A 143,821-nucleotide genomic window follows, 5' to 3' on the forward strand; every position below is an offset into this window, starting at 1 on the left:
CATGTAGAAGAGGACAGAGATCAGTGAGTGTGGAGCTGTGAGAGGAGAGACCCTTCCCAGGAAGTCTGTCCGTGTTTGTACTTCCTCCACCCCAAATCAAACTGAATCAACCCCAAAGGGGACAGACAGCACAGTGATTATTGGAATAGATTTTTCCCTCGAGCCATTAGTGTCCTGATAAAACAGGTTGCAAAACAGCTCACTGGCCCTTCCCCAGGTGAGGACAGACTCCAATAACATCTGTGGAAAAACTTCCTATCCCCAGACACCAAGCCAGCACTTGGCAGTTTTGCAAAACTATGAGAAATGGATTTGTCGAAGCTACAAAGTTCATGGTGTTTTATTATGGTGACACATTTAAATGGAAGAACTGTTAGCTAGGAGTGGAACAAAGGTGACTCCGGGCTCAAAGTTAAAGTCACTGGGCTGAAGATCCCCAAGACATGGACTTGTTCATTTCCTCCTCTAGTCTTCTATTGAAATTTTCTCCCTTTGTCTCCCCCAACATGGATTTTAAGGTTTATTTTTCAGTGTGTGTGTCTGTGTCTGTGCCCTTGCATGGGAATGGAGGAACCCTCAGAAGCCACAGGCCCCAGAGGCATCAGACCCCCCCGTGCTGATGGAGTTTCAGACAGTTGTGAGCTTCCTGACTTAACTGCTGAGAATCGAACTTGGGTTGACACACGCTCTTAAACCCTCAGCCACCTCCAGCCCTATCTCCCCATTTCATAGTACCCTGAAGTTTCTAACAAATGATTTAGACTGGCAGTTCTCAACCCATGGGCCTCGACCTTTTGAGGGTCAAATATCAGATATCCTGCATATCAAACACTTAAATTATGATTCATAACAGTAGCACAATTACAGTTATGAAGTAGCAATGGAAATAATTTTTTTTCTTTTCTTTTTTTAGGAGCTGGGGACCGAACCCAGGGCCTTGCGCTTGCTAGGCAAGCACTCTACCACTGAGCTAAATCCCCAACCCCCAAGCTAAATCCCCAACCCCCAGAAATAATTTTATGGTTGGGAGTCACCACAACATAAGGAGTGGCAGTAAACAGCCACAGCATTAGGAAGGGTGAGAACCACTGGTCTGGATAGACTTGATAGACACCCAGCTCCGTGGGTGAGCCTTGGTTAGATCAAGCCAACCAGCAATTCTCCTCTCCAGTACCCACGGAGACCTGATTCTATGATAAGCATTATCATCCAGTCATGAAAGTTTTAAATGAAAACTTCTAAGAAAAAGGATTATTGTATTTCTCTGACCCTGATCCAGGAAGCGCATGGGTTAAGGGCAGCCATCTTGGATTTATGAGAAACAACCTGGATGAGAAGAGAGGATGTAAATAGAAGAATGAGAGAAGGGAGAATAAACTCAGATTTGAAACTTAAGTCACTTGAAGCCTATCTAATTGCTGGGTTTACCAGTTCCTGCCTAATTCCTGTTTCTAATTGAGCCCCTTGGGCTTTATTTGCTTTCCCTTGTCACTCCTAACCTGAGGAACAGGAAGAAGGGGAGGGAGACATCTGTGATAACAGAGCTTTCTGGGTAGAGAGCTTGAGGAAGGGATTTCAGGTCAGAAGGCTACACTGAAAGGGCTGACAAGATGGCTCAGCAGGTAAAGATGTTTGCTGGGAAAGCTTGGTGCCTGAGCTGGACCCCCCAAACCTACATAAAGGGAGAAGAAAAACCCGCTCTACAAATGTAGTCCAATGACCACCACACACGTGCCATGCCACACCCGCGCAGTCACACGGGCACACCCGCTCACACACACAAACACACACACGAATAATAAACTTTTTTAAAGAGATGGAATGGGGAAAAAAGAGCTGGCCCTGAGCATCACAGAAGGAAAAACTGTGCACACCAGCGAACCGTTCTGTGGTTAATACCATTGCCTTCTCCTCAGGGATGACGAAAGCCCTCCAACCCCTCCGGGAACTGATGTAACCATTCGCTGGATGATAGCTAGACCAACAGTAGACAGACAGTCTGGACACAGGAAAGCGCGGCTTGAGGTGTAAAAGAGGTCAGACAGCTATAAGAGACTTTTTTTTAAGTAATGGAAATAAAAAGAAGATATGGACAGACACCTAGAAAATAGGAGGACAAAATAACACTGCGACTCATGGTGCTGAGAGAGTGGCTAACAGGCTCCGTTTTCAAATTTCACATATTACTAGGAATCCTTTGAGCATAATATTTTTATTAATTCTTTGAGAACTTCACAGAGACACACAATGTATTTTGATCATATTCACACTCCTAACTACTTCCAGATCCAATCTCCACCTCTCTCCTTGATGCCCTCTTCTTTTTTCCAATATTCCAATTTGTACAGCGTGTGTGTGTGTGTGTGTGTGTGTGTGTGTGTGTGTGTGTATACAGTAGGACTTTATCCATTTCAATAAGGTCGACCATATCGCTAAAGAAAACTGACTCTTCCTCCCTACCAGTCATTGCCTGTCAAAATAGCTCCAGGGCTTACATAGGAAACCACAGCTGCAGTGGGCATGACCAAGAATCGCCAACTTCCCTCTCTTGTCAGTGAACAAGCACGAAAGGATCATCTGAGAAGGACTCAAGTTTCAAAACTGTGATTGTCTTACAACAACACGGATAAGCACCCGAGACTGTGACAAGGAAGCACTTAGGTCCTGATCTTTACTTAGGTCCTGATCCTAAGGGGCACTAATACATAGATCAAATTTCTTGAAGAAATGACCTTTGAGATATGCCATCATTTATTTAGTTTGCTCTGTGTGTTTGCTTGGTAAATGTGTTGTCGAACTGAGTCCACAGTACTGCCGATGTTGGACAGAGGATCGCTTAACAGAACGAAATCTCAAAACAAATTAACAGGACCCGGTTGCTTGATTTCCCAAATCAGGAAAGGCTCGAAATGTCTAGAGGGGCTGACTGATGCAGCGGTGACCCGGACTGGAGACAGTTGGACGCGATCATCTCTGGTGCTTTTGTTCAACCTTGAAACCTTCGCCACAGGAGACTTGCCTGAGCAGAGAAGCAAACGTGGAGAAACAAAGAGAGATCTAGCGAAAAGCCTCTGGGACCAAGGAGGGGAGGTGGGACTCTGGGTTGGCGGTGGCACCTGCTGCCGGCTATTAATAATAGGGTCGCGGTGCGTTTATAAGGTGTTTGATTAAACAAAGACTCTATGAGAGAAGAATAACTAGCAACAGCCCCACGTCTGAGTCGCCGCCTCCGACCTTTTTCAACGTGGGTTCTTTGGGCCGAGCGTCGTTTGCCGAGAACTAGATCTCACCTGACCCCAGACGCTGAAAACAAGCGCTGTGGCATCCTGGGCCACCCAAGCTGACAAGGGCGCGCCCCCTGAGCACACGAGGTGCCCCACGAGGGGGCGGGACCCACAGCCGTCCCGCCCGCACCGCGGTGTCCGCTGCGGGCACCTGCAGCCGAGCCGCCACCCGCAGTCGCAGCGCGTCCGGCGGCCGAACCCGGTCGTCAGCTCGTCAGCACCTGCTCTGCTTCTCTCCCGCCCGCCGCCGCGCTGCACGCCTCGAGCGCTCCCTCGGCCCCGGCGGGGACCGGGGACCCCGCAGCCACCGCCATGCTGCCAGTGCTCTACACCGGCCTGGCGGGGCTGCTGCTGCTGCCTCTGCTGCTCACCTGCTGCTGCCCCTACCTCCTCCAGGACGTGCGGTTCTTCCTGCAACTGGCCAACATGGCCCGGCAGGTGCGCAGCTACCGGCAGCGGCGACCCGTGCGCACCATCCTGCATGTCTTCTTGGAGCAAGCGCGCAAGACCCCGCACAAGCCCTTCCTGCTGTTTCGCGACGAGACGCTTACCTACGCCCAGGTAGACCGGCGCAGCAACCAAGTAGCGCGGGCGCTGCATGATCACCTGGGACTGCGGCAGGGGGATTGCGTGGCCCTCTTCATGGGCAATGAGCCGGCCTACGTGTGGCTCTGGCTGGGACTGCTCAAACTGGGCTGTCCCATGGCGTGCCTCAACTACAACATCCGTGCCAAGTCTCTGCTACACTGCTTTCAGTGCTGCGGGGCGAAGGTGCTGCTGGCCTCCCCAGGTGAGCTGCAGACCGCCGGCCTTAACCCTAGGGGTGGGAGGGGGGACTCAATGCCTTGGTTTCGGGGTTGCAAAGAGGACAGTTCCAGGGGTACGACCTCATTGATAATCTTTAGAATCACTAGATGTAAAGTGGCCTGTCTTTCTAAGCACTATGTATGCTAACCTCTTCAGTCCTCCAGTGCGGGAGTCCAGAGTACCTGTAATACCTAACACGATATCGAATACGGAACCACTCGTTCTTGCGTTGTGTTGTTTAGAGATGACAAGAAAAAAAAATTCCACGTTCTGCACAAGGCTATACCCACCCACCACACCACACCCCCCAATGTTAACCCAGGGGACCACTGCATATGCACAATGTTGTTTTTAATCCTCACAACACACAGAGCATATTATGGGGTTTCTAAGTGCAGCCCAGCGATCCAACGCTTCACATCCACCGTCTAAAGAAGACTTGGGGTTATCCAGGGGGATCCACTTATAAATCCTTTACTCCAATCAGAACTTAAAACATTTACATTAAAATTCAGAGGGCCTTGGATGAGAACTACAGTGGATTCAGGCTTTAGTCCTTGGTAGACTTGCAGTCATGGGAAAGTCACTTCCTGTCTCCATCCCTTCACTTCCTCAGCTCCTAACAGTCTCTGAACACCCTCACCCGGGCTGCTTCTCACAGTCAGTAAGGAGAGGCCTAACCAGGGTAAGGTAGAAAGACATCAGTAACAATACAGGAGAGAAGGGAATCCAGAAGTCCCAACTCTGGGATGCCCATCTGTGCCAAACACTCTAATGGATGGTTTTAATACTCTGATAAATTTAAAATCTCACCTCCATTGTATGATTGAGGAAACAGGCAAATTTTTCTAGCCTAGCTCCATCTTCAAAGACCACATTTCTTATATAGTGCAATCCTCTACACAGATGTACGCTTTAGAGCTTCAGAGAGTCAAGAGTCTATCTGCTCTGCCCTTCACTCCATCGCTCAGGAAACTGAGACAAGCCAAGCAGTTTGCCTAGTCCCCCCAAAAATCTAAATGTCCATTTACTTCTAAGAAACCAGGAAATGTATAAACCTGTTGCCTGTGACATAAAATACGTAATATGAAAATCAGAGGCTTCAAACTAAAGTTTAAAAGTAGAGGGATGTGGGTTGGGGATTTAGCTCAGTGGTAGAGCGCTTCCCTAGCAAGCGCAAGGCCCTGGGTTCTGTCCCCAGCTCCAGAAAAAAAAAAAGTAGAGGGATGATCTTAAAGGCAGCAAATTATGCAAAAGGCCTAGCCCTGCAAAGACACTTCCCAACACTCTCTAAAGACTTCACCCTTCAGAACTGGAAGGCCATCAAAACCCTGTTCTGCTGCCAGCTTTCTCAGAGCGAAGTTATTAATACAGTGACCTGTGTGACACCTGAGGAAGCACTTCAACATCTCCTTAGACTCCCCTGCTCCACTTGGGGGAACTTCATAGGCCTTACAGTTTAACTGACAGAGACTGAAGTTTAAATGACTAATGAGTTTGGCTTTTGTAATGAAGTCAGAGACACAACTACCTAGAGGTTGGGTATCCCTGGTCTGAACTGCTCAAACCCAAAAGTGTCCAGATTTCATATTTTTTCAAATTTTGGAATTTTGGTGTATATATCATGGGCCACCTTATGGATGAAATCCAAGTCCAAAGAGTTTACTTGTGTTTCATATACACCATACTGCCTGAGCATGAAGGTAATTTTATACAGTGTACTTAATAATGTTGTATGAAAAACAAAGCTAATTGCTGTGGTGTTATACAATTATGGACTCACACACACACACACACACACACACACACACACACACACACGCACTCGCATATCCACACACATACTCACACACACAAAAGAATTCTGGAGCACTTTAACTTTCAAATTAGGGATGCTGGACAAGTACTTCCTGCCTGGTGCAGACAGTAGTGGCTTACCACAGGACACCGTGTTTACATGGAGAATATGGAGAATATACTGAGATTCCTACATTTAAGTCAGACTTGACCCTAACTTGCTAGGGGGCCTAAAGCTCTCACTAGCATTAAGATGGGACACAGCTTAAAACCAAAATGTCCCTTTTTTTTCCTAAATCCCTGAGATTTCTTTCTACAAGACACAGAGTTGCACTCTGACCCGAAATAGTTCCTGAGAGAGAAAAACACAGAGTCCAAAGTTACATGTTTGGTAGCTGTGCCATGTGGAAATGTGCAAACTAACCTTTGAGAACAGTCACGTGTTTGAAAAACAGTTTCCTTCTCCAAATACCAGAGATACCTTTGTACATCATGCCCTCTGACCTGGAACAGTCTCTGAAAAAAGAACCAGAGTCCAAAGTAGACCTAGATGTGCTGGAGTGGAAAAGTATTGATTGGACTGATTCTTAGGATCGTCTGGTAGGTAAGGCAGGACCTTAGATGCTTGCCCAGGTCTCTGGATAGCAACGAGGACCTGGAGACACAGGCAGATTTTTCCTCCCACTTCCAGGGCACTTGTTTATTCTGATCAACCATCTGAGCTTGGTACAGACAGGTGAACTAGTTTTGTCTTGATATCTAATTAGCACATACAATTTCAGGTTTAAAATTTTAATTTCTGTTTAAAAATTGTTTTTGTATGCTGCGCATGGTGGTGCACACCTTTAATCTCAGCACTCAAAAGGCATCTGGGAATCCAAGGCTAACAATTTCCAGGTCAGCTAGAACTATGTCATAAGATTCTCTCTCAGGGGAAAAAAAAATATATGTTGATTCTCCCCTTCTGCTCTGATGTCCGTCTGATTCCCCTTGTCCCCTTTCACCACTGCTTCCGTGTCACTTGTGTTCTTCCCCCATCTTCAACTCTTTTTCCTCCTCTCGTGATCTTGTACACACACACACACACACACACACACACACACACACACACACACACCGTAAGCTAGAACCCGAATGTGAGAGAGAACATATCATTTGTATCTTCCTGAGCCTGGATTGTCTCATTTAATACTCTCCAGTTCTATGCATTCTCTTGCAGATTGCAGACTTCAGTTTTCTTTACGGCTGAATAAAACTCTATTGTGTGTGAGTAGGTTTTCATTGTCCGCTCATCCAGCGATGGACTAGGCTGGCCCCAGTCCTTGCTATTGTGAATATTATAGCAGCGAGCAAGGAAGTTTAGGTGCTTTGTGAGTTGATGCCCAGGACAGGTAGATCTGGGTCCTATATTAGTTCTGTCTTCAATTTTTTGGAGAAAATCCATGCTGGTTTCCATAATGCCCTTTACAGGTTTGCATTCCCAGAAGCAGTGAATAAGGGTTCCTCTTTCCTCACATCCTGTCACAAAACCCTTCCCAGTAATTTCTGGTTGTCTGGGAAGAGACAACTTCGCTACTTCTTAACTGGGATACTCTTTCAACCTTGTTACTTTGTAAAAGGAAGTTATTACCAGAGTGGGTGATCTGTGTTAATATTGGTAAGTCTCTTGAATGCAGAAGGTCACTTTGGAGATGATGTGAGGAAAGAGGTAGCTGGAAGTATTCCTCTCCTGTCTCTTTGCTGTTGACTTCTGGATGAAGGTCAGTCTGCCTGGGATGAGAAGCAATCTGAAGGTAGCTCTAATTTGCATTTCCCTGATGGAGAAGTTGCTACCTGCTTTTTGGGATACTCGTTGACCACTTGTGCTTCTTCTTTCGAAACCCCTCCTCCCCCACCCCATCGTTGTGTTAGTCCCTGTGTTGATTGACGGGGTTGTGGCGTATCTAATTTTTGCAGTTGTTTACATATTCTAGATATGAGCCTCTTGTCCGAGGAAGCTGGCAAGGATCGTACCTATCCTGTAGGCTGTCTGTTCACTCTGCTAGTGTTCTCCTTTGCTATGCAGAAACTTTCCTTTCCTACCGCCCCATTTGTTAGCTCCTGAGACTTAATTCCTTAGACTTAATTTGTTAATTCCTATGCCGTTGGCTTCCTGGTTGGAAAGCTCTTGCCTTTGTCTTGAAGTTCATTCGTCATCCAGCAGTTTTCTCCAACGGCTTCAGCGTTTTGGGTTTTAAACTACGGCCTCTTGATCCACTTTGAATTGTTTGTTTGTTTGTTTGTTTGTTTGTTTGTTTTTGAGCAAAATTAGAGCTATAGGTCTAATTTCATTCTTCTATAGATGGATATCCAATTTGTTTCAATAGCATCTATTGAACAGAATATCTTTTTCCAGCATATTTTTATACCTTTGTTAAAGCTTAGGTGGCCACAGCTGTGTGGATTTATTCTTGAGTCCTCTGTCCCATCCTGTTGGTCTGCATGTCTGTTCTGTGGCAGCGCCATGCTGCCTGTGTCACAGTGGCTCTGCAGTGTAATTTGAAGTCAGGTGTTGTGTGACACCTCCAGCAGCGTTCTTTCTGCAAAGAATTTACTTTGGTTATTTGTGGTCCTGGAGAGGTGAGCTTATTTCTGTATTTTAAATTTCAGCTTTTAAGCTGCTGAAAATTCTTGAACTCTTTGTTACAAAGTGCATATACATGGGCTGGAGAGTTGGATCCGTGGTTAAGAGCACTGGCTACTTTTTCAGAGGACCTGGGTTTGATTCCCAGTACTCCACGTGGCAACCCCAGTCCCAGAGGATCTGATGCAAAGACATAGATGTAAAAGAGATGTACAGTGGCCTTTGTCTTGAGAATTAACCCAGCCAGCTTGACTTTTAGAGACTCTTAAGGCTTACCAGGCTCAAGTCTGAAAAAAAAAATATTTAGCTCCCAATTACTCCTTCAAAATTCTCTGTATGTAAAGAAAATCAAGGTTCATGATCGCTTGCCTAAGTTGTTGCTCAGAGGATGTGGTTTTTCTCTGTGTTGTACATTCCAGGAGTCTTCCCCTTGGCAGAGTATAATCTCATTAACCACGTGGAAAAACATTATCTTCAGGAAGATAAACCTGTCAGTGTTGAAGCTGACAGAAGACAATGTTCCTAGCAAGTGGTTTTCACACAGCAAACCAAACACAGAATATAGATAGAACGGGAAATCTCATTTATTCTCATTCTCTCGCTTCCTCTCTCTCTCTCTCTACCCCCTTCCCGGACATGTGTGGTAGGTATGTGGTATGTGGTATTGGCTGTTCCCTTCCACCACTCTGCCTTGTTCCCCTGGAGAAGTTTAAACTTGGAAATTATTGGCTGGCAGCAAGCAAGCCAGAGACATCCTCCTGTCTCCACCCCCACCCCCTTCCCTGAAGCTCTGGGGTTATAGGAGTGAATGGGACTATGTCTGCCTTGTATGTGGATGCTGGGATCTACACTCTAGCCTTCTCACTAAGACAGCAAGCACCCTTAACCATGCACCCATCTCCCCAGCCCACCATCCCGTGTATCCTACCACCTAGTGTATACTGCTTTCTCTGGGAGTGTATCCCCTCTACCGTGTAAACCAAGGAGGCTCTGACAGATGTGCTCCACGGCCTTCAGGCTTCATCTTTTCCTTCCCGAGCTTTCAGTAAGGCTTGACTTGCTCTGTCCATCAGGATGCACAGTAATTGCCTTATTACTCATATCCGAAGTCCACATACTTGAACACATGCAGAGCAAGTCAAGAGAACACCCTCTCCAACAAGGTAGAGACTTGTTCCAGGACCTGCTTTAGCTAAAGAGAGTTAATACACACAGACACACACACACACACACACACACACACACACACACACACACACACACACACACCAGTCGACGGCTCTCCTTGAGGGAGCCAGTCTAACTAGCTAATGGGAAAGCTTAGAGGCAGGGGTCAGCTCCCTTAATTTGAGACAATGCTATGGGCCCATGTCAGGCCCAAACGAGGACCTGCTGGGGAGGCCACTGATGTGCTGTATTGGTTCAACTTCTCTATCTAGTTTACTTCCCCCTGGTCACCTCACAGCATGCCCTACACAGACTTCAGCTTCCCATTCCAGAGGACCTTAGACTATGACAAATACAAGTATTTGAGATTTTTGTGTCCTAGTTGGTTGTCATATAGCTAACAGACAACATTCACACATGGAAATTTATATTTCAGTCTTCACATCAGTAGCTATAACCTAAGGGAGGAAAGACTTCTCTAGTAAGGTAAGCAAGACCCTGGAACCTCAAGGCGACACCCACCTAAGTCATAGCGGGCCGGGGTAATGACCACTCCTTCTGTCATAGGAAAGGATCACAGACCAAGTGTCTGCCAAGAGCGCCAGATGCAGAAGTCGTTGCATTCCATTTTAATAAAGTCTTATCCACTCAAAGTATCCCAAGTTGCAAATCCTTTTAAGTAAGCAGTTTCGACTTGTCCCTAGCCTTCTGCACAGATGCACTCCTTTGTACGAGACGTTATGATTCCTTAACTGGAGGATTTCACATTAACTAGAATTGCATCTTGTCACACTGTGTACTAAACATCCTGAAACAAGTATTCTCAGACCTATGTGAGAGCCAGAGAAGAGAGCAACGAACTTTACAAAGTAAAGGCAGCAAGAGACTTACCCCCTGCGCTGCCTTGAAGGAGGACCAGGGATTTTTAGGTGACAGGGGTGAACGACCATTTTTAAGCAGGTGGAATGGCCTGGACAAAGTTATTAAATGCAAGCAGGCTTAACATGGGCTTCACGTGGATCATGTGAGTAGAGGCCAGGGGCAGAGGACAGTCAGAGATGGCATAAGAAAGGCCAGCAGGGATGAGATTGAGTTCCTCCCATCAAGGAGAGTGTGCTCCATTAGAGGAACTGTGCGGGCCCTGAAGAACGGTGAATGGGGGGCACTGGACACTGAGCAGTAGTGAAGCAGATGTCACTGGAATCAGAGAAGGGTTGACAGCGAGGGGACAGGCTAAGAAGCAATTGCTTGTCAACTCTAGTTCCAAGGAGTCTTACCCTCTTCCAGCCTCTACAACAGCAGGCATGCGTGCGAGCAAAACATCCAACACATAAAATAATAATAAGTAAGTCTTTTTAAAATAATATGTATGTATTTACTTCAGTTATTACGATTCAAGACAGTTCAGCCTAAAAGATATTTCATTTTGTAGATTAAGGGCAGGATATCAAAGTAGCAGGTGTGAAATAAACTCTGCTAATTAAGTCAGAACTGTTTTTTAACTCAACCCATGGAAAAGTAGATTTTTCTGTGACACCTATACTCACATGTGATTCAGACTTTACAACAATAGTGACCTTTATGTGTGGTATGTTCTGGAAATGCCTGTTGGTGCTTCCGTGTACCGAAACTGTTTGGGTTTTTGCCCAGTGTTCATTTCTGTGATGTCTTCTCAAACCATCAGCGGAGCTCATGGAACCATCAGGACTCAACTTTAATTCCTTCAGATATTGGAATCGTGGGGGCAGGGTGTGAGTGTCTGTGTGTGTGTGTGTGTGTGTGTGTGTGTGTGTGTGTGTGTGCGCCTGTCTGTGTCTGTCAGTGTCTGTGTCTGTGTGAGTGTCTGTGTCTGTCAGTGTCTGTGTCTGTGTGAGTGTCTGTGTCTGTGTGTCTCTGTGTGAGTATCTGTGTCTGTGTGTCTCTGTGTGAGTGTCTGTGTGTGGGGTGTGTGTGTGTGTGTGTGTGTGTGGGCGCGCGCGCGCACGCACCTGTCTGTGTCTGTCAGTGTCTGTGTCTGTGTGAGTCTCTGTGTCTGTGTGTCTCTGTGTGAGTGTCTGTGTGTGTGTGTGTGTGTGTGTGTGCCTGTCTGTGTCTGTCAGTGTCTATATGTGTCTGTGTGAGTGTCTGTGTCTGTGTGTGTCTCTATGTGTCTCTGTGTGAGTGTCTGTGTCTGTGGGGGGGTGTGTTTGTGTCTGTCAGTGTCTCTGTGTGTGTCTGTGTGTGTGTATTTGTGTGTCTGTCAGTGTCTCTGTGTGTGTCTGTGTGTGTGTATTTGTGTGTCTGTCAGTGTCTCTGTGTGTGTGGGTGTGCTTGTGTCTATCTGTGTGTGTGTCTCTGTATGTGTCTGTCAGTGTGTGTGGTTTTGTATGTCTGTGTGTGTTTGTGTCTGTCAGTGTGTGTGGTTTTGTATGTCTGTGTGTGTTTGTGTGTCTGTGAGTGGGTGTGCTTCTGTGTTTGTGTGCATGTGTGTGTTTGTGTGTCTGTCAGTGTCTGTGTGTCTGTGTGTGTGTTTGTATGTCTGTGTGTGTGTAGGTGTGTTTGTGTCTGTCAGCGTTTTGTGTGTCTGTATGTGTTTGTGTGTCTGTGGGTGTATTTGTATGTGTCTGTGTGTGTTTGTGTGTCTGTGAGTGGGTGTGCTTGTGTGTTTGTGTGCATGTGTGTGTTTGTGTGTCTGTCAGTGTCTGTGTATCTGTGTGTGTGTTTGTATGTCTGTGTGTGTGTGTAGGTGTGTTTGTGTCTGTCAGTGTTTTGTGTATCTGTATGTGTTTGTGTGTCTGTTTGTGGGTGTATTTGTATGTGTCTGTGTGTCTGTGTGTCTGTGTCCATGTGTCTGTGTGTTTGCTTTCAAATGCATCAAGTTCCATACTAAAATGAGGAACTACTGAGGCATGGCTGTACATGCCTTCAATCCCACCACTGGAGAGGCAGAAACAGGTGGATCGCTGAGAGTTTGAGGTCAGCCTGGTCTACATATGGAGTTCCAGGACAACCAGTACTACATAGTGGGACCCTGTCTTAAAAAATTCATAACTATAAGTATCACTTGTATCAATGCATTTTTAGAAAAATAAAGGTTGCTGCAAAGCATCGTGAAGTTTATGGGCCTCGGCGCACGCCTAATCAGCTAACGTGGTTTGCTTGGATTTCTCTCACCAACTTAAGAGCTACACGAAGCTGTCGAGGAGGTTCTTCCAACCCTGAAAAAGGAGGGCATGTCCGTCTTCTACGTAAGCAGAACTTCTAACACTAATGGCGTGGACACAGTACTGGACAAAGTAGACGGGGTGTCGGCGGACCCCATCCCGGAGTCGTGGAGGTCTGAAGTCACGTTCACCACACCCGCAGTCTACATATATACTTCGGGCACCACAGGTAAATAAGAGAGGATTTCCAAGATCCGGGCCTGCCCTGAAGGAGCTAACCACTGGCCTGACCTTTTAAATGCTGTTTCTGTAGGAAAACTTGTCAGATAACTAATACTTCAGGGAATTCACATCACCCACGAGCACTGTGTAATCACATGTGATCCCATTGGCTTTTCCCCAGCTCTACACACACCCAGTCGTTTGCCCTAAAACACACAAACAGGTAACTAATAACTAGAAAAAAATAGTTGCGATAAGGTCCTGAACGGGCTGTTAGAAGTTTTTAGTGCTTATTGTATTTTGTTCCTTTGATATCCAGAGCCCATCTATAACATGTGATCAATATAAACAAGGACACACCAGAGGATAACTATGGGGTGATGCGTGAATGTTTAGGCTGGTTTTTCCCGTGCAATATTGATGTAGAGTGAGCCAGGCACAGGGCCTGAAACACTGTATGTCAGTCATCACGTGCACACTAGCGTGTTGTGGATGATCGAGAAGCATTGCAGTGTCTGCCACTTGAAACTAGCAATGTCCATGTCACTGTAGTCCACATTCTTCAAGGGGCTCAAAGCCATCCCTCATTCAGCACTCCCTGCCCTTCAGTCTGCCCGTTCCGTAGGCTCAGAGACTTATAAAGAGATCCAGGACTTCCCAGGACTAGAAGTAAAGTATCAAGACTCACCTTCTGGGCTAACTCCAAACTCATACACTTAAGGTGGTAACACCCTCTCTCTAATTCGTGTAATAAATATTCAGAATCTGCCTATCAAAAGCCTGGGAAACTGTTGCCAAAATGTAACAAACTGAAGCCTCTGGGTTGTGTGGGAAAGAGGGCAGGAAGCCAGGCCCACGTGCTGATAGTGATGACCCTTCTTACTATGCTAGGAAATTAAATTATGAGTCATGTATGCATCCTCCTTGCTAACTAATCAAAGGTTAAGACTGAAAGGTTGGTTGAGCCCATATCTCAACACCAGCCCACAGAGTCTCAGTCCTTTGTTCCAACAGAGCCTCAGTAGCCATTGGACAGATCGCAGTGGCTAAGCCTCAGTTTAACGTGAACGTAGGCGTCTCTTCACGCTGTCATTTTTTTTTTTACTGAATATTTCCCTTAAGTAGATAACATTAAGAAGCCTGGGGTTAAAGCCTATGCCAGTAATATGCTGTGTATAATATTGTATTTATCAAAAGTTCAAAACCAACATGCCAACAGAAAGGTGGCACAAGATGTCCACTGCACACAGACACTGCCTTAATACATGGGACGTCTACTGTCATTTCATAGGAATATTGGAATGTTTAGATGGGCCCGTAAACTTTTATTATAACTGGGATGAAATGAGCTTTGGGTGAGTAATGGGGAAAGGCAATCCTAACACTGAAAAGTGTAGAGCCTCTCCATGGTGCGTGTTTTGTCGAGGAAATGGGAAAATGTCTAGGGGTGTTTCCTAGCACTCCAAAAATTAATTCCATAATTCAGCCTTGATAGTTAACAGGAAAGCAGAGTGACTGGTGTTGATTTTACTGTTTGCTTTACCTGTGGATGAGATGTTTTCATATTACTCTTATCTAAGGTAATTTAATGAGTCCATTTAAGCACTTAGAGAGCAAAATGTTTCCCCTATCCCTCAAAGGAAATCGGCAGCCCAAAATGATGTAATGGTTACAAAATCTTCTTCTTGATTGATCAGTGTAAAATCTTAAGTTACTGAAAGTGCTCAAAGCACAGACAATGAATCCTTTTAAAAACGCAGCTCAGAACTTTCACTACTCAAACGAGTCTTTTCTGTGGTGAGTACGATCAGTCTACTGACGGTTCCCTCTATTCCTAATGTTAGTGTAGAGTGGGGTGTTGCCATAGGTCCGGCGTCCTGCGGCACTGGTAAATGAACTGGGAATTGTGTTTACTGTGATAGGTTGCTTGCTGACCACAGAATGAACTGTTGCATGGGGCAGTGCATGGCCGCAGAGACCTGCCTTCCTCCTCACAGAGTCGCCTTAAGCTCAAGCCCAGCCCCTGAGTAGGTAAACCGTCCCTGAGGCGTATTGAAACCATACTGTTAAAAGAACACCTTTTTAATTGTGCAAATTATTGTTAAGAAAACTCAAGTGTGCTTACTTAGTTTGGCACACTAAAGCCACAGTAAGCACCATTTACACTTCTCAGAGTGGCGCAAGGCCCAAGGTTGGCGCTTTCGTTGGCACGGCTATGAGGAAGCATTCTCATGTTTTACAGGCCAGGGGTCAGAGCTGGCAATGTACCGTTTATGTACTCAGATTACAGAGACATGCTTTTCAGTCCTGCGGCATCGTTCGTGCTGTGAGTTGCCATGTGAACAAGGTGGTTCACAATGGCATCACTTGAGTTAGCAAAATCGTATAAACAAATCATAACATTCTCATATGACAGAAATGAAGAAATAAAGGCTGGATACGTGAGGGACATCTATAAATGTGAGCAGATCTCCCCCCGCCCCACAAAAAAAGTGCACCATCCTTGTGTTTTGAATGGAATTGGCAAATGAAACGGATTAGTTTTTTTGCACTGTCAAGTCTCCGAAAATTGGCTTTCTCATCAATTGGATTGGACAATGTCATTTGCTTTAATCTCTTAAATTGAAATTTATGAGAATGCCTTAGAAAGTAGTAAGCCCGGAGTAAGGATCCAGCCTCTTCAGATTAGTACTATGTCACCTGCCTCCCTTGGGACTCAGCAGAGAACCAAATGCAGCTTCTACATGTTCTTAGGACAGGCCACCATTAAAGCTTTGTGTATATGTGCAGTACATGTTCTTAGGACAGGCCACCATTAAGGCCTTGTGTATATGTGCAGTTGCATCCCGCACACTAGCAGAGATGGGTTAGCACAGCAATGACCACATGACCCTGCAAAACCTAAAATATTTACTCTCTGGTGCTTTTCAGCATTAAAAGCCACACACGCCCATGTCTGACTGCTCACCCCCACCCGCCCCCACCTTCACACAATTCTCCCAGCACGGTGTGAGGGAATTTTATACACCAGATCTCCCTCCTGTAATGGCCAACCTGGCTCACCGATGCCTTCCCTCCTGTCTCTGCAAAGGTCTTCCAAAGGCTGCAACCATTAATCACCATCGCCTCTGGTATGGGACCAGCCTTGCCCTGAGATCCGGAATTAAGGCTCATGACGTCATCTACACCACCATGCCCCTGTACCACAGCGCGGCGCTCATGATTGGCCTCCACGGATGCATTGTGGTTGGTAAGTTCAATTTCTCTGCAGGTATCAGCAGTTGACACACACGTCTGCTCACAGGGAAAAACAAATCTAGCTACTATCCCATCCACCAGAGACAGTATTTACTTCTGCATTGACTACAAAGCCTTATGGCTCACATGTCATGAGAAAGCACCTAAAATAATTCCTATCTCCCTGTGCCCTAATTGTTCAATATATCTAGGAAGAAATTCCTGTGAAATGATTTATGCCTTGCCTTCACCCAGGTTGAAACACCAGATTCTTAGATTCTGTACATCACTTTCCAGTGTCAGGAGCTTGCCCATCACCTCTGCCAGCATCTGACTGAAGCTTCTCTCACCGTTGTCCTTTCTTTGTCCATCCTTACTTCCAGTTTCCTGGTGTTAGTCGGCATAACTGCCCTGCCGTCAGCTCCTCTTTCCTTCTCTAACGTCACCATCCAAATAGGAGTTGGCATCGTCTGTCCCTTCGGGAGAGCTTACATTGCTTTTACTCATGGAGGTTCAGCCCCATAGTCCCCTCTTTGAAAAAACTATTCCTTATTCTTTCACCGAAGTAGATAACTTGACTTTCCTCCCATGTGACATTTCATTTTAAATAAGCCTTGGAAATAAAGAGTTATTGGAAATAAAATATATAGCACACATAATAACGTGTGTGTGTGAATGTTTGTGAGTCTATGTGTGTGTGTGTGAATGTGAGTCTGTGTGTGTGAATGTGAGTCTGAGTGTGTGTGTGTGAATGTTTGTGAGTCTATGTGTGTGTGTGTGAATGTGAGTCTGTGTGTGTGAATGTTTGTGAGTCTGTGTGTGTGTGAATGTGAGTCTGTGTGTGTGAATGTTTGTGAGTCTATGTGTGTGTGAGTGTGTATGTGTGAGTGTGTGAGTGTGTGTGTGTGAATGTGAGTCTGTGTGTGTGTGAGTCTGTGTGTGAGTGTGTATGTGTGTGAGTGTGTGTGTGAGTGTGTATGTGTGAGTGTGTGAGTGTGTGTGTGTGAATGTCTGTGTGTGTGAGTCTATGTGTGTGAGTATGTATGTGTGAGTGTGTGTGTGAATGTTTGTGAGTCTGTGTGTGTGTGTGTGTGTGTTTGTGAGTGTATGTTTGTGAGTCTGAGCTTTGGTGGGATAGTGTTAAAGGCAGGGCATTTAGAAGTGTTAGGCCATGCATGTGGAGCTTCTGAACACTGGATTGGTTCCCTGATAAGCAGGTAGGATAGACAGTCTCCTCAATGGCTCTGCCATTCCCCTTAAGAGGGTGTGTCTCCACATGATGGCTGTTCCCACACAAAAAAGTGTCCTTGCTAGACACTGGATTTGCTGCTGCCTTGCTTTTGAACCTCCAAAACCGGGAGAAATTATTTTTTGTTTAAGTTAGCCTGTGATCTTTTTTTTGTTGTTGTTGTTGTTTTTTGTTTGTTCATGTTTGTTTGTTTTTATAGCAGCTTGAACTAAAACTCTTAGCCCTAGCATCAACTCGGAAGTCCTTTGCCTGGCAACCACCCCGCCCTTCAGGGGCAAGGCTGCCGAGCATGAGGCCTGCGACTGGATCTGCCAGAAGAGAGTGGTCTGGGCCTCCAAAGCAGGCAAATAGTGCCTTCGACAACACAGACGCAGGAGGAAGGAGTTTTGAAAGCCTCTTCCCAACACTAGTCTTTGCTATATTTGGGAGTAAAGATAAGCGACTAACTTGGAAAGTGTGCGTGGGCTTCCTGTCGCCAGAAGCTCAATGGCTCCCAGCACCACAGAAGCTCAATGGCTCCCAGCACCACAGATCCGTTTTCTCGTTGTTCTGGAAGTCGGGAGCCCTAAGCCAGCTGTCTCCAGCCAGGCTGCATTCCCTCTGGATGCTGAAGATCCGTGTCCTGGTCTCCTCCACATTTGGGGGCTGCCTGAATTCCTTGACTCATGCTCCCTTCTTTCATCTTCAAAGCATGCCCTCCAACTCCCCCTTTGACGTTTTCCCCTCTTTAAAGACCCTTACGATTGGGTAAGGAGATGATCGTCTGGGAAAATCTGACCACCTCCTGACCCTTGACTAAATCACATAAGCTCATGCTTTGCCCCACAAGGCCATAAAGTCATGGCTCTCGTGGTAGGTCTTTCTTTCTTCTATTCCTCCTTTCCCCTTCCCCTCCTTCTTCCCCCCTCTCCCTCCCCCTTCCCAGGATGCCTTCTCCTCTCCCCCATCTCATAAACCTCATTTGACCATCAGGTGATATTAGAATGATTCCCCACTCATCTTCTCCTCTTCCATATATTGGAAGCTCACACGGGTGATAATAAGTCCTCCTTATGCTTCCCGTTAAATATAAGAGGTGCTCAGCATGTGTTTGATCCAACTCATTTTTAATTTCCTAATTGGAGAGGCGTTTTCTGTGCCTTTTCTATAGGGGCTACATTTGCTTTGCGGAGCAAATTTTCAGCCAGCCAGTTTTGGGACGACTGCAGGAAATACAACGCCACTGTCATTCAGTACATCGGTGAACTGCTTCGGTACCTCTGCAACACGCCCCAGGTAACACGCCCCGTGCTGCAGTGTCTTCGAAATCAGTAAGATAGCCAAGACTCCTGGGATTGTGTCAGGCCTCTGCTGGCCCATCTATCTCAGTTCTCTGTTTAGATGACGGTTGTTGTCATAGTGACACGCCTGATAACACACTTACCATTGGGAGGACCCTGATGGGGAACAGTGACGGGTAATTTTATTGCAATTGTTATGTGTCTTGTTTCATGTTCTTGCACCTTTCCCTTCCCAGGCCCTGTTTCCTTCCTGCTTGTGAAAAGCCACTGCCAGTCCCCCTTTGAGTCAGTCATCCTTCTCCTGTCTCTGAATCTGTCACTCATGCTTCCCCCTCCAAGCTTCCTCTCCTCACTCAGTCCAGCTCTGCCCAAATGCCTGTTTAGTTCACTGGGACCCCTCCTACCAATATCCAAGCCCGCCCATCGAGCCCGCCCATCGAGCCCGCCCATCGAGCCCGCCCATCGAGCCCGCCCATCCTTATGCTCTTCCTACCTTCTCTTGATTATGTATCTTTTTATTAGTCTTGTCTCCTCAACATTCCTTACCCTCCCTTCCACCAAAGCCATTTAGAAAACTTGGATTTGATGCTATTTAGTGAGTAGATCTACCCCCAGCTTTGAAACAAGCAAATCAAATCTGTTCAAGGTAATTCAAAGGGTCTTATGTCCACCACCCTTGGATCTATCTGGACACCTTGGCAGGGTGTCAGGTAGTCATAAGAACTCCCCTGCACCGTCCCTGGTGGTTACCTTGGTACCCGATCAGGGTTTCTTAACATTGCTGCTGTTGCTGCTGCTACTGGTTGGGACCTGCTGAGTTTTGGCTTTGTGGACTTATTCCGTCCCAGGCAGGATGTTTAGTGGCATCTCTGACCTTCATTTCCAAAATACCAGTCGTAGCCTCCCCTTGTGCTAGCCCATGATAATTACAGTGTCTGCAGATACTGCCAAATGGCCCCCTTTGTCGAGAACCACTTGACTGAACGGTAGAGTACATCCTCCAGATTCTAAATCCTTTAAGCTGTTCGGTCAACAAAACTCACATGGAATTGATCAATCGCCATCAGTAAGCATCTGCTCCGCTCGACTTCCATATCTACTTGAGTCAACCTGGCAAAGAAAGATAAGAAAGATGAAAAGGAGCCTCCCAGTCCCCCTCCAAGCTTCCTCTCCTCACTCAGTCCAGCTCTGCCCAAATGCCTGTTCAGTTCACTGGGACCCCTCCTACCAATATCCAAGCCCGCCCATCGAGCCCGCCCATCGAGCCCGCCCATCGAGCCCGCCCATCGAGCCCGCCCATTCTTATGCTCTGTCTTATTGCTGCACCTCATGGCTCCTACCACATCTTCATACATGGAGAGTTGTTGTCTCTCAACCCTTCCCTCTAGTGAGATTGCATGCAAAGGCTTTTTCCCTGGTCCCCAGTATGGAGATTAGAAACCAGCATTCCAGGCGCCAACATATTCCGTTGACTGAACCTCTAAGTTCTTGCTGTGCGAGAAAAAAAATAAATGTTTACTTGACTTGAGGGGAGCTTTTTTTCCCCAAAATGTTCAGGCTTAGCATCCTTATTGTAATTTTTTTTTAATTCAACAGGCACGTAGAGGTCATAATTATCTATGGGCAGGGCCTTTTCCTAAGAGCATTTTCCACATCAGTGTTTCACCCGGTCCTCCAGACTACATCTAATCTATTAGTACCCAGACACATGCATGGGCCCTTCATCTTGGCCTTTCTTCTCTGCTGTAAAGCACCCCTTATCAGTTAGATGTCTCCTGGGGGATGTGCACTCTTCTGTTGGTTTTTAAAAGAGCCTACTTTGGTCTAGGGGAGATAAACATGCTTGTGTGTCCTGTTGCTCTTCAGGTGTACACGTACACACTTAGACCCTTCCTGTTTTCAACTAATGTTATCTCAAATGCTGGAAAACAATGGCGGTTTTTACACTTTCAAAACACTGTGTGCTGTGACGTGTGCTCTGTGTGTGGACCCTTGTCTAGAACTGGGTTCGGCTGCTCGGGGTTGCCCAAGTGCTACCTGTGCACAGATTACTTGTAAGCATTCTAAGGAATGAACCAAATTATCTCAAAAGGCCCTCATAAAGGAATTTATAGGGTCTTTATAGATCATCCAGATTCTGTGCACTCGGGGAAAGGTTTAAGGAAGGTTTTACTGGCACCTATGCCTAGAGGTGAGCATACCTCACATACAAAAAAAATTTTTTTTAAATAAAAGAATTGTAAGAACTTCTCAAAAACAAAGACTGGGTAAAACAAAACAAAACAAACTCTGCATCAGGAGTTGCCTCACTCTCAGGGCCACTAAGTAGTATAGGCTGTCCTTAGAGGGGCTGGCACCACCAACAGCCGAAGTACCAAGTCACAGGGTACTGACCAGGCAAACCAAACGACTCCCCTCGGGACATCATGGCTCATCCGGAGACTCCAGAGCAAACACTAAAAGGTGGAAACTGCCCTCTTCTTAACCACATGTAGCAGCTTTCCTAGTAGAGCAGAGGGCATGGAGAAGTGCTACCCCAGGGATAGCGCGTCAGGTCCTTGGAGCCAGCAGGCTTGTACCCTGACTCTGTCATTTGAGCAGTGTAGTGGACCTCTCGAAATGTCAGCTTCCCAGCAGCCAACACTGACATAATACTGTTTTCCCTTATACGGAGTCCGAAGACAAAATGAGATTGCAGACACAAAGCACATAGCGAAGAGTCTGTCACTAGTGAACGTCTTAACAAATGATAGCCACTACCAAAGCAAAGCTATTGACTGAGGTGGTGTGTGCTTGTTTAGTTGAACCCCCTGTATCTGTTCTGCCCATCTTCCCTTGTAAAATCTGGGCCTTGCCCTGCAGGGCGTTCATTTGACACTGAAAAGATAGCTCTGCTTCACGTCTTCAGTGGGAAGTTTGACTACTCCTATGTGGTTGATGCAGTTGCCTAAAAACATTATCCTTCAAAAATATTTAATTTTTTTCCTTTTTAGATATATTTAATGTGTATGTGTGCTTTGCCTGCATGTTTGCCTGTATCACATGTGTGCCTGATGCCAGCAGAGATCAGAATGGGAAACTGGATCCCCCAGAGCTGGAGTTACATATGGTTGTGAGCCACCATGTGAGTGCTGAGAACCAAACCTGGTTCTTCTGCAAGAGTAGCCAGCATTCCTTAAGGCAGAGACATCTCTTTGGCCCCCTCCTTTAGGAAAAGGGTATATATTAGTGCAAGAGGTTGCCAAAGCTGAATTCCAGCCCTCTAGTCAGGAACTAAGTGACATAAATGGTTCTCAATGAGATTCTGGTTCTCGATGAGATTCTGTGTATATGCTGGGGTGCAGGGGCAGGGGTGACCAGGGAGAGCAAAGAGAGAGGCAGGGAGGTATCCAGAAGCGGTCAGTCAGTCAGGGAGCCATGAGGAAAAGTCAAGATACCTGGTAGGAGCTGAGAGAAACAGTTGGAGAGCTGCAGGACCTCAAGTTACCTCTCTGTTGATGTCTGCCCAGCTTTTAATACATGGTGGCCTCTCAGGCCTCTTCCAGCCTGAATCACCTGAATTCTGGTAGAAACAGAACAGAGTGGTGTGTGCCAGTACAGGGTGCAGAGTAAACAGAGGCAAAACAGGAGAAAGGAAGGAAGGAAGGAAGGAAGGGAGGAAGGAAGGAAGGAAGGAAGGGAGGGAGGAAGGAAGGAAGGAGAAAGAAAGAGAGAAAGAAAGAGAAAGAAAGAAAGAAAGAAAGAAAGAAAGAAAGAAAGAAAGAAAGGAAGGAAGGAGGGAGGAGAATCAGGAGGGTTGGCCGGTGACAATGACCTGTGACTGGCCCATGGACTTTCTCCATCGAGGCAGAGACAAGTAGCTTCAGGTTATCTGGAAGAACATGAAAAGCATATTGAAGACGCCATCAAACTGCAAGCAGCTCTTCAGGAAGTGAGCAGAGTGTGCACCTTAAATGAGGACATGACAAATGTGTGGTGGAACAGTCTCACATAGAAGGGTGAGGTGTGGGGTTGGATCTGCAGGGGGTTGGGGATTGCTGGGAGGAGAAAGGCCTCTTGGGTAAAGCAGGAAGGTGGAGCCTCCCTTGTGTACAACACAGTAAGTGTTAAGAACATGGACTTAGGAATTTTTGAAGATATTGAAGACCTGTTGCCTCTTAGAATTTGCACAGAAATGAGGAAGCCAAGGAAGGAAAGTACAAGTTGCATTATCTAAAGAACTAAGAGAGGGCTAGACCAATGACTCAGCAGTTAAGTTCCATTTGGACCAGAGTTTAATACCCAGCATCCACATGATGGCTCACAACTACCTATAACTCCAGTTCCAGGAGTTCTGACACACTTTTCTATCCTCCTCTGGCACCAGGAATGCAAGTGATGCACATATACATGCAGGGATACTCACACATATCAAATAATCAAATATTACTTTAAAACCAAAAGATATTGCAACCTTGAACTACATAGAATAGAATTCTGAAAGATGGAGGGAACTAACGTGGTAGGTTCAAGGAAGGCGAAACCTAAGAGGTGAGTAACAGGATAAAATTCGGGGCACAGTGGGATCATTCTCTAAGAACATTTGAATTCTGACAGTAGCCCTGAAAATAAGGAGACAACAAGGTGTGATGCCCTCAGAATTCTAAGCAAAAGTTATGGCCCATCTAGAATTCTATACCCAGCTGTATTATCAATCTGTTTTACAATAAGAATATTTTTCAAACTGGGCCTTGCTGCACAGTCCTGAAATCTAAGCTACTTGATTCAATGAATCAAGAGATAAAAATTTAAACATTTGGTTGGGGATTTAGCTCAGTGGTAGAGCGCAAGGCCCTGCGTTTGGTCCCCAGCTCCGAAAAAAAAAAAAGAAAAAAATTTAAACATTTATGTTAGAAAGGTAGCGATAAGAAAAACTCTTAAGAGAGCATCTTTCTCAGAGCTGTAAGCTAAGGGCAAAAGCGTTGAGACAGAGAAATGGAATGAATGCAGTATTCTTCATTCAATTTATTCATTTCAGTACTGGTTTTATGCTGTATATTCTTTTTTCTCCCCCTTTCATTTTATTCTTCTTTCCCTTTCTTCTTTCCCTTCCTTCCTTTATTCCTTCCTTTCTTTTTTCTTTCTTTTTTTCTTTCTTTTCTTTAGACAGAGCCTCATGTGTCTGGCCTCAAACTAGCAAGTTCAAGGCTGACCTTGAACTTCTTATCCCTGTGCCTCTGAAAAGAGTAATATCTGAAGCCAAATTGTGTGTATTTGATTTTTGGAACAACTCCTTTTGCTATCTTTGTGACCCTGGGCTGTTCACTGTAAGTTTTCCAAGGCTCTGTTTCTTCATTAGAAATATGCGATAAATACTTTATGATCTGTCTTGTCTGGTGTGTTTTGGAAACCTTAGTAATGCAATACAGGCCAAAGGCTGACATACAGACAAGCCCTTGGTGAAAACATTTTGCTTGCTTTAATTTTCTGGTTCTCTGCATTCCTCCCAGGACACCCTGACCTCTTACCTTTGACTAGTCACTAAATCCCAGTGGGAACCTACACCCCAGGTGTGTTTGTGTGCCTCATCTCAGCTCCAAAGTGAAGACAGTAGAGAAATGATAGCGAAAATGACCCACAAGTCCATTCCTTAGGGAAGTGGTATCGGTGGTAAAGATGTACCATGTCCCCCAAGGAAGGGAGAGCATGCATGAGCGACACACCACTCTCAGCTACTGACAAGCAAAAGACAAAAGTAAAAATGGAGCCTCTTAGAAGTTCCCAGATCTCATTTGCTTCAGGAACCTTAATCCGTTCTGCTAATGTAATAGGATCCCTGGGCTGTACTGTGAAAACTGAGCCCATGGCATTGTGATTGCAAACCCAGCTACCTGTCACGCACAGGTGTCTTGCTGCACCTGTAAGGCTGGCCAACTGCCCACACACCTAGGCATCTGCACCCTTAGCTCTGCCCTTGTGTGGATGCCCCAACCAGAGGCTGCTGAACATTCCCTGGTGGGAGTTACTTATCTAAACACAGGATTATGCTGTATGCAAAACACAGGCCCAGAGGATTCAGATACATTTGATCTCCAAGGAAGACACATCTACTGAGAGACAGGCTGTTAGACAAGGAAGTGCACTACGTGTGTGGGAGGAGAATAGAACATGCACTGCACATGGAACTACTAAAGTCTCCAATTTACACGTGGAAAGGCTCCGGTGCAGGGTCACGCAGGCCTGGGTGAGCGCCAAGGTCAGGTGGTTATTGTTAAGTGAAAATAAGTACTTTTCAAATACTGGAATGTTTTAGTCTCGGAGTTCCCATGGAAGAGAGCAGGAAGGGCACTGGCTGAAAATCTGACAGATATTCTGAGGAGAATAACATTTTTATGGGCAGTGGAACCCTACAATTAGTGGTAATATCCGGGCGTGATTGGTAATCAGCATTCCAGGATAGTGGCCAACATAAGCCAGAACTGCCCTGGCAAACAGGCACACTGTCCACTGCCTGACAGGTACGTGGTAATTGTGAAAGAGAACACAGCAACCTGTGGAGCTGATTATATTTCTAAGCAGCCAGAACACCCAGGATGTACACAGGTGCGAAGGCCCTCAAACCACTTTGACTTGAGACTCTGACTACTCTCTATACATTCTCCACAAAAAGACTGCTCAAGGGACCTATTTTCTTCAGTGACAACCTCTGCCCCCTTCTCTAGCTAGAAAGCCACAGTGAGCTTCACCACCTTAGTCCTTTGGCCAATCAAGCTACTTAAAATCCAAATCTATACTTGCTGCTCCTAGGCCCTCCATGGAACCAATTCAAAGTTTCTTTTGATTTGCCTTCTAGTTGCCATAATGCTTCCCCCTTAGAGATGCCCTTTCTCTTACTTTCTCGCTTTCTCTCTCTTTCCCTCTCTCAGTCACTCACTCTCTCTGTGTGTGTGTGTGTGTGTGTGTGTGTGTGTGTGTGTGTGTGTGTGTGTGTAGCATGTGCTATATTCCAGACCTGAGCAAGGTAGCTCACACATTAGAGGAAGCTGAGGCAAGTGGATTGGTACAAGTTGAAGGCCATTCTGGACCGCAGAGTGAGACTCTGAATCAAAGAAAAGTAAAGAAGACGGAAAGGGGGTGGGGGGAAGAGGAGGAGCAGAAGCACCACAGCCATGCTGGTTTAAGCAAATAAATTACCATTTGATGAGAGGAGAGTTCTCGTTATCTGGCACACCTCTACTGTCCCAGGCCATTTCCTGTTCAAATAAAGGCACAATTTACAAATAAAAAGTTATACTTTCACTTACCTGTCTTTTCCACCAAGCTGTGGTCTCCTAGAGAAGATAAGCTGCCTTAAACTCTCGCTGGTTGGGTCCCTTCTGTAGGTGTCGAAACAAGTGGGCGCAGGTAAATGAAGGAAGCAGCGTGGTCCCCTCAACACCTCTGATGTCACTAGATCCTCTTAGGGCTTCACATACAGAACAGCTTTGCCTTCCTGATTTTCATTTCTGGCAAAGGCTCTTTCTCTCAGGCCACCTGAGCAGCTAGAAGCCAGCCAAACTCCTTCTCTTTCCCTTCTTCTCCTATGGAGACAGTTCATTGCACTGGATGAACTGCAACAGGTCTGGTGACCCTAGACATACCTGGTAAATGTGGTCCAGACTCCTCTTTAGTCTCTGACACTGTTACCTGGTAAATGTGGTCCAGACTTCTCTCTAGTCTCTGACCCTGTTACCTGGTAAATGTAGTCCAGACTCCTCTCTAGTCTCTGACCCTGTTACCTGGTAAATGTAGTCCAGACTCCTCTTTAGTCTCTGACCCTGTTACCTGGTAAATGTGGTCCAGACTCCTCTCTAGTCTCTGACACTGTTACCTGGTAAATGTGGTCCAGACTCCTCTCTAGTCTCTGACACTGTTACCTGGTAAATGTAGTCCAGACTCCTCTCTAGTCTCTGACCCTGTTACCTGGTAAATGTGGTCCAGACTCCTCTTTAGTCTCTGACACTGTTACCTGGTAAATGTGGTCCAGACTCCTCTCTAGTCTCTGACACTGTTACCTGGTAAATGTAGTCCAGACTCCTCTCTAGTCTCTGACACTGTTACCTGGTAAATGTGGTCCAGACTCCTCTTTAGTCTCTGACACTGTTACCTGGTAAATGTGGTCCAGACTCCTCTCTAGTCTCTGACACTGTTACCTGGTAAATGTAGTCCAGACTCCTCTCTAGTCTCTGACGCTGTTACCTGGTAAATGTAGTCCAGACTCCTCTCTAGTCTCTAACGCTGTTACCTGGTAAATGTGGTCCAGACTCCTCTCTAGTCTCTAACACTGTTGCTTTCCAGTGGTTTGTGGGAAATGCCCCTGCCCCATCTCAGTTGGGCTCCCAGAATTTTTTTGCTGCCACGTAAAAAGCTTTTGCTTTACCAACCGAAACACCCAGAATCCTACTGGTAGAAGAATGTGTGTTTCCGACAGCTTCCCCTGAGCACATGGGAATTTACCAGCCCTGTCAGAAAATTATTAACATTTTATACTGGATACGAATTAATGTTGGCATTATCTGGCTCGTCTGCTTATTTCCTCTTGCGTCAAAGTGGAAAATGCACATTTTATTATTAAACCAGCCCTCCAGTCTATGGTAGCCATGTTGCAGAAAGAGGGCATCGTATCTTTGAGTGATAGACAAGGCATATACTAAGATGAATTTATAACTGACACAAATATGAAACAAAATAAGGCCAACTATCACCATGAAGTAAACACATGAATCTGAATGCAATGAATATATAAACTCAAGCTCTTAGACAGTTAACATGGCCTGACCCTTCTCTGTTACCATAGAAACCAAATGACCGGGACCACAAAGTGAAAATAGCACTAGGAAATGGCTTACGAGGAGATGTGTGGAGAGAGTTCATCAAGAGATTTGGGGACATTCACATTTATGAGTTCTACGCTTCCACTGAAGGCAACATTGGATTTATGAACTATCCAAGAAAAATCGGAGCTGTTGGAAGAGAAAATTACCTACAAAAAGTTAAGTACGGTAAAAGATGAGCAAATGTGTAGCTAGCTTTTGGAACCAATTCCTTTACAGCTGGATCATGACGCAGCATCAGAACCATTGCCCCACCAGTATCAGCAAGAGAAACTTGCCTGTTCTGTATGACGTACTTGTGTGGGGGAGAAAAGCTTGATTCATGAGTTGATTATACACTATGAAATGCAGTATTTCCCTTAATTGAGATGTGCATAGGGAAATATATATACATTATATAATTTATTATATATATATTATATATATATATATATATGATTAGTTTCCCAGCCTCTTGCCTTTGGGTTCAGTTGTTGTGAAATACGGCCCTGGTGTTTTTTTTAAATGCTATATAGGGTTAAGAGCAGCAGCCCAGACCTGCAAGAGAACCGAGATGTTCTGGTCAACATGCATGTTCTCTTCATAGGTTCACCAGAAAGCTGTACCTTATTTCTCTTTCCTCTCTTGGTTGTTTTATGACCTGGGGACCCTGAGGAGTCTGTTCTCTTGGCAGTCAGTCAGTCATTCCAAGGATAACCATGGATAATGACCCTCCATTGGCCTGTGCAGTCAGCATTACCATGTCTCTGACTAGGAAACAGCCATAGCAGATCTCTGAGACAGCCTCTGCCCCCAGGGACTGACCAATAAAGCAATGAGAACAGCGGTCTGTATGCGAATTGCTGTGACTCTGAAGGGCAGATCTGAGCACTCCGCTTGCTAGCTGAGTCGCCCTGGGACGTTATGTACATCCCTTAGGCCCCAGTCTCAACATCTTGAAACAGAGATAAAAGTAAAAGATTGAGCCCACCACCTAGCGGAAACTCAGGGTTAGTATGGGAGACTTGCTAAGTTATCTATGCAAAATCTCTATTGTGTAACAACCTTGGGCATAAAGCCTTCTGTTTCTTATACTCTGGTTGGAGCCCAAGCCATTCCCAAGTCCAAGGACCCTCTCCAACAACACCACCAAACCCACAATGCAACACAGTCCCTGACCTCCAGGCCTCTGCTGTCTAGTAAGGTAGCCTCTAGCTATGTGTAAATATTTAAATGTCAATAAAGCAACTGCTTGAATTCAGTTTGTCATTCACAGTAACAGCTGCCTGGCAAGTGTTCAGTAGGCACATGAAGGTGACCCCACCCTGAGCAGAGCAGATATTCCTACTGTCATGAACAACCCTACTGAGCCACGCTGCTATAGGCTAGAATGTTAGTGTCAGGCCAGTGTGGAGATCAAGGCCAAACCCCAACGGGTTATGGACCTCAGAGAGGACTTTATGAAAATTTGTTTTTGACCAACTTCTCTTTACACATGTATATTAATACATGACCAAACAAGACTGTAAATTTATAATCTGTCCACCAGAAGAGAATGTTCCTAGTACTTTTATTTATAATAGACCGAAATTAGAAATAACCCAAGTACTCATTAAAAATATCCATTAACAGAATGAGTATAGTATACTTATACAAGGGAAAATTGAATATCAGTTAAAAAATGGGCTAGTAAGGCTAGAGCTAAAGCCCAAAGGTTGGACGTCTGCATAGCTCGTGCAAGGTCTGGCTCTGCCTCTAGCACTCTCCACAGCAGCAGCACCCAGAGGAGCAGCAACAGGTACCGATGTCCACAGACATAGTAACTAAAATAAGACACATAGGCACACACTTCCTTACTAGGTTTTAAATTAATCGGTGGTTAAAAAAAAAAAAGTGAAAATGGTGGTTAACCATACTGAAGAGGGCAGAAGAAAGCAACTTGCTCAGTGAATTGAAAATGTTCTGGGGGCTGGAGAGATGGCTCAGTGGTTAAGAGCACTGACTGCTCTTCCAGAGGTCCTGAGTTCAATTCCCAGCAACCACATGGTGGCTCACAATCACCTATAATGGCCCTCTTCTGGTGTCTGAAGATAGCTACAGTGTACTTATATACATTACAGAGCTGGGGATTTAGCTCAGTGGTAGAGCACTTGCCTAGTAAGCGCAAGGCCCTGGGTTCAGTCCTCAGCTCCGGAAAAAAAAAAAAGAAAATGTTCTGGATCTGGATCTGGGTAGTAATTACAGACGCGAAATCCCACGCGTGCTGTGCACTGCAGGTATGTGTGATGTCTGTCCTTTCTGTGCTTTTTGTGACAAAGTAAACATGCCAAAACTGCAAAACTCAGTTGATATTCTTTACTTCGATAGAAAGTTGTAAGGCACGAGCTGATCAAGTATGACGTGGAGAAGGATGAGCCCGTCCGTGATGCAAATGGATATTGCATCAAAGTCCCCAAAGGTACTGTGGACTCTGCGAAATTAACTGTGCACAAAATTATCCTGGTTAAGCAACATTCAAGGACTAACATAGTATTGCCACCTGGTAAATTTTATTAAAAATAGCAGGAAAAGGATGTTTATTCAAGTATTCTCAAAAGTATTCTGTGTATAAATCACAGAAGGTGCCGGCTTACCTTAATAAAGAATTATACTTTTAAATCAGTCGAACACCTTGCTTGTAAGGTACTTTGAGGAAAGGTCTAGACAGCTATGGCTACAAGGCTTTAGACGGATCTCATCTTTATGTTTTTACCCACTATGCATTTGCCTAGTTAGGTGGTCATGTGTAGAAGTCATAGTTGAGTAAAAGATTAGCAATAATTACAACTGGATGACCACTGTGCAGAATAAGGTTTGATATGTGTGTCTGTGAGACACATGCACACAGTCATGTCTGCGTATGCTTCTTTTCTTACTGCGGTGGCCAAACACCCAACAGGAAGCATCACAGGGGAGGGAGGACTTGTCCTGGCTCACGGTTGAAAAGACACAGTCCTTCATGCTAGTGAAGGTGCAATGGCAGGGCTATAAGTCGGTCACGTTGCTGTGAGAAAGCAGAGCACAGATGGGAAGTGGAACCCTGCAGTGAGGCTCTACTTCAGAAAGGGTCCACAGCCTTCTAAATTAGTATCAGCAGCTGGGGGTCAAGTTCAAACACACAAGCCTATGGGAGACACTTCATATATATCCAAGAGAGCAAGAAAGAACACTGCCTACGGCCAACTTATTGCCCAGTGGGCCCTCAATAAGCCATCAATGTTAATATAAAATGGTGATAACATGTGTTTAATCTCTTGACACTAAAAATAATATGCTCTCTTCTGTCTCAGGTGAGGTTGGACTCTTGATTTGCAAAATCACAGAGCTCACACCATTTTTTGGCTATGCTGGAGGAAAGACCCAGACAGAGAAGAAAAAGCTCAGAGATGTTTTTAAGAAAGGAGACGTCTACTTCAACAGTGGCGATCTCCTGATGATCGACCGTGAAAATTTCATCTATTTTCACGACAGAGTTGGAGACACCTTCCGGTCGGTTCCTCTGAATTACTGAACCCAAAGCAAACACCCGCGCACTTTGCTCTATTCCTAAGTCAGAATCAGATGCCACTCTCCCAAGCGGCTTCAGTTTTTCCTGTCTTTTGTGTGACATTTGGGCCTCCTATATTCCCAAAGACTAAGGAGAGGATACAAAATGTCTCTCTCCACAGCACAAATCAAAATAGGCAGGCATCTCTTTCTTGTTTCTGGAGCCTGAAGTCCACCCAAATGCTCTTTTTTTAAAGATTTATTTATTTATTTTATGTATATGAGTACACCATAGCTGTCTTCAGACACACCAGAAGAGGGTATCAGATCCCATTACAGATGGTTGTGAGCCACCATGTGGTTGCTGGGAATTGAACACAGGACCTTTGGAAGAGCAACCAGTGCTCTTAACCACTGAGCCATCTCTCCAGCCCTTCTGTCTCCTGCATATTTAGTGGACACTCTTAGGATAGCCTGGAATTTCACAAATTTCTAATCAGACAGCCTTTTGCTTTTAGATTAAAACAAGTACAAATTAATGTGATGTTGATCAGGTTGAAGAGGTGAGAGGTCCAGAGCCTTTATCCCACTCCCTTCTGTCCTCCTTCTCCAATCTGTTTCCCACAAAACCCTCAGGCTAGCATATGGAAGTTTGGAAGTCATTTTAGTACATGGTGACCTGAGTGTCTCTTTTTTTTTTATTGGATATTTTCTTTATTTACATTTGAAATGTTGTCCCCTTTCCCGGTTTCCCTTCTGCAAACACCCTATCCTGCCTTCCCCTGCTTCTATGAGGGTGCTTCCTGACCTACTCACTTACTCCCGCCTCCCCCCACAGGACCAAGGACCTCTCCTCCCATTGGCAATCCTCTGCTATATAAGCAGTTGAAGCCCATGGGTCCCTCCAGTGTACTCTTTGGTTGGTGGTTTAGTCCCTAGGAGCTTTGGAGCGTCTGGTTGGTTGATATCGTTGTTCTTCCTATGGGATTGTGGTCCCCGTGCTCAAACCGATGGTTGACTTTGAACATTCACATCTGTATTGGTCAAGCTCTGGCATAGCCTCTCAGGAGACAGCCATACCAGGCTCCTGTCAGCAAGCACTTCTTGGCATCCACCATAGTGTCTCGGTTTGGTGTCTGTATATGGGATGGATCCCCAGGTGGGGGGCAGTCTCTGGATGGCCTTTCTTTCAGTCTCTGTCCCACACTTTGTCCCTGTATTTCCTCCATGATTATTTTGTTTCCCCTTCTAAGAAGGACTGAAGCATCCACACTTTGGTCTTCCTTCTTCTTGAGCTTCATGTGGTGATCTGAGTTTCTAACCATATCCCGCTCAGTCCCCCAGCTCTTGGCAGAGGCTTCCTTCTTGTGTGGATTCCCTGAGAAAGGAATGCCACAGGAGGGGCCTAGTGTCTGACACAGGTCACTACCCTTGAGTGATTGAATCAAGAAAGCATGAAACTTGGCTGTCTAAGGTCGAAAGGTCAAGGTTAAACGAGAACCATGCCCCCAGACTCACCATGGCCCTGGCCACTGGTATCACAATTTCTTTTTAAATTGGCTAACAAAAGCAACAGAAAAGGGGGGGGAAAGGCCATAAATTAATCATGTTTTCACCCTTTTCCTGAAAGTCTGAATGATCTTCAGTGCTTACCGAGCCCTAAAATGCTCTGGTCCAGGGAATGTAATGCCACCTTCACTGAGAGATTGCTTCAGGAAGCTGAGGGGATGGCCAATACAGTTTTTGCCTTGCAAGCACAAGGACCAAAGTACAGTCCCCAGATCTCACATTTTAAAAGCTGGGATTGATGTTTGTAATCTAACCCTGGAGAGGCAAAACAGACCCGCCCCGCAGGCCCAGTCTGTCAGTCACCCTCACCAACTTGTTGAGTTTCATGCTAGTGCGAGATCTCGTTGGCTTTTAAAGAGTAGACAGTGCCTGAGGACAAACACTCAAGGTTTTCCTCTGGCCTCTATGCACACATTATAAAACATTCACACATGCATGCATGACTGTGTATGTGCACGTACAGAATCACACACAGACACACGAATACTTTTGAGAGATCTAAAGGGTATTTTCATAAACCCTCTAATTTTTAATTAAATGAAAAATAACACCTGGCTAGGCCTTAACATTACAATCTCTATGTGAATAAAAGTGTAATTGCTTTTCTTTTAACTAAAAGCTTTGTTATTGAGAGAACTTGAAATATAACCACGAAATTCTGCTAAATAGCCATTCACTCACTGAATTAAATCAGACATTAAAGAAGAACTGTGAAAGGCCTGCACAAAGCAAAAAGAAGTTGAGGTTTGTTTCTGACAGTGACTTTCTTAGCCAGGTCTGAATTTCACATGTTTTGTGTGACAAGATTGAGATCCCACGTTTTACTGTCCAGGTCTATACCTTCCTGCTTCCGACAGAATGCTACAAGTGAGTTGAGGGTTTTAAGAGTCAGAATGGGAAGACCAGACACCTCACAGAGATCTGAAAGAAACTGGCCAAAAAGCAAGTGTGGCCTCAGCTAACTCTGCCTTTCCTCCCAGGTGGAAAGGAGAGAATGTAGCTACCACGGAAGTCGCTGACATTGTGGGACTGGTAGATTTTGTTGAAGAAGTGAATGTTTACGGTGTGCCCGTGCCAGGTATGTAGAAGACACTGAACAGAGTCGTAAGAGCAGCCCAAAGTTTGTCTTGCCTACTCCTGCTGCCTAGACAATGAAGTGACGCCAACCACTGGGGCTTAGAAAGTTTCTCTCTGCTCTGTGCACCATTGCCATGCATCTGTTGTTGGCCTGCCTCTGTGTTCAGCTGCTCCTTAATTTAGGGCTCTCTGGCAAGGAAAGTCTCCCAGTTTTGAGGTCTCTGTTTGGCTTCCTAGAAAGCTTAGGGGCTGCAAACTGTTGTACTGCCTCTGAAGTAGAAACACGTACAGTCTCTAGAAAGAAAAGAGGCAAACTTTGTTCAGCCTTTTCTTGTAGAGCAGGTTCCTTACACCAGACCAGACCTCGAGTTTCAGAATCAACTGAGGTGTTCACAGCTCTGACTCCACCAGCAGAGTGGGGAGAAGCCTGGCTTCTTTGAGTTGGCTGTTTGATGAGTCACTCAAATTAGGGATAGCACTGGCCTTGCCGTTGAAATCGTCAGAATTAATTTACTTTAGTTTCATAAATATCAAATGTATTTATCACACCATACTAGGGTTGTCATGAGTATTAGTCATTTTAATTGTAGATATTAAAGAGGATTCAATTCCTCAAGTCAATGCCCACATAAAGTATCAGGCAATAACTGTCTCAAAAGCTGAGTTTCGGGGAATCTCACCCTTTACTCAAAGTGGAAATCAAACGACCCTTTTCCTGCACATCAGCAGTGCCATAGGTTGTGTGAGCAAACTTTTCCTGAGGAAACACAACATGTGCATGTACTCACCCCACATAGGGAACCAGTGACAGACCAAAGTGAAGAGGTCACCGAAGTCCCATTCAGTGAACCAGTGAGTTTTATTGGAGTTACTTACAGAAATATGGGTGATGGATTACTAAAAGGAGCAGAAATTACTCAAAGACAGCTGCATCACCAAAGCCCACCCCAGCACGGGTGACAGCTCACAGAGCTGCGAACTTAGATCACACTGCATAGTCTGCAGGCAGCTCAACAGGTTGGAGAGTCTCCTCTCCAGGTGCCTCTTCTGGGCAATTCTACTGGTGTCCGCTTCTTCCAAGTCTGGTCTGAGATTCTTCTTTGCAGTTTGGCTTGTCTAAGAGGGACTCTCGGCAGTCTTTTTTGCTTACTCTGGCAGGGCACAGCCTAGTGAATCTGGTAAGTTTCAGGAACTTCCAGGACTGGATAGCTGAGTCACACGTTAGATCCGTAGTATGGGTTTCCATAGTAGCTGGACTGATTTACATTCCCACCAGCTGCATGCTGGGTATCTTTCCTACCTGTGTCCCTAGGATCTAATGACAATGATGTGATGGATGGGAAGCATAGCCACATCTCAGGTCACAGAGTCTTGACAGGGTACGGAATATTCCTCAGTTTGTCTGGAGAAAAATGCTACAATAACACGTGTCCAAGTCATGGTCTCAACCACCAAGACACCCTAGGCTCTTATAGCTCTTATAGCAGCAGGTATGATTCTAAGTGCTAAAGTCTTAAAACTTTTCTTAAGTACCTGAGAAAATCTGGAACATGGATTGAAAGCCCAGTATTCCTCAAAGCAGAGTCTCAGACAGGCAAAATCACCATACCCAAGAACTTGCTGAAACTGAAATGTCAGACCCAGCTAGACCTGCTGAATGGGTGGACCCAGAAAGCTGTACTTCTAAATCCCTTTAGCACCTCGGTTCACAACCTTCCTAATGCTGTAGCCCTTTAATGCAGTTCTTCATGTTGTGGTGACCCCAAACCATAAAATTATTTCATTGCTACCTCATAACTAATTTTTGCTACTGTTATGAATCATGATGCAAATATCTGATATGTAGGACATCTGCCTGATATGAGACCCCCATGAAGGGTTTTTTTCAACACCCCCAAGAGGTCACCACCCACAGGTTAAGAACTGATGCTCTAAGGTTGGGGATTTAGCTCAGTGGTAGAGCTCTTGCCTAGGAAGCGCAAGGCCCTGGGTTCGGTCCCCAGCTCCGAAGAAAGAAAAAAAAAAAAAAAAAGAACTGATGCTCTAATGACTCTTAAAAACACTAGTCTAGGGGTGTGGCTCAGTGGCAGAGTCCTTGCCCAGCATTCCTAGTTCCCTACATACAGCATACGGATTTAGACACCATGAAAATGTCCTATGATATACGATCGTCGGACAGCACTGTGATTATACTAAACACCACTGACGTGTGAAAATGATGAACTTCATATTTCACACAATTTTTAAAATGCGGGCATGATGGTGCACAGCTGTGATCTCAGCACTCAGTAGGACTAAAGTGTAAGTCAGTTCAAGGTCAGCCCAATCCATATAGTGAGTTCCAGGCTAGCATGGACACTTAATCCAAGTCAAAATGTAGCCAATCTCACAGTCACCTGGAAAAAGTTGTAAATCCCAGAGCTAATGCATCAGAACTTCTAGAACTTGGGATCCAGAATCTTCCAAGTGAGCCTGTGAGCTAGGATCGATAGTCACTTTGTAGGACAAGGGGAAAAAAATGGTGTCAGCGTTCTCCTGGACGGTCCTGTAGAGCAAGAAGCAGCTGTGCGAAGGGTTGCTCTGTAAGGTAACTGACACAGTCTGAAATGCTCAAGAAGAGTGTGGTAGCCTTTCGGAAACCCCCTAGCCAGAGGGGCCAACCATAAATGGGCTCATTTCCAGAGTCTCTGGCCACCAGCTAGGTATGTAAAGGGATGCTGGCCCCCTCCATCTGAGAAGCCTGAAAGACAGGTTAGAGATGAACTCTAAGCCCTGCCCAGCTTCAATTGTCAGTGTCGTTCTGGCTGCCATCAGGGATTCTAGCCACAATAGACAGTTAACCTAACCCTGGAAATGCAGCCGGCCCTCCCGATTCAGGTGCCCATGCACCAGCAGGGACCTCGAGCCTCACACCAGGGGAGAACTTCTAGTTTTGGGACCTAGCATGGAGGTGTCAGACAGGCACCATCTAAACACTCTCCAGAACTTCCGGTTCTCGATAAAACTTTCTGTGGCGATGAAAATATCCAGGGTAGTAGCCACCAGTCACAGTGTGGCTGCTGAGTACTTAAAATATAGGTGGGACAACTGAACATCTGAAGTTTTTCCTCTCACTTAATTGTAATTGATTTAGTTTTAGTAACCGTATGTGGGCCGTGGCTGCCATGTTAGCCAGTACAGCATCCAAGAACGGATCAGGACTGAACTTTATAACCTGAACCTTCTTCCTGGCGCTGAATTAGTCAAAGACAACTGTAAGAGTCAGTGCCTCGGTCCTAACAGTGGGACTGTTAGGCAGGCATTGCCACTGTCAGAGCATGGAGTAAAAGCCAGTCCGGGCAGGTTATTTCTGCTGTAAGAGCAGCTCACTGGGGATATTTGAGGTTCCTGAGACAGGTATGAAGAACTCCTTAAGAAAAAGGGTCAGGCACCCTGCCTTCCTCTTGCAGGTCAGAGGGAAAATGAGTGAGGAGGAATTATTTTTATGTCCTTTTGTTTCTTGGGTAAACATACAATCACCATGGGAGAGATTTCAAACGCTGGGGCCCAGGTGACCAAGGACGGCTCCTTCTTCCTATCTGATTACAGCTAAGTAGTTCAGGGAAGTGGACCCGGACTCCCACTGGGTCTGCTGGATCAGGTAGAAAATATGTTAATACCTAATTACCACTGTCCTCACCAGCAAACAATAGTAATTGTTCTAATCACCTTCACTAACAGTCCTGCCGCAGATCAGTTTTCTCTGTGGTGTACGTTCCCTTGAGAGTACTGGGCATGAGCGGAAGGACACACAGCAGCTCCCTCACCGGCGCACCTCTGAAGCGCAGAGCAAGAAAGCCTAACATTCGGTCCCCAGCTCCGAAAAAAAAAAAAAAAAAGAAAGCCTAACATTAGGAGCTTGGACCCACTAACTCTCAAAGGCAGTGTTTGTGCCCAACATTGTGATCAAATTGACAAACCCAGCTCAGTTATTCGCGGCAGTGGACTGAGGACTTTTTGCAAACAGTCAGTATCCTACGCAGATAGCTTTGTATAGGTCACTAAGGATAACGACAGCCGCAAGCTAAGGAATCGAAGCCTACCTGCCGGCATCGGTCCCTGACGCTGCCTGGTCCTGCCGTATGACCTTGAATGCTTTTAAATCCCAATTTTCTTTATCCTTCTAATGAACGCCTGCACCTCTTTGTAAGGTTGTTGCTGTGATTAAATGAGTATAGGCCATGGCAAATATTAAAGAGTCAATGTAGATCTATTATTAGGTTTATTACTTAAATATTAGTTAATATTTCTAGTAGTATTCACCATAGAATAACGTGGAAACACACTCAAAATTGGAACTATTCAAAAGAAACCTAATGCTCGTTGTTACCGAGGTCCTTAGTTCTTTGACCGGGCAGAGCCTCATGAATGAGGTCACCAGCTAATGGCTTCTCACTGTGTTCCCAGGTCATGAAGGTCGCATCGGGATGGCCTCGATCAAGATGAAAGAAAACTACGAGTTCAATGGAAAGAAACTCTTTCAGCACATCTCGGAGTACCTGCCCAGTTACTCGAGGCCTCGGTTCCTGAGAATACAAGTGAGGAAACTAACTTTCCAAGTTCAAGTCTCTCCCAGGGGCTTTCTTAGGGAAGTTCCCCCATCATCCATGGTGGCCACATTCGCTTGTTACCATACTCCCAGAACAGTTCAGGAAGAAGTGCTGTGGTTCAGTAAAGACAGGAAAATGCCAGAAATAGAGCAAACAGAAACCTGTTGCAATCTTTTCCTCCCTGTAATGAGAAGCCAATTTATTCACCTGTAGCCTTAGCAAACACCTACTAAAGTCAATGTTTGGTGAGCTGTCCAAGACACTTCAAATCGAAATTATCTAGCCCTCCTGTTCTTGGTTAACTTTTCTTGTTTTCTGTGCTAAGGAGAACACCCAGGACCTTGCTTAAGCTGTATTTATTTATGTATTTATTTATTTATTTTATGTATGCATTCTCTGTCTGCATGTACCCCTGCAGGCCAGAAGAGGGCATCTGATCATGTTACAGATGGTTGTGAGCCACCATGTGGTTGCTGGGAATTGATTGAACTCAGGACCTCTGGAAGGGCAGCCAGTGCCCTTACGCTGAGCCATCTCTCCAGCCCAAGGGGAGTCTCTATAAGGGAAATTTTAATTGCGCATCATCAGAAACTCGGAACTATCAAACTGTCAATGGAATTGGTTTGATCCTCTCTTTGAGGACTTTGAGCCCTGTGGTTATGTAACTGAAGGTGTGACGAAGTCTTAGGGTCCCAAGAAGTGTTGGGTGTGTTAGGCTACTCCTGTTGATGCTCATTAAGGGCTGACATTTGCTTTGCACACAGGTGGTAAAGACAGAAACGTGAAATATATTCAGACCTGTCTGATAACATCGAAGGCAGTCTTTAGCCTAATAGATGACAGACCGGGAAAGCAGAACTCCTTGTGTATAAACGACCCCTCTCCTCCTTCCATCACAGCCAGGATGTCCCACCTGAAGCCCTGCCAGTGCTCCTTTGCTCAGTCTGCACAGTGTTGCCAGCTCTTCACTCCACATGGGGGTCTGAGGCTCTAAAGCAGTGATTCTCAACCTTCCTAAGTCTGGGACCCTATAAGTTCCTCATATTGTGGTGACCCCGACCATAAAATTATTCCATTGCTACTTCATAGCCATAGTGTTGCTACTGCTGTGAATCATAATATAAATATCTGATATGCAGGGTGTCTGATATGTGACCCTTGTGAAAGGATCATTTAACCCCCAAAGGGGTCTCAACTCCCTTGAGAAACTGCTGCTCTAAGGAAATAAAACAAATCCCTCACGGAGGCCCCTGTGTGGAGCGTCCGCAAACGGGAAGTGTGGATGCACATTCAGCTCTCACAGGAAGAAAGGGAGCTAGCGTGCAGCCAACCCCCACCATCGCCCTGCACCCTAACTTCCTGCGAATCACAACTAACATGGAGATTGTGTGATCTTTTTCAGGATACCATTGAGATCACCGGGACTTTTAAACACCGCAAAGTGACCCTGATGGAAGAGGGCTTTAACCCCTCAGTCATCAAAGATACCTTGTATTTCATGGATGACGCAGAAAAAACATACGTGCCCATGACTGAGGACATTTATAATGCCATAATTGATAAGACTCTGAAGCTCTGAATGTTGCCTGGCTCCTAACACTTCCAGAAAGAAACACAATAGGCCTAGCATAGCCCCTTCACATGTGTAATCCAACTTTAACTTGATTAAAGGTTATAGGTGTGATTTTTCCTAGGAAATTATTCATTTAAAGGACAATTGTTTGTTTGTTTGTTTGTTTTTTATTAATTACACCAGAACGTTTGCAAGTAAAAAGATTTAAAGTCACTTATTTTTCAATGTGCACCTGCCATTTGTCCTTGCAAACTTAGCTTCTTGGAGAGAGGGCCTTATTTTTTTAAAGACATAATAAACTATGTAAACACTACCCTGTGAGACGTCGCTGTCTCTTGTGTTCTCTCTCTATTCTAAGTTACCCCAAAACAGATAGCATCGTCAGCCACGGGGATCCTACTCGTCTTTGTGAAGAGTGCCAAAGAAGAGGGAGGGTGGGCCATCAACAGACAACACAGTGGGACTCAGGCTCCAGAGCAAGGGCCACCTTCCCTTCCTGTGATCGTCCTGGCCCTACTTCAGACATTAACCATAGCTAGGAATGTCAGCTTAGCCCTTAAATGTTACTTTCCTATGGCTATAACAAAACACCATAACCGAGACAACTTAGAAAATGTTTAATTTGAGGGCTCACGGTTCCAGAGGGTTAAAGCCCATAACCATTGTGGTGGGAGCATGGCAGCAGGCCAAGTAGGCATGGTGCTGGAGCAGTAGCTGAGAGCTCACTTCCCATCTATAAGCATGAAGCAGAGAGAGCTATTTAGGAGCGGGGGTGGGCTTTTGATATCTCAAAGCCATCCCAGTGAGTGACACACCTCCTGTAACAAGGCCACATCTCTTAATCCTTCCCAAACCAGTCGGAGGACCAAGTATTCAAATGTCTGAGACCATGGAGAGGGGTGACTGTCATTCTTATTCAAACCACCACAGATAGCCAAGTCTGATGTACCCAAATTCTACACTGAAACAATGCTCTGTATTTCTTTTTTCAGCTACTTCAAGGGTTACAAGAACATTTGCCCTCAGGATTAATGCAAAAGCTGTTGTAGAGTGTATTAAATCCTAGCCTGAGTTTTCCACCCCTCATATTTAAATTTCCGGATGAAAGACACACACAGCCTTTATATTTACGATAAGCCTTAAACAACACAAGATTTGGGCAGATTCCTACCCTCTATACTGTTAGAACCTACTTTCCTATTGTTAATCCCGAGTTATTACTATGTTTCATCTGGGCTACTCTTAACTCTAACTGTGCAGCCCTCAGAGCCATATTCTCTTGACTCCTAACCCACAGTGGCTTTTCCTTCCTCCTCCTGCACTCTCCTCTCCTCTCCTCTCCAACCCCAAGCTGGGTCACTTAGAGTCTGACTCTAATTAGCCCAATTAGCATTAGAATACAAGCTGTGTTAGGCCAACCCACTACAGAGGCTGAAGAGAAGGAAGCTTCATCGTGTGAATGGCATCCATGGTGACAGCCACTACTCCGATGGCCATACAGAAATTCTGATCAGATTCTGACAAACTCTTCTAAGTTATTCAGAAAACAGAATACAGGTTGAATTTGAGTAGCCCAGTCATCCTTAATGTCATCACCCTCCTGCCTTAGCCTCTGTCTTAGGATTTCTACTACTGCAACAAAACACCATGACCAAGCAAGCTGAGCGGAAAAGGGTTTATTCAGCTTACACTTCCATACTGCCGTTGGTCATCTAAAGTAGTCAGGACAGGAATTCAAACAGGCCATGGGGGCTGGAGAAATGGCTCAGTGGTTAAGAGCACTGGGTGCCCTTCCAGAGGTCCTGAGTTCAATTCCCAGCAACCACATAGTGTCTCACAACCATCTGTAATGGGATTTGATGCCCTCTTCTGGTGTGTCTGAAGATAGCAACAGTGTACTCACATAAATAGAATAAAATAAATCTTTAAAAAAAAAAAAAAAAAAAACAAGGGGCTGGGGATTTAGCTCAGTGGTAGAGCGCTTACCTAGGAAGCACAAGGCCCTGGGTTCGGTCCCCAGCTCCGAAAAAAAGAACCAAAAAAAAAAAACAAAAAAAAACAAAAAAACAAAAAACAAAAAACAGGCCATGGAAGGGTGCTACTTATTAGCTTGGTCCCCATGGCTTGCTCAGGATGCTTTCTTATAAACCCAGGACACCTGTCTAGGGTGGCACCACCTACAATAGGCTGGGTCTCCCCCCTTGATCACTGTCTGAGAAAATGTCTTGCAGCTGGATCTCATGGAGGCATTTCCTCAACTGAGGCTCCTTTGTCTCTATTGGCTTGAAGCTTGTGTCAAGTTGAAGTGCTTTGAGTGGCTGAGCCGTCTCTCTAGCCCTTCCTTCCACTCATACAGTGACTTCTAAGATGTCTTGAGACTCAAAGCACTATTATGTCTAGTAATTCACATTTCCTGAGAGTTAACATGCATAGAGACTCCAGGACTTCCAGTGAGAATGGAAATACTACATCCTTGTACATTTTCCCAATAATTTGGAACGGTTCTTGCTACTTGTCATTACCTGGGAATTACAAAATTCTGCCCTTGCTTGATTGAGCCACCAGGGAGACTTTAAGCCCAAGACTATTTTTTGAGAATGTCATGTTATAAAATCCTGTCAAAGCAACGATGTCACTCTGTCACCAAGGGCATCTTTTCAGGTGATAGTGTATATCACCTATTCCATTGGACAGAACATTAGAACTCCTGCAACTACAGCCTGGTGGGCACTGAGCCCTTGACTCATACTTTAGATTTAGATTATCCAGGAGAAATTAAGAGCCGATATCCTCGGGGTTGGGGATTTAGCTCAGTGGTAGAGCACTTGCCTAGCAAGCTCAAGGCCCTAGGTTCGGTCCTCAGCTCCGGAAAAAAAAAAAAAGAGCCAATGTCCTCAGACCCCTTCCAGATGAGCCTCTCCGGCCTCCCACTTTCCCCCAGAATCCCCCACTCAGGTCCAGAACAGCTCCACTGTGTGAGTAAAGACAGCAGGCAATGACTCTGAGTTTGCATGGGTTAGCCATCACCTGTGAGAGGTAACCAATTTTAAAGACTGATTTTTCTTACTTTACAAGATCATAACCTATATGTGGTGGTCTTCATATGTCACTCTTGATCTAAAAAAAAAAACAAAAAAACAAACAAACAGCCTCACATTAGAATTTGTTAGAAATTCAGATTCCAGCTGATGATTCTGTTCTGGTCTCTTTGTGCTGACTTAGCATAATTCGGACCCTTTGGTCTGGGTTCTCTCCCTCTGAGGCTCAGCTCTTACATCTAAGGGCCTCAAAGTGCAGACCCAAGAAAGGCCCAGAGTCAAGATATATCTTGTTCTTAATTGTGCTTTTCTCTCAGATATATGCATGTGTAGTTCGATATAGAAAAACTGAAAGCAACATTTTAAAGAACCTGGTCAAACTTCTTTGTTAAAAAGTCACACAGCTCGCCCAGCCCAGTCATCATTGGAGAGACTTCCTCGGCAGCTGACTGGAGCAGATGCAGAGACCCACAGGCAGACACTAGGCAGAGCCAGAACTCTCAGAAGACAGGGAGGAAGGATCGTAGGAGTCAGAGAGGTAGAGGAGAATGTGACCCACAGAATCAACTAAGCAGGACCCATAGGGGTTCACAGAGGCTGAATCAGCAATCACGGAGCCTGCATGGACCTGAGCTACATCCTCTTCAGGTATGTTATGGTCATATAACTCAGTGTGCTTCTGGGACTCTCAACAATGGGAGCAAGGGGCTGTCTCTGACTCTTTTACTGCTCTTGGGACCCTTTTCCTCCTACTGGGTTGCCTCATCCAACCTAGTGGATCTGAGGGAGAGAGGAGGGGGAGAGGGGACTGGAAGGACCCAAGGGAAGTGGGGATGGGAAGCTGATGTGGGGGGAGGGGAAGTCACACAGCTCACTGACATTACCCAGCAGCCACTGAGAGAACTCCACAGACACCACAGACCAGGACTCCTGAACTAACAGCAGCAGCATCGCCTGGGTGCTTCACAATGTAAAGCCTTGCCCCACCTCCCACCCCAGCAGACCCAGAGACAAAAGCTGTGGGAATGGGCTCTGCAGTGTGCGTTTAACAAGGCCTCCCACCACTTTACCCACAGGCTCAAGTCTGAGAAGTGATGGCTCAGCACAGTACTGCCCAATTGCCTGCACCTTGAAATCACCTGGGGACATGTTGCCCCTGCTGGAATCTACTGAGTTTAACAGTGCTCTCCCAAATTGCTGGGTATTAGCATCACCCGGAGTATCTAACGACGCCCCCCCACACACAAAGCCCACGGCCACCCCCATAACAACTAGCCCAGTATTTGGGGGGATGAAAGGGAGGAATCAGGGGGCTGGGGATTTAGCTCAGTGGTAGAGCGCTTACCTAGGAAGCGCAAGGCCCTGGGTTCGGTCCCCAGCTCCGGAAAAAAGAACCAAAAAAAAAAAAAAAAGAAAGGGAGGAATCAGTCTTCTTTTAAGATTTATTTCATTTTTAATTATCTGTCATTCTGTGTGTGTCTGTCTGTCTGTCTTTCTATGTGTCTGTGTGTCTGTGTCTATGGATGTGAGTTCATGTGCCTGAGGAAGTCACAGGTTTCTGGTCCCCTGGCCCTTGAGTTGCAGGCAGTTGTAAACCTCCTGACATGGGTACTGGGAACTGAACTCCAGTCTTCCACATTGCAAGTGTGTATCCAGCCCCAGGAATCAGTGATCTCTGTTGTTTTGTTTTGTTTTTAAGCCGCCTGCATAGGTCATGGCAAGGCAGTTTATAAATGAGAGCACCTTGGCCTGGGGTCACAAAGCCTTCCATGAGCACGGTGGAAACTACAGTGTTACTTGAGAACTGAGACTTTAAAAATACAAACTCCTGGCACCAACACGGAGGCACATACCTTTAATTCCAGCACTTGGGCGTCTGTGGCCAGCCTGGTCTACAGAGTGAGTTCCAGGCTAGCCAGGGCTCTATAGTTAGCCCATGTCTCAAACAACAAACTACTTTCCTTGCTTCTACCAAGGGATTCTCCAACTCTACTTTCTCAGAATTGAATTAAGATCTTCAGGGGCTGGAGAGATGGCTCAGTGGTTAAGAGCACTGACTGCTCTTCCAGAGGTCCTGAGTTCAATTCCCAGCAACCACATGGTGGCTCACAACCATCTGTAATGGGATCTGATGCCCTCTTCTGATGTGTCTGAAGACAGCTACAGTGTTCTCATATACACAAATTAAATAAATCTGTTTTTTTTTTTTTTTAATCTTCAGCCTTAGGAAAAGCAAGACGGGACGCAAGCATTGCACATCCAACACGTTACCTGCTTCGTCTTGATGTTTTGGCTATCGATTAAGACAGACTATGCTTTATTTTAGATATAGGCACAATTTATTTCTAGGTTGTTTTTTACATTACAAGCTTAACAGGACACTGCTCTCTCAGCCCCTTCTGTCACACAAGCCCCTGCAACCCTCTGAAGCATGCCAGCTTAAACTGCCCAATTCCAATCTATTGTGGGTCATGAACCCCTGTGAGGCTATGATCAAAATTATGGGCTTACTTCCCTCAAGATGCACACACATACATAATAAGCACACAAACTGCACACAATTTCAAGGGTTCCCGAACTCCCTGAAGCACACCCTTGCATTCTGATTGAAGACTCCCGTCACCTACACCATGGCCTGCAGAGGGCAGCAGGGCAGCTGGAGGGTACCACACTGAGAGCTGCATTCAGGAAAGCTGGGAACACTGTAGAACTTGATCAGCTTTTTGAAGCCACCTTTCTTCATCATCATCATTTCTTCTGGGAACCCAGAAAAGATTCTGGCCCGGAAGAAGCCCCCATGCTTCACGGAAGCATCTGGGGGAGGTGACTTCTGGGCACTCATAGGCATACTGTTGCAGCTGAGGGACCGCATTGTCTTCTTCTTGTTCTGTACCGACAAGTAACTGAACAGAAAGGACGACAGCTTGTGCTTGGTGGTATCGGAGGCCTCTTCTGAGAAGCAATCATCAAAGGGATCCATTGTCGTTTCCAGACTGTCTCCTGGCAGCCTGAAGATCTTCCGGACCTGTACTGGGTCATCTCCTCCCTCGTTGACAGACTCCAGGGATAGCCCATTGGTCAGGTCTTTGGAGTCTCTGGTCACCGGCGGTGGAATAAGGTTCTTGGCCCGAGGGCTCGGCTGAGAAGTGCAGTGCTGGCTCAGGACAAGGTTAGCAGCCTCTCGGATGAGGTTCCAATCTCTCAGGATGTCATCCTTGGTGGTGAACTGGGACGTCACGGTGAAACGGATGATCAGCTTGTCCTGGATAGTGGCTGGGATGAGGAAGACCTGGCCAGTTTTGGCTATTTCCTTTAACACACTTTCTGTGAGACAGTTGGGACCCTAGATGAAGAGCAAAAGAATTGAACCCTACATCGCGCTGCTTGTAAGCGCTCCCTGAGGCCCAGCATTTACTGGTCTGAGAGACACCGTACCCCTCAACTCTGGAACAGAAGCATCCTTCTCAGGGAGCACATTACCTTCAGACGAAAAACCACCAGACCAAGGTGCCTCTCAGCAGGAATTTCGAAAACAGGGTCGCTCCTGACCAGAGATTCAAAGTATTTAGCCATGTCTGTACCCTGGAATTGTAAATACAAAGAAAATTGCCATTAATAGGCCAAAGCCAAATTGTATCCCCTTTGATACCACCGTCCAACAACTTTAGACCAGAGACACGGATGGATCCTGAGACCTGTGTGGCTGCTGCCTGCCTGTCTCACTCACAGTCAAGCTAGCAGACCTCTGCTGTCTCGTCTTCTGTCACATCACCCACACAGAGACCTTGCGTCTTTCAGCTTAGCCCCAGGATGCAAAAGCCGGTGCTTTCTTTCTTTTTTTTTTTTTTTTTTTTTTTTTTTTTGGTTCTTTTTTTTTGGAGCTGGGGACCGAACCCAGGGCCTTGTGCTTGCTAGGCAAGCGCTCTACCACTGAGCTAAATCCCCAACCCCAAGCCGGTGCTTTCTAACTCAGCAACCAGCCTCCCACTCTGGCTTCTCGGCTTCCCCATCGGCCAAGGGAGCCAGCAACGGCCAAACCCCGTGCCCAAAGAAAGCAGAGGAGGCTGAGCCATATCTACTGACTTCCCACACCTCGCCGAGCTCCTCACACTCCATGGCTTAAAGGTTCTTCCTTATTACTGACTCTTCACGGGGAGCCTGTATTTTATGTAGCACTACCACCTACGCCATGGAAAACCCTTTGTATCTAATTAATAGGTTCAGAGTTTCTTCTTGGAATGGTGAAATGTTCTGGAAATAGCAATAGTCACTCGATATTGAATATAGGTAATGTCACACTACGTGTGTGTGTGTGTGTGTGTGTGTGTGTGTGTGTGTGTGTGTGTTCAAAGCCAGTCTGGTCTCCATACTGAGTTCCAGACTAGCAAGACCTACATAATGAGACCTGTGTGGTGGGGAGGAAAGGAAGTGACAGACACGGCACATGGATCCCAGTCTGAGACTCTCACACACTCTTTGCTAATTGATTTTTTTCTAAAGAGCTACCTATTTAATGTATGTTAGTGCTCTGTCTGCATGTGTACCTGCATGCCAAAAGAGGGCATTGGATCCCATTACAGATGTGGTTGCTGGGAATTGAACTCAGGACCTCTGGAAGAGCGACTAGTGCTCTTAACGGCTGAGCCATCTCTCCAGCCCCTGCTAAGTGAGTTTTGTTTTTTATGGGCTGGAACTCCCACCTGATGTTCTGTTTTAGAAGACAAGAGCTTCAGCTGCTGTGCTTGACTGTGAGGAGACAGTGCCCTTTGAACCAACCTCTACCTGCTCCCCTTTCGCTCTCTAGTCTATTTCAAGCTCTCACCACTGCCTCACGAACCTTTTCTTTTCTTTTCTTTCCTTTTCTTTTCTTTTCTTTTCTTTCCTTTTCTTTCGAGAAAGGCTTTCTCTCATGGCTTAAACTTACTATGTAGCCAAGGATGACCTTGTACCATTGATCCTTCTGCCTCTACCTCCCCACCGTGGAACTACCAGCATGCACGTACCAAATGGAGCTACGTCCCCACTTGAGCCCTAAGAAGTTGTGCGTGTGCGTGTGTCTAGGAAAAGCACACTAACTGTTGTCCAGCTCTTTATGAGTTCACACCTCATTTCTAACCTGATTATGATTCTCTCCTGTAACTCCTTTCTTCTAGGCCCATTTTCACCACCTGCCCTGTCAATATTCTCCATGTCCCCTTCACAGGTCCCACTATGGCATCTCGGGTGTGGCCCCTTCAGAGCCCATCTTCTTCAGCATCCTCACTTTCTAGAATCCAAAGGAGGATGATTCTCCCAAGGCTTGGATGGTGGAAAGTGGGTCTTCTGGTTAATAAGATGTTCTCCTCCTGCCCTATTCTCTTCCCTCCTATGAAGCAAGCTGTGTGTGAGACAGAGCAGAGGCCAGGGGAGAGGAGGACACAGTACTGATAGTGTGCTCACTACAGACCCCACCTAGAAGGGATAAGAGCGGGTGTACCTGTGTTGACATACCATTCACCAGGGAGCCACAACAACCATTGGCCAACCTGGAACCACTCTTTTTTGAAAAGATAGCCGTGGTGCTACTTTGACCACATACACTGCTCTTTGACCTACTTTCACTTTCTCTTTCTGCAAACTAGGCTTTTGAATAGTCAGTTCTCAAACACAGTAGGAAAGGTGAGATTCTCAGGGAAGCAGTAGAGCAAGGAATACCAGAAGCACAGAGGACGTTGTGCTTAGTGTTGACTGTTAGAAGATAAACAATGTGAACCACAAATCACAGACAACCCGCTGGGGTTACAGGAGATCAGTGTTCCTCCAGATAACCAATCAGAAGCCCCTCTGTGCGCCCTACCACCTGAGCCAGACACCAAGGATCCCCTGGGCAGATTTATGAAACCCAGGCTAGTCCTCCTTCCCATGAAAACGCAAAGCATCATGGGTTCAGTCCCATGGCTCTCACACTACGTACGTGTCTGACATGTGCTTGAAGATTCTTCACCCCGAAGGACCGAATCACAAACCACAGCTTAATGGAGCGAAAGCGCCGGCTCAAGGGGATCTGCCAATGCTAGAAACAAATAACACAGGAGCTCATGGTTAGAAGCAGCGTGCCCACTCCCTAGGGCACTCTTAGCATTATGCGTTGCCTGCCCAGCACTCCTGGGATCCCCTGGTGTCGCCCTGACTCCCAAAGCCGTTGCTAAGGAGCAAACCAAGACCAGCTTATCTGGGCAGCGCTGCACAGTTGGAGCGGGACAAGTAGCCTCCAAGCCTGAGACCTGGAACGGAGAGTGACCTTGCGTAAACTGCTATTTTAAGTATTTCATCCCAGCCTAGAAACTCGAGGCAAGTTCCTTGACTAGCAGAAATTAAAAATTCTATGTCTGTTCTTCTCAACATGGGTAGTGGCTTAAAGTACGGTGACTAAGAGCTTGGACAGTGAAGCCTGGCAGACCTGGGCTTCCCTTCAGTTCTGCCCGACTCCTTACCCTGTGTGACTTTGGCAGGGCTACCTCACTATCACATCGATAGCATAGAACAAAAGGCGCTTCCCAGAAAGGGAAACAGCAGAAACTGAGTTCAAGGCCGGCCTGGTCTACATGTAGCGTTCCAGACAGCCAAGTCTACCTAGAAAGACCTGGGGGGGGGTGGGGGGGGGGGTGGTGGAGGGAGGGGGGAGGAAGGGGGGAGGGAAGGAGCACAGGACTTCTACTGTCATCCAGTAGAGGGCAGCAAAACCTTAGGAAAGGACAAAACCTCTGAAGCAGCCTACTCTACCCTTGTCCTAAGACATTCATCAGGGTGAGTGGGTGCTTAGCGCACCCTATAAAATGCCCCGGTTTGAGCTTATAAAGACTGGCATGGAACTTCCTCAGCTGCACATGTCTCCTCAAGGATTATGGATCTCCCTGCTGTTGGTGTTTTCTCTGCCTCTGGAGAGGTATAGAATGGAGTGGAGGGAAGCTTTGCTGACAACAGAGACCCCAGTCCTGATTCCAGAGGCTCCCTCCCCCCAAGCTAAGCATCTGGGACACTGCAATGCTTCCAGATCCTCTTGGAGCAGGGGTAGGCTTCTACTCAAACTGTAGCCCCTTGGGCACAAAAAAGCTTGAAGCAGCTACAAGGACCTTGGTATTATGATACAAAGAGCAACCTCATTGTTCTAGAAGTGCCTTCATAGGTCTGGAAATCAGATCCACTAGATTCCACAGCAGAGCCATGATGGAAGCCTCCCAAAGCAGCAGAGAAAGGCATTGCCAGAGATCCAGCAGTTTCTTACAAAACATCAGAGCACACAAGGCTTAACTGAGTCATGAGTCTACTTTAAGACACGGTCCCAGGGGATGCTAGAATCACAAACATAACAACAGAGATTTAAGGACACAGCAGGGCTCAGTGGGTAGAGAACTTGCCTAGTGTGCAGGAGGCCCTGATTGATCCCCAGCAGTGTTTGTAAGCTTACTATCTGCAACTCCAAAGCGTTCCTAAACCTCCAGAAACTGTCTTCACAAGACGATCATCCATTTAATTAAGCGATCCTAAACCTCCAGAAACTACCTTCCCAGGATGACCTTCCGTTTAATCGAGCGATAACAATGGCACAGTGGTATAGAACTAAATGAAAGGGAAAGGCACTTTGGTTGTACGGGGAGAAAAACAAGCCAGTTCTTTACCAAGATTACCAGGCTACACTGCCCTTGTGTTGCTATGTTAATTCATTCGATTCTCACAGCAGAATTAGAATGCAGAACTGCTCCTTTCTCTGTTTACAGAGAGAAAAACCTAGACAGAACCCAAGCTGCTTGTCTAGGACCAGTGAGGCCCTTCAGAGGAGAGCAGAGTACATGCAGTCTGGCCTTGGCCACGTCACAATAGCAAGCCCCTGAAGCTTAAATGAAGACGTTTCTGGCATTTTGTGCATACTGCTTGTTGTGCAATCACCACCCAAACACTGTGCTAAGTGACTGACATGCGTGGTCCCATGGAAACCTCAGGAGCCCCTATGAAGTCAGTGCTATGTTCCCAGGGACTTTCAATGGTTTCCCAAACGGCCATGTGATGCGTGACACGCTTATGCACATCCCAATCTCACCTAAAAGGTCATCTTCAAACTGAAGAGCAAATATGAAGGACCTGCTCCCCTAGGACACGGTGCATGCTGAAACCCTAAGCCTGAGGAATTGGGATGCAGCCAGAGCTTTGCAGAGGTTGTCAGTATCTCAGCCTCCATACAGAGCCCCTGCGTGGCCCAGGTTAAGGAGAGTGTTATGAAAGCAATTAAATTAAGAGCCTTTTTCTCACCCGAGGAAATCATCCACGCCCTCCTGCTGGACAGTAAGCAACAGACAGACAGATTGACAGATGGATGGATGGACGTATAGGTGGACAGATGGATGGATGGATAGATGGATGATAGAGATGGATGGACGGACAGACGGACGGATGGATAGATGGATGATTGATAGAGGCAAACAGATGGACAGACAGTCAGATGGATGGACAGACAGACAGGTGAAAGATAGATCTCCAAAGATGGTAAAAGGAGCTAGCTGGTCTACCTGTGGCAGAGAGAACACTTCTGGGAAGAAAACAAGCCAAAAAGACTCAGGAGTTGTGATTTTTCTAGGATTTTTTTTCTTTTACGTTTTCTGGATTTCATTCTGTGTACTTATGCACAACTTGAAATCAAGGGTATCCAGTGGAAAACTGTGTGATAGACTCATAGCGTGCTGCTTCTGGAGGCAGAAACCATGCAAAAACCTCAGGGGTCGGTTCACAGTCCCTATCCTAGCAGCCGGGAGGCTTCCCACTCCCAGAGACTCACCATGAAGTCAGTGGCGACACCAGAGTTCGCATGTCTGAGGTAGATGGGGTTCACACTGAAGGTCTGCTGTAGCTTGTACTTGTCCTTGACCCTGTGGGTTTTCAAATGGGTCTTAGCGGCTGAGGTCTCTCTCAGGAAGCGAGGCAGTTCCCCATGTGGAGAGCTCAACTCACCAGAACCCAGTGCAGTCAAAGTGCACCATCATCCACTTGGAAGGGTTAAAGGTGAAGGAGTCGGCGTACTCAATGCCCTTCAGGAAGCCCCGGAGCTCAGGGCACAGAAAGGCTGTTCCTGCATAAGCAGCATCGACGTGGAGCCACAGTCCCTCCCTGGCACCTGGGAAAGCAAAAGTCACCTGCTAGAGGGAGACATGAAAGAGCTAGTGCCAGCCAAAAGGCATTGCTCACCTATCCCACGCCATGGCAGGCTGCAGAGAGAAGATCTGGAAAAGGATGACATACTTTGCTAAAGGAGCCAGCAAGGGTTATGGAGAGGAGGTGACAGGGTGTTTGCATAGGAGGTGAGACTGAAGCAGGCATGGGGTCTTCTCTCACCGGGCAGAGGACCATTACATCCTAGGCCGTCAACCATCCATCCTCAACCTGGAACGTCCTAGCACAAAATCCAACTGCTCTAAGCCCAGAAAGCAACATCAGTGCATCTAACACAGCACTTAGAGAGATGTCTGTCCTTGGTGGGCTTCTCACAGGGGATCAAGCAATTACGTATGGGTGTCTTATCCATCCTGTGGCTTCCCTTGATCTGCCCCCTTTCTCTCCAGAAGCAGAAGTAATATTTCACTGAGCGTCACTCACTCTGTTTTCAATATAGCCTGCTCTGACCAGATTGCAACATCACTAGTGAGGGGATGTGAAAGCTTGAGGGTCTTCTGTAGCTCGATTGTTCTATGTCCTCGAAAGGCTCATGTGTTAAAAGCTTGATCCACAGGGCGGCCATACTGGGGGAGGAGGGGCTTTAAAAGGTAGAGTATATCAGGAGGTCACTGGGGTGTAGTTTTAATTGGTGGTGGGACCCTGATCTCTCCTCCTCTCTCCTTCCCTGGCTTGTGATGTGGTACTTGTTTTGCTCCAACATACACCCATATTGGTGCCTCATTTGGGGGTCCAAAAGTGACAGGGTCAATTGATTATGGACTTCAAAACTGTGAGCCAAAATGAAGTGTTTCTACAATTTCATCATCTAAGGTATTTGTTACAGCAGTGGAGAACAGAGTACATAATGCAAAATAAACACAGAATTTTTGGCATAATGCAAAATATAGAATTTCTGACTTTTATCTCACCATTAGGAAAAGCCCAATGACCTGTGCTGCTGGAGACTGACTCTCATAACCTTTGGCATTTTCCCTTCCTCCCTCACCACCAAACTGACCAAAGAAAATAATTCAGTGAAGCTGGTTCCAGGTTCTTGTTCTAGCAAATATTTCAAATGTTATCCCTTATCTTCCTAACCAATAAGGACAGATACTTACAGATGGGCCCCAGCTCTGACAGCTTATCAAATGCACAGACTCCAGTGGTCCCTAAGGTTGCACAGACCTAGGGAAAATGAAGATTCACATGACACACTGGGCCTGAACAAAGACTTTTCCCCTGATATCACCTGCATCTGAGCCTCCTCACCCAGAACAGTGTATCCTATCACAACTTGCACTAAGAAATCTACTTTACACAGCAACCTATTCCATACATATGTACATTTAAAATGAAGGTTCCACTAGGTATGGTGGTGGCCGTCTTTAATCCCAGCACTCAAGAGCAGAGGCAGATAGGTCTCTGTGAGTTTAGGCCTTCACAGAGAGACCCAATCTCAGAAAAAGAAAGAAAGAAAAAAAGAAAGAGAGAAAGAAAGAGAGAAGGAAAGAAAGAAAGAAAGAAAGAAAGAAAGAAAGAAAGAGAGAGAGAGAACAGATGGATGAAAGGAAGAACAGACGGATGAAAGGAAGGAGAAAGGAAGGAAAGAAGAAAAGAAGGAAGGACAGACACCTCATAATTTGTAAAACACTAAATTTAAGGCTTTCTCTGCTTCTGTTTGAAGCACATCACTTACCAGGATTCTGTCAAAGTCCCTCGGTTGCTAACACCCATGTGCTAGCACACTGATCTTAAATTGCATTCTGACTTACAAACACAGGCACCAAGCCCTGTTGCTTGTCTTCCTCGATGGCCTTCTGGAGAGCTTCTCCTCGGAGTGAGAAGTTGTCATCCACAGGCAGAAATTTGATCTTCACAAGGGAAATCAAGCCAGCCTTCTCCACTGAAGAGTGAGCCTAATGGGCCCAGGAAAACAGTCATCATGAGTATGACCAGGAACAGTCAAAGGCCAAGACTGAAGGACTCTAATACCCATGTTTGAAACTGGCATTCATTGTGGTTTCTGAAGTCAACCCGCAGGCTCAAACTTCCCCGAAACCCAGGATTCACAGGTATAGATGAGAGTTACACAAGTACTAAGACCCCTAAAGCCAAGCCCTGACATGAGGGTGTAGACTCTGTCAAGCAACTTACCTGGTCAGAGGCATAGGCAACAAGACGAGCGTTCAGAGAGGACTCATCAGCATTGGGCTCATGCGCTTTCATTTCTAGGATTTTGTTCTTCCTTGCTGCCAGCAGGGCAATTAAAGTGGATTCGCTGACAGTGCTCTGTAGTGGAGAGGGATTACCAATTGTATTGTGTCAGCCTCTCTAGATCCTGTTCCCTGGGTATGATGGACCTATGTATGGTGTGCATGTGTGTGTGTGTCTGTGTGTGTCAGTGTATGTATGTTTGTATATGTCTGTTTTGAGTGTCTGTGTATGTATGTTTGTCTGTGTGTGTGTGTGTGTGTGTGTGTGTGTGTGTCCATGTGTGTGGTCACAATTAGTAAGGGAGTGGTACACTCCTTCCCCAAGAACCTCCTTCCTCCCTCACTCACATACCTATTCTGCATTCTGAGAGTAAATTTTCACCAATGCCAACCCCTCTCAGAGTGACTGCAGAAACAAGAAAAAATGTTCCAGAAGCAAGTAAGAGAATTTCCCATTTCTTGTGGCTATGCTTGCTTACCATGTAAAACTTATTGAAAAGAAAAAAAACCACATTTGAGACCAGAAGTACATCTCAGTAGTAGAGCTCCTATTTAGCCCACATGCAGCCCTGTGTTTGATCCACAGCACAAATAGAATGAAAAAGGAAAGATGGGAAGGGAGAAGACAAGAGAAGAGAGGAGGAGAGACCTCTGGTTTTTCCAGGATGAAATCAAGTTTTCGTCCACAAGAACACTCTAGAGAGAGCACTGGCTTGTGCAAGTGGCTGGTGATTTGGGTCTGGTTTTGTTTTCAATGACTCTTACCAACTTGGGCTAACTGCCTCTCTGGAAACTCACTTCTATCCACCAAATCAAAAGCATCCACAATAAGACGGGGTAGGGTGAGATTTTTCTCCAGACATGTCTGCAGTGTCTCAGAAATCTCGGATTTCTCCCCACTCACAGATCTTACTTCTTGAAATAGTCAGGTGAACTGCAGATGACAGAATCCGCTAGAAAGCCAGGGGGACCCTGACATGGACAGTAGAGCAGACCAGACCCTCAGAATAGTCAGTGGTCGAACGGGACTTAATAACAAGGAAGACAGATCAATAATGACCTCATCTCCTCTCTGTACCACAATCCATAGTTTACAGAACACTCGATCCTCAAACGCCTGTGGCTGTCTGTCACTACAGATGCGGGATGACGTTCAGAAGGATGTAGGAATAGCTCAAACTCAGATGGCCGATGAGCACAGGGGAAGTCTAATTTGGATTCAGACACTCCTGAGTTAGAATCTTCTTTCTCCCATCTAGCAACTGTTATTTAAGCTCTCTACTTCAGTAAAATCTTAAGGTCACTGAGATGGGGCATTGAGAAGATCCAGTGGTGGGCAAAATCACCAGCCAGGTGTGGTGGCATACACCTGTAACCTCAGTACACAGAAAGATGATGAAGGAGGATTGAGTTGGGGGTTAACCTGGGCTACATAGTGATTTCCAGGCTAGCCTGGGCTACAGGAAGAGCCCCTGACTCAAAGGACAGCAAAGAAGCGAAACAAGAGTGTATACAATAGATACTGTAAATTTTTCCAACTATATCCCAAGTTCTGCTCACAAGAAGTCTGCAACAGGTACAAGTTCACCTTCCTCATAGGGATCTGATTGAATCTGTCAGAATGGGGATGGGGTTCACTTTTTATTTATCTAATCCTCCCATCTACTTCTTTGGGAAATATCATGATCTGTTTTTATAGATTATAAGACCAGGCTATGTATGCACAATCATAGAATTCTAGAATTCAGGGACTCTCCGTTCTCCAAACCAGGCCCTCAGATATCAAGAGGCAAGAGCATCCCACCAATGCTCTAGGTCTATGGAGGGGCTCACAGAGCTGTGCCCTGAGCTGTTCCTATCTGAAAAACATAAGTATTTGGAGAGAGATAGCATCTGCCATTTATCCAAAAGATGGGGTCAGAGGGTGTGAGCAATGAAGTTCTTCCCATAACTGGTTGTTTCTTACTCCCCACTTCCCCTTGCCATAGGGTGTAATGAGACAGCAGAGGAGACTTGGCGAACTGTAAACTCTGAAATCTAGGTCAAGGACAGCTGGGACCCCAATCATTAGATGCTCAATCCATCTATTTCGAGTAAGGGAATGTGGTGAAGACAGGGGCATATATGAACTGGCAGTTGAAAGAGGTGTGGTGGCAGTGACAGTGGTGGTGGGGTGGTGTAAAGACACTCTGTGGAGGACGGGAGAATGTGGGGAAGGATTCTCCCTTGCTTTCTGTGCTCATCACGACCCTGTGTGAGATGGAATGTTGTCATCACAGATACCTGCAAGACGCCTCCCCCCTGGCTGCTGGGATGGTGGTGCAGGAAGAAGTCCGGGAGCCCCAGCATCTTCGCCAGCCAGTCCATGATGTTCATCTCCAGCTCTGTGCAGGCCGGGCTGGAAGCCTGAAAGAAAGGAAGGACATTCATTTGCACTGAGATGCCCCCACCAGCCCCAGGAATTCCTGAATCTCTGTCTCAACATCAATGAGAGCTTCTGCAGAGGAGGAGTTGAGCCTGAGGGCCCAGGATACAAACAGCCATTCTGCCCATGCTACCCTCCTCTGTCAAAAAGGGAAGGAATGGGGACCTTGGATCCATGCCACTACCCTCAATGAGGTAGGAGAAACAGCCCAGAAATGATTGGCTTGCATTTGGCTCTCCAAGTCCCTGAAACATCCCGCTGATATTCTAAAGCCCAAGGGAAAGTGTTTACTAAGAAGCTACTGAGTTCTTTCCCAAGATAACAGCTGGACTCAGACCCTCCTCAACCTCCCACTCACTGCTAAGGCTCAAGCTTACAAGATAAGGATGTTCCATGAGGCTTCTGGCACCACTCAGAGCTGAACAGAACTTAAGGGAAACCCCAGAGCATATCTCTAACTCTTCAGAGAGAGCCCAGGGGAAGCTGTGACCCAAGAGACGTCAAAGTGCCCCATAAAGGTCACAAACTGTAGAAATAACCAGATCTCCACTCGAATCTCATCAAAGTCTGTTTAAACTCTGTGAGTTTAGGAAGTTAAACCACTTAAACCTCAATTTCCTCATCTATAAAATGGGACCAGTACTCGTGAGTCTCTGGGATTAGATGAGATAATGTGTATAAAGACCAAGTTTCCATAATGCAGCATTATAACATTTAGTGTTTTCATTTTCAATTAACACCACATTATTAACTGAATAATTAGACACACCCCCTTCAGAGATAAAGAGCAGAATGCATCCTCTGCCCTGAAATGGCTCTCCCTGTTATGTTCCCAGGTACGAGTGGCTAGAGGTGTTTCTACTCACCCACGTGAACCCCAAGCAGTTGATGGCGTCAGCCAGCATATCTCCTAGCAGGGATGGCCAAGAGGTGAGAGCCGGATAGTAGGCGTGCATGTGGGGGCTCTGCCAGTGAACCACCTAGAGACACAACACACAACACCACAGAGTTGGTACCAGGTGGCATGTCCAGAAAGCCCTCTCTTCCTCCAGAGAACCTCTGGGCAAAAAGAAACAACTGCAGAAGTGGAGGAGACACTTTTCAGAGAGACGCTCCGTTAGTGTAAGGCGTCCGTTACTAATTTTCCTCTCCACCTATCTGCACTGAGCTAGCTCATCAGAAGAGGACATTCGTCCACATCAAAAAGGAACTAGGAAAAGTGTCAGTAACATGGAGGTAGGACTCTCACATTAGCCCCACACTGATTCCCTGCCAGAAATAAAAAGGAAATGGAAACTGTAAGGTCTGAAGGGCAAACAGGTGTTTCCTCTTTGTTCTTGCCAAAGCCTCTATTATTGTTTGAGGGGTCCCTGAGGTCCCTAGAAAGAAAGCTCCTACTGTGAGTCAGTTAGACACCCTAACCTGCCCTAGGCTTCCCGTGGGGATGGCGTCAGGAGAGGTAGGGACAGAGAAGAGATACTAGCCCAGAGATAGATACAGGAAGGAGCTGGGGAGGGCCCTCCTACAAGGGACCACACACACTCAGCAGTTTACCTGTTCAGTGATGACCCTTCTCACCAGGCTATCCCACTTTCACCTGCCTTTGCCTCTGAGTGAAGCTGTGTCTTCTGACTTCTCGAGAAGACATGGCCCTCTAAAACCTGTTAATTCTTAGAATTTTTCCTCATGGGACCTCCCTCAGTTCCTAGAGCCCACACTGATCCCTGAGCCTGAGCAACACTGAGTGAACGTTTCCCCAATTGGCAACTCTCTAGAGAGCACCTAGGTGCATCCATTATGCTCTGTGTGAGCAAATATTGGCCACCTCTCTAGTTCAAACACTGTTTCACACAGTGCATGCAGGGGAGTTGGAGTGAAGCCCAAGGTCACAGGATCCATCGCTCCTCTTGGGCTGGTTCAGGTCCTCATTGACTCGCTGTGAGATTTGGGAACTTAGGTTCTGAAACCCCATGTCTTCCTCTGTCAACTTTGAGATCCATTTTTAACTTTTCTCAAAGGTGGTCTCAAAATACGTATACACTTCGGCAGACCCTTATAAAACCAGAAACCACTTCTGTACCTCCTTATCATAAAAGAAATCAATCCTAGGACTGTTAAGTAAATGGACACAAACAAGAAACTGACCATTTGTAAGGTGGCAATATTAACCAGGAGGTAACCCCTAGGTAACAGACACACCACATATCCAGACTTGACTCTTAGTCAGCAACCTCTTCCTTCAATTCTCAACCAATCAGGAGGCCAGCAGGGGTTCCAATATCTCCCACTTTCCAAGCTTTGTCGTTTCTCATTTTCACAGCACCCCTGTGAGGTCCAAGCCTCATTCCTGTTCTACTGATTGGCAGAGATGAACAGTTGTGGCAGCAATCGAGATAGAATCTCACGGTTCCAAACATCATCTAGGTACCAAGGCTACTCACTCCAGGCTCTGCCCAAACAACCAAGAAGAATTGTAACCTGCCTTCTCTCTCTTCTCTCAGTCTCTTACATTCTTACTTTTAAATTTTTATTACCCCCCATCTCTAATTCTGTGTGTCTGTGTATCTGCGTGTCTATGTATCTTTGTGTCCGTGTGTCTGTGTGTCTGTGTTTCTATGTGTAGGTGTACCTGAGGAGTCAGTTCTTTCCTTCCACCACAGGTCCCAGGGATTGAACTAGGGTCTTCAGGCTTGCCAGCAAGGTCCTTTCCCCACTAAGCTTGCCTGCCCGCCTGCCTCCCTTCCCACCCGCCCGCCTGCCCGCCTGCCTGCCTGCCTGCTCTTTCAATCTCACTTTCTGGCCCAGCTTAGACTTAAACAAAATGAAACTTTTTCTTCTCAGTATCTAGGAAATAAAAGGAAAACCATTCGTTTTTAATAAGAATGCAAGGGGCCAGCTGCTTCCGGGCTAGCTTTCAGGAGGCCAGCGGGGCCTTGGAAGATGAGATGGAAGGAAGATTAGGCCCTCGTTCACACTGTGCATAGCGACCATATTTGGAATCTAGGGAAGGGCTCTCCACCCCACACCAACCCCTTGATAAGTGCCTTATCAAGATGTAGTTATCAGTTCTTGTAAAAAATAATCAGCCTTGATAAGCCAAAAGAGCCCTTATCAAAGCAGACAGACCTCTAAGTCCCAAAACGAGCCTCTGTAGCCACACCCACTGGGGGAAAAAAAAAAACGGTAAGGACTCCTTCCTGAATCAGCTGCCCTAACAGTTGCTCCCAGTCCCACTCTGATTACAGCCAGTCCCTGCTGCGCTGGCTTCACAGAACGAAATTGGTGAGATAATCTTATCGAGGGCCAAGCATAAAACTGCGCTCATGCTGACAGTTTTCAAAGCTGCTTGTGAAACAGACTACACGGCAAACTTGGCCCTTTCTGAGTCCGAACATTTTCTCATCCTAGCTTGTGGGCACATCCATCGCATCTAAGGCCAAAGCCTTTGGGAGACAGATGGGAGCAAACCATAAACCAAGTGGTTTTATGGAATGAGTGTTGCTGAGGCCAGAGCCAGTCTGGGGTGGCCTAGTGGGAGGAGGGGGGAACAAAACCTCTGGGGGTAAGATGGCTCAGGCTGAAATCCGGATCTGCCACCCAGAACCTGGGGCAAAATAGTCAACTTCTTGGAGCCTCAGTTTCCTGGACTGTCAAATGGGTCACTAGGATGGACCAGCTAGCTCATCAAGGGCTGTTGCGTCACAGTGTAGGGCAGGGAAGGGAACTGGGATGATGTTAGCAGGGTCATCCCAGCGGAATTACTCCTGGTGATAAGAGATGCTGGCATAGCTCTCTCCTCCTGGGACATATTAGTAATTCCAGAAAAGCTCTTTTCTGTCCCCAAGAAACAACTCAATCACCAGCCCTCCCTGGTAAGAAGGACACAGGGGACTGAGTGGCTGCTGAGCTCACAGCTGCCTCGGTCTTCCAACCTGGCTGCTGTGGTGCCTCTGAGGACTTGTATTCTCCCTTTCATTCCATTTCAGAGACTGGAAGGGCGAGTCCCTGGCCCTATCTATTGAAATGCAGGCACTGCCTCAGATCTCTGCTCTCGTGCTGGCTCCAATCTCCAAGTCTCCACCCATCTCACTAGCTGACTACACTTCTGGCCTCGACTCCTCCCCACCAGCACTACAGCTCAACGCTGGCACAAGAAACCTACTTCCAGGCAGAAGATGAGCTCTGGTGTCAGGAGATGAGGGATGTATTGTCCTGCCACTCTGACTCAAGCAAGGGTTTCCTGCAATACACCCTTTCCTGTGTACCCTGGAATCTGGAATCAACACTGCAGTTGCAATGTCTTACCCCAGGCATGATGATTTGCTCAATGTCCCCAAAGATGCTATCCCAGCTGTCGGGTTCCTCAGGAGCACTTGAAGGTATCTGGGCTCGCAGGTACCCAGGCTTCACATTTGGGGTCACCTGCCTCTCCCGCAGGGTGCTCAGGTACTGGCAGATGTAATCCACCATCTCTTTCCCTGGACAAAAGCAGAGGGACCGGGTCGCACTTCCTTGGCCTATTCACGCCTGTCCCTCTCCGAGAACCCAGATCAAAAGACTTGGTGAAAGGAGCTGGATTCACGGGCAGGGTAGACCTGATCCCCAGCGTGTGTCCTGGAGAGTAAGATTGTGAGTGCCTGATGGGAAGAGCACATGAGAGGACAGATGAGCAAAGGGGAAAATCTGCAAAGCAGGAAAATGTTAGCCCCAAAGTGAAACACCTCTTTCCTTCTCCCTGACCCGCCAGTACGCACACTCTCCTGTTGTTTTCTTCTCAGAGACAGAAGCTATGGATCCTTTACCTTACAGTCTCACAGCAGAAACTTAATGGGGTTTTTTTTTTTTTTTTTGCAGCCTAAACTTGTTACACATTCACGTTAACACACACACTCACATACTCTCACATACTCACACATGTACCATGTTCTTTGTCAACAGAGATGAAAGCTGCCACGCCCAGCTCTAATAAAAGGAGACAACATCTTAGTAGACTCATTAAATCAGCTTTCTCTAGCCATTCTAGCCACCCATATATACATATATATACACATACATATATATATGTATGTATATATGTATATATATATATATATATTTGGCAACATTGATTAAAACTAAGTTTACACACACACACACACACACACACACACACATTTCTGAGGTACTCCGGCCGGACATACTTAAGTTCAGCCAAGAGCCCAGACAGGAGCTTGTGACCCAACCTGGACCCCCAGAGACCTGAGGCCCACCTCTCCCTGATGCTGTCCCTCGGGGCTTGTCACTGGCTTTCACGTTCAAATAGATGCACCAAATGAGTGAGGACTAGGAAGGAAGGAAAGCTGTCGAGTGAAGCCACCACAGGCCAGTTGTTCTTTGTCTCTTAGCCTTCAGAGGGGCTCTCTCATGACCTCTCACTTCCTCCCACCCTCGCCTTGTACCTTCTGTGAGCAGCCAGAAACCTTCCCTCCTCACCTTCTCCCTGCAGAGGAGAAAATGAGCAGAGAAGGAAGGACCCTGACTTACTCCCTCTACATCAGCTCCTGCAAAGTTCCCACACACAAAACCAGGGCTAGGCAAAACTGAGGCACCAGGGGGCTTGACTCCTTCAGCCTGCCCACAGCCTTGGGCACCCAGCAGTGTACCCAGGAGACATAAGAGAGTGGCCACTCATCCCGGGACAGTCTCATAGGAAAATGTGTCCCACTGCAAGATAAGGACCCTCTCTCTCAGCTACCGGCACCATTGAGAAGCACATGATATGCTACACATCCCCTTACAAAGGTTGACTCAAGGAAAGAAGAGAGGGGAGGTTTAAAGCAGGATATTAACTTACAGCCAACAAGTGTTAGGCACTGTGGCCTCTCTAGTGGAGATGAGACTATTACAAAATTATAAAGACACTCAAAATTCTCTGTTGTCACATTGGCTTCTAAAAGAACCTTTATTTGAAGTTGATGTGTAGTTCGATTAATGTGTACTAAACGGAAGAAGCAGGACTGAAGGCATCGTGTCACAAGTCACATTGTTGGATGCGTCCTCCTAAAAGTTCCCTTTAGGCACTTACCTCTATGGACAGCCAGGCCTGACAACACGATAACTGGCTTTGCTTTCCGTGCAAGCTGGTATGAAGAGGGCGCTCGGAGAACACTTAGGTATGACCACTAAAAGAATAAACTACTTCACACAGAGAAACGAATATTAAGAAAGTTTGTGCTACCGAATATTTGAGACTTTTTTTCCCCTATTTCATGAGGCAATGGAGTGGATCACAATAGTTCATTTTGTGGGCAGGTAGGAGGAAACGAAACCCAAGGCACAGGCAGCAATCGTGGAAGTAGGCACACGAGAGGCAAAGAATGAGGGACCATTCCACATCCCATTCAGGAGAAACAGCACTGAAGCCCTGCTCTCCCAAGGCAACTCAAACACTCATCTGTCCCCAACAGCATCTTCCGAAGCCTTACTCACCTCTAGCTTGGTATTCACGGTATTCACTGGGCTCCATCATCTTTCTTGACTTGGCTTGCAGACAGAAAGAGGAGACCGGAAGGCAGCCGGGCTTCTTACTCACTATTGTCTGTGCTGTGCACTTACTGCCTGGCAGCCAGTGCGCCTCTTATTTAAGGGTTCTCTATGCTCCTACTTTGGCCCCGCCCCCATGAAGTCCCTTCCTGCAGGCTTAATTTCAGCCTCTCTTGTCCCAGCCCCTCTTGATTAGAACTTTGATCAACAGACTCAGAGGAAACGGTGTTTTTAGACCAATCAGGGCACCTAGCATCCCGAGCCTAGGAGCAGCTCCTGGTAGGAAAAGTAAGGGAGTCCTCCATCATTTCTGCCCCTGCATTCAGACCATACAACCCCAGCCTTGGATAAAGCTCCTAGCTCAGGGGCTGGAAATAGACCAAGGGCATTCACGATAAGTCGCACAGAGGACGACCATGCTCCTGCCCAGGCTTAGGTGAGGCGCAGAACAGACTCAGAGAAGCCCATCGCTAGCTCAGGGATGATCTCAGGACAGATTAACAACAGGCAGGAGCTGACAATGGATATGGAGGGTTATTTTTTTTTCCATTACTACATAGCATTTGTTCTGGGTTCTTGGCCTCAGCTATTGTTTCAGCTAATGTAAGACAGACCAACAGGAGAAAAACCTGTGTAGTGACAATAAGTATGGAAGTCCCTTTAGTTGATGGGAGCTTCCACAGCAAGCAGAGCTGTAGAATAGAGTGGGGTCTGCGGGGGGTAGAGTACAGGGTACACATGTTCTGTAAATAGAGCAGGACTGGGGGTAGCAGAGTGCAGGGCACACACGTTCTGTAAATAAGAGTGGGGGCTGCATGCAGCAGGGTACAGGGTACACACGTTCTGTAAATAGAGTGGGAGCTGCGCGCAGCAGAGTGCAGGGCACGTTCTGTAAATAGAGCAGGACTGGGGGTAGCAGCATGCAGGACACACACGTTCTGTAATGGGGAAGAACTGCTGCTCTTTGTCAGATGGAAATCTTTCTGGTGATGGCTGTTATCTGCACCCCTCCACTTCCTGAGGCAAATAGTTTTCCTAACCAAGGTTTCTTCCTGAATGTCTCTTACAAAAGGACGGCTTCAGAATAACATAAAGGAAGCATACTGGGGGGGGGGGGGTTTGACAATTTCTCCTGAATCATATTCTGGGGTGGTGTATTTGTCCTGAACCCCAACACTGCCACAAAACATCAAAAATCCTTTGGAGTTCCCCGAATACCAAGAGGCTCTGGACTGGGGAGGCTTGAAGCCAATCTGAGGAAAACAGCACATCTCTGTCTGAAACGCTACCTGTACTTACAACAACAGAATTCGTGGGGGTGATCAGAGGAAAGGGGAGAAAAAGCTAGAGCTTAAACAAGGGGTGTGGCTCAGTGGCCGACCGCTTACCTCAGGAGCACAAGACCCTGCATTTCATCCCCAGTTCCCATCTCCCTTTTTAAAAAAAGTACCCCTGGAGCAGGAGATGTGAAGAATTTGGAGTGGTTGAGCACACAGAGCTACCTGAGGGATGAGTGCCCAGAGACGGCAGCTCCACACCCCAAGGGTCACTCTTCACCCAACTGTCATCATGGCGGCCTGGATCAAAAGTAACTGTGTTTGCTATAATTCTATGAGCCGTGCCAGCAGAGTAATCAAATCCAAGAAAGATGTGAGAATCCACAAAGATGTAGTTGCAAACCTGAGTAGCAAACTCCCTACTGGGAACCTGTGTCTAAGGTTGGAGCTGACTGGTGAGTAAGCTTGAACTCGCAGTCTGGACTTCAACTCCATTCCGTGTCATACTTGGATGGAATTGGAGGTCAGATGGTGTTTGCCAGGGATTGCATGGTATTGAGGGGAAACTACACACATAGGAAAGGGAAGGGGAGCCAGGTGGTGTCAGCACATGGCTTTAATCCCAGCACTTTGGGAGGTAGAGGCAGGCAGATCTCTAAGTTGAAGGCTAACCTGGTCTACAGTGTGAGTGCGTTTTAGGACAGCCTGGGCTCACAGAGAAACCTTGTCTCAAAACAAAAACAAAAACAAAAAAACAGAAAAAAGAAAACAAAGAAAGATGGGGGAAAGGAGGGAGGGAGTGGGTAGAAGGGAGGGAAGGGAAGGGAAGGGAGGAAAAGTTGCTTTACCAACAAGTTGAGAAACCAGGCTGGAGAAACAGCTCAGCAGTAATGAGCCCTGGCTGCTTTCCCATGGGATCTGGATTTGACTTCCAGAATCCAAGTGAGAGCTCACAACCATCAGTAATTCCATTTCCAGAGATCTTATGTCCTCTTCTGGCCTCAGCAGAGTTGAGGCGTTCTTGGCAGGCTGGTTTGAATATCTGTGGCAGATTCTAAATAAATCACATATATGAGAGCACAGACTCAGAGTAACTCTACCAAGCAGAAAAAACCCTCACCAGGCAAAAAGTTCCAGGAAGGCATAAGAATTAGGAAGTGAAAAGGAAAAGAGTCAGTGGTTGGCTGTCATCTTGGTGAATCGGTTTTTACAATCGACAGCTTCTAAGGCCAGCTGCTATGCTGTCTGCTGTGCAGTCTTTACCAGTTCACGTGCCTCACTCTAGTGGCCTGTCACTCTGAATAGCTAGCTGCCTACAAAGGAAACTACTTAGCTCCTAATTTCTACCAATGCCAGATGCAATGTGGGTGAAATAAAGGAATCCCATCACTGTTACTCTCCATAGATATTACAGAAAGCAGTTTGGTAAAGTCAAGTGACACCTTCACTACCCTAGACTAACAAATCATTCTCTGTAGAAAGCATCCAGCACGATGAGTGGGGGCAGAGTCTGGCAGAATCATCATCGAAGAGACCAAAGCCACTTCATCCAGTAACTGATGGGAGCAGGAGCTCAGGGAGTCCCGTGGAGGAAGGGGAGGAAGGATTGAAAGAACCAGTGAGGTCAGACATACCATCATGAGAACTCAGCCCACAGAGTCAACTGACCAGGCCCATGGAAACTTAAGAGATCCGGAAGCCTGCAGAGGTCTGACTTAGGTCCCCTACATATAGGTTATGTATGGTTAAGTGGCTTGTTTGTTCTTGTGGGAATCCTAATGGTAGAATTGGGGGTGGGGGCTGTTCCTGATTCTTTTGTCTACTTGTGGGACCCTTTTTCCTATACCGGGTTGCTTTGTCCAGCTTTGATGTGACAGTATGTGTCTGGTCTTTTTTTTTCTTTTCTTTTCTTTTTTTCGGAGCTGGGGACCGAACCCAGGGCCTTGCGCTTGCTAGGCAAGCGCTCTACCACTGAGCCAAATCCCCAACCCGTGTCTGGTCTTATTGTAGCTTGTTATGCTGTGTTTGGTTGAGGTCTCTGAGAAGCCTGCTCTTTTCTGGAGGTTGGGGTGAGGGGCTGAAGTCAGGATGTTGTATATGAGAGAATAATAATAATAAAAATCCAACATGATGATGTTCGCTACCACATAAGAGCAAGACAAACTGAAAGTGATATTTCTAGACCTAGAAAAATGGCATCCAAACCCAAATAAGGATAAAAAAACTTTTGGGAAGAAATTGTAGGATACATTCACTCCTATCGTAGCAGTATTAGTCACAATAGCCAAAATGTGGGGCTGCTGTACCCGAAGCACGACTTCCACTTCAAAGGGAATAAGAGAGTTTATTCTGGAGCCAAACATGAGTGGTCATGGCCCCAGAGCTTAGGTCTAGGTTCCTCCAATCCCATTCCTCAATCTTCAGTGAGGTAGCAGTTTCTGGACATTTTCATAGAACAAAGGAAGCCATGAATCAACACCCTTTTCAAGTACGTTAGTGGATACATCAGGTAAGGATCATAGTAAGAAGGAGTCAACACTGCCATAGGCCTATCTTAGCCTTTAGATTGGTGGAAAACTAGGGTTTCATTAGGTTAATAAATCCAAAAGGTTTTACCGATTAGTCACAGGATGCTAAGTCTGACACAGAGGGGAGCAAGAATGGGTGTTTAGGGGGGTGGAGGTAGCCCAAGATAAATTTGTGATTAGGCTCTGCAACATTCCAAATCCTCCGGAGCCATTGAGGTTCCAATCTGTTGACCAGCCTTGCAGACATGGTGTCTTTCCAGGAATTCTTGTCTGCAGAGCCAACACCCATGCCCTTCAGCAGATGGATGACTAAAGCAGATGAATGACTAAAAAAAAAAAATATTGTTTTTGGAAAGTGGTGTATTTACACAACAGAATATCACACAACCATCGAGAAGAATGCAATCTTGTCATTTGCAGCAATATGAAAATAATGGAGGGGATTGTTGTTGTAAAATTATAAAAAGTAAAATTCTTTGCCCCCCACTAGATCTGGCACTGCAGGGCCCCAAGATATCTGGTAGATATCTTACCAGAAGCACACATCCCAATTCCACGGCGGCCCAGTGTCTCTAGCCGTCACACACTTTCTTACACTAAAATCGCTAAATGAAAGAACACACAACACAATAACCTCTGATCTAATTGATAAGACATAATTGCCCACCTAAACATACAAAGCCCTGTGCACATCCATCCCTTCAGAACATTCATAACAGCCTGTAAAGGTACAGCGCAATCTTAATGTCAGCCTCCATGGTGTCTCTCCGCTACTCTCCATCTTCTCCCTCTCTTGTCCTTTCCGTCCCAGTCTCCTCCCCTTCCCTCAAACTTTTCTCCCGCCCATCCTTCCTTCTCGTCCAATGACAGGCCTTGTTCTATCCTGTATCCGCCTCACCTGTATGATCATCCCACAGGGGATGATGACGTAATCAATCTAGGAAAGACACGGGGAAACAAATACCACATGTTCTCCCACTCGTGTGGAAATCTGTTAAGTGTGATTGTACAAGGATGGAGTAGTGGACATTAGGGATGAAGGGGAAAGAGCAGAGGGAACAAAAAACACAAAGAGAAACTTTCAGGGACAAGGTGCAGAGCAGTAATCCTGGGCAGAAGACGGCTAGACATGGTTGTCGTGCAAGGCATCCATTATAGATATGGCTCCCACCATAAACCCCATTAACTTGTACAATCTGTATGTGTTAGAGAAGGTGTAAGTAAGGGCCAGGGCTGTGGCGCACTTGGCAGAGACCTTTCCCAGCGTGCACGGAACCATGCGTTCAAACTTCAGCATGGCATAAGCCAACCAGGTGCGGACACCTGGGACCACAGCTCTAGGGAAGAGGGAGCATGGTGTGAGGTTCCAGGACAGCTTGTTACACAGCAGAGTTCCAGGCTAGTCTGGGGAACAAGGGAGCCTGGCAGAAACAAACACAGAACCCAAATTTCAAAATAAGAAGTGATAGCTCGGTGGGTTAAGGCACTCTCGTCAAACAAGCTGGTGACCAGTGTTTGATCCTCCAGGACTCATGTGGTAGAAGGAAGAGACTGATTTCTGAAATCTACACATATGCTGTGGCATAAGCACGCACACATGCACACGCGCGTGCGCGCGCGCGCGCGCGCGCACACACACACACACACACACACACACACAGAGTAAGTAAACAGTAAAAAAAAAATACCATTTAGCCAAAATTACCAGTATACTAAATGACAGCATTAACGCTGTTAAGAACCATACAAAACTCTGCTATTTATTTCTGAAAAGCAATGTATAAGAAAGCCATGAAGTTATAAACAGAGGACGGAGGAACTTGCCTAGCAACACTCCGCAGCATAAATAAACCAGTACGTACCTGAGAGACTCAAACACCTCACCCTCAGGGTGGTGGCTGACAATGGTTGTCTCTTAAGGAGACTTCAAGGGCATGGGATTGGGAGAGAACAAAGAGATGTCAACCACACTAGTAGTAAAGCGCCTGCTTCTGAAAGGAATGGAAACAGGCAGGGCAAACCTAAGATTCACTAGATTCGGGTGAGAGCTGTGTGCTTAGTTTCTTCTGGGTGCTTTGAAGTTTTCATCAAAGCAAAGCAAGAAATTGATGTTCAGTTTATTCCTGGAAAGGTAATAAACATATTGAATAACATTTCTATGCGTGGTGCTTGGTAGGTTTCTCTTTCCTCATGCCCGCCTGCTCCAGCTAAGCTTGGATATTGTAGGGTAAAGGCAGCTAGCCATCTTAGGGGTCTGCTTTGTGACCTAGCAGGGGTCGGGGGAGCTTTAGAGAAAAGAGTTAGGAAGTCCAGATGAAGTACCAACAAAAGCATACTTAGGCTCTGGCCACCAGCAGAGACGCAATAAAAGGTAAAGGCTACAATTTTGAGATGGATTCCTGAGAGGCATCTTGTCGCCACCTAGAGAGTCCACTCTTCAGCTAGGAGACAACAGCTTCCGCTTAACACTGAAACACTGAGTGTTTGAAAATAAAGGCAGTTCCCAAGATGATTTTTTTCTTTGAAGAGGCACTATAGTTGCACGCATCTGGCTTTCTAAAGATTTGTAGTTTACGTCTAATTCTTTACCATTATGATTGAAATGGAAAGGCTGGAGAAAACATGAAAAGCAACAACAACAACAAAAAAAAACAAAACAAAACAAAAAAAAAAGCAAGCAAGGGCTGGAGAGATGGCTCAGTGGTTTAGAGCACTGACTGTGCTTCCAGAGGTCTTGAGTTCAATTCCCAGCGACCACATGGTAATGAGGTCATTTGTAATGAGATCTCATGCCCTCTTCAGGCAGGCGGATGTATATGCAGCAGGGCACTCATACATTAAATAAATTTAAAAAAGGGGTTGGGGATTTAGCTCAGTGGTAGAGCGCTTGCCTAGCAAGCACAAGGCCCTGGGTTCAGTCCCCAGCTCCGAAAAAAAGAAAAGGGGAAAAAGAAAAAAAAGAAACTAAGGACACTCTGACCCAGGAAGCTCAAAAGGTCACAAGAATCTCAAACCCCACTGCACAGAGAGACATAAACAGTAGACAATCACAGGGGTCACGGGGGAGACCCTCAGCTGCAGCTACCTGAAAGTTGTGCCCCAAGATCCAGGGGCGCAGCTTTGGAGAGTTGGCCCCCATGCTGGGGTGGGCTTTTGGCAATGCCTTTGAATCACCCACGCTTCTGTTAGTAACCAATAAACTCATCAGTTCCCTGGTGCTGCTGGTGTCCTTTGGGATGAAAAGATATTTGTTCTTGTCTCTCCCACACAAACCAACACACGAGGTTCTTTCCAGTTTCTTCGGGAAAGCAAAAGGGGTTCCCTCCCAAAGGTGATATTACATTTATCTAAAAAGTGAAGGGCCCTAGGAACTGTATCCAGATTACATTCCATATCTCAATATCACTTGTTTTCATTGAAGTAGAATATTTTCAAAGAAATGTAAGGTATCAAATGAGCGGGAGATACACGTCTACTGTCTGTGCGCGTGAGAAATCTGTTTTTAAGAAGTCACAAAACTATTGATATTCAAGTCTTAACTTGGACTAGCGCAGTTCTAGTGGCAATGCCATGCTTTCCAGGATAGAGAGCAGTCTGATAAGGGACCGGGGTGCTTGCGTCAAAGTCAACGTGTGTGCATCAGGTGTTCCGGTTTAACATGGAAAAAACCAAATAGCAAGCGCAGCTTAAAGCTACAACAGGTCAGTTATCTGTAATGAGCCAAGTACGGCAAATATTATTTGGTGAAATAGCAAGCCTATTAGTGAATCCATTCCTAAGTTGAGTTGACAAGACGAAAGGGTTATTTATTCAGCAGGAACCAGGTGAATAGAAAAAAAAATTTTTTTTTCCTGTTTGCTATATAAGCCCAAGTGCCAAGGCTTTGGGAGCCTCTCCATATGACACTGTGGTTTTATTTGAAATTGCTTTCCTTCTTGTTGTATTTTTTTTTAACTCGGACTCAAGTTTCAAGGTCTTTGGAGTATTGAAAAGCACAAAGCAAGTCAAACTGTGAGGAATACAGAAAGGCTCACTAGGATGAAGCACGCCCAGCTGTTTCTGTCACTAGTGTGTGCTGTGTTCAAGGATTTCTTCCCACTGTCAGTATCACCATAAACGATGGCACTGACACCGTCCCCACCCCCTGGCACCGACATTTCATGAAGCATATGCATTAAAGGAATCCTCAGATGTCCATCTTTTTACTGCAGGCTGTAAATGTTTCCCCTCAGCTCTTCTCTCTCTGGAATTTCACTCTACTGACCAACACGATCTCCCAACTCCGGTCCTCCCACCACCATCAAGAAATAAAGCAACCTGGGGCAGGGGAGAAGGCTGTTGTGGTTTGTCCTGAAGTTATCTGTATTTTGATGCTAATTCCACTGCCCCAAGGACAGCTGCCTAGTCGGGTACTCAGGAATCAGGTGACTTCACCAGAACCTTGCCATTGAATTTGTAAAGTACAGGTGAGGGGCAGGTACAGGATAGAAGGAGGCCTGTCATTGGAGGAGAAGGAAGGATGGGTGGGAGAGAAGTTTGAAGGAGAAGAGGAGAGGGGAGAGAGGGGAGGGAGAGAGGGGCTGAGAAGCCATGGCAGGTGATGTTAAGATTCTGCTCTGTGTATTTACAGGTTGTTATCGATGTTCCTAAGGGATGGATGGTACCGGGCTTTGTATGTTTAAGTGGGCAATTATGTCTTATCAATTGGGTCAAAGATTACTGTGTTGTGTGTTCTTTTATGTGAGGGTTTGAGTGTAGGAAAGTGTGTGGTTGGGATGTGTTTCCACCAAGATATCTAGCAGATATCTTGGGCACCGCTGTGTGGACCTAGCGGGATAAAAGACAACTATACTCTTTTATTTTTTATATTTTTACAACAACAGATGGCGCCCAGTGGGGCACGAACCCACAACCCTGAGATTAAGAGTCCCATGCTGTACAACAATAGATGGCGAACCAAGGTGATGGGCAAGAATTCACTAGTAATCCTAAGAGTTGAGAGAAAGTTTTTATTTTCTAAGTAAGAGGAGACCGGCGCCATGTTAAGTCAGTCGTATGATATCTTAAGTGCGGGAATTCAAACAAAGAAATGGGGAAGCCACCTGGGCTGGCAGGCTGTAGGTCCCCTGCTGTGTGAGAAGTAATGGCAGATCAGAGAGTTAGAGGTTAAAAGCTGCTTTTAAAGACAGTTGATTAGAAAGACTTTCAGGATACTCATATTCTTTTTAACGCGGGCTCCACGGGAATTTTGGGTTGAAATCCTAGTTAGACGAGCTACTTCTTAATTACAGGTATTATTAAAAGGTGATTGAGTTTGTTTTTAGAAAGAAGAGAGTAAAGAGATTACCTGAATCAGGTGGGGATTTTCATCCACGGTTCAGAACTTAGATAGGGAAAAATTAGTCACTAACTCCAAGTAGAGAGTTATGATGAAATATCTGTAACACCAGGGAGAGTGAATGTAGGCATATATTGTAGAAGTTATTAAGGTTAAAGAAAAATCTGTGGCTCCGGGTAGAGAGCTTAACAGATGGATATATTTTGGGCTAAAGTCCCGAGTTTTAAGTTGTTTGTTGGTTTTAGAATTGATAGGTGTTTAAATTTGTTTTAAAGAGAGTAAAGAGATTACCCGAATCATGTGGTGATTTTCATCTATGGTTCGGAACTTAGGGAAAAATTAGTCACTACCTCCAAGTAGATAGTTGTGATGAAATGTCTGTAACACCAGGGAGAGTGCAGGCATATATTATAGAAGTTATTAAAGTTAAGTAAAAGTCTGTGGCTCCGGGTAGAGAGCTTAACAGATTGAGATATTTTGAGCAAAAGTCCTGGTTTGATATGTTGCTTATTGATACTGGAATTGATAAAAGGTGTTTAGTTTGTTTTATGAATTACCCTGCTAAAGGCCATATGGCTCGTTGATACCGTCTAGTGAGGGTTTGTGGTTACTTTTGATATTTACCACAACAAGAAACTCGAATTCTCTTAACATGGGCTCCACAGGAATTTTGGGTTAATTTCCTGATATCACAGAGTACAAAAGCCTATCATGCTCATTGTTAACTTACTTTCTTTTTAAAAAATTGTTTAGTCTTCATGATGGGTGTGACTTTGAGTTTTATGGTTATATTGTTACTCTGGGAGAGAGTGCAAGATACAAGCTTTTCTGGTTACAGACTAAGGAACACAGTATTTTGGGAGAAAGATTTTGTCTTTGTGCTTTTAAAAAATGTGATTAGGCTCTGGAAACCTCACAGAGTCATACTGATCAGATTTAATAGAGGTAGACCACCTGAAAAATTTATTCAAGAGAATCAAACAAAAAGATACCTTGATTCTAAACTTTTGTTTTGAGAGTTGTATTTTACAGAGTGTGCCTACTTGGAATCCTGGTCTCAAGGACCTCAGCTGGGTCTAGCCAGGACACATCGGCTACAGCATTTGCTTCGTTCTTCCTAATCCCTACCCCCAAGGATAGCTCAACACCCATGTACAGCTTGAAGAAGTTATGGAAGAGTCGTCGCCCCAATTCCCTGGACTTTGGGGGGCTGAAGGTGGTTATTCTAAAGTTGTTTTTATGAGGAATTTAGAAATGGTAATTTAACAGGGAGGAATTAGCTAGATTGAATTGTGCAGTCGTAATCTCATTTGGTAACTAAGCTTAAATCATATCTTTGTTTTGGTATAGAATTTATTTGTCAAAAGAGTTTAAAAGTACAAGGTTTAGAGCCAGTCCTTCTATTGTTGTCATTACAAACTTCTGAGTTGATTACACCTGTGAGTTAAGATTCAAATAGCAAAGTCATGGCTCTGAGTTTGTGAGAGTACTTTCTTTTCTTTTCTTTTCTTTTTTTTCCGGAGCTGGGGACTGAACCCAGGGCCTTTCGCTTGCTAGGCAAGCGCTCTACCACTGAGCTAAATCCCCAGCCCGAGAGTACTTTCAAGATAAAATTTAGGATATGGAGACAACAGTCCAGATTGCCTTATATAGATAGATGGTTTTTAAAAACGTCAGAAATCCACAAAATTTGAGATTTAAAGTTATTTATCTTTTGTTGAGACATATCTGCTCCTAACAGTTCCCTTTGGTGGATTTAATGAAGAATTTCAACATCTCTACCTCCAGGTGAGGCAATACTTTGTGGCTAGGCAGCCACTGGACAAAACTGCCTATTTCATCTGCACACTAATACTGTCCAGAAAAGGGCAAATTATGCAGAATAGTTGACTGATAAACCCTGCCAAGACAGGGTGCTCAGCCCTTCAAAATCTGCATTTCAAGAGTCTGTCAGCTGATTTTGGGCCAGAAGGCTGAAGACTTGCGCTCACATGTTGCTAACAGGGGACTGTGCTAGTGGAGATTTGTCTCAACAACCTCTCAGTTATGGAAGCCGTGTTAGGCTTCCTATGTGTATAAATATTTGGTCATTCCCAGATTTCTGACAGGGTTGAAGACTGATTATAGTCTCATAGCCTATCAGGCTGTATAACTCTGAATATACATTTTTTATTGGATAATTATCAGATAGTATACAAGCTAGCCAAGATATAATATAGATTTTAAGCCTTTCTTAAGCTAGAATGAATAACTAAACATTCTATTTAACTGATATAGTGATGGACTGGGTGTTGAGTATATCATATGCTTTATAAATTGTAGAATGGTAATAATTGTACTCAATTTATATATAAGTGAAAAGGCTTTTTAACTGGACAAAAAGGGGGAAATGTTGTGGTTTGTCCTGAAGTTATCTGTATTTTGATGCTAATTCCACTGCCCCAAGGACAGCTGCCTAGTCGGGTACTCAGGAATCAGGTGACTTCACCAGAACCTTGCCATTGAATTTGTAAAGTGCAGGTGAGGGGCAGGTACAGGATAGAAGGAGGCCTGTCATTGGAGGAGAAGGAAGGATGGGTGGGAGAGAAGTTTGAAGGAGAAGAGGAGAGGGGAGAGAGGGGAGGGAGAGAGGAGCTGAGAAGCCATGGCAGGTGATGTTAAGATTCTGCTCTGTGTATTTACAGGTTGTTATCGATGTTCCTAAGGGATGGATGGTACCGGGCTTTGTATGTTTAAGTGGGCAATTATGTCTTATCAATTGGGTCAAAGATTACTGTGTTGTGTGTTCTTTTATGTGAGGGTTTGAGTGTAGGAAAGTGTGTGGTTGGGATATGTTTCCACCAAGATATCTAGCAGATATCTTGGGCACCGCTGTGTGGATCTAGCGGGATAAAAGACAACTATACTCTTTTATTTTTTATATTTTTACAACAGAAGGCTGACAATAAAGTTCTTAACTTGCACATACAAAAACCTGAATTTGATCCAGAACCCACATTTAAAAAGTCAAGCGTGGTGGCTGGAGAGAAGGCTCCATGGTTGAGAGCATTTGCTACTTTTCCAGAGGACCTGGGTTCAGTTCCCAGAACTGACACAGCGGCTCACAACAGCCTATATAACTCCAGTTCCAGGTGATTCCATGCCCTCTTCTGGCCTCTCTGGGCAATGCATGCATTTACACACAGAGGCAAAACAGCCATACATGTAAAATGAAAATAAACTTAAAAAATTTAAAACCTAAAAAACCACGTGTGGGCCTGCAAGGTGACTCAAAGAGTGAGAACCCTTGCTACCAAACTTGATGATCGGAGATTCTATATGGTGGGAGAGAGGCAACTTCAGCAAGTTGTCCTCTGACCTCTACACACATACAGTGGCATGAGCATGGACATAGAAGCTTGTGTACACACACACACACACACAGAAGCAGAGGGCCAGGCAGTCTGGCCCACCCTTACCAGTTCCGGGCCAGTGTGTTTAAAAAAAGGAGGGTACACTCTGACCGAGGAATGACACCTGGAATTGTCCTCTGGCCTTTACACATGTGCGCGCACACACACACACACACACACACACACACACACACACACACACACACAAGCCAGTGGAAAGTAAGAACTTGACTAATCTGCCATTTATTCCCAGAAAATGAACGTAAAAAAGCAAGTCGTGTGAACCAAAGTCTACCAACACCATAGGTCTTTAGAAAATGTAAGACATTAATAAAGTTATGGATGAGAATAGCAGTTGGGAAGCAGTCCCTGCAGATGATATTCCTCCAATGAGACTTTCTGAAAGCACACAGACTAACCCTAGACATCCAAACACTAGAGATGTTCTGAAGCCAAGCGTGGTGGGGCACATGGAGGCTCAAGCTGCAGTCACATGCGTCCCCCGGCCCACCCCAACACACACACAGCAAAAAAGCCAGGTCTGATGGTGTGCGCCTGAATCCCACCTGGAAGCAGGAAGCCAGGCTCAACAGCATGTGCGTGTATGTGAGTGTGTGTTCAGTATCTAGAGAATTAAAAAAACATTCTGGGTACACAGCGAAAAATGGAAATAAAGCGAAGAAGTCATTAAACCCTGAAGTTAATGGCTTCATTTTCTACGAGACTCCGGTACAGAAAGGCTGGTCTTGGGCACTTGTTTACACACACATGGACACAGCCAGGGTGTGGCAACTAGACAGCTGCTAATTGCAAACCCAACACTGTGGGCTGAAACCAATTGTAGATTACTCAACATTTTCATTCCATATTTCATCAGTTATTTCAGTTCTCGGTAAGGAACAGCACTGTTAGGAGATGATAAACGAGGGGTGGGGAACCTCATCTTCATTTGATTCCTGTCTAAGGATCGCTTTCTCGACACAGTGAGTCAGATGGAGATTTTAGAGACAACGCTGCCCAGCATGGCTCTGGAGACAATAAACATCTCAAAGCTTCCGGAATATTTGTTACACCATACCCAGTTGTTTTCTTGCATCACTTGGCTTGCTGCTTATCACTGGAGATCACCATCACATCCTGTGCCGCATGGTCTCCAGCAGAACCGATGACCGGAACACCGGAGCGTGGAGCGGCTTTCTCCATTACCACCCTGAGGAGCTAACCTGGTCTGAGAACAAACTGTACTGGCTGCTCCCTGGAGTGAACGGTGGCGCCTCAGTCCCAACGCTGCCCAAGGCATTAAATGCACTCCAGTGTCCTGTTTAATGTCAATCACAGCACAAACCCCAATCACATGCTCTCAGCTACCTGGAGGATCCAATGAATTCAAAAGTTCAGGACTAGCTAGGTCAACACAGCGAGAGATTCCCTGTTTACCAGGTGCTTATTTATGGCCCCAGAACTACCAAGGCTGCAGTGTCAAGGTCACTGGAATTCATGACTTGGGAGACCAGACTGGTAAACAGTGAGGCTGCATTTCAGTGAATGAATTTTAATGTCAAATTTGTGAAAACTGAAAGGAATTCTCTTGTTTGTTTTTCTTTTGTTTTTCTTTTAATATTTGTAGTAGAGCAGAGGTTCTCAACCTGTGGGCCACAACCCCTTGGGGGTCATATACTCTTTCATAGGGGTCATATATCAGATATCCTAGATATCAGATATTTATATAACAATTTATAACGGTTGCAAAGTTACAGTTCTGAAGTAGCAACAAAAGTATTTTCCTACAGCTCCTCACTACATGAACTGTTCTAGAGTTGCAGCCTTAGGAAGTCTGAGAAGCACTGTAGAGGCTTCCTGTGGTCTCCAGAAAGCCAGCTGAGGGCAGGCTAAGGCACAGAACCTTTAATACACTAACCCCTGTAAAGATACTCCAGGGTAAGAACCAGCACAGTCTGAAGGAGTCATGCTGGGGTCCTCACGGCATAAGGAGTCGATGCTTTCCTATGGCAGAACGAGGCTCAGATTATGTGTGCGACAGGATTTGAAGCAGAGTCTCAAGTGTCAAGGACCCGAGTGCTCCACCCCTGAGCTCTGTCATCCACATTTTTATGTGTGAAGATCGTGCAGTCAAATCAGAGTCTGTACCGAGCTATGTGGAAAGTTATTTAATTGTAAAATAGAAAATGAGGCCAGAGTACAGTCTCGAGGGTAACTGGTTCTTTATACAGAGAAGCTAGAAGAGCCTGGGGGTTGGGTGGGGGTAAACATTTCCAAAAAGCAATAAAACAAAACAAAATAATAAAGAGTTCAAAGTTACATTTTACAAAAGAGAGTGGAATAGTCTGTCAAATGTCCATACATTTCGGAACTGACAATATTGTGAGTCGCAGCACAAGCCCGGAGCGTTCACAGGGAACAGCGAAAGTTATGTTATACATACCCATAGCATCACCGAGTACAAAAGGTCCTGCTCTACATACAAAAGCAATTTTCCATAAGAATAATTTCTTAGGGGGAGGGGAGTAAGTCCATGAAATATTTCAGAAACCCAAATGCACTGAGTTTGCTAAAAACATTATCTTAAGATCCAGCGCCTCAAAGTGCTTGTGTGGAAGTCATGATGGAAGGAAGGCACAGAGCAGTCTCACGTCCTCACACTGCAATTGCCAGAAAAGCAATACAAGTGCAGATTGAGTTTTCTTGCAAGCTGCTCCAAGAACATCGTCATGGTCGCCAGTAAAACCAGTCGCGAGCTTACTCACTTTCAATGACCGACAAAATGACAGCGGTGCCTTTGTTTTTCTTGGTAACTTTCATCGTCTTTGTGGGAAACATACCTAAGCAAGTGATGTGTTTTAATATCATAAAACATGCAGACTATGTACAAACAAAATTTTAAAAATATTGGCTTCATATACATGTAAATCTTGTATACTTGCGTGTAGCTGAAATTGAACAAATATAAAATTTCTGCTCCCTAAAAAATGTCTTCAGAGAACCTGAGACAACCTAAAAGCTGTACAAAGTTCCTGGGAGAAATCTCTCTGCAGAGTCTTTCCAGCATCAGTCACCATAATTGTCACACATTTGGTCTAATCGACAACGATCACGCTTAAAACTTCTGTTTCTGAGAAGTTGAGTCTGTACCCAAATCAAAAAGAATTCCCCATAACAGTGGCATACTGTGGTTTTTGGATCTCTGCAACAATCTTTATCAACTCATTTATAACTGTAAAAAAAGAAACAACCAAAAAAACTATTTACAGAATTCAGTTTTAAATACATTTCACAAGTTCTGAAGTTTTATATTACAAGAACTGAGAGCTCATGGCTTAAGTCCCATTATCAATCGGTAGTACTCTTTATCATTTCGTACTCCCAAGGCTGTGTCCTTACTGTGTACAGTTCAAGACTGCATTCTTTCTGGACAAAAGGTAAAAGCAAACAGGTGTTCACGGAGACTAAACGGCTTCTTTGTTGGTCTGGAGGCGTGTCATGGCCTCCAGCTTCTGCCTGTAGGCCTCTGCCTCCTGCTCCTTCTTAAGCAGCTGCTGTCGGTACTTCTGGGCCTCTCGGTTGGCTTCATCCAGCTGTTTCTGAAGCGCTTCTCTCTCCTAATTTAGAAAAGAAAGCCGTGTTTTCAATTTTTGCACAAACACCATCACATAATCATGTGTCCTTCAGAAGAACAGGACTGCTGTGAGCATGGTGGCCCCTCCACGGCACTTTATCCTTCCAATCAGCCCACACCTAAGCCCGCAGTCCTGTTCTCTGAACTATGAGAGGGAGACTATTCATTAATTGCAAGGATGTTTTTCTAATTTAGAAATGTTGATGGTAAACAAGACGTGCACCTGTACTTCTTTTTTTTTTTTTTTTTTTGGAGCTGGGGACCGAACCCAGGGCCTTGCGCTTCCTAAGCAAGCGCTCTACCACTGAGCTAAATCCCCAACCCTACTTCTTTATATATTGAGGGAAATCTAGAAGACGCAAAAGGAAACTACGAACACAGCCCTCATCTCTCCTACAGATAAGAACCACACGGCTGGACACCACAGGACTGAGCAACGCCACGACTTGCTTCTCCCGTGCCAGGCTGTGCATGAGAAAAGCGATCCCCAAAGATGATGGATCCTTCCCAAGAGCACCTCGAGGAGTGGGCTAATGGGATTCAAATGTCACTAATTCCAAAATGAGCCCCGCTCCTCTGCATTACCAAGCACAATACGTGAACTCCATCACTAAGGGTGCTGGTCTACACTTGCAAAGTCAAACAGTCGGCAGTCCACAAAAGACTACTCACACAAGCCTCTACCATTAAGTACACAAAGAGGAGATGATCCACAGGGGCCCATTCATTTCCTGCCTCAGGAATGAAGTGATCTCCTCATCCCAAAGACCTATGGTCTCTAGCGAGGTAGGGCCATGAGTCAGAGTATAACGATGAGTTACAGAAAGGCAATGTTTACCCTGAGCAGCACACACATGCCCAGAGGGAGCAAAAGGTAAGGGAGGTCCTAGAGAAGGACCGTCTGGGGTCTCCTACCTAGCCACCGCCTCCTGACACTGACTCATTTTAAATACCTAGAGACTGCCTCTGCTTAGACATGCCTACCAAGAGGAGTACACAGTTCTCCCTCTCTTGCTCCCTCTCCCTCGCCCTCTTCCTCTCTCTTACATACAACACACATACACACCCTTGCCCTAGGATCTCTCTCATTGCCCTATACATTGCTCTTCATTCAGTAGAGAATGAAGTTAAATTTAGTATTTTTCAGATTCCTATGGGTCCACCAAATATAGGAGTGATTGACAAGTCCACTAGAGGAATGGTCTTTATTTCCAGTTTAAGCAATACCCAGGCCCAACCCTAACACCTTATATCCCTGCTGGGCAGTGTGGCCTCTTAGAAACATCCCTACGGCTAGATATACTATCAGCCAGAAAGGTGAAAGTTGGGAACAAGGAAGAACAGGGCCTCGGGGAAGTAATCAAGAGAATTGGCTGTGGCCTTCACAGGCCTCTGGGCCTTCAAGTGATGGAGGGTAGAAGTGAAGTGTAGGATTCTGCAAGGAGGGAGCACAGCCTTTGTAAGTGTCTAAAGTTTACCGAGGTCATGCTCACTTAGACAGCACACACACTAAACCTGGGTGATGCCGAGATTAGCAAGGCTGTTGCACAAGGACGGCATGCAAACTCTTGTTACTCCAGCTCCAACGGGATCTGATACCTGACTTCATCAGGCACAGTACTCCGGATGCACACATACACATAACTAAAAACTAATCAAAGTAACTCTCTTTACGTTTCCATATGTGAAGAAATAAGATCTTTCGGTAGTGAGCGTGTAAATACACATAAACATCTCCCCAGTCACACATGAAGTATTAGAACATACTGCCCGTAAGGGATCATTTAGCATTGGCTACGTATTAACACCTGGCATTTACAAGGGGTTTGCTATCACCGAAGCCAACAGCAAGTGGAGACAAACAGGAAAAGTGAATGGATTACTCCTATCCTCTGTATCTCATGTCAAATACACGTACACACACACCACCCAACTGGGGAATCAAACACAGAACTCACATATGCTAGACAAGTATTCGACCACTGAGCAGTAAGTAAAGCCCATTCTAATACAATAAAATAACTCTCCTTTTCACCGACTAGGCCAAATAAAGGACTCGTTCCCCTGCATTCACTCTGTCTGAGCGGTAATCTATAAAGACGGAGATACTCAGGATGGGCTGAGTATGTGATTAACACATAAAACCTTTTTGTGTTGTACTTTTGATGTCCCAGAAATACAGGAATACGGAAAAAGAACCTTTTTGCCATCTCACTTTTCAAGTCAAGTAAAACCCTGAAAATGGAAGATGCTAGTATTTTACTTTTGCTTCTGTATCAATGATATACTTCACTCAAGACAGTTTCCGTAAATAACATGTCGCACACTAATGGTATGACAGGCTGACACCTGACATTTTAATTTAAATATAAATGTTAATCCTGTGGATTTAATATTTTGGAGTCAAGTCATACTGGTTGTAATTTTCTGGTTTAATATTTAGTGTGTGTGTGTGTGTGTGTGTGTGTGAGAGAGAGAGAGAGAGAGAGAGAGAGCTCACATGATATGGCACATATGAGCTCAGAGGATAACTTTCTGTGGTCAGTTTTCTTCTTAGACTTGGGGGTCAAATGCAAGACTATAGGCTTGCACAGTGAGCATCTCTATCTGCTGAACCACCTTGTTGGCCCAATTTTGATTTATTATTATTATTATTATTATTATTATTATTATTATTATTATTATTATTATATTTGGGTATTTTATCTGTATTTGTGTCTGTATACCTTCATAGTGTGCAGTGCCCATGGAAGCCAGAAGAGGGCGCCAGATCCCCGGAACTGGAGTTACAGACTATTGTGAGCTTCTATGTAGGTGCTAGGGATTGAACTCTGGAAAAGGAGCCAGTGCTTGGCCTCCGATTCTATGTAGCAATAATCAGTTAAGATGTGAAGCTAAGGTACTGCTCTAGGGGTGCGTTGTGATTGCTCAACAGGCAGGAGCTCAGTGTTCAAGTCCCAGCACCAAAGGAAAAGGAGTTTAACACCAAAGACTTCTAAGAAAACGAAACTCTAGTTAATAATCAAGATCAATGGAGACTAGGCGCGCCAACTATTCTACTAAATTATAATTAACTGAGTCAAGTATCGGGACCATAGGGTAAGGGGTAAGGGGTGACTTCAGCTCCCTTTATTTTCAAAGACGAATCTCTAATTCTGCCTTAAACGCAATGGTGTGGAACAACTTGACCACTTTAATACATGTTTCTAATACTCGACTTTATGTCGTCGTTCTAGCTATTATAAACGGGGGACACAATTACAAAATGTGCTTTAGGTAATCAATCACGTAATAAATAAATTCACTGGGAACTGACTACCTGTTCACCGCTGTACTCGACCTGCATCTGTTCCAACTTCATCTCTTCGTCTTTCGGTCTCACTATGTAGCCCTGGCTGGCCTAGAATCCACCTGTAGACCAGGCTACTCTCAGACTCACAAGAGGGGAGTGAAGACGCCAGGCTTTTCTTTCACTTACTATCAACTGCTGATGTTACTCCTGCTGTTTTGCTGATGGAGAGGCTGTGCCCTGAAAAGTCAAGCTAGCGGGCCCAGGTCATACACTCAAAATATAAGAAAATTCAAACCGACAGCTGGGCCCAGACCCATACTCCTAATGATCAGGAGGTATGCCTTTAAGTTTTCATTATTATTACACTTTATTTTTATTTTTACTATGTGAGTGTCTACAGTGTGTGTATGGGCACATGTGCCATGTATGAGGTCAGAGTACTATGTAGTGGAGCTGATTCCCCCCTTTCACCTGCCTGTGTGTTCCGAGGATCAAACCCAGGTCACCAGGCTTGCAATGGAATCATTACTTGCTGATTCACCATGCTAACCCAACACACACGTGTGCGCGCGCACACACACCCACCTCTTCATGTTTTATTTTTAATTATGTGGTGCTTATGTATCTGTGTAGGGATGTGTGCATGTGGAGTTACAGACAGTTATGAGCTGCTCAACATGGGTGCTGTGAGTAGAATCTGACTGCAACAGCCATGCATGTGCTTAATCCCTGAGCCACCTCTCCCAGCCCCTGGCATAATTTTTTTTATTATTAACTACAGGGGAGACTATTAATACAGTCCCTGACTAACACAACTTATGCCAAGTTTCCCACATTTAAAGGTCAGTACATCCATCCACACTGTAATAGATGAGCCTTGCCCTGGGAAAACCAGATTCATGATCATCTTATGATCATGGTATCTCCCCTAGCAGGTATTAACAATTTATTAAATATTTGTATGTGGTGTGTGTGTGTGTGGTGTGTGGTGTGTATGTGTGTGGTGTGTGTATGTGTGTGTGTGTGGTGTGTGTGTGGTGTGTGTATGTGTATGTGTGTGTGGTATGTGTGTGTGTGAGTGGTGTGTGTGTGGTGTGTGTGTGTGGTGTGTGTGTGGTGTGTGGTGTGTGTGGTGTGTGTGGTGTGTGTGTGGTGTGTGGTGTGTGTGGTGTGTGTGTGGTGTGTGTGTGTGGTATGTGTGTGTGTGGTGTGTGTGTGGTGTGTGTGTGGTGTGTGTGTGTAGTGTGTATGTGTGTGTATGTGTGCATGTGTGTTTGTGTGTGTGTGGTGTGTGTGTGTGTGTGGTGTGTGTGTGTGTGAGTGGTGTGTGTGTGTGGTGTGTGTGGTGTGTGTGTGTGTGTGGTGTGTGTGTGTGTGTGTGTGTGTGGTGTGTGGTCTGTGTGTGTGTGTGTGGTGTGTGTGTGGTGTGTGTGTGTGTGGTGTGTGTGTGTGTGGTGTGTGTGGTGTGTGTGGTGTGTGTGTGTGTGGTGTGTGGTCTGTGTGTGTGTGTGTGTGGTGTGTGTGTGTGTGTGTGTGTGTGTGTATGCACCTGCGCGCCTGCATGTACTTGAGTACAGGTTCCTGTGAAGACTAAAAAGGGTCCCAGATCCCCTGGAACTGCAATGACAGCCAGTTGTAAGCTGCCTGTAGGTGCTGAAAAGTGAGTTCAACTCTCTGGAAGAGCAGCCAGTGCTCTTAACTGCTGAGCTGTCTCTTCAGCCTCAAGTCCCAAGATACACTTTTAAAGAAGAAAAGCTAAGCAAGTGTCTGAGCTATTTGCTTGTGCCTGCCTAAACACTATCCAAAGTGATAAATGCTCCAAGTTTTACAAACACAACCACACCCACTCATTTCAAGCTGTCGGTGGCTGCTGTCTCCACCATGACACACTGGGACAGCTACAGAGGAGTCATATGGTCCATAAAGCCAAAATTACCACCATCCAGTCTTTTCCATAAAGATCCCCATTCTTCCCAAACTCTGGAAGAACTTCCTGCTAAAGGACACGTGACTACACAGAACTTTAAATCCTGGCAGAAGCAAGCCAACCCAAGCATAGCTGGAAACTCTGTGATTTCAGCACCTTGGAAGCTGAGGTAGGGAAGACCAATTCAAATTCAAGGCAAGCCTGCGCTACAAAGGTTACTCCCAGACCACCCAGGCCTACACAGCAGAATTCTACCCAAAACAAAACCAAGAAAACAAAATTAAGTAAATAAATAAAAATAATTTTGAAAAATATTTCAAGTAAAACAGTTTAAAATTTACAGAACAATTTTCACTAGAACACTAACCCTAAAGGACCCTTTAGCTCAGACCTAGCTAAAGAAAACATATATATACTAATTTACAAAATAAACAACCCTGCTGGGCATCATGATTGTGTACAACTTTGATCCCAGCACTTTGGACACAGAGGCAGACATATCTATTTGAGGCCAGCCTGTTCTATCAAGTGAGGTCTGGGTTAGCCTGATCTACCAAGTGAGGTCTGAGCCAGCTAGAGCTACATAGTGAGGCCCTGTCTCAAAAATCTTAAAAAAAAGAAAAAGCAAAAAGAAAGGAAAGGAAAAAGAAGAGGAGGAAGAAGAGGAGGAGGAGGAAGAGAAGGAGGAAGAGGAGGAGGAAGAAGAAGAGGAAGAAAAGGGGGAGGAAGAGGAGGAGAAGGAAGAAGAGGAGCAGGAGGAGGAGGAAAAACAAGGCAGACAGTGAACAGGGGTAGGTAGCTCAGAGGTAGATCTAACACTCACTTAGCATGCACAAGGCTTGTTGTTCTAAGACACCTACCCCCACCTTACACTCCACCCCAAACACACAAAAATCTACTAAAAGAAGTGAGTCTCAAAATAAATAAAACACAAAACTGACTAATGAACAGTCATCCCTAGCTAGAGCTCACATAACTACCTAAGAATCAGAGACACCTGCTCCCGACATGCTCCTGACAGTCTCCCACATGCACATATTTATTTCCACTGGAACAGGTCAGTGTTGTGTATCCTGGGGAGTATCTGTAAGAGACACACTTCCCCTTAAAGCACCAACAGAGAGCCAGCAAGAAGCAGAAACAGAGTATTATGTGGGAATGCAGCATGGCTGACACCGGGTTTGTTTCTGCCTCTCCAAAAGCGAAGCAAGCTGTCCATTTCCTCCCCATCAACAGACAATCTGCAACATCTACAATTAACCACTGACAACTTAAAGATTGTTTCCAGAGATTACTGGGAAATTTATTACAGACAGCCACTCTAACAAGTGTGGGCACAAATACAGAGAAAGACTTGTAAAAATTGTGCACCAGCTGACTTTTACATCAGTTCATGGGATTTTCTTAATCTAAGCATTATTAGTGTGCAGTGCTGACACTGTGAAATATCCTTTAGGGTCAAAATCTCCCCACTTGAGATCAGTTTTACAAAAACTTTTGGGGTTAAAGTTTGGTCAAAGTGTCATCTAAGCAAACTGCAAAAAGGCTTGCTCCGAGGATAATCTGATGGTCATCTAAGAATACACGTGTGTAAGGGATAATGGTCACTTGGTCTGACGTAAACACTTGACATCACATCCTCATCCTGTGACTCCAGCTGCCACACCATGACCTATTCTCTCTGTGGCAAAGTCTCTGTGAAACCATAAGTGGTTCCGGAGTTATTTGCAGTGATGGAAAGTATGACTTCCATTACCAGAAAGTTCTATTGAAAACAAATGTAAAACTCCAGTGTTCTTTTTTTCTTAAGATTTATTTTATGTATATAAGTACACTGTAGCTGTCTTCAGACACACCAGAAGAGGGCATCAGATCCCATTACAGATGGTTGTGAGCCACCATGTGGTTGCTGGGAATTGAACTCAGGACCTCTGGAAGAGCAGTCAGTGCTCTTAACCACTGAGCTATCTCTCCAGCCCTCCACTGTTCTTTACACCAAGCTAAACCTGATCTCCCTAAAGCTTCCTTCTCCTTGGGTCTGCTTAATTACTTAATCTTACTCCTGTGTACTTGAAATCACTTTCCCTCACCTCAGGACGACCAGAAGAGGAATCAGGCTGGACTTTATAGGAAACAGGCTTACCAGTCATTAATAATAAAAGAATGGACTAAGGTCACTATTGTTTAAAAATTAAAATTATTAAATAAACTTACATTTAATGAAATCCAAATAATAAGTGTTTTATTATATAATGAAAATAAAGTACTAATTTTTTTCACTTTCTATGCCCTATGCCTATGTCTAGACTACCTGACAATCAGAAAAAGACAATGAAGAGAACCTTATGGGTGGAGAGATGGCTCTGTCAGAAAAGCACTTCCTGCACAACTGTAAGAACCTGAGTTCTGGGGCTGGGGATTTAGCTCAGTGGTAGAGCGCTTACCTAGGAAGCGCAAGGCCCTGGGTTCAGTCCCCAGCTCCGAAAAAAGAACCAAAAAAAAAAAAAAAAAAGAACCTGAGTTTGACTCTCCAGGGCCCATGTAAAAAAGCTGGGCATGTGCATATTACAAGTGCCAGGAGGCAGAGACAGAAGGACCCAAGAGACTTCCTGCTCTCCCCAAGCCACTCCCCCTCTGGCTGCACTTGTAAGTTCCAGGTTCAGTGAGGAACCATGTTTCAAAAACCAAGACGGAGGGCTGGGGGGATGGCTCAGCAGTTAAGTGCACCTGCTCTTACAGAAGATGGGGTTTAGTTTCCAGCACTCACATGGCAGCTCACAACCAGGTTTAACTCCAGTTTCTGGAGATCCAAAGACCCTGGCCTCTGCAGGCACCAGGAACACACATGATACATGCAAGCAAAGAACTCATGCACATAAATTAAAATTAACAGTGAAAACAAGACAGAGGGGTTGAGACGCCCAACATCAACCTCTGGCCTCCACATGCACGCACACACAGGGGTTAAGTGAGGATGTAAATAAGATACTGCTTACTGAAGTAAGTCAGTTTGTAACCCAGAGCTTCAATGTCCTGTAGGTGCCACTTTAAATTTTGAGAAATAAAACATCACACTCAATAGTTAAAACTTAAAATTTTACTAGACATCCTGGTCAAAGCATTAGCCATAGATTTCTTTTGTGGTTTTGTGTGTGTGTGTGTGTGTGTGTGTGCATTCTTAAGACAGGCTTTATTTATATAAGGTCTGGTTAATTAGATTCTGTTTAGTTTAATGCTTGTGATTAAGCCCTAAGATGTACTTGTCTGTTGTTTAAATAAGTATGAGAACATACTCGTCTAATAAGGAATGTGCTGTCATTCATGTAACAAATAGAAACAAACCCCCTTTCTATGACAACCAGCGCCTTTTACAAGAACAGCTAGGCAGTGGTCAACTGTCTCCACATCAGAGGCAGCCAAGACAAAGGCGGGGGGGGGGGGGGGCAAAGGCTTTACCACTCTCATGGAACCCTAACATGAGGTGAGACCCGTCCAATTCCAGCCTGGGAGGAAATGAAATCCAGACTCAGAGAGGCCAAGAGCTCACGGTCTCAGTTCAGAGCGCTTCTACTCCATTTGCCCTTCAACATAATTTAAGAATCATGTTTATAGGAGACGTTACCAATGCAGTAGATGGAGATCATGCTTTGTTACACCAACAAATGAGTGTGGAAGAGGAAGGATACATGTTATCAACAGTCTAAATAAATTCGGTTTCCTCACAAGAAAAGAAGCAGTTATCCTTTTACATTTACAAACACAGCCTGTTTAGGAAACATCAGCTTTCTGTGCAAGAATCCCCAGGCCAATTAAGGAGCAGCACTTTTGATAGAAAAGAATTTTCGGTGACTTGTGAGAATGATATGCGTAAGTTTAACAAAAAATAAAAGATGGAGTTTAAAAACCAAAGACAGACAAAGTGTTACCAAGATAACGAACTTTGTTACAAACAAATTCTTCACTCATTCAATATCATTCATTCAATATTTATTTATTGAGGGCTTGCCATATGTTTAAGGCCAAAAACAAAATGATGACACTATTCACTTTCATTCTTTATCAAAACACGGCCAGTAATAAATATAAATGACAAATTAATAATAATAATAGTAATAATAATAATAACGAAACAAAATTTATTTTGGATGGCTGCGGCAAAACACACCGGGTAAAAGGCTCCTTACTTCAATCTCTGCAGATTCCACCCGGTTCTCAATTATTTCCATACACTGTCTCTTAGCTGGTGGCTCTTCACTGATGACAGTTTCTTCAGCAATGTCTGTGGCTGGCACTGTCAATACTAAAATGAAAAGGAGCCACAGGTTACTCACACACAGTATCAGTCACTTCCAAACACTGCTCCTCTATGATGTCCCTGCTGGTCACCTTCATGTCCTCACTGGTGCCCACTTACTCAAGTGGCTGCGATGACATTCTTACACATAAGATACTCATCCAGACAACTGAAAGGTCAAAGTACTAGCAAAGATGCACATCTTAAGAGTGCCTTGGGCACCTGCTAACAGAATTACTTGTATTAGTTCCTTGTACATTATTCTTATAATAATCTATGTAAAAACAACAAATATGCATGGGAGGCACACATAAGGTACATCCATCCAAGCACATACGTCACTCTGCATCTTCTTTACCATCTCCATCTAGAGTGTCTTTTCTCAGCACACAGCTTTCTACTGCCCCTGAATGCACACAGCTGTGAACACGGTGGGCGTTGTTTATACCTTGGATGTTTTCATATAAACATGAACATACAGAAGGTACATATGCTTGCTTTGCACAGCAGTGTGGAACATATTTGACAGCCATGAAGAAAACAATTAATCCATGTTTTTAAGTCTCGAGGAAAATCACAGTTGTTTTCTAAGACTACCAAAACGTTTGTCAGCGTGGAGCAGTGGAGCATGGCAGGAGGCAGAGCCAGGCAGACCTCTGTGAGCGCAAAGCCAGCCTGGTCTACACAGGGAGACCCTGTCTCACTCCTTATTAACATGGCCAGCAAGACAGCTCTACAGGTAAGGGCATTTGCTACCAAGCTAGAGCGAGCTCAATACCTGGGATCCATGTGGTAGAAGAAAAGAATTGTCTCTTCCGCATGTCCTCCCAACAAGTAAATAAAGGTATGCACTTTTAAAATTTTGTCAAAACGTTAAAATTTATGTTAGTAGCAAAGTTAACAAAATTTTTTTTTTTCCGGAGTCAAGGACTGAACCCAGGGCCTTGCGCTTGCTAGGCAAGCGCTCTACCACTGAGCTAAATCCTCAACCTAAAGTTAACAACTTTAAGAGTAGTGAAACTTGCATTAATTTAGTACAATGCATGGAAACATGAAACATCAGAAACGGGACTAAGAGGTGGCTCAGCAGTTAAGAGCCCCGGCTGCTCTTCCTGGGGACCTGGCTCAATTCCTAGCATCACATGGCAGCTTCCAACTATCTGTAATTCCAGTTCTGAGCGATATGACACCCTCTTCTGCCCTCCATAGGCACTGCATGCATGTAGTACACATAAATATGCAGGAAGATTGCCATACACATAAAATAAATGTTTAAAATATTAACTATGTCAAGGAAACGTTACTATATTTTATTCATATCACATTATTTATAACAAGAATGGAGAAATCCTCTTCCACTGGATATAATACAGGGCATGGTATACATTTTAAATTATAGAGGCTTTAACAGTCTACTATTTTTCTTTTTCATAGTTTTTCTAATTTTCTGCTCTATCAACTTAGAATCCATTTGACTAGTTACAGAATTAAATCATGTCCCTCTTATCCCCCAATTTGTATATAGAAGTTGTAGTGTTCAGTGACCTAAAATGATTATATTTGGAAATAGGGCCCTTCAATGTAACTAAGGTAAAATCATGAGCTATTCTATCTCTGTGTCCATTTGAAGGAGATGGGTCACAGCTAGAAGGCAGCCATCAACAAGCCTAAGTAAGAAACCTGCTGATACTTGACGGTGGACCTCCAACTTCCAGGACCATAAGAAATTAAGACTATTGTCTAAATTACAATTTCTGATACCGTGTTACTAATGCACTAACATTTTTTAATGACAATTACATTTACTCAGAAAGACTTGAATGTTCCTTGACTTTGAACCTCCCATTCACAAAACATGAGTTGACGTGCATCTGCTCATAAATAAAACTTAGTGCATATAACGTCTGGTCTGAGAGACCGTTTTGTTTAATGCAGTTTGTATGTGTACATGTTCATAATCATGGTACTGTGTGTGGCGCATGTAAATGTTAATGTGGGTGTGTGCATAAGTATGCCTGAACATTTGGAGACAAGAGAGTGACGTCATTTGTCTTTGTTCATTCACCATCTAAAAACTTTAAAAAACGATGTGTGTGGTGGCACATGCCTTTAATCCCAGCAGCCAGGCAGAGGCTGTTGAATCTCTGTGAGTTCCAGACCAGCCTGTGCACATAGAGAGACCCTGTTTCAAAAACAAACGAACGAAATAATAAAGTGGGTGTAGGGGAGGAGGAGGTGTGAGGTGGTGTGTGGAGTTCTATTCTATGGTACATGGAGTGGAGATCAGAGAACAGCTCTGTGGAGCTCCGTGAGGCAGCCAGGCTGGCTGGTCAGTGAGCGTCAGTCAGGGATCCATCTGTCTGTCTCTGTTCCCCAATGTGATGGTTGGTATATGCTCAGCCCAGGGAGTGGCACTGTTGAGAGGTGTGGCCCTGTTGAAGTAGGTGTGGCCTTGTGGGTGTGGGCTTTAATACTCTTGTCCTAGCTGCCTGGGAGCAAGTGTTCTGCTAGCAGCCTTCAGATGAAGATGTAGAGCTCTCAGCTCCTCCTGCACCATGCCTGCCTGGATGCTGCCATGTTCCTGACTTGATGATAATGGACTGAACCTCTGAACTGTAAGCCAGCCTCCAGTTAAATACTGTCCTTATAAGACTTGGCTTGGTCACGGTCTCTGTTCACAGGAGTATAACCCTAAGACACCTGCCCTTACCTGAGCAACAGGATCTCAGATGTATGCTACCAGGTTCAGACCCACACACACCCCTTTTTGGCACAGGGTCTCACTGTGTAGTACTGGCTTGGAACTTGGTATGTAGAACCGGCTAGCCTTGAACAGAGATCTGCCAGCTTCTACCTGAGTGCTGGGACTAAAGGCGTTTGCCACTACACCGGCCCGACAGCACTTGAGAGGAGGAGCTTTCTGCATGCTTGTGTTCAGGCATGCTTTTGGTTACACTAGAGCTGTGCCTGCTGCTTCATCTACCTTGTAAGTGTTTGTGGTTTCCACAGTAGCAGGTAGGGAAAGTGTATGTCCCCGTGAAGCCTCTAATAGTCCTGCTCTACATAAGCCCCGGGTCAGCTTTGGGGATTTTTGTTTTTTGAACTAAAAGGTTAATTTCAGACACCAAGCTAACTGTGAACTTACCAACGCACTAAGGAGCAGTCCCTGAAAGTGAGGCTGATACATTATCAAAGCACCAACTTTTCTACAGCACTATAGGTGAGTGAAAGGTCTGCCCTACACAGAGCAGTTAAGTGATCTGAAGTGAGAAAATCAATACTATTTAAAAACTTAAAGCAAAAAAAATAAATAAAAAAAAAATAAAATCCGGCAACTGCTTTTTCAGTCTTTAGGGATCTAAAATAGTCATGAGGGCTCAATCTTTCCTATGCATCTGGGTGTGGTAGTCCTGGTATAGAACTGAACTCAGATATGTGGATGTAGGAAAATCAGGAATTCAAGAGCAGCCTCAGCTACACACTAAGTTTGAGGGCAGACTCAGCTCCATGAGACCCTGTCTCCACGGAGGGAGGCAGTGTCTGCACAAGCCTTCCACAGACCACTAGATGCTGCGTCAGAGGCAGAGACGGAGCAGCCGACTGCTGCGAACCGGCCACTGCGGAACACAGGGATTTATAAACCTAACTCTATTGCTAAGAGCTTATGATATTGAGCTTTTGTTGAATTAACTGACCACATAAAGCCTAAAATGGGAACTTTATCATGACCAATTAAGCACATAATCAATACTTGAATATCTAAGCTCAGTTTCATTTTCAAATTCTTTGTCTGTTGTCATCAGCTTTTAGCTTCCAGGATGCTCTCTACTGACTGATACACCAAAAACCTGTACACTCCATGCAGCTCGGTCTCCACCTGCTATTTACAGATTTTGCCTGATGGCCACTTAAAGCAATGTTAGCAGGATTTGCTTTGTGGTTCTTACACAATTGAATAAAAAAGCCTCTCATAGCTTCTCTCTAATCTATTAAAAAGTAATTTGTATCCCCTACTTGAAAATAGTTGATAGTTATGAATTACCCTCCCCAATCTGCCTCTCAGTGGACACTGCCAGTGCCTGAGGGAGAGGAGGGGACTGGTCCAGCACAGCACCCAGTACCATGAAAAGCACCAACATCAGACAGCTCCTTCATAAGCTCACGACTAAAAACAGATCAATGGAAGATCTGCTTTCAGTGAGTTTTAAAAATGTTTACATCAAGCCTGGGTTAACCAAAGCTACTGCCCCCACACGTACAGCAAACAACTTTCCAAGATAAGGTACTTCAGGCAAAGCCCAAAATCAAATGGCCAAGGTCAACAGCCCAGGTAAGGTGACGGCCGGACATTCCAGTAGGGAAGCAGAAAGGTGTGCTCCAGCACCTCTTTCCTGACACACACTAACACTAACAGGTCTTCACCTGGGTCACCAATGACCACAGGCACTTGCTTTTGTCAGTCTTCCCGTGGAAACCCTGGGTCACAGTCACTAGAAGCATCCATGTCCTAAGAAGTAAAATTCAGTTCTTTTAGCTTCTGGAGAAAGTTTTGCAGATACTGCCCTGCTTCTTCCTCCTCTGTACATAGGAAGGCTTTGTAGCAAGAGTCCAGCAGTACGGCAAAGCCTTGCCTGGCTCATTAAAGCTTGTCACAGCTTCCTTCAGCAACTTTGCACAGTACTGGTATGATTTTGCCACCATTGCTCTCCAAAGTGAATCTCACCTTTCCTAGCGAGGCTGTGGATCATGGAGACAATCTAGTTCAACAGACACACAGGTGCTCACCTCCCAGCTCACTAGATCCAAGGGTCTCAGTGTGTAAAAGAGGCTGCATGGTTCCTCCCTACTGGACACCAGTTTATTCAACTAGCACTGCTAACTGCTCTCGAGTCTCACTGCACGCTCAGGCCTGTGGCATGTATTCCTCCTGGGTGCCATCAGCATCCAACTGGATCAGCTGCTGTGGCAGCTCACTCTCTTGCAGTTCTGCTGCTCTCACTTGCACTCTTGATGTCTGGTGGACCTGCTGGCATAGCTTCCACACACTACTCACCAGTTCTGCACTAGGCTTGTGATTGTCTTGTTCAGTCAGGTGCTTCCCGTAACTGAAGCACTGACTCATGCTTGAGTGCTGCCCTCATTCTTCATCTCCCCTCTATGCAGATGGTTGGTGACCATGATGACAATCTGGACCCTGACAGAGGTCACCTAGGCATCCCAACATTCTAACTGCCTCTGAAGGCTGCCACTGCTGCAGTCAGTCAGTCTGCAACACGTCTAAAAGTACTTCACTCTGATGGCACATGCAACAAGCTTAGACCACGGATAGGGTCAGGTGCTAACAGGTCTGAGTACTTAACCACAATATTCCACAGATGTAACAGACCACACCACAGTCTTCCTCCTTCATAATTATGGGTTCCACACTACCACACATACCTCATACCTGGAAAAGCTGTGCCAGAAGTAGAATCAAGAACTCAAGCAACCTATTAAAGCCAACACTGCCTACAAAGATTAGAAGGCAGAAGAACTCTCTAGGAAGTTTTCCTAGAGCCAGCAAGGCAGGAATCCCCTTCAGAAGCATGGTACACATGTGTGCATGAGCATGCCCAAGGAACAGCATGTACACACAGGATTCCTCCTGTAGCCTATAGAGAACTGTGCTGTCAAATGTGTCCATATCCTGCATGTGCCTCCCTCTACTGTTTGTTCATACTGATCTTGGAGGTGCCAAGGGCAACAGTAGAAGTGCTTTGATTGGTCAATCTATTCCTGAATCCAGATGTGTCCATTTTCCAAAAGGGACACAGACCTTTCCATTATTGCTCAAGGGACAGACATTAGGAGTACTTCCTAGAGCCCAATGGGTTAACAGTGTGGTGCTAGAGCCTCTCACATGCAGGCTGCAGTGGCAGGAAGAGTGCGAGGAGGAAGAGAAGGCTCTGATGATTCCTTCCCTTCCCTTGACTGGGCTGATGGGGTGCATCACTTCATGTGTATGAGACAACTTGTCCCCAACCCTGTCCATGTTCCAACTAAGTCTCCATGTAGCATGCACATATGCTTTGGTGCTCTTGAAGAAATGCTCTAATGTTAAGGCGTTCTTTCTGGGGTTCAGTGCTGGCGAGTAGGAGTCACCGAGCCATGGCTTCCACAGCTGTATAGTGTGCTGACATACCAAGAGCACAGCACCCCGGTCACCCTGTGGTCAGCAGACTGGTGTTTCCAAATGCCTGCCTGTCTCATTTCCTCAGGCTTGGTTTTAATGTTCTTTCTTTTCCATCCTGTTGTCTAGAAATATGACCAGTATTTCCTTCCTGTTTTTTGGAAATTTACATCATCAAAACACGCTTCCTAGTTACCCACCAGTGACCAGCCACATCTTGGCTGCTCCGCAATGTTAACATCTTGGACTAAAATGCCATGTGTGCACCCAAACACGTCTTAAGTTGGAATGTGGTTAATCGTAAGTGCCACTGGGAAGAAAGTACAGCTTACGGAAGCACACCCAGCAGTTCTCTCCAGTTCCACTCAACACTGCGGCTTGGATCTATGTGCAGTGCAGGCTTCTGCTCTTACTGACCAGACCTCTGCCACCTTGGCAGCAAGAGCATCCTCTCGCATTTCTGTCTCCAAACTTCCAGAGCTCTGCCTCCCAGCTCCCGCAGTTCTCAAGCTCTGCACCCTCGACTTGTCCTTTTAGTAGCTTCTCTTACCTGGCATTTTTGAAATTCTCATGATATCTGAATTGCACAAAATATTCTAGAAAATTGCCCACTGCTTATCCTCAATAATTGATGTGTTGTCTGTGGCGATATTTAAAGTTCATTTTTCAAACAGGATCATTGAGGTTAATTCACTAAGTGCTCATAGTAAGCTAATTTTGACTAGCCCAAATAAATAAAATCAGAGAATTATAACCATTGTAAAAGTCTATACAAGTAAAATTCAGCGCATACATAAGTACGTTTTAAATACGGTGTCCTGAGGACTGAATACAAACAGACTCCATGCAGACATCTAGTACTCACCTTGCTGTCCATCGGGCATGGTCACAATGATGGGCTGACCCATCCCACTGGTTGGAATGGAGTGCAGGTTTCCCAGCTGGATTCCATCTGTGACTATCGTGATGACTTGCTGACCCCCTGAGCTAACTACTTGCTGAATTGCACCATCCACAGATTCTGCGGTAACCACTTCCTCTGTGGCCACTACTAGAGGAGGGGAAAAGGTAAAGAAGAAATCACTGAATATGAACAGATATTCATTTTGCTTTGTGTCTGTCAGACAGGACAAGTTTACATGGTTTTAAATGTCACCACCAATGGTAATGTAGACATCTATATAAGTAGCTGATTGCAAGTCTCACAACTTAAAGTTGAGTTCCAGCCATCTTTCTATGACTATATTTTAGTAACCTTTCTTCTTCACTTCTCTGTATCTTCTTTACATGAAGTACAATATAAGATCACTGAAGGTAAAGGTTATATCTACTTAATAAAATTACACAATTCAAACAAGAACTTTATGATTATACTCTAGACATATTTAAGAGCAAACAGGATTCCCTTTTGGACTGAATGACAAGGTCACTTTAGTAAGCAGCAAACAGATCTGGCAATATATAGCAACGTGTAATTCAAATTTGATCTGGCAATATAGGGCAATGTGTAATGCAAAATTTACATAAACCAAGCCCCAAAATATGCTCTCTAAGAGGTACACAGAGAATTCTAACAGTTAAAAACTTTGCTTTTGCGTTGCCTAAGTAAAAAAACCCACAAGTTAATATTGTCAAAAATTCTTTCCACTAAGCAATCCTACACCTATCTCTAAAAAAAAAATGAGTGCATAAAGACATGGTCATTAACATCCTAACAGCTTTACTGTGGCTACTAAAAAGTAAAACTAGAGATAACCAAATACTCATTGGCAGTAAATAAACTGTGGTCATCACACAATGGAATAAAAGTCACTAAAACACCTATGTGTAAAACATGAGTGTAAGTAACAGAACATCTGTAAGCCATGGAAAACACACGCACTGTCTGCCTTCCGCTGTGAACTGAGCAATGACTCCATGAGTGAACATTTCAAAACTCCGTAATAACAACACACCTAAAAGGAATGGAAGGTTTTGCTTACAGAAGAGTGGTACTAATTAACACAGAGGGCAGAAAGACTAAGAAATCATGGTTATAACAGCATCACTAATAGGTGCCATCGCACTGCTGAAATGTTTTGGTGCTCAGGATACTGAAACAAGTACCACAGCAAAGATTGAAGTGAGAGATGTATTTGTCCACTGGTTTTCAAAGCAGATCTGACAAAATGCCTGGCTTCAATCTTGCAACAGTGTTATTTGCTCAAAGGATGACAAAACAAACCGGGGAAAACCCAAAATGCAAATAAACCTTTGAGAGTGTTCTCGTGATTTTGTTTGCCTTAAGCAATAATTATGCTTTGTTGCCAAGCACATCAAGATGATTTCAGAAGCTAGTCACAGAACAAAGTAGAGAGCACAAACTAGCAATACATTCAATAGAATAACTATTAGTGCCTTCAGTGCACTAACTGCTGCTTTGATTATTTTTTAAATATCCATATGAAAAAGGAGCACTCGCTGGTTGAACACTAACTACAAGCACTGCTATTTAAAAGCTGCGGCATACATAAGAGACTTCAGAGATCACACAGTCAAGGCTCAACCCAGGGACTTTCATCTTTGCACTGTTAGCAGTGATGCCATTAGGAGAATAGCTCCTGCCTTTCATCTAAAAAGCGCTTTTAAGTTGTGTGATGGTAAAGTATTTATGAAAAAATTAAAAGGAAGACAATTATAGAAGACAAGCACACATCCCAAACCTAAAGAGCAATCTAATAGCCAAATGTTGAATACGTAAGACAAGAGCAACCTTAAGACTTGAGAAGATGTTGATATGAGTGTGTGCATGTGTGCACCAATGGACTTAATCAAAGGAGCTGTAACCTCATAACTACTCGCTGATGTTGTACAAAGTCAGGCTGGAAGGAGGGAAGCAGACAGTGGCAGTGCCTTTGAGGCTAAATTACCATACGACAAGCTGAAATATGGTTAGGAAGAAAACATTCCTTGTAAAGTACCAAGGCTGAATACGTTCATGTAGAAATATGTACAAGAAACAGAAACTACATTCCAGAAAAACCTACCAGTTTGAAGGTAGAGTCCTATGATCTAACCTGAGATTAAGAACAAAAAAAGCAAAACCAAAAGAGACTCACGTGACCCAGTCACTTATTCCTAAGACTGAAGTCTCATTATCACATTTTGGAACAGACCAAAAATATAATAATGTAAAAGTTCCCTGGTCCAAACCTCACTTTGAGAAACAGAATTTTCTTTTTTTTTTTGGAGCTGAGGACCGAACCCAGGGCCTTGCGCTTGCTAGGCAAGCGCTCTACCACTGAGGAGAAACAGAATTTTCAACCACTACTAGACACTTCATATCTTCCAATACATCTAATAATTTTAAATACAGAAAGAAGGGAAATCATAGATTTCTATTTGATCAAAGTATTCTATAATTGGGCCACAGAGAAGAATACAAGTAAACAAAGAGAAGCTGTAGGTTACAGGCTAGAGCTACAAACTAAAACTCCCTGATAAACTTGTGGGGGTGGTGTGTGCACACTCATATGTCTGCATGCAAAGAAAGAGGCTAAGGCAGGGTGGCAGGGCGTCCACCTTATTGGCTTACAAACAAGATCTTACACTGAACTGAGTTTACCCTTCTGGCTGGACTGGCTGGCAAGCCAGCTCTAGGAATCTATCTATCTCTGCCCTCCCAGTGCTGGGGTGACAGGCACATGCAGCCCTACCTGGCTTTTCATATGGGTGCTGAGGCTTCAAATTCAGGTCCTCATGCTTGCAGAGCAAATGCTGTTACCCAAGGAGGTAGCCCATGAAAAGCTGCTTTTATGTCAAACTCTCGACCTCAGAGAAACTGAGCATGAGCCAACTAAGCCAGAGACTGCATTTCTTTAACTCTTATGCACCTCAGGGACATATCTCCTGAACTTCTGTTTCATACGTGGTACCTCCCCACTGGCAACTCTCCAAATATTTCATTATAATTCCTCTTGCCCATGTAAACCCACAATCTAGCAAGACAGAACAACTGACTAGACTCGGGGAGAGCTAAGCAGTAGATGCACCTTCCCCACTTCACTTTAGGTGAGCACAATTTTAATCCACCTTAGTCCTCTGTTCCTTCCTCGCCTCTGGAAGCACTTGGACCTGCAGTTTCCTTATTTATTCTTAATAAGAATGGGATCAAGACATTGCCTCATACTGGTGGCTGATACAAAAATAAAAATCAGAAATAGCAACTTTAATTAATAAGAAATAATCAAGTAGGGGCTGGGGATTTAGCTCAGTGGTAGAGCGCTTACCTAGGAAGCGCAAGGCCCTGGGTTCGGTCCCCAGCTCCGAAAAAAAGAACCACAAAAAAAAAAAAAAAAAAAAAAAAAGAAATAATCAGGTAACATAAAGTGTAGCTAACCAATTCTGAGGGAAACACAAATTATAAATAGGACTCTTGAAGAAAATAAAACATTGCAATAAACTCTGAAGAGATTTCGTAAACAGGAATCAGAAGGACTAACCCCTGTGTCACAGAGTGAAATAGTCAGTGTATAGACCTCACTTGCTTTCTAACCTGGAGTCTCTGAAGAATTGGACAATGGGGCAGATGCTTCCGCTAAGGCAGCTAATGTAGCTAATACTGACGTAGAGGAGTTTCCAAACTGAACAGCAGATACTCCTGTTTCATCTAGGAGAGAAGAAAACAGAATTCATGTTTTAGGGTGCTTAACTCCATGGACCCCACTCACCTCACTAAAATCGTAACTGATACCGGATAGCACCAGTTTGGTAACAGTAATACTGTCATGCACTGTGTAGGACCGCCTTTCTTTAGATTCCTTTACCTTAGAACAATGTTTTTGTAAATAACTAGGAGACCGAGAGGGTGGATATTACTCTTACCCTCATTCTCTAACAGTCCTTCCTTAAACTGATGAATACCGACTGTTTAACATCCTAACCCTATCCTACATGCATCTCAATACCTGTTGCCTTAGATACCACACCTGTAAGGTTCACCACCCCTCCGGGTCCAATGATGAACTGCGGCGTGGCAGCATGTATTGTCACAGTGTCAGGGCTCTCCGGGTTGGTGTTGATTTGGTTCTGCATAGCAATCTAGGGAACAAATTATCACAGCATTTTAAGAATTACAGGCAGCACATCTGGGACAGATTCTCAATGCAGTGTATAAATACACACACGAAGAAACAGTCTCTCAGGAAAGCCACACAGTACAATGGGAAGACTTGATAATCAGGTACTGAGAGTACAGCAGTAGGTACAGGTATGACTTATACCCTAAGGCCTTCTGTGCAGTGACGGCAAACCTTACTGAAATTAGTAGGATAGACTCTTACAGAACACAGAAAAAGGAGGAAATTCAAGATAGTCTCCTGTTCTGTAGAAGTATTTAAATTAGTTCTACCACATTAGGTACTGCATAACATGGCATATTAAAGTATGGCCTTCCCATTTAATTGTTCTCAATCTTTATATCTCACCCCTTAAATCTTATTCCCAGATGCAAAAAGGACAGTCAAGGTAGACTCATTACTTCTCAGCACATAACATTATCTCACAAGAAAGTTGTGAACATTTAATTAAGTCAGGTGATCTTAGAGAGTTCTACTAAGAACAGAACAAGAAGACAAGTGAGAAGAAATTCCGGTTACATAACTATGCCTACAAATAGTTGTTTGTTTTGTTTTTATAGATGATGAAAAAAGAAAGAAACCAGAATAATAGATTCTATCACTTAGATCACAAAACCTTGGAAAGTTTTGCCACTTTTAGTCACATGTGTCTGCCTTGGTTATCTACTGTTTTTGCCCATGAAGGCTTCAGCTATATTCAAGATGCTGAGGGAAGAGGAGACAGGGTCAGGAGGAGGAGGAGGGGGCTGCCTGGGGAAACTCCCAAAAGTTGCACCACTGGAAAAAGATGAAAGGGAAAAGGTTCATCTTGGCAGGATGGAAACCAAGCTGTCAAATCAGCTTAGGCCTTGAAACAGACTGTTAAAGCTTTGCACTCGCATTCCTGGGCATCAGACACCCAACAAATGAATGTTCTGCTCAGCGAAACACCACTTGCTACATGCCAACTAACACTGTCTAAACTGTGACATGTAAACACACCCGTGTCAAACAAAGTAGGTTTAAAATGAAGAGGGGATTCAGGATAGTCCAGTAGTCAAAAGCGCTTGTCACAGAAGCTTGAAGACCTTAGTTCAGTCCCCAGAACCCACGTGAACATGAAGAGAGAAGTGACTCCACCCAGCTACTCGCTGGCCCACATGCACATGCCGCCCCCACTCCCACACATCATGCACACACACATACAGTAAACTTTAATTAAAAAAAAAAAAAACAACAAAATTTAAAAAACAAACTATCACACATCCAAGGATATTAATTTCTTTATAAAGTAATTTACAATTGTTTTGATAAAACATGATATCCAAATGTGCAACAAAATAATTAAATGTCCAGAAAGGGAGCTCAGAAACTGAAAGCTCTTCCTTAACCTTCTCTAACCATCCAGTGAACAGACAGTAATGAGCAGAGGAAGGAGAAAACATGGCCACTCAAGAGAGCCGAGCCCAGGAGGAAGAGCTAGAAGACAGAGCATCTGGCTGCGAGCTGCCTTTCACGTTTTCTTAAACTCAAAGCCAAGTTACCTGTAATATCTCTGCTAAATCTTCATTTCCATTGTCTATTGAAATATCAAATGCAGTTTTACAAAATTTACTCTGCGTGTGTACATCAGCACCATATTTGATTAAAAGCTCCACCACCTCTTGATGATTATGTTCTGTCGCCCAATGCAGAGCTGTCATCTTTAACATATCCTTTGCATTGACGTCAGCACCATGCTAAAAGATATTTCAAAATCAGTAATATTTCAAGGTAGAAAATATAAAGAATCCCTGATATGAAAATATCAGCCACAATGCTTTTAAGCAAGAAAAAGCACCTTTAATTTTGGGGAGGGGGAGGTATTAAATACATGTTCAGTAATCTTCAGTTATGTGTTCATTAATCAATTTTCTACCATGCTGATTTTTCTAGCTACTTTTCTTCTAAGTTCCTGAAATAAGGGCTGAAGTCTATCAGGTGAAGGGCAACACTGAGTTTTTCTCCAGAGCTCCTTAATGGTTTATGGTGAGTGATCCCTTATAATTAAATATACCCTTTGCTTTCAAAACAAGCTCGAATCAGAAGGCACTGTCTACGGCGCCGTCTCCCAGGGCAGGCTGGGGGGTGGCTATTCAGCAGCCAGTGAGGGTACAGGGGGGCTTTATGTAAATAAGCACTGGGGTTCAATAGAAAACAGAATATGAAGGAGCTCAGTAAGGATTCCTAGTCTGCTCTCATGTTAAGATAAGAATGTTTCAATGCACTGGGCTAATTAAATAGTAACATGAGTTTGTACTTTTCAGTGTGGCTTTAAAACAGCTAGGAGTATGTGTGATGTGTACTCCAGACTTCTGTGCACTTCTTTCACCTGAGGCTAGGACGAAAGGGGTCAAGAATAATGGCTATCACTCTACTTCAGCATCTTCTGTGTGACCTTTTGACATTTAGAGGACTGGAGATTAAACCCACACTTAATTACTTGTTAATCTGTTTGCTAACATCCAACACTAATCTTCCCTGCACAGGGGTTCTGACTGTATTATGGCAAAGCTGTAGTTCTTCACCCACAAGGCTGACTCCCAATGGTTGACTCTTAACTGAGAACACGCCTGTGGAAAACCTTAAGGCAATACTCATTTGACAGACTTACAGGCATCTAAAACAAATGCTCTATCAAAGGTCAAAGAGTGGGCACTTAGCAAAACTCATCTCCTTTCTCATCTTAAAACGTTTTTGTGGGGTTTAGATTTAAAACCTCAGTCCAAAGAGAAAAGACATACCTTAAGCAAAACCTCTACTATACTGGCATGGCCCTCAGAAGCTGCCATGTGCAGTGGTGTCCGGTCCACTTTGGTCCTGGCATCTCTACTTACACCGGCTCGGAGAAGCACCTCTGTGGTAGAGTAATGCCCATACTGTGCGGCCAGATGAAGTGGAGAAGTTCCCAGCTGTAACACAGAGACATGCACACACAGGCGCACACACACACATACACAAAAAGGAAGTCCAGTTTTTTAGCTGCTTTTAATATAATTCTACTATAAACGATTCTATATTTTTAAACAGTGAAAAAATTACATTGTATACAGTCATTCAAACATCAAAAAAAAAAAAAAAACCTCTTATCTTCACAGAAGTAGGAAAGAAGTCCCATACATGCATTAGCATGGAGAAAGTCAGTGATTCCTGTCATTCAAAATCTCTTCTTGGGGGTTGGGGATTTAGCTCAGTGGTAGAGCGCTTGCCTAGGAAGCGCAAGGCCCTGGGTTCGGTCCCCAGCTCCAAAAAAAAAAAAAAAAATCTCTTCTTGCTCCTTTCCCTTCCTCTACTTTTAGACAAGGTGTCAGGCCTCAAACTTGAGATCATACCTCAGCCTCCTAAGTGCTGGGATTATACCATGCCTAACTCTTTGTTACTAACAGAAAAACAACTGGAATTAATTTTCTTTTTTATGTGCCCTAGGCATGAAACAGCTTTGGCCACCAAGCCAGGCACCAAGCTAGGATGAGCAAAGGCCATCTGCCCTGCCCTGACCTATGGAGGAACACCTCCACCACCACCACCAAGGTGTCTCTGCCCATTGCCAGGGGGTGGGAATTAATGTTATTAATAATTAGAGATAATGGAACTGGAGAGATGGCTCAGTGACTAAAATAGGTGTTCTTCCAAAGGACCTGGGTTCAATTCTCAGCACCCACATCCACAACCCCAGTTCCAGAGGATCTGATACACTTACACAGACATGCAAAACACCAATGCACATAAATAATAAATCGTTTAAATAATTAGAAATAATTATGACCTGAAAATAAATAAGTTTGCATCAGAGGCATATATCTAAATGGGTAAAATTTAGCTTACATTATATTATATGGATTAAGAACAAAAAACCCACTAACTGAATGCCAGTCAGTAATGTTAAAAGAGATATTTCACCAGATCATGGTGTTTGTGAATTCAGGCTTCAAATGTACAAGATGTGCTTGTGATTCCAAATTCTCTTCAATAAACCTTCCCCTCTCTCCCTCATTCACATCAAGTCATTTTTTTGCAGGGCCTTACACAAGAGCACAGAGAAGAGGTGGGGAGAGCGCCTAGTATTCAGAGACAGCTGGAAGTGTCCTACAGAGTTAGCCCTGAGGCACTCTGTCTTCAGTACCCCATGCCAGTGAGCGGGGATGCTAACAAAACAATCTACACATGGCAAACTTTTAGAGAACAAATTCTCTGGATCCCAGTTTACATTCGGTGCTCTAGGTTCACTAGTTTTTGGTCAGTTGGTTTAGGGTGTGTGTGTGGAGGGGGGGTAGTTTTTTAAGACAGGGGTTTCTCTGTATAGCTCTTGCTATCCTGGTATTGCTCTGGAGACCAGGCTGGCCTTGAACTCACTGAGCCCCCACCACTGGGATCAAAGGCGTGCCTCTGCCCTCACTTCCTTAGCTCTGCACTCTGATGAACACTCAAGATCTCCTTGAAATTCTTTACTAAAAGCATCTTATCTGATACAAATGTTGTGCTATTTATAGATGAAATGCCAGTTCCTGGGATTTGCTTTAAAATAATACAAAGAAAGTTCACAGAGGAATAAGATTTACCATGATAAGTTTTCGAAGGTACATGAAAGGCATGTAGGAGTTGATGTATGCATAAAATTCTTTAAAAATTTACATGAAAAAAAAATTTTTTTTTTTTGTTCTTTTTTTCAGAGCTGGGGACCGAACCCAGGGCCTTGCGCTTCCTAGGCAAGCGCTCTACCACTGAGCTAAATCTCCAACCCCGAAAAATTTAAAAACAAGGAATAAAGCCAAAAAAATAAAAATCAGAAATTTCTGGTGGTGTACACCTTTAATGTCAGTACTTGGAAGGCAGAGGCAGATCTCTAAGTTTGACACAGTCTGGTCTACAGAGCAAGTTCCAGGCCAGCCAAGGCTACACAGAAACCCTGATGGGAGGGGGGTATGTGTGTGTCAGACTTTTGTGTTGTTGTGAGTAGAGAGTGAATGTAGATTCCTAGCCCTCCAAGCTCCTAAGCCCAGCCCTTTTGCTTTACCCCAGGAAATGAACAGGTGTGTCTTATGCCTCGTCCATACTACCTTCTACATTCCTATTGGTTTGGTAATATTTCTTCTCTCCCTGTCTTTTCTTTCTTTGTTTTTGTTTTTGTTTTTTGTTTTTGTGAGACAGAGTCTCACTGTGTAGCCTTGGATGTCCTGAAATTTACTATACAGATCTACCTGCCTCTGTCTCCATGGTCACATTTCTTACAATTTTACAAGTAGCAAACTCTTTTTTTCCCCTTTTTTCAGGAGCAACCTGAGGCTCCATCTTTGTTACTCTGTGAATTATCAAGTCTCTCCCTGGCAACTAGATATTACAATCACACCAAACTAGGAGAGGCCAAAGTCTTTAAAACAAACAACTTGTAGTCATAGAGTACATAATGTCTATCATTAAGAAAATAAAATGATGGGAAGGGGATAAAAAAAGAAAATGAGCCATTAATTAAAAAGACAGCTTAATTAGGGGCTGAATAAATGGCTCAGCATAAATAATGGATAACTAACTTTATCAAGGAGGAAGAGAGGAGCAGAAGAGTAGACACAAAAGCGACCTTACAACATTAAGATCACTCTCACCCAGTCTGTGGTAAAAGGAGCTCCATTTGCCATCAAAATACGGACTTCGTCATCTTGGCCTGCCCGTGCCGCTTCCAAAAGCTTCTTCCCCAAATCTACCAGGGACATCTAAATGAAACACACGAACTGACATCACAATTTCCATTACAAACAGTGACATGACTTCCCCTCATTCGTCCGTCCATTCTCGGTTATCCCTTCAAAAGTGGTACTGTTAATCTAAAACTATTGATCACACAAAGCAATTTATATTTGGATTCCTGAAATGTATTTATTTCTCTTCTCACTAAAATTTTGCCTGGGTAAATTTGGTTTAAACTCTTCACATATGGCCAGCAAAGACAGACGAGGAAAGGAGGCAGGTACCATGAATCTAAGAATGAACATTGGCAACTGTTCTTATTGGAGCCTAATACCATTATCAAAGTAGAATTAAAGCATAAGACACTGTCCTGTCACTGATATAAGCTGCTCTACCATACCCTTCTCTGAAACAGCAAGTGTGCTCAAATTCTGAAACAAATTTCTTCTACCCTTCAAATCTTCCAGAAAGCACAATGCACACTCCATGCAAGCTCTAAAAGGGCGTCGAATGGTCTTATGAATAGTTCATGTGTATCATAAAGAATCTATAAGAGGTTTAATCTCGAATCTAAGAGTTCTGTAAAGACTAATGTCCCAGCCAAGGGTGGGAGGAAGGAGGCAGCGAGGACAATCATGCATGTGTCAGGAGAGACCATGGCAGGACTCTACAGGTGAGCAAAGACCTGAGGTGCTCAGCAGTGCTCAGATTTCAGACACAGTTGTGCTATGGAATAATAAAGTTTCCAAATCCAGAAAGCCTTCGAGCTTGAAGCTCAATCTGTGGTACTGTATAAAAGGAGGACTGCAGGCCTGTAGGGGAGTGAAAACATGGAATCTTTTTGAGATTTAGTAAGAAAAAGATACAGCTAGGATTCAAATTTGTCTAAAAAGGAATGCGCTCACAAGGTTAAAGTCATGAAGGAGGAGTAACTGGTGGACGAGAGTAGCCAAACTCAGGTGAAAGAGCTGTCACTCAAGAAAAGCCAATGAGAAACTGACAGGGCTTGGAAGAGTTATTTCTTCCAGGAAGGAATAAAATATTCTACAAACTTGGAAGAAATGTTAGTAGGTACAAAACTACAAGAGAAAATGCCCACACACCAAGCCCAGGAAGAACCACAGAAAGCCATGAACACTCAGTGGTGCACACACACAGATGAGACTTTGTAAGTGCTATTCTGTGTGTGACAGTAAGAGTCGGTACTGGAGCCTGTGCTCGGGTTTTCGTTTGTGTGCTTTGTCTGTCTGAATGTGACACTCATGATATTTCTTTTACCTTTGTCCTTCTGGGAGATTTTCACCTTTCCCTCTCTCCCATTTCCTGTGTAACTCAAGGTCTTTAATCTCTGCAAACACTAAACTTCTGACCTCTGATAAATGTCTTTCCTAGAGATGATGCAAGGCCTTATCAGTAACCATCACACCAAAAGGCAAAAGAACCTTAAACAGTCATTTTCGATTAAAGACTACATAATCTGTAGAAGAAAAGCTGACCCCTCTCCTAAAAGCAGAGCAAAATCCCCGTTCCTGAACTTGTGTCTGTAGAGTAGGCGAGCCAGACGTCACTTACGTGTCTCCAAAGTAAGACACCCTTAGGTAAGAACCTGTAACCGCTGTATACAAAGCAAGCATCTTGCAGTGTTTTAGCCAGGCAAACCCATTTGGCATGTACAGTGCCAGACAGAATCTGGAGAGCCATTACAGAGCGCCAGACTAGGTTTTCTCCTTCTGAAATTAGTCTCTTTTTCCATTTTGATTCATGTACATTCTGGACAGTAGGCCCTTGGCTAAATACAAAATTATCAGGGACTCAGCTTCAAGTCCTGATTTCTTGACTCTCTACCCCATTTTCTTTGATGTCGTGCTATCTTCTATGCACAGGTACACGTTGTTGAAAGTGACTTGTAAAGCATTTAGCATATCTGAAATCTGCCCTCTTCACAGACTCCTACACATATTCCACTTCAGATTAGTGTTGCAAATTATACAGAGGCAGAAAAGCATTTTAATAAGATAAATTTCATTTATAAATGACCTGTATTAGAATATAATAAATCTCTAGTTATAGACAATTACTACCCACACTATACAACAGATACCTTCTATTTTAGCTACTGATTAAAAGAAAGAGGTCTAACTCAAAATAAATATGGGGAGAAAACATAAACAAGAATCTATAGTAGTGGTAAAAGAACATGGTGACCATGTAGTCTTCAAAATGAAAGAACAGCTGACTATCACCAGCAGATGTCAAATGATTTTAAAGTAATTTCTACTGTATTGGAGGGTGATTGAAACTCACACTTTTATACACTGCTCTATTATGTATGCCAACAATGGTAAAAGTTAACCAGTGTTAACTTAATTTAGCAAACTTATTAAAAGTTCTAAGAATGTAAAAAAATCCATTAATTAAATTATTACCCTTCTATTAACCTACTCAAAGGGGGAAAGATAGGTAAGTTATAATGAGAATAATCTAAAGAAAGAAAAGTAGTTCAATTAGAGAACCTAATACTACTGGAGGCAACCATTTAATTAGTCTTATGCTATATAACAAAATTTATGTGATGCTTAGCCAATAGGCATAGTTTGAACATCAAAGAACAAAATATAATCGGATAGGCTGACACACAGATGTAATCTCAGAGACTTTGAGGCTGAAGTAGATAAAAGTATCCTAAGTTTAAGACCAGCCTGGGCTATACAGCCTGCCTTGAAATATATTTCTATTGTACTATTGAACCATTTGTTAATATTTTTATTATATATTACTAAGTGTATATGTGTGTATATATAGTACTAAAATTATATGTATATATATGTTATATATAGTACTTAACTATTAACAAGTGATCTAATAGTAAGGTTATAGGGAAGTTCCCCATTTTATAGTAATTTTTTTCTGTAATTTTTAGGGACCAGATTACACTGTGGAGCTGTCAAGTAAGTGAACGCACACTGAAGAGGTCTCACATGCCTGCCTTACTAAACAGGAGGAGTTTTATGGAACATGTGAGTAAATTCTCCCCCATAACCCCATGCTTCAGGTATTCAAAACCTACCGTTTTAAGGCCCTGGCACTGAAGCTACTGTTGACTTTTTAAACCATAAACAATGTAACAGATTAATGTCACTAGACTAAGAAATCAGTGGGTCTCAAAAGTATCAATATTGTCCCCAGATGCCCTTTGTTTACACAGGGAAATATTGGAAAGATTAAAAGGTGGGGAAGGCTCTAGCATGTAATAATGGTCCTGTCAGAAATACTAGAAGTCTCACACTGGGGACAAGAGCAACTGGCAAGGAACTGTCACACGTTCTGGGTCCTGCACTGGAACGGTACATACTCTTAACCACCAAACCATCTCTCCAGCACCAAAACTGTGATTTTCATTTCAACTTAAGAAAAGGAATTAAACACTTTTAAAGATAGCAATGGATCTAACAGGAAGAAAATACATAAGCTCAACATCAAAATCAAAGATGCTCTCATTTTCTTGTCCAGATAAAAATAAAAAAAAGCTTTAAATAATGAAAAATACCAAAATGTAACAAACATTTTTTCTATGCTCACCTGAAAACACAATGAAGTAATTCTGACTGGGACAAATTTAGTTGCATCCAGACAATGAAAATGACCAGGAGGCTGGGGGCTGGTTCAGCAGGTAATGGGGCTGCTGTGAAACGTAAGGACCACAGTTCAGATTCCCAGAACCCACAGAACACCAGATGGTTGGGATAGCCTAGCACCTAGAAGATGGAGACAAGGCTAGCCAAATTCATAGTGCTCTGAGTTCAATGAGAGACCATGCCTCCAATAAATAAAATGGCGAGCAACTAAAGACATTTCATTTCATATGCACACATGTATGTGAACCCATGTATGTGCCATATACACACATACCTAATGGGTCAAGTCTTCAGTTCATTCAGACTGTTTACTACATGTTAAAGCCTCAGGAAAAATTAGTATTAAAAAATAAGGGTTAGCAATTAAAATATATAGCTCATCATTTGATTTTCTCCAATAGAAGAAAATAAGTAAATTTTACTGGCGGCCAATATACCCAGAATCTACTGCAAGTGACGTGTCACACCACTTAGTTTAATACTCCTTTCTCCTCAAGATACAAAAATATCCACTGCGATAGGTTCCACCTTGAATTTATTTACTATTTATGAAATGCTTATCACAGTCTAATATAAACCATTGCTTTACTTAAATTAAAACATAAGATCCTTCTAGAAACTTAAATTTCTCAAGAGCTACTTCAGCTCACAAGAATTATAGGTGCTGAGTGCCATCTAGTGGTTACAAGAGCAGCTTACACAAGCATACATGCTTTAATGGCATCTTTAATACTTTTACTTAAAAACATTTACAATAGCATGTAATGTGTCAAGAATCAAGACCCCAAATTGTATATACAACATAAACTGAACTATGTAAAAAAATGCACAGAAAAAAAACTCAAAACAATAAAGCATGATAATTAAAAATAAAAAATGCCCCATTATTATGTAAGTTTTGTGCAAGGAACACATATTACTCATGCAATTAAAAACACTTCCGGGGTTGGGGAGGAAAAAAAAAACCAAAAAACAAAAAAACACTTCCACGGCTCAGGGTTAGGAGCACTGACTGCTCTTCCAGAGGTCCTGGGTTCAATCCCCAGCAACCACATGGTGGCTCACATCCATCTGAAATGGGATCCGATGCCCTCTTCTGGTGTGTCTGAAGACAGCGACAGTGTACTCATATGCATAAAATAAAATCTTTTTTAAAAAAAATCTTTACTGGGCTGGAGAGATGGCTCAGTGGTTAAGAGCCCCGACTGCTCTTCCAGAGGTCCTGAGTTCAAATCCCAGCAACCACATGGTGGCTCACAACCATCTGTAAAGAGATCGGATGCCCTCTTCTGGTGTGTCTGAAGACAGCTACAGTGTACTTATATACAATAAATAAATCTTAAAAAAAAAAATCTTTACATTAAAACTAGGTTACAGGTAAGCTTAAAAACTTCAATATATGTTAAATGATGAAAGCATTTGTTTTAAATAGTGAAAAGATGTAAAATATTAACATGTATATAGCTGTATGAATGAAATACTCTTGGCAATCAGTGTTTAACTGTCAACATTCTCATGAGACAACCTCAGCGGCTGAAGACCTGGCTCAAGAGTTAAGAGCACGCGTTGCTGTGTTCAGTACCTGCATGGGAGCTCACAACTACCTGTAATTACAGCTCCAGGGGACCTAGTACCTTCTTCCTCTGGGCTCCATGGGCACTGCACACACTTGGTGCACACACACGCACACGTGCAGGCAAATACTCTTACACATAAAACAAAACAGAAAGGAATTTCACTAATACAGTCCTCAGAATCTTGTCACCTCTCACTGCTGTCCCCAACATACAAAGAGAGGAAGGATAAAAGGATTTATTAAGAACACCCGTTTTCAAATGAACTTCCATATCCTTGACTTTGTCTTCTACTTTAAGAGAACACAGAGAAGCTTCTGAAATTAAAGGCAGTATGTCATCTGAAGATCTGCTTGTGGTCTCTGCTCCCTGTCTAATTCTTTAGAAGGGAAAAATGATCACCATACCCCCTTTCCTGAAAAGGCCTTCTATGTAGCCAACGCTGGCCTCATACTCAGTACCCTCTTACCTCAGGCTCCTGAATGCTAGCTAAATGTGCTACCATTTAATTATCCAACCCACATTTATCTTAAAAACAAAATAAATGCTAGAGATGCAAATCCGGGATGAAGGCCCTGCATTCAATCCTCCACTCCCCCTAGCATTCTCGCTCGCGCGCACACACACACACATCCAATCAAAATCTCCCTCTCCCTCTCTCTCTCTCACACCCTCTCTCTCCCCTTGTATTTTCTCTCCCCCCTCTATCCCTGCTCCCCCACCCAATCTCTCTTTCCTGTTAGCCATTTTGAAGTAGACACAGTAGAGAGCTGAGGCAGGGAAAAAATGACCAGGAGTTCAAAGCTTGTTTGGGTTACATAGTGAACTTCAAGTCATTCAAGACTATACAGCAAAACTTTGTCTCAAAAACTTTAAAACCAAAAGCTAATGATTTCCTTTGGTTATAAAAAATCACTGGAATAGGGGTTGGGGATTTAGCTCAGTGGTAGAGCACTTGCCTAGCAAGCGCAAGGCCCTGGGTTCGGTCCCCAGCTCCGGGGGAAAAAAAGAAAAGAGTTCTAAAAATCACTGGAATATCCGTTCTAACCAAAGCAGAGTAAAGGGAGAGAATGGATAGCCTGGAAAATAAGGACCCAAAATAAATGCAATGGAAAGGAATTCAGAAAATTGATGGCCTCAAGGCAACAGCTGTGCCAACCATGGAAGGCAAATCCGACTGGAGCATTAGGGCAGAGGTTGCAGGAAGGCAGCCTCCAACACAAGCCTCCTGCAAAGGAACTGCAATTTTTAATGTAGAGTATGGGGCACATGACGATAGATATGAGGCAGCTAAGTAAAATATTAAAAGGGGGCTTAATTTCTCAGAGAAAAGCAAAAATAGTAAGTTTTTCAGTCACACTGTATATAAGCATAAATCACAAAATGTAGGCTGAGCAATAGTCCCCAATAGTCTACACCCATAATCTCTGAGTGTTGACTTACACTAGAAAAAGAATATAGATATGGATTACCCAGCAGAGCCCAATACAAAGGAAGCAGGAGGGAGTGAGATGTGATGAATTATGATCCTGACAGTAGATGTGAGAGACAGACAAATGAGGTGTGCTGGAACATGAGAGGGGAGGCAGGAAAGGGAGAGAGGAAAAGACTGGATTGAGATTAGTTTGAAGATACTAGAAGGATCACCATTCAAATATTCAAGAAAGATCATGTAATAAGCCGTGGCCATGATGTTTTCTCACAGCCACATACAAGTCATTAACATAAAAGTTGGCACCAAGACTGGACTGGGGCTGTGAAGAACCCATGTTTGTTCTTTATTTACACACACACTCTTTAATTTTTTGAGGAATGTGGAAGGCTTTGGAACTTTGGACTAGAAAAGCAGCTAAATGCTGTAATCAAAAGTTTAAAGAGCCACTCTCAGAAAAACCTGGAAGATAGTAGTTGTGAAGGAAGTGCAGTCTGTGTTGGCCCAGTTCAACAGGTCTCAGAGGGGACAAGACTAACAACTGTGTTAGAGGCAAAAATAATTTCAGCAAAACAACTTGCCTGGAGCTAATGAAAAAGTAATGAAATACTTTCTTGGGCAGACCAAACACCAAGACTTCAGTGTTGAGTCTATGTCATGGTTATTGACAAGCTATACAGATTTACAATGAAAAAGAACATGTGGGCAGAATTATGGTTTGGAAAGAAAAGGACCATTGAGAAGTTTAATGCTATACAGTCAAGGCATGTGCTAGAAGAAAGGTTACTACTGTTAAGATTAGCACTGGTAAGAAGGGATCTGCTCTGCACTACGGTCAAAATGGGGAAAGAAAGGAAAGAGGGAGGGGTGGAAGGAAGGAATGTATGGATTATAACAAAAACTCAGTGTATAGTTCAGACTTTAAAAATAAACTTTATTTAATAGTGTGGTAGTCTGAATAAAAGTGGACCCCATAGGCTCATAAGAAGAAGTATTTAAAAGGATTAGGACATGTGGCCTTGCTGGAGAAGTGTCACTGAGGGAGGGTTTGGAGGTTCCAGCTCAAGCCAGGCCCAGTAGCTCACACTCTTCTTCCTGCTGCCTGCTGATCCAGATGTAGAACTCTCAGCTCCTGCTCCAGCACCATGTCCACCGTCATCATCATAATGAACTAAAATCTCAGTAAGCCAGCCCCCAATTAAATATTCTCCTTTATAAGAGTTGCTAGTCGTGGAATTTCTTCACAGCAACAGAAAGACAAGTAGATACATATCAGATTTCAATTTCTCATGAACCATGACACATTCTAGTGAGTTAGAGCCAGTACTTTTAAAAATCTGGGCATAGAACATAGTTACACATACACATATGCACAAAACCACAGTAATGAGTACAAATAACCACCATATTTCCCACTGTGGGCTACTATAGAGTATTAGGGACTGAAACGGTAGCTCAATAGTACCTCTCCTTTGGTATGTGAGGCCTAGCAGAGTTTTTAACAGCTTGAATATAGTTTTCTAACACCAAGTAGGCACACCCTACCCAACCCACTTAGGGTGGAGTTTCTTCAATCCAGAATAGTCTCTCACTCTGGCACCCAGGTACCAAGTTTCTCTAACCACTCAAGTGAAAGCCACATCACAGCACTCCTTCCCTTACCTAGCTCTGTTCCTTTCATTTCTGTTCATACCCAACACCAGAAACTGCTTACTACACCCTCCATTCAAATGACAGCTCCCACAACAAGGACTTGGTCTTAGTTTTGCTTTTTTTTAAAACAGGGCTTCTATGTGGCCCTGGCTGTCCTGGAACTTGCTCCAACTCAAGATCCACCTGCCTCTGCACCACCCCTCCTTACCCTCCAATGCTGGGATTAAAGGAGTGCACCAACACCGCCTCACTGGTTTATTTTACTTATTACCATGAGATCTGAACAGAGATCAACATGGCTAAGAGCTTCTGAGTAAGAAGCCATGATGCCTCGGAGTAAGGAGTGAGGTCAAAGCCGCAAATGTAATATGAAAAGTGTGAGTATCAGAAAGTAGACTTTACCCTGCAGACTACTGGGGTTATTCAAAGTGTTGACTATTCAAACATTTATTGGGCACAGGCTCAGTCCATGTTGCTTGGCACAGTGGTGAGTATAAAGGTTAACGGTGTAGTGGAGTACACAGGCCAAAGCCAAACTCTCAGGAGCTTTCAGGAGCACGGACTGGGAAGTTGTGGGAAATTATTCTGGCAGCCACATGCAGGATGAACTCAAGGAGAATCTCAAAAAAAAAAAAAAAAAAAAAAAAAAACCTGATTGGTAGAAAGCATGTATCATAGACAACTTCAAGATCCAAGGTGGAGAAAAACTACAAACTTATAAGAAGCCAGGAAATAATATAGCTAAAGGTGATGGAAATGGAAATCCCTTAGCTTCTACTAAACCCTGAGCCTTCACACTCTCAGACCTTAGCAGTCCCAAGTTTCTGGGGAAAAAAGCGGGGGGGTGGGACTGGGGATGGGGGTTTGTTTGTGCAGATGCTCTACCTTATTGGCAAGAATGATGATACTGGGGTTGGGGATTTAGCTCAGTGGTAGAGCGCTTGCCTAGCAAGCGCAAGGCCCTGGGTTCGGTCCCCAGCTCTGAAAAAAAGAAAAAAAAAATGATGATACTGGTAACAGTATCACACACACAAAAGGACAATAATGAAAAGGGGTAAAGAGTAGAATATTAATATTAAATAAAGAGAAATAAATGTAAGCACCTTTTTGAAATCAAGCAACAGGGGCTGCAGTATGGCTCAGTAGTCAAAAGCACTTGTTCTTGTAGAGGACAGGAATTTGATTCCCAGCACCCTCATGATGGTACACAGCCCAATTCCAGGGCATCTAATGCCCTCTTCTGATCTCTGCAGAAACCAGGCACACACACAATGCACATACATACATGTAGGCAAAGCACACATACATATAAATCTAAAGATTTCCTAAAGAAAATCAAGCAAATATCCACACTGGCTCCCTATAATTAAGATAAAGACAGTCATTACTGACAAAAAAGTCCTCTTAAGCAGACGAACCTGGAACAAAAACTGTAGCTGGGCTCTTTTTTTTTTTTTTTTTTTTTTCCGGAGCTGGGGACCGAACCCAGGGCCTTGCGCTCCCTAGGCAAGCGCTCTACCTCTGAGCTAAATCCCCAACCAGCTGGGCTCTTAACAATAATGAAATAATAGGAATGAGACACATAACTAGGAGACTCGAGTTTACTTTCTTCTCCCATTTTATGTCTGTACATCTGAAAGCAAGGGGAATAAACTTTTACAGACAATGAAGTAATGAGAGAGAAAAAAAGGTTTTATGTAGCAGCCAGATTCCTGAAAATACAAGACACCTCTTTCATTTAGTCCACAAAGTGGCAGAGCTGACATGCACTGTGACAGTATTTTTCCAGTAAATAGAAGTCATCAGAATCAACTGAGTTAAAGAGGAACAGAAGAAATCAGGGAAAAAACATGATACAAATGTATTCCCAAGTAGCATGGGACTACTTGAAATTGTTCACCATCAGTTTAAAGAGGTCAAGAAATCCTAACCATATGCTGACTTGTGAGGCAATGCTGAAGAAATAAGTGATGGAAGTTCTGATAAAGGGAACACAGAAATACGAACAGGACTAATGTCAAAATGCACTCGACAAAACTGTCTTCAGTCTGAGCCAAAAACAAAATGCTCACAAATGACTGCCTTATAGACATGAGGAATATCTCTCTCATAGTTCTAGAGAACAAAGTCTCAGATCATGGTGGTATGAACAGATAGCATTCTTTTTGCTGTGCCTTCACATAGAAGGGGGAAACTAGTTGTATGCAGTCTCTTTTTAAGGGCACTAATGTCATACAAAAGAGCTTTATATTTGCCCAGTTGGTAGCATATACCTTTATTCCCAGCATTCTGGAGGCAGAAGCAGGTGGATCTCTGGGAGTTCTAGGTCAGCTGGTCTTCAGAGCAAGTTCCAGGACACAACAAGGGTTACACAGGGAACAGGGCTACCCGGAGAAACTTGTCTCCAAAGGGGGAAAAAAAAAAAACTTCGCATTTATCATCTACCCAAAACACTCATCTTGAAGATTTAGAGGTCAACATGAATTTCAGGAGGACATATTCAGATCACAGTATTAAGAGAAAGATTGGGGGTGGGAGGCCCTACAAATGAAAAGGATTAACCAATCAGCCATATGGGTAAAAGTCAAAGACTTTGCATAAGCCATTTTGAATACAAAGGTAAACTTTTTTTATCACTGTGAGCTTTATACACCAAATGCTTGGATATAAGTGACACAGACACAAAGGAGATAACAGCATTTAAGAAACTACACATCCAATACTTTTATTTCTTGTTTCTTGGGGTTTTTATCTGGAAGGTAAGACAAGGTTTCTTTGTGTAACCCTGGCTCTCCAGGAACTTGTTCTGTAGATCAGGCTGGCCTTGAACTTGAGATCTCGGCTCCCCAGTGTTGGGAATAGAACATGTACCACCACACCCAGCAAATAGTTTTCATTATAAAAGAAAATAACTTCAGTCTAGTGTTCAATATTGTAATTTTATGGTCTTAATCACTTCTCTCCATCTACCAAATAGGAGGGGGCTATGTTAGAAAGAGGTGTACCCCTCACTATGGTAACACACCACTCACTTCTTTTAAAGAATCACTGCTATAGTATATTACATGATTAGTAAGTAGTAGCCTACCTCTCCAGTGTAATGAGACTGAAACACCTAATAATAGACACTCAAAATTCTTCTAGAAAAAGGCACCACATTGTATAATTACAGTATCAGTGGACTTAGCATAATTTAAAAAATAGATTCACAGTGGCTGGTGAGTTGGCTCAGGAGGAAAGGGGTATTTTCATGTGTGTGATGCACAAGAACGGGATGCCACAAATGTGCAGGAGTGGAGTGGAGTGGGGTCACATACCCCAGAACTGAAATTACAAGCAGTCATACGCTGTCTGACAAGGGGCTAACAACTGAACTAGAATGCTCTGGAGCCAGCAGCGAGTGCTCTCAAGCAGGCGTCTCTCCAGCCCCAGGACAAAGATCTTTGCAACCAAGCCTGTCCTGTCCTGACTGATCCTAGGCCCCACATAGTGAAGAAAGAACCAGCTCTCAAAATGTCCTTTAACCTCTAGTTAAAGTGTGCCATGGCCCTCTTGCACTCATGCACAATAAATAAAAATACAAAAACCTTACCAGAACCAAAAGCAGGCCATTTAGTATATCCCACTTAGCCTAAAAACTTGAATAATTTCCAGCTAAGATATGTTTGAAAGAGGACACTGCATTGAACTCCTTCCAAAGGTTACATAACATTAATTTGCATATGTGTGTATATAAATGCGTATGTACACACATTCCATCCAAGATTATTGATTACAAGGGTCTGGATAGTGGGGCTGAGACCCCATAACAACTATGTACTAGGTTGGGCATGGTGGCTCATGACTGTAAGCCCAGCCTGTTAAGCTGAAGCAAGGGAATAATTACTCCAAGTTTAAGATCAGCCTGACTACACGATGAATATGGAGAAAACTGGAGCTATACAGAAACAAAATCAACAACAACAAATCTATCAATTATTTAAAGCAGTAGTTCTCAACCTATAGGTTGTGATCCCTTGGGGGTAGTTGTAGGGGTGTGGTGTATTAAACAATGCTTTCACAGGGGTTACCCAAGACTACTGGAAACAGATATTTACATTACAATTCATGTACTTACAGTTACAAAGTAGCAATGAAATAATTTATGGTTAGGGGGTCACCACAACATAAGAACTGTATTAAAAAGTGGCAGCATATAAAGAAAAAAAAAAAGGGGTTGGGGATTTAGCTCAGCGGTAGAGCACTTGCCTAGCAAGCGCAAGGCCCTGGGTTCAGTCCCCAGCTCCAAAAAAAAGAAAAAAAAAAAAATAAAAGTGGCAGCATTAGGATGGTTGAGAAGTGCTACTCTAAGGCATCATTGTAACCACTTTATATGTAAGAACTTATTTAATTGTCCCCACCACGATTCTAGAATGATCCCTACTTACAAATGAGACAACTACAGTACGTAGGAGTGTCCTGTGACCAAAAAGTTCCAACTGGCATCCTTTGCCTTTTTAGTCCATCGAGATAAATCCAGACTTATCTTTGGAGGAGAAATCCCTTTCTGCCTAAAACCCTACTTCGATGTCATAGCATCTGCAGTCCAAATAAAGATGCACTAACCTTTGTGGACAACACCACAGTGCTGAGAAACAGGCCCTACTTCTAACTTCTTCTGGCACTGGATTTATCTTTTACAGGGACAAAGGAACAGTCATCCTCAGATAAGAAAAGGCTAATTACTGACCCAAAGTTGAGATACTAATGCTACAGAAATGTAATGTTTAGTTGAAAAGCCATGGGGTCCCTGGAAAGCTTTCCCTACTCACATTAAGTTTGCAATTATGTATTTATAAACTAGAGCAAAGGGAGTGAATGGGTCCCAACACATAAGAAGTTTAGGAGACAAATACTAACAACCTTAATTTGTACACTACATGACATATATACAGATGTCAAATTCTCATATTTGTCAATCTATAAACAAGTTCCTAGATGTCCAAGAACCTGACTTGGCATGAGTCTCTAATATCTCCAGTGAGGTAAGGACTGGACCCCATCAGTGCACTTAACGACAAGACAACTTGCCAGAAACTTGCTCACTCAAAACTTGAATCTCTGACTTAAAATTTCATGCGACAAATTTTGACTTTGTAATGTTTGCCTTACCTACACTTAAAGAGATACTACAGGTTTTTTAAATGCCAGGAGTGGGGGTAGGATTAAAAAAAAAAATCAAGTTAAAATTAAGATCCAATTTTTACATGAATAGCAGCAAACATTAAAAATGCACCTGGCACTCACTTTCTGACAACTGCATGAAGAATGGCCAGATGCTTCCTGTTGATGGGACAGCAGAAAGGCCGACTGACAGATCAGACTAGGGTCACACAAAAAAAACCACCACTGAAAACTCAGCTTCCTTCCAAAGCCATTAACCACAAACTCATCAACTCATCTTGAAATATTACAGATTAATCACCCACATCCAAGAAGGCCAGAGTCAGGGAAGAGGCTAAGGCTTACACATGCAAATTATATATGCATTTTGTTTCGGCAAACATCTCACTTTCCACGGAAGTCTGAAGCTCCTACCTAAGGTGCATGTGTCCTCTTGAAAAAAGCTAACACCACGCAGGTCTTTACAAGCTTGTTATATGCGCACATCATTAAGCATAAGGACTGGAACTTAAAGTATCTTGTCACTTGAACTATTTCCAGATTTCAAGACTCGAGGTACATTAAATCTTTGTAAGGCTTAGACATCTAAATGCCCATCTTTTAGAAAGTTAGAGCCTTCTCCCTCAAAATACACTCTTTTAAGTTTGTCTTGCACAATATCCTGATTGTATTTAACATGCTGAACACAAGGATGGGATGTCATTTAAATAAAAAAAAAAAGCATGATATACTTCGTTTTCCACTGGTTATGTGTAAATTATCACAAGACTGCCTGCAAAAAGAGATTCAAGAATCTGTTTTCTGTTCAACTAGGCATTAAAAAGATTTGCAAAAGTGTAAGACAGTGTGACTCTTGCCTAAGTCATGAGTTAACACATAAAATAACTTGATTTTTCACAAAATAAGAAAAATGAATAAAGGAATAAGAGCCATCAGTTTCCTTAAAACTTAGAGTCCGAGTCTGAAGGCCTAGGAGTCAAAATCTATCAGTTAAATTTAAATTAATCCGGGTGAATCTCTGCGACATAAACTATCTTCTGCATACCAAATTCGGTGCGTTTTCAATTCTGGGAAGGCAAATACTTCACAAGAAAAAGCACACCAACGTTCTCTTCCCCACCCCCACGGTAAAAATTACACTTCTGAAAGTAACTTGCCTGAATAGACAGAAAACCAGTGTCTGGAGAAAGAACTCTTTAAAATTATTTCCACGTTATGAAGCTCCCATTCGGAAGTACTATGGGTCTCGCTCCCTGCTTTAAACAAATGTCTATTAGACACAGTGGAAATGGGCTTAAAGCAAGAGTTCCAAGGGAAAAACACAACAAGTAGGCCCGCTTAACTTCGCTTTCATTTTGGAGATGCACACTTCAAGCTAGGCACGCGGCTTCAACACCGTGGGAGACGTTCACAACAGCACACACAACACCGATCTGTGCCCTGGCAAGACATGACCGACGAAACTCGCGGCTTCTTTTCCGCACCCGCGCTCGCGTGGGTTCCGGCGGCGAAGTCTCCGGGGCAAATCTCGGCTACTGAGAATGGCAGGCTCTCTCCCTTCGAGAGTGTCCGGTCTACCCTGCCCGGGCCCGGCTGTTATCGCCGAAACCCGAGCGCCCCCGGTCCTTGGGCTCCAGCGGGGAGGCGCAGCCCGGCCTTCCCTCCCTCTTGTCGTCGGCCGGGCCCGGCCGGGCCTTCAGGCCGCCAAGACAAAGGAGCGGGCGGGGGCCGCGACGCCTGTCCGGCCGCTCGCCCCACCGGCCCGTACCCCCACGGCCATGGCGACCCCACGGAAACCCGGGCCCGTGGGGCCCGCAGGAGGCCGCGGCGCCTGGCCGAGGAGGGGGCGGCGGCCGCCACCATGTCTGCCGCCCCTCCCAGAAGCCAAGCGCCGGGCGGACAAAGCGCGGCGGCGGCGGCGCGGACACCCAGGCCGACCCCGCCGACCCCCGCCAAACAAGCGGGGCCAGGAGCCCCGGAAACCCGGCGCCTTAATGCAATAAACAGGAAATCGCGGGGATGATCTGGGTTCCGGGGGAAGTGGAATTATTTTTTACCAGCGAAGAGATCAACTTCCACATCCGGTGGTAACAGGGCCCTACACAGACCCGCACTGACCTGGAAAAGCTTCGGGAGCGGCGGCGGGGGAGCAGCGGGAGGAGGTGCGGGGACCGCGGCGCCTCGGAGCCGGCAGGGCTGACGCGGCCCCGCCACACACAGAGCGCTTCGCTGCACAGGGCGCTATTTTCCGAAAATGCCGCGTCTGGTCGGCGCCCAAAATCCCCACCGAAAAGTCCCCGTCGGCGCGGAGGGACACGGCGGGCGAGCTCCCAGCATGCCTGCGGCGGCCTCGCCAACCGCGCCGGTTTCCGCCCCACTGGCCCAGGAGCAAGCCTGCCGCCGCCCTCCCCGAGCCCTGTTCCGGCGGGAAAGAGGGACGAAAGGGTCTGGTTTTGACTTTAAACAGAGAGAAAGGAAATAAGCCATTTCTAGCGTTCCGCCACACAAAGGCTGCGGCGGAATGATCCACTGGGTGACCGCGAGTCCCGGCTCGCCCGGCGCCTGCGCGGCAGCGGGGTGAGCGCTGCGGTGGCCATGTGCGCGGCCGGGTATTCGCGCCGCGTCGTGGGGCGGGATGTGTGGGAGTTGGGGTGCGTGTGCTAAGTTCTCCCCGGCGTGATACGTAAAGCGCAGGCACTTCGGGACGCTTGGACTTGACTGCGGGGTATTCTAAGAGATTCTCGGCAGGCGGAAGGGCAGCCAGGAACCTAAGAGTTAGCTTACCGTGGTCTTAGAAGGTACCCGGAATCGCTGGTTTGTGGGGCCAGTGCAGGAACAAAGGATGTGTCCTCTTGCATCTGGTGTTAACTGGTCCTGTGTGACGAGGATGTTTCTGCGGTTTTGTTTTTTTTTTTTCTAATGTAATAGTGACACTTTTCTCCTGTTTGTAGTGTCAGGATTTTTGTTTTCGAGGCAAGATTTTTTTTTTTTTCTTTTAACAGCCCTGCCTGTCCCGGAACTCGCTTTGTAGACCAGGGTAGCCCTCAAACTCAAAAGAATCTGCCTTCCTCTGCTTCTTTATTGTTGGGATTAAAGGCGTGTACCCCCATGCCTGGTGTTGTATTTCATTTTTAATGTACCAAGAATTCATTGGGAGATGGTGATTTGTGAAGAAAAAGCCTTATAAATTTACTTCACATGTGATTTTCAAAGTTCCACTTTGGTATATTTAACAGAGAACTCCACTACCCGTGGAACTTTTGGCATCAGGTATCTAGGAATGAGAATGTCTGAGACACAACCAAGAATTTAACCAAGGAATGAAAGGCTTAAATGAGGTCCAAGTTGTTTACTGATTTGATTTGTGTGTGTGTGCCTGACCTCAGATAAAGACACTTGCCTTACTTATATAGTGAAAGTTTGTAGTCAGTGTGACTAAAACATAGCAAAGTAAACAATATGGGGAGAGCATCGTTCGTCTTTTTTCTTTTGATTTAATATTTTATTTCAGGGGCTTTTGTCATTGGGGTTTTGGGGTTTGTTTTTTGTTTGTTTTGTTTTTGAGACAGGTCTCACTGTATGAAGCTCTGGGTGGCCTGGAATTCACTATGTAGACCTGCTGGGCTTGAAATCACAGAGATCCACCTGCCTCTGCCTCCCAGGTGCTGGGATTAGAGCTGTGCACCAATACCTCCAGCTCTTACGAATTTGTTTTGTTTTTAATATGTCTTTAAGATTTGTTTATTTTATGAGTAAACTGTAGCTGTCTTCAGACACACTAGAAGAGTGCATCAGATCTCATTACAGATGGTCGTAAACTACCATGTGGTTGCTGGGAATTGACTCAGGACCTCCAGAAAAGTATTCAGTGCTCTTAACCTCTGAGCCATCTCTCCAGCTCCTATGAATTTTTTTAAATCGTTATTCCTTTCCATAATATTTTGAGTGAATATTCAGTTAATTGCTGCAAAATTCTTGCCTTCGTTGTGCTATAGCAGCTAAACAAGTATACATCATCGGGGTTATGCCAGAAAAGCTGAATATGGTGTCATCTCAGAGGAAGATTCCCCTGCCACAGACAGGCACACGCACGCACACTCGCACGCTTACCTGACAGGGGAATCAGATAGCCCCATAAAAGTGACTCGATTTAATACAGGAGTTGGTGAAGGCCTTCCAGTCGAAGGAAACAATAATGCAAAGGTTTAGTAGACAGGCACTGGGGAGAGGCATCCCAAAAATGTGCCTGTGGAGGTTGCATGACTGCCACAAATGTCACCTTAATCAATAGATTGCTGTTTATGACTGGTAACTTCAGTAAAACACCCCAGGCATAGAGAAGCAGTAGTTTGTAAAACTGACTACACAGGTTGAGGTAGTCACAAGTAGGATTCAAGAAAATCAGAACTCGGGGCTGGGGATTTAGCTCAGTGGTAGAGCGCTTACCTAGGAATCGCAAGGCCCTGGGTTCGGTCCCCAGCTCCAAAAAAAAAGAACCCCCCCCCCAAAAAAAAAAAAAAGAAAATCAGAACTCCTTGCTGGGAATTCAGAGAATGTGCTTGACAATGTGAGAATTACTGGAGGAGATGTCAAAGGTGACTGTCAAGTCTGTCAGAGTAGCTGAGGGATGGTAGCGTGTTCACTGAAAAAAGCAAAGGGAGGACTGTGCTAGGGAAGGGGAAGCTTCTGTCTGACCATGTAAGGACTGCAAACCTGTCAATCAGCTGTTGTGTTCCTTCAGCATTTGCTAGAGCACCCATTCCTTCTAACCCTGTGTGGGCTAGCAAAGATAAAAGCAGCAGCAAAGAACTTGGCTTCAGCTACTATTGCTGGTGGAAGGGAGAACAACTAGAGTTTTAAAACAGACAGATAATGTCCCATAATAATTTCACAAAGAAAACCAAAGGGTAACTGTGTGAAGCAGTTCTCCAGGTGAAAAAACTGACAAAATATTGGCACTTGGTTCCAGGTAGTCTTCCCCTGAGGTGGTGTCTGAGCTAAGCCCTGACTGGGAAGAAGGCAGTTTGTGAACTTTAAGGCCAGTAAATCTAGGGGAGCAAAGGGAAGGAGGTAAGGAATACGAGTCTGCAGCTTCAGGAAGATGAAGTCACCACTGAAAGCCTCAGGAGTGGAGTAACACAGACAGCAGTCGGGATGGAGAAAGATGGATCCATGAGAGTTGTTAGACAGAACCTGTGTCGTCTAGTGTGAGTGAGGGAAGGAATCAGTAGTGCTCACTAAGCTTTGAGTGTGGTTGCCTGGGCTACTGCCGTCGGGTAAAGGTATAAGCTACTCACAATTTTGTAGTGGCTTCGTTAAAAATAAATATGAGCCAGGCAGTGGAGGCTCCACCTTTAATCCGGCTGTTCTGGAAGTGAAGGCAGTTAGATCAAGGCCAGCCTGGACTATATAGTCCAGGACAATCAAAGCTATACAGAGAAACCCTGTCTCAAAAAGCCAAAAAAGAAAAGAGAGAAAAATTGGTGTCTTTGGTCTATATAAAAAATAGTTTTATTTTTTCCTCAGTATTTGAAATCTTGTATATAAATTATTTTAAAAGCATACTTCTTTTAAAAGCATTCATAAAATTGAAACGTTGATTTACCTGTCCACCTGGCTCCAGTTATTAAAAAGTTTGGTGGTGACTAAGCCATGCTCTTTTTAACTTTACCTTAAAGTCTAGGTTTTAAAAGTAAATTTCTAGATTAAAAATATTTCGGTTGGGGCTGGAGAGATGGCTCAGCGGTTAAGAGCACTGACTGCTCTTCCAGAGGTCCTGAGTTCAATTCCCAGCAACCACATGGTGGCTCACAACCATCTGTAAAGAGATTCGATGCCCTCTTCTGGTGTATCTGAAGACAGCTACAGTGTACTTATATATAATAAATGAATAAATCTTTTTTTAAAAAAAAGAATATTTCGGTTGGATAACCCTAGCACTTGGAAGGCAGAGGCAGGTGAATCTAGATAGACTCTGTATCAGAAAGAGAAAAACACAAAGGAGAGAAAAGTTGTAATGGCTGAGTATATATAGCTCAGCAGTAGAGGGCCTGCCTGTCTTAGCAATGCCCTGAGTATGCCTAGCACTGCCCCGCTACCACCCCTCCCCAAAAGTTTGAGAATAGACATGAAAGTCTGATGTGCTAAACTAAAGGACTGTGAATTTGACCCTAGGAACTCGGAGTGTTTAAAGCTAGAAGGATACCACTAGGTGGCTGTGTGCTACGCCTACCTATGGCAGTGCTTCCTTCCATCCCTGTGACTATGACACTCAGTTTTAATTTTAGTTATTCTAGAAGAATGCAACCAAAAGTCTGGCTCATTAGTGCAGTCCTCAGACCCTTTGTCACTAGACAAGCCATTTAAGAAAGAGTGTGAGGATTGGGGATTTAGCTCAGTGGAAGAGCGCTTGCTAGGCGCAAGGCCCTGGGTTCGGTCCCCAGCTCCGGAAAAAAAAAAGAAAGAAAGAAAGAGAGAGTGAGAATTTAGAAGCACGGGACAATTTAACAGATGAGTATCTATAAATAGACCATCCAAAGCTATGTTTTTTGTTTTTGTTTTTTTCTTTTCTTTTTTCCGGAGCTGGGGACCGAACCCAGGGCCTTGTGCTTCCTAGGCAAGCGCTCTACCACTGAGCTAAATCTCCAACCCCTAAAGCTATGTTTTTTAAATTCCCATTTTCTTGTAATTTTTGTTTTATAAAACAATTTCTTTGGTTGGGTTTTTTTCTCTTTTAAGGGTCTTACGTAGCCGAGGTTGGCCTCTGTGTAACTATTACCTCCAGTTCCTGATCTTCTAGTCTCCCTTCCCAAGCAGATAACTGGTACAGGGGATCAAATCCAGGACCTGGGGCATGCCAGACTGGGTCTCTGTTAACCCAGCTACACCCCAGCCTTTCAAATCATGTTTGTAAAGCTGCTCTAGAGTTATAAAGAATCAGAAGGACCAAGTTTTCAGAAGATACCAATTGAACTTGGGTCCTCTGACAGAACACACTATTGCTCTCAACTGAGCCTTCTCTCTCCGGCCTCCCAGCCCCTGTTTATTAAATGCCACCCACTGAGCATATCTTGTTAACAGTTTCTCACTCAGTGCTCAAAATAATAATTGAAACAGGTATTACTGTATTAGCCTTGTCGTTCCCAATGAGTTGTGTTGAATAACTTGCCTCAAATTACCAAAAACCTAAGTGTTAGAAGCAGAATTCCAAACAGGCCTCTTAATTCTGAACTGGCATCTAGTGAATTCCTTGGCACAAAGACACAGTGCATTATTTAAGAGAGAATATGTAAAATTGTTTTCTCGAAAAATTTGTTAGAGAATTTAGGGGAACAAATAGTATTCAATTTTTTTCAGATACAAATAGTTAGAGCTGCTTGCTTCTGGTGACATTTGATTGGAACGCCTTTTCTGTCTTTTTACCCTAAGGAAGTTTCTGTTATTGATAGGGAGGCGTATTCCTGACAGGCAGCAGAACAATGGATTCCGGTTTCTAATCCAGTCTACCAGAAAGTTTAAACCATTACTATGAAGTCTTGTTTAACAGTGTTTATTAATTCCTGTTATTCTGTTGTAGCAATAGTATTTTCTTAAACTTGCGTTGATTAACTTCTGAAATTGTGTGTGCCCCCTTGGGTATGTTGAATCTTCTCTTCAGTCTGAAGTATTCCTACTTGTATCCTTTATACAGCTGGCTTGATGGATATAAATTCCTTAAATCTGTTTTCATCATAGAAATTTTCTTTCTCCTTTGATTATGCCTGATAGTTTTACTTATATAGTAGTCTTGACTGGCATCTGTGGTCCGAGAGCTTGTAGAACCAGAAACTTTCAAAGCTTCCATCAAAGTCAGGCATTAATCTGGTATGCCTGCCTTTATATGTGACTTGACCTCATATTTTTTTTTGTTTTGTTTTGTTTCCTTTTTCAATATCCCTAGCTCTGTATATTAAGTGTTTTTATTATGTGACTGGGTAGTTTTATTTCTGGTTCTGGTATTCCGTCTGCCTCTTGCACCTTAATAAACAACTCCCTATATTTCTTCTGTAATTTTGTTGAAAATATTTTCTGGGTCTTTGACCTGCATTTCCTCCTTTTTTTATACTTATTATTCATAGATTTGACCTTTTTGTTTTTGTTTTTTTTTTTTCTTTTCAAGACAGGGTTTCTCTATGTAGGCCTGGCTCTCCTGGAATTCACTCTTTAGACCAGGCTGGGCTCAAACTCAGAGATCCTGTGTTTTCCTCTGGAATACTGGGATTAAAGGTGAGTACCACTAGTGCCCAGCCATTGGTCTTTTTATGATATTTCAGATTTCCTACATAATTATTTTGTTGTTTTTTATGTTTTTTTGTCTTTAACATTTTCCTTGGCTGTTAAATTTATTTCCTCTGCTTGTCTGTAACCTCACCTTCTCTTTTCCACCCAACCCATGCTGTCTGGAATACTTCCTTCTGAGCTTTTTGACATCCCAAGTTTATTTCCTTTCAGCATTTCTTCAGAAATTCTGTCTTTTTATTAAATATTTTCATCTCTTGAATTGTTGCATTTTTTTTTGTACAACTGTTTACATTTATGGGAACCGACTCCCATATCCCAGTAATATAGTGTTGAGGTTTAGATGTAAAATGCACCCAACAAGTTCAAATGTGTGAACGCTTGGTCCTCAGCTGGTATGCTGCTTTGAGAAATTGTGGAACATTTAGAATGCAGGGCTTACCTAGAGGAAGTACTGGTTGAGGGGGTGGAGCAAGCCTTAATATTTATAGCCCAGCCTGCTTCCTGTCCTGTCCACTTCCTAAACTGCTTAGAAATGAGCCAGTAGCCTCCCATTCCTGCTGCAGCCAAGAGTAGCTCCCACTACCTTGCCTTCCCTGCCAAGATGTTACCACAATGAACCTCATTTCCATTAATTTGCCTCTTGTCACAATCACAATGACTAAAGAAAGCAATAACAGTGGGTTTATTTGGTATTATAAGCCTTTCGGTATCATTCTGATAGTATCCATAGTGCCTTCACCTGAGGCAGAGTCCACTTTAAGAAACAACTTTCTGGGATGGTGTTGTGTGACTTCTCCTGGGGAGAAACGGGAACAAATGTCTGCTGATAGATGGTGAACATAATAGTCCAAATAAGGAGACCAAGAAATTCCAAGGTGGTGAACAATAGTTTTATTAGGATTGTTTACAGAGCAGAAATGACATTACCAAAATCCCACTCCAGTGTGGGTGACAGTTCACAGGGCTGGGAACCTGGGTCACACTGTTGAACCCATTGGCAGCTCAACAACTCAGAGAATTTCTTTTCTAGGTAGTTGAATTGTTCTGAGCATCTTCGAGGCAGCTTGCCAGGTCTGCCTCTTCTAAGCAGTGTGGCTTGTCTGATACTCTTCTAGCCTACCAGTTTTCAACCTGTGGGTCATGATCACTGAAAACACATATCTCAATGGTCTTAGGAACTCCCAACCATAAATTTACTTTCATTGCTACTTCATAACTGATTTTGCTGAGTCCTAAGACTGCTGTTCTAGGCAGCTCGGCTTGTCTGACAGTGCCTTTCAAACAGTCTCTACTGCTTATCTACACAATGGAGAGGGAGGAGTGTAGTGAATCTTTTTGTTGGTTTCAGGGACTTCTTGGAGCTATTTTGAGTTGTTTCCTTCCTGAGATTAATGATTACTGAGCTTCCCTGATGGATGGATTATTTCACCTCCCTATAGACATCCTGTGTCTGAATGAGCTGCCTCTTTTGATGGGAGTTTTTAACCGTGGAGGAAACTGCTAAAGAGCAGATTCTGATATGGTTCAGCAGGTAAAGGTGCTTGCCACCAAGCCTGATGACCTGAATTTGATCCCCATGCCCTACATGGTACAAGAGGGGAGCTGACTCTTGTGAGTTGTCCTCAGACTGCCACATGTGTACCACAGCATGTGCATGTCCACCACCACCCCCCCCAAAAATGTAATTTTTTTTTTTGGTTCTTTTTTTTTTTTTTTTTTTTTTTTTTTCCGGAGCTGGGGACCGAACCCAGGGCCTTGCGCTTCCTAGGTAAGCGCTCTACCACTGAGCTAAATCCCCAGCCCCCAAAAATGTAATTTTTAAAGTGTTTTTTTCATAAGGGACAGTGTAAAGTCCGCACTGCCACAGGTTATAAACGCAGTTGTACAGAAATAAACTGCTTTCTTAGCTAATCTGTTAGTGGTAATTTTGTCCAATCCTCAAACTCCGCTGCTAGCTCCCTTACTGCTTAGCCACACCAGCGGCTACTGGGTGATGAAAATTTGAAACCCTCAAACAGAGACACGATGATTAGAATTAACTTCTCTTGAAATTTCTTACATATTTATAGCTTCTCCTGAGAATATTGGGTTTTTGTTTTGTTTGGAGGGGAGTTGGTTTTCAAGACAGGATTTCTGGGTATAGCCTGGTTATTCTAGAACTCACTCTAGCCCAGGTTAGCCTTGGATTCAGACATTTGACTGCCTGTTCCACCTGAATGATGGGGTTAAAGGTATGTACTCCCATACCCAATTTAAGACGTCTTTAGTAGGGAAAAGTGAATGCTGGGCGTGGTGGGCCAAGGATTTAATCCCAGCATTCAGGAGGCAGAAGCAGGTGGATCTTTTATGAGTTAGAAGCCAGCCAGAACCACACTATAACACCCTGTCTCAGAGGGGTTTTAAAAAAAAGTCTTCGATTTATGGCTTCCTTTGATCTATTACTGTAAAAACTTCATAAACTGATACCATGTTGAAATGTGGACATGAGGCAATTTGAATCTGTGTTTCCAGGCCATGATCACTATATGATTTCAGAATAAACTGTTTAATTGAGACAAGATCTGTGTGTGTGTGTTGGGGTTTTGTTTTGGTTGGAGGGTGGCAGTGACCCAGCCATGTTCTCAGCACTAATATTTTGAAATGAATCCTTTTGTTTTGAGTAGTCCCAACAATCAGCTTAAACTTTTCAGTAAACTATGTTATAAACAAATGTGCCATTATCTACACTTTGTCATTTAATTTATAAAACATAGAGCAAGTAGATTTCTCCAAGGATCACTGTGTTAGTTACCTTCCTACTGACATAATAAAACACCATGACTGCTGGGCAGTGGTGGCACAGGGAGGCACGGTAGGTGGGTCTTTGAGTTCTGGGACAACCAAGGCTACAGGAAGGGGGGGGGGGGAGAGGTAAGAAGGAAGAAGAAGGGAAAAAACCCACCATGACAAAGCAACTTAGAGAAAGCATGTATTTGAGTTTAGTTAGCATCCAGAGGGACAAGGGTCAATGGCCATCATGGTGGGGAAGTGTTCTGGTTTGTCCTGGAGTTTGCCATGACAGGCAGGCATGAGGACTGCAGCAGGAAATCTAGAGGTTACATCTTAATCCACAAACAGGAAGCAGAGAACATGAACTGGGAATGTCAGTTGGCTTGAAATGTCAAAACAAGTCCAGTAATCCACTCCCTCCAGCAAGGCCACAACTCCTACACAGACCCAAACAGTGCCATCAACTGGGGACTCAGTATTCAAGTACCTGAGCCTATGGATGACGTTCTCAGCACACTTACCTAGGATTGTCAAAGTAATAAGCAATGATTTCATCCTGAAGCCATTGATGGTTAATCTTGGGTATCAGTTGCATTGGCTTTGGAGTCAACTAAGACATACCGAAGTCTGTAAAGGTATTTCCTAGAGATTAACTGGGAGCTAGGGGGGTGGGGGTGCCGGCTAATTTTATTTCAACTTGACACAAACCAGAGTCATCTAAGAGGAGGGAACATCGATTGAGAAAATGACTCCATAAGATCCAGCTGTAGTGCATTTTCTTAATTAGTGATTGATGGGAGAAGGCCCAGCCCTCTGAGGGCGATGCTACCCTTGAGCTGGGTGGTCTTGGGTGCTATAAGATAGCATATGGAGGGGCTGGGGATTTAGCTCAGTGGTAGAGTGCTTACCTAGGAAGCGCAAGGCCCTGGGTTCGGTCCCCAGCTCCGAAAAAAAAAAAAAAAAAAAGATAGCATATGGATTAAGTCATAGAGAGAAAGTAAGCAAGCACCCACCCTGCTTGAGATCTTCCATGACTGCTTTTTTACATTTTTTATGATTGATTAATTTAGTTTTACTTGCACTGGTGCTTTGCCTGTGTCTGTGGCATGTATGTTTGGCATGTATGTATGGCTGTAGGAGGGTGTTGGATGCTCTGGAACTGGAGTTACAGTGTAAGCTACCATGTGGGTGCTGAAAATTGAACCAGGGTTTTCCGGAAAATCAGTGCTCTTAAACACTGAGCCCCATCTCTCCATCCCAGCCATGACTGCTAAGCATGAGTGTAAAAGACCCTTTCCTCCCCAACTTGCTTTGGTCATGTTTTTTCATCACGTCAATAGAAACCCTAACTAAAATGGAGCAAAACCCTTCCCCAGAATGGTGACAAGATCATATACATGAGAGGCTTTAAAATGAACAAGATGTAAAATGTAGAGACAAATCCTAGTTTTTGTTGAGGAAAAAAGACATGTATTGCAATTCAGGAATCTTGAGACATAGATGACGTTTCCTACTGATTACTCAGCAAGTGGGGGAAAGGAAGAAGGGACTGGCTTTGGAGTTTAAAATCTGGCCTCTGATAGCCAGGCATGGCGCACTCAGTGTGCCTTCCGTTCTAGGCTGCTGCCTGGCTTGCCTCACTTCCACTACTCTTTTGAGTGCTCCAGGGCTCTTATAAAGAAAGAATCTTTGCCTCTCTCTGTTTCCCAGGCATTTCCTCAAAGACATCTTTGATGCAAATTTGATGTTGGTCCTAAAGGGTTATGCTCCCCTCAAGGCTCAAGATACTCTGTTTCTGTGGAAACATGAGTGTATTAAAGATGAGGTAGAAAGAGCTTGTGCTTGAGACTCAGACGTACTTTCAAGTTTTGGTTATTACAGCACCACCCATGATACTGAATAACTAGCATCTTCCTTCTTCTCTACAAAGCAGTCTACAAACCAATGAAGAAATAGGTGACAGCTCATTGTCCTGTCAGTGGCAGGTCCACTGTGTGCGCCATGCCTGGCTGCCAAGCAGCAGTCTTACTCACAGAAACCTACGTTACCAGTTTCTGAGGACGGGAGCAGAGCTGATCTTCCAGCTGCGTTCTTGGGCCTGTCTCTAGCACTCTAGCCTTGGAACATTGTGCTCTTGAGATGTGGCAATTTGACCTGACAAAAAGCCAAGCCCTGGTGTGCAGATGATGTAGGCACCCTGTGGACAAGGCCCTTGGTGACAAGTTCAAGTCTCTAGTTGTTCAGTGATTGCCATCTGTTATGATTTGAATGTGGCTTCCAAGAGTTCCGATGCTGGACCTTAGAACCAGTTAGGCAATGTTGAGAGGTACTTGAAGGGGTAGGGCCCACGAGAAGCTGATGAGGTAAGTGGCCCTGTCCTTAGAAAGAAATAGTGTAGTTTTTCCAGGACCCTGAGTAGCTCCCAAGAGAGGAGGTAATTATACATTGAGGTAAGCCTCACACGTGCTCTGTCCTCCATGCAGCTGTTGGCATTGTCCTTACTCTGCCATGGTGCAACACCGGAAGCCTCCCACTGGAAACAAAGCATAGGTTTCCCGATTTGGGGCTTTCAGGCTCCAAAACTACAATGAATGAACATCTTTCTTTATAAAGTACTCAATTTCAGGTATGTTGTTATACTAGGAAATGGGTGCTACACACTGACCAATAGTACATGCTGGAATTCCAGCTCTTGGGAAGTGAGAACAGACGGAACAAAGAATTCAGGCTGCTCTCTGCCTCACAGTAGTTTGGGGATTAGCCTGGACTACTTGCACTCAAATTATAGATGTCTCTGTGCAAGGTATTATGATAAACACCAGAGTTGCAAGGATGAACGTTATTTTGATGCTTGCTTTTGAGACTAAAAAGATTTTTAAAGACTTATTTATTTATATGTCAGTACACTGTAGTTGTCTTCAGACACTTCAGAAGAGAGCACCCCATTACAGATGGTTGTGAGCCACCACGTGGTTGCTGGGAATTGAACTCAGGACCTCTAGAACAGCAGTCAGTGCTCTTAACCACTGAGCCACCTTTCCAGCCCGAGACTAAAAATTTAATAGGGAAGACGGTCTCAGGAAGTATATTCATATTTATTACTGGTAAAGACTGTTATAATGGTATGTTCATGATGTTGCAGAAACAGAAATTGACTGAGCACTGGACTAGGAAAGCCCTGGATTCCACCCCCAGCCCATCACCACAGCAATAAAATACAAGAAGAATAAAAGGAAGGACTGAATAAACGTGTTACAGACATGAGTCATTGCTATTGACAACCTGAGTATCTCTTTAACAAAAATAAGAAATGAGAGCTAAGGCATGGGAGAAATGAAAAAAAAAAAAAAACCAAAAACACATTTGGGACATACTGGTTCTTGGGATCATTAAAAGCACAGTTTTTAATACATTGGTAGAAACGAGACAAATAAGATCACTTATTGGCTTTTTGTCCAGTTTGCTAAGAGCAAATGTACAATGAACAACTTGGCCAATTAGTTTGAATAGGTACGGTCCCAAAGACTCACGTGTTTGAATGTTTGGCCTGTAGGGAGTGGTACTATTAGGAGGTGTGGCCTTGTGGGAGTGGGTGTGGCCTTGTGGGAGTGGGTGTGGCCTTGTCAGAATGAGTGTCACGGCAGGGGTGGGCTTTGAGGTCTCAGATGCTCAAGCTAGGCTAGTGTGGTTCAGTCTCTCCTGATGCCTGTGGATCAAGATGTAGAGCTCTCAGTTCCTTCTCCCACACCATGCTTCCCTGCACACTGCCATGCTTCTCACCAGGATAATGGACTGAACCTCTGAACTGTAAGCCAGCCCCGATTAAATGTTTGCCTTCATAGGACTTGTCATGGTCATCGTGTCCCCTCACAGCAATGGAAACCCTAAGACACAGCAGATGATTGTCCCTTATGGACTTTGGCAGTGAAGGAAGAGTTCATGAGGACAGTAACTGAGGATTTCCGTGGCAAAATGAATTGGCGAGTTTTGTTTACAGGTTGAAAGAGAAACTGTGGAGAAGATTTAAGAACTGTAGGTAGAAAGGAGGAAATAAACGACGGGAAACTCACGGTATCAGAGTTACCGAGGAAGGAATGTCATTAGGGACTTTGTGGCTATGACCAAATATCTGACAAGTTAGTTTAGAGAGGAATGACTTGTTTTCATGTATAGCCTGGGTGCATTATGTCGGGTAAGGCATGGTTACAGTAGCCTGACATGGAAGGTCGCATCACCATCTCAGTCAGGAATCAGAGTAGACAGGAAGTAGGGCCAGCTATAATACCACAAGGCCTGACCTACTTCCTCCAGCAAGGCTCCTACCTCCTAAAGGCTCCATACCTTCTAACCCATTGTCATCAGCTGAGAATCAGCTCAAACACATGGCCCTATACGCAGCATTTCACAATTAAATGGAAAGGAAAGATTAGCCTCAAAAAGACTAAATGTTTCTGTACCAGGGTTTTCTAGACATAGGAGATAGGTGATGATGATGATGATGATGGTGATGGTGATGATGATGGTGGTGATGGTGATGATGACGATGATTTTAAAAAAACCTCACATGCTAATTCAGATTGTCTCACTTTTCCTGCAAGTCATTTGGTTACAGTCACATGTATTCCAGGCTGGCCTCCAACTCACTATGCACCTCCCAAATGCTAGGATTAGAGATGTGCAGCACATCCATTTCATGCAGTGCTGGATGAAGCCGGGGCTCTGTGTATGATATGCAGGCACTCTGCCACCTGAGTTACGTTCCTAGCCCTGCGTTTTTTTTTTTTTAATTTTTTTTTCGGAGCTGGGAACCGAACCCAGGGCCTTGCGCTTGCTAGGCAAGCGCTCTACCACTGAGCCAAATCCCCAACCCTAGCCCTGCGTTTTATAGGCTCTCCTGGTTATTCCAGAAGCTGACTTCAGAATAGTTTGTTGCTCCATGGCCTTTTTAGCAGGATGGCTTAGCTGAAGTAGATTGAGAGTCATGTAATTGTCTACCCTGGCTTTCCTGCTATAGAGCACTGCTCGTAAGACTCCCTCAGATTTCATACCACAGAACACAGTGTTCCTTCTTTAAACTTTAAGCCAGGATGGGAGGTGGCAGAGGCAGGTGGATGTTTGGGAGTTTGAGGCCAGATTGATCTACCTAGTAACTTTCATAATTTCTAACTCAGGCATTTTAAAAATCACAGGAAAAGGCTGGAGAGATGGCTCAGTGGTTAAGAGCACCGACTGCTGTTCCAGAGGTCCTGAGTTCAATTCCAGCACCACATGGTGGCTCATCTGTGATGGGATCTGATGCCCTCTTCTGGTGTGTCTGAAGATAGGGACAGTGTACTCATATAAAATAAATAAATAAATCTTTTTAAAAAATCACAAGTAAAGCAATAAAGTCTGTAAAAAAAACTATCAAAGTATTTCTTCATGACTTGAAATAGGCAAGATTTTCTTAAATAGGACACACACAAAAAACATAAAGGGGAAGTATGTGATCATTGAAATTATTAAATAATCACATTTTGTACATAAAAATTCATCTATAAGGGTTGGGGATTTAGCTCAGTGATAGAGCGCTTGCCTAGCAAGTGCAAGGCCCTGGGTTCGGTCCCTAGCTCCGAAAAAAAGAAAAAAAAAATTCGGAGTTGGGGATTTAGCTCAGTGGTAGAGCGCTTGCCTAGGAAGCGCAAGGCCCTGGGTTCGGTCCCCAGCTCCGGAAAAAAGAACCAAAAAAAAAAATAATAATAATACATTATTGCTTCCAAGACTGTACAATTTGATGGATATTCCCTTCCACTGAAAATGTGATTTGGAGAGAAATGATATTCCAATAACATTGCATTTCTCACCCAAGAACACAGTGTATCTTTCCAACTATTCCTTTATTTTAATAAAAATATTTATTTATTTATTTGTGTGTGTGTGTGTGTGTGTGTGTGTGTGTGTGTGTATAGATCGTGTGTATGTGTGTGTGCAGGAGCACACAAAGGTCAGAACTGGAGTTATGGAACTGGAGTTATGGGCAATTTCGAGCTGCCATGTGGGTTCTGGGAACTGACTGGATCCTCTGTAACATCAGCAAGTGCTAGATCCACTGAACCATCTCTGCACCCCCTCATTCCTGTCCCCTATATAAAGTTTGGAAGATTCTCTCTCTAGCTATTATTTATAGGCATTCCTGACACTCAGCCTTCCTAAAGGAGCCCAAAGGGAAAAACTGGGTCCTTCTCAGTATTCATTCCCTAGTTCAACTCAAGTGTAAATTTTCCAGCATAACTCAAGAACAAAATCTTCCATTCTTGCTACCTCAAGAAAATTAATCTTTTATTTGAACTGGGGCAAAGGAAATACAAGGATCAGAAGGTTGTGTCTCACTATGTTCTCACTAAAGTACAAATCTTAACATGTATGATTAACTGTCTAATTTTCTCATTAGTATTGGCCTTCTACAGTATTGTATTGTCAAAAAGCCTTTGGAAAGATCTTCACATCAGATCTTGTGCTGTAGAGGGTCCTGTGTTATTGCATGTGTAACACACACACACACACACACACACACACACACACACACCCCTCTTTTAAGTGTGTGGTGGCTCGTCCTCTGATCCTAACACTGCAGCAGGAGTTTAGAGCCTGCTTGGGCTACACAGTGAGTTCCAGGCAGCCGTGACCACATAGTTTGTGCTTACCTGGCCTTAAAATGCTGGATGTAGGTACAAATGCCTCACTATGTCACCTAGGATAGCCTTGAGCTCACAGTTCTTCTGCCTCAGCCTTGCAAATGTTGAGGCACCAACATGCCTGGCTTAGACCATTCTTAACATGAGAGTGCTTTGGACACTTGGGACCTAGTAAAAACTGCAACAATCATTCCCATAATTAAGTACGTTCAGCCCCCAGGAAGTAATTCTGCCTCCATATCTCTTCATCTGTCTTGAGATTAAAAAACTCACTTCAAATGACTCAAAGCAAAGTTGCTTAAGCTTTTCAACTTAAGATTTTTACACTCTTAAAAACTGAGAGTACTCAGTAGAAGGAAAACAGTCACAGACTAGGAGAAAACACTTCTAAAGGCATGTGTGTTAAAGGGTGTTATCTAAAATAAACAAAGAACATTACAATGTCCAAAACCTGGTTTAAAAAGTTATCTAGGCCTAGTTGACCACAGCCCTATAGTCCAAGCTACTCAGGAGACCCAGGCAGGAAGATCACAAGTTCAAGGCCTTCCTGAGCTACAGAATGCGCACAGAATCGGCTCAGTGTCCATGTCTCAGATAGAATATAAGAAGGCGGGTTGGGGATTTGGCTCAGTGGTAGAGCACTTGCCTAGTAACCGCAAAGCCCTGGGTTCAGTCCCCAGCTCCGAAAAAAAGAAAAAAAAAAGAATATAAGAAGGCTGGGGATAGGGTTGGGGATTTAGCTCAGTGGTAGAGCGCTTGCCTAGGAAGCACAAGGCCCTGGGTTCAGTCCCCAGCTCCAGGGGAAAAAAGAAGGCTGGGGATATAGCTTAGTGATAGAGAACTTGCCTTGCTTGCAAAAGACCCTGCGTTCAATCCTCAATACTATAAATTGAATAAACTAAAAATAATTAACCAAAGATCTTAACAGATACCTCATTGTGCTGGTTAGACTTTTGTCATCTTGACACAAACTAAAGTCATCTGAAAAGAGGGGGCTTCAGTTGAGAAGCTGCCTCCCTCAGATTGGCTTCTAGGCAAGCCTGTTGGGGTACATTTTCTTGAGTAATGATGGATATAGAAGGGCCCAGCTCACTAGGGGCAGTGCCACCCCTGGGCAGCTGGTGATGGGCTGCATAAGAAAGCAAGCTGAGCAAGCCACGGAGATCAAGCCATAGGCAGCATCCTTCCACATCCCTTGCTTCCGTTCCTGCTGTGACTTCTTTCTGTGATGGACTGATCCGGACTTGTAAGCCTATCCTCCCCGAGTTGGTTTGGGTCAGTGTGTTATCATAACAATAGTGAGTAAGACAGGATGCCCTCTAAAGAGGCGAACTAATGTATTAAAAAGATGTTCTACATCATATGTTGCGATGACTGAACTTGGTTGTTTAATTGATTGAGTTGAGAGACCTTAAAATTGGTATACTTCTAGGTATGTTTCTGAGGATAATTCTTCTGTATATGTTTGGCATGCAGGTCTGTGAAGTGAGTAAGAAAGGCACTGTCAAGGTGAACAGCATGCCTGACAGGCTGAGACGTGCATAGCATGACAGAATAGAAGAAGGAGAGACCGACAGTTGTGTTCAAGCTTGACTCCACTTGGGCAGGTCTGTTGTTTGTAGCTGCTGTTGCCCATAGATGTCAGATGCCAACATTCTTTAGCCTTTGCATGCAGATTTGAAACTCTCCCGGCTTCCGGATCCTCAGGCTTGGACTGGGACTGCCCAATCCATTCCCCTTGTTTCAGAGCATATAGCTTCTTGGACTAAGGAGCTACTGGTTCCAGCAGGCTCCCCAGCCAGCAGATTGTCATTGTGTGGCTATGCTTTCTCCAATAGTCAGCCACTCTGAAATCATTCTTCTACAAACCACTATTCCTGAAGCCACTGATTCTGTTCTTGAAGCTAACTAATATCCTAGTTTGTTTTCTGTGATTAAGAGCATGTCCAAAAGTGACTTGGAGAGGAAAGGGTTAATTTCATCTTAGAACGGAAGTTAGGGCAAGAATTCTAGGCAGAAACTGATGCAGAGAACATGGAGGGACATTGCTTATTGGCTTACTTTCCAAGCCTTGCTCCACTTTCTTTGGGGGGTGGGAGATGGGGGTTGTGAAGGTTGTTGTTTGAGACAGAGTCTCTCTATGTAGTCCTGGCTGGTCTGTAACTTTCCATGTAAGCCAGACTGTCCTCACTCACAGAGGTCTACCTGTCTCTGCCTCCTAAGTGCTGGGACTAAGGGTTTGTGCCACCAAGCCTACCTGTCAGTTTGCTAGGCAGCTCTTATATTCCCAGGACTATGTGTCCAGAGTATGCTAGGCTCTCCCACATCAATCATTCATCAAGAAAATGTCTCCACAGGCTTGCCTACAGGCCAATAGGATAGAGGCATTTTCTCAACAGGAGGCTCTCTCTTCAGAGACAACTTTAGTTTGTGTCAAGTAGAGAAAAAATTAACCAGCACAGTTGATCCCTTGTTATCTTTTTTTTTCTTTCTTTTTGAGCTGAGGACGAAACCCAGGACCTTGCGCTTGCTAGGCAAGCGCTCTACCACTGAGCTAAATCCCCAACCCCGATCCCTTGTTATCTTAACAAATATATTACTATTAAACCATGACCTTTTAGTCCAGCTTTGTGATGCACACCTTAATCCTAGCCATTAGGAAACAGAGTCAAGCAGATCTCTGTCAGTCAAAGTGACATAATGAAACACTGTTTCAAAAACAAAACAAGGGCTGGAGAGATGGCTCAGTGGTTAAGAACACTGACAGCTCTTCCAGAGGTCCTGAGTTCAATTTCCAGCAACCACATTGTGGCTCACAACCATCTGTAATGAGATCTGATGCCCTCTTCTGGTGTGTCTGAAGACAGCTACAGTGTACTCACATACATGAAATAAATCTTTAAAAACAACAACAACAAAAAAAATAGACAAAGCACTATCCTCAAGAGCTCATATTAATATCATAACATAAAAGACTATTCAACTTTACACTCACATGGTGGCTCCAAACCCATCTGTAACGGGATCTTATCCTTCTTTTGGTGTGTGGGAAGACAGAGCACTTATATACATAAAATAAACACATTAAAAATAAATAAATAAATACATAAATGGAGATGACTTCAATTCCTTCCTCCCAAACTCAACTTTGGAATCACAAGGTTCCTAAAGATAGCTCGGGGGTTGTTTTGTTTTGTTTTGTTGAGTCAGGGTTCCCTGTCATAACCCTGGATGGTGTGGAGCACATTATGTAAACCAGGCTGGTTTCAGATTTTCAGAGATCTGACTGCTTCTGCTTCCAGCTTGGAGGATTAAATGCGTGTGCCACCACACCCTGCTTACAGATCATGACTTTAAAAGTCTTTCCATCTGTTGTAACTTTGATTTCAGCAGGTGATTTCACAATCCTGAGGCTTACGAAACCTTGCTGGATCGCTGGGAGATAATTAGCACTGTTGGGAAAAAGTATTTGCTGAGCACTTCAGTTAAGCCAAACTCTCTTTTGTAGAGTACCGGCCCATGAGGCTGAAGTTGAGCAAAATGATTTCTTTCCAGCAGAGCCTTCCAGTCCTTCCACTCATGCTGACCCCGTATCCCCTGATTCTGTTTGAACACTGCCAGAATCCACTGGTAGAAGTGGGACTGCACGAGCTGCAGAAAAGAAGGGGAAGATAGATTAATTTATACACTGTGGTAAACAATTAAGTACACAATACTCAGGGGACACGGAGAAGACAACAAGAAGAGATAGGAGATGGGACTGAGGGGGGAGAGAAAACTTAAGAGAATGATTACACGGTTGAGAGAAATTACAAGGCTGCTTGAGGGGAGAAATGCTGCAGCTGGACAGTGAGACAAGGATCTCATGCAGGGAGAGGTTTGTACCTGTGATCAGAGATCCATACCTGTGATCAGAGATCCATACCTGTGATCAGAGATCCATACCTGTGATCAGAGATCCATACCTGTGATCAGAGATCCATACCTGTGATCAGTGTATAAGGTACGAAAGGAATTCATGAGGAGCTGCTTGCTGAGTCTGCCTCATAGTGTGGGAGTGAAGCTTAACTTACAGTCTGAAGGACAAAAGATTTTCCAGACAATGCAAAGGCACAGAAATATAATAAAGTGGCAAGCTTGCTGCAAACAGTGACAGGAAAAGTTGTTGAGAGACAGCAGATCATACAGAGCTTTATGGAAATGCTAGCAAAGTGGGCCTGTCAGGTGCATAAGAGGCATTTAGTGAGAAACAAACCGAAGTACAGAGAGAATCTCTTTCAGAGATGGATGTAGATTGCTCAAGGGACCAGGTTTGATCACCCAGTAGTGCAAACACATTAAGCATATAATACCCAACTCTTGATACATTAAATAGAAATTTAATTTATATACAAAATACATATCAAGTTATAAATAGTGTATACTAAATATAAAACACATATACAAACCTCTATTTGGAAGGAGAAGAAATTTTTTTAATTGGGTTATGCAATTATTAGAGCTAGCAAGCTCGAATCACATAAAACAAGCCAGCATCCTGGAAATTCAGGTAAGAGTTGATGATAAGGAGCTGGAGAGATGGTTTTGCGGTTAAGAGCGCTTGCTGCGCTTTCAGATAACTCAGGAAAACTGAAGGAATGAATTCCCAGCTGCCACTAAAGTGCAGTCTCAGAGGCAGAGGCAAGAATGGTGGAGGCTGAAGGCTGGTTCAAGTAGTGCCCTGTCTAGTGACAGGGAACTCTGTGAGTCTTTCTCCAGGAGCTAACCGAGAGCTGAGCTCCGAGTCTTCATTCAAACATCTTCCCCTGAAGACACCAGGAGCACTGGGACAGATTGCCCAGTCAGAGGCAGGAGCCACATTCATACGTCTTTCTGCCTCTTCTTCTGCCTGCAGTTCTACCACCTTTTGTGTTCTGGAGTCCAAATGTACAGAGTGCCAGCTACGCCTAGTTGTCCCTGGTGGAGAAGGTAGGTATGCCAACAACGGGAAAGGGCAGGATCACTCAGGGAAGAGCTGACAGACAGGTAGGGGAGAGGAAGAACCCTGAGCCTGTGGAAGGTTGACTAAAATTTCATAATCCAGTGTCTGTCTCTGCAGAGGGAGGAAACCTGCAGAAGTTGCTCTGTGCCAGTTGCTACAGCTGCCTTTGCGGGCCTCTTACTCCTTCCCTGCTTTCTTCTGCTGGGGCATTTCACTTGGCTGCAGGACTCTGTAGCTGCTTCTTTTGCAGTAGGTGCATCTCTAGCTGGCCTTGGGGTTTAGTCACCAGCCCCAGACGGCTGTCAGAAAGCTCTAAATCAAAGGGGACTCACCTCTCCCCTAACACTAGAGAAGGAAAAATTTAAATTTTTTTTTTCAGAGCTTGGGACCGAACCCAGGGCCTTGTGCTTGCTAGGCAAGCGCTCTACCACTGAGCTAAATCCCCAACCCCGAGAAGGAGAAATTTAAGACTGAGTCAATGGTCTCTCGAGAACTAGAGTCCCACAAGTAAGACATGAATCCCTTCTGTAAGCAGTGTTCTCTCTAACTTCCACCTCATAAAGGGTCTGCACCATCTCTCAACACTGCCACCCTGAGAACAAGCTTCCAACACATAAACATGACCAACTCATGCAGCCCAGATGTAGTCACAGCAAAGAAAGAGTACACATCACTTGATCTTCTTCATATGCTCCAATCATGAAGCAGTGGGCAAGTCTACTTATGAATTTCTCTTATATCCTAAATCACTACCTACTTCTACATGCAGGTGCAAGCTGACCCATCCAGTCATCTTATCTTTTCATGTCCACACAGACAGGCACTCTATTTCTACAGAGGAAAGAAGCAGATGTGCAGAGAGGTACAGAACCTGCCTGGTTCTAGCTCCTTCCATCCAAAGGCGCCCTATTACATTCTAAAATAACTAAGAGTTACTGTGTTAAGATGGTCTTCATCAGCTTGAAGGGGCTCGAGACCCCATATGAACAACAATGCCAACCAACCAGAGCTTCCAGGGACTAAGCCACTACCCAAAGATTATACATGGACTGACCCTGGGCTCCAACTGCATAGGTAGCAATGAATATCCTAGTAAGAGCACCAGTGGAAGGGGAAGCCCTTAGTCCTGCCAAGACTGAACCCCCAGTGAACGTGATTGTTGGGGGAGGGCGGCAATGGGGGAGGATGGGGAGGGGAACACCCATAAAGAAGGGGAGAGAGAGGGGATAGGGGGATGTTGGCCCAGAAACTGGGAAAGGGAATAACAATCGAAATGTAAATAGGAAATACTCAAGTTAATAAAGATAAAAAATTTAAAAAAAAGATGGTCTTCATCAAGATATGACACATGGATGACACACTGACATATACTCATGTTCTGTCTTTGTGTGTACATATACACATGTACATACACACAAACGTATATATGTTGTATGAGACAACACACACACACACACACACACACACACACACACACACCTATTTGTCCCAAAAAAGGAAACCCACAACAGAGCAAAGTAACAATTGTGCAATTAATTAAAATCCTGGAAAGCATATACAAAGGCTGACTGACTAATTAAAACCTCAGTGACGAGTCGACACTGTCGGTCTTCCTATGGAGTTGCCATCCCCTTCAGC

At 44.3% G+C, this 143,821-nt stretch overlaps 4 protein-coding genes and 1 non-coding gene across 21 annotated transcripts; 2 read left to right on the plus strand and 3 right to left on the minus strand.

Annotated features, from left to right (window-relative positions):
* Window positions 1-2,804: 2,804 nt before the first annotated feature.
* Window positions 2,805-40,285, plus strand: Slc27a2 (solute carrier family 27 member 2). The gene is made up of 10 exons (NM_031736.2): window positions 2,805-4,074; window positions 12,841-13,050; window positions 16,135-16,293; window positions 18,680-18,804; window positions 27,625-27,819; window positions 30,008-30,098; window positions 30,970-31,168; window positions 33,715-33,812; window positions 38,258-38,388; window positions 39,803-40,285. Exons 1-10 carry the CDS (start codon window positions 3,597-3,599, stop codon window positions 39,977-39,979), a joined length of 1,863 nt encoding a protein of 620 aa, NP_113924.2. The 5' UTR covers window positions 2,805-3,596; the 3' UTR covers window positions 39,980-40,285.
* Window positions 40,286-45,331: 5,046 nt separating this feature from the next.
* On the minus strand, window positions 45,332-63,408 carry Hdc (histidine decarboxylase). Its single transcript, NM_017016.2, has 12 exons — window positions 63,301-63,408; window positions 61,138-61,310; window positions 57,699-57,812; window positions 56,691-56,813; window positions 54,349-54,483; window positions 53,967-54,110; window positions 53,313-53,379; window positions 51,994-52,156; window positions 51,821-51,911; window positions 48,965-49,063; window positions 46,492-46,593; window positions 45,332-46,354 (listed from the first exon to the last, which is right to left on the minus strand). Exons 1-12 carry the CDS (start codon window positions 63,338-63,340, stop codon window positions 45,635-45,637), a joined length of 1,971 nt encoding a protein of 656 aa, NP_058712.2. The 5' UTR covers window positions 63,341-63,408; the 3' UTR covers window positions 45,332-45,634.
* A 14,634-nt stretch (window positions 63,409-78,042) lies between these two features.
* Window positions 78,043-124,943, minus strand: Gabpb1 (GA binding protein transcription factor subunit beta 1). 17 transcript variants are annotated; one of them, XM_063284372.1, is made up of 10 exons: window positions 121,598-121,736; window positions 109,602-109,704; window positions 105,941-106,048; window positions 103,085-103,252; window positions 101,846-102,040; window positions 100,173-100,284; window positions 99,740-99,853; window positions 96,071-96,253; window positions 88,927-89,042; window positions 78,043-79,506 (listed from the first exon to the last, which is right to left on the minus strand). In XM_063284372.1, exons 3-10 carry the CDS (start codon window positions 106,046-106,048, stop codon window positions 79,354-79,356), a joined length of 1,149 nt encoding a protein of 382 aa, XP_063140442.1. In that variant the 5' UTR covers window positions 109,602-109,704; window positions 121,598-121,736; the 3' UTR covers window positions 78,043-79,353. The 17 variants fall into 17 exon arrangements, with proteins under 17 accessions (XP_063140442.1, XP_017447471.1, XP_063140443.1 ...); XM_017591982.3 differs by having other exon boundaries at window positions 96,071-96,256; XM_063284373.1 differs by having other exon boundaries at window positions 88,908-89,042; window positions 96,071-96,256.
* LOC120102036 (small nucleolar RNA SNORA48) lies at window positions 103,754-103,896 on the minus strand. The gene has a single exon (XR_005503075.1). It is a non-coding gene; the product is annotated as a small nucleolar RNA SNORA48 (small nucleolar RNA).
* On the plus strand, window positions 120,930-130,432 carry LOC134486143 (cuticle collagen 40-like). Its single transcript, XM_063284982.1, has 2 exons — window positions 120,930-122,056; window positions 127,642-130,432. The coding sequence occupies exon 1, from the start codon at window positions 120,930-120,932 to the stop codon at window positions 121,500-121,502; it is 573 nt and encodes a 190-aa protein (XP_063141052.1). The 3' UTR covers window positions 121,503-122,056; window positions 127,642-130,432.
* Window positions 130,433-143,821: the final 13,389 nt, after the last annotated feature.

The sequence above is a fragment of the Rattus norvegicus genome, chromosome 3 (genome assembly GCF_036323735.1).
Source record: "Rattus norvegicus strain BN/NHsdMcwi chromosome 3, GRCr8, whole genome shotgun sequence".
Taxonomy (NCBI): Eukaryota; Metazoa; Chordata; class Mammalia; order Rodentia; family Muridae; genus Rattus; species Rattus norvegicus.

What these genes read in the sequence shown, in the direction of transcription:
- Hdc (NM_017016.2), bottom strand. Translation starts at nt 63,340, where the DNA reads ATGATGGAGCCCAGTGAATACCGTGAATACCAAGCTAGAG. An exon ending in AGCAAATCATCATGCCTGGG is followed by an intron (nt 57,813 to 61,137) that starts GTAAGACATTGC and finishes TTGTGTCTCTAG; the next exon opens with GTGGTTCACTGGCAGAGCCC. An exon ending in AGGGCTTGGTGCCTGTGTTT is followed by an intron (nt 53,380 to 53,966) that starts GTAAGTCAGAAT and finishes CATTTTCCCTAG; the next exon opens with GTCTGTGCAACCTTAGGGAC.
- LOC134486143 (XM_063284982.1), top strand. Translation starts at nt 120,930, where the DNA reads ATGACCGACGAAACTCGCGGCTTCTTTTCCGCACCCGCGCTCGCGTGG.
- Slc27a2 (NM_031736.2), top strand. Translation starts at nt 3,597, where the DNA reads ATGCTGCCAGTGCTCTACACCGGCCTGGCGGGGCTGCTGCTGCTGCCT. An exon ending in ACCTCTGCAACACGCCCCAG is followed by an intron (nt 18,805 to 27,624) that starts GTAACACGCCCC and finishes CTGTTACCATAG; the next exon opens with AAACCAAATGACCGGGACCA. An exon ending in TTGCATCAAAGTCCCCAAAG is followed by an intron (nt 30,099 to 30,969) that starts GTACTGTGGACT and finishes CTTCTGTCTCAG; the next exon opens with GTGAGGTTGGACTCTTGATT.
- Gabpb1 (XM_039105689.2), bottom strand. Translation starts at nt 106,048, where the DNA reads ATGTCCCTGGTAGATTTGGGGAAGAAGCTTTTGGAAGCGGCACGGGCA. An exon ending in CTCCTTTTACCACAGACTGG is followed by an intron (nt 103,253 to 105,940) that starts GTGAGAGTGATC and finishes TCTGTGTTACAG; the next exon opens with CTGGGAACTTCTCCACTTCA. An exon ending in CAATTCTTCAGAGACTCCAG is followed by an intron (nt 96,257 to 99,739) that starts GTTAGAAAGCAA and finishes CCCCTCCTCTAG; the next exon opens with TAGTGGCCACAGAGGAAGTG.